The 125,699-nt window shown below is 34.0% G+C and overlaps 9 protein-coding genes and 1 long non-coding RNA gene across 12 annotated transcripts; 5 read left to right on the top strand and 5 right to left on the bottom strand.

Annotated features, from left to right (window-relative positions):
- Window positions 1–10,242: 10,242 nt before the first annotated feature.
- LOC131646159 (protein PLANT CADMIUM RESISTANCE 3-like) lies at window positions 10,243–11,292 on the bottom strand. Its single transcript, XM_058916291.1, has 4 exons — window positions 11,214–11,292; window positions 11,059–11,130; window positions 10,744–10,953; window positions 10,243–10,480 (listed from the first exon to the last, which is right to left on the bottom strand). The coding sequence occupies exons 1-4, from the start codon at window positions 11,263–11,265 to the stop codon at window positions 10,404–10,406; spliced, it is 411 nt and encodes a 136-aa protein (XP_058772274.1). The 5' UTR covers window positions 11,266–11,292; the 3' UTR covers window positions 10,243–10,403.
- Window positions 11,293–43,312: 32,020 nt separating this feature from the next.
- LOC131646160 (7-deoxyloganetin glucosyltransferase-like) lies at window positions 43,313–45,307 on the bottom strand. The gene is made up of 2 exons (XM_058916292.1): window positions 44,687–45,307; window positions 43,313–44,356 (listed from the first exon to the last, which is right to left on the bottom strand). Exons 1-2 carry the CDS (start codon window positions 45,213–45,215, stop codon window positions 43,425–43,427), a joined length of 1,461 nt encoding a protein of 486 aa, XP_058772275.1. The 5' UTR covers window positions 45,216–45,307; the 3' UTR covers window positions 43,313–43,424.
- A 7,688-nt stretch (window positions 45,308–52,995) lies between these two features.
- LOC131650529 (exocyst complex component SEC8-like) lies at window positions 52,996–77,587 on the top strand. Its single transcript, XM_058920235.1, has 27 exons — window positions 52,996–53,155; window positions 55,163–55,276; window positions 56,528–56,740; window positions 57,490–57,663; window positions 58,369–58,470; window positions 59,304–59,413; window positions 59,770–59,913; window positions 60,496–60,667; window positions 60,776–60,882; window positions 61,755–62,062; window positions 63,985–64,145; window positions 64,850–64,965; window positions 65,361–65,431; window positions 65,755–65,885; window positions 65,972–66,021; window positions 67,934–68,034; window positions 68,877–68,989; window positions 69,204–69,311; window positions 71,056–71,253; window positions 71,446–71,531; window positions 73,842–74,019; window positions 74,121–74,198; window positions 75,862–75,963; window positions 76,081–76,155; window positions 76,741–76,836; window positions 76,918–76,967; window positions 77,038–77,587. Exons 2-27 carry the CDS (start codon window positions 55,235–55,237, stop codon window positions 77,123–77,125), a joined length of 3,174 nt encoding a protein of 1,057 aa, XP_058776218.1. The 5' UTR covers window positions 52,996–53,155; window positions 55,163–55,234; the 3' UTR covers window positions 77,126–77,587.
- A 4,394-nt stretch (window positions 77,588–81,981) lies between these two features.
- On the top strand, window positions 81,982–83,379 carry LOC131646161 (protein PLANT CADMIUM RESISTANCE 2-like). Its single transcript, XM_058916293.1, has 4 exons — window positions 81,982–82,272; window positions 82,443–82,514; window positions 82,767–82,979; window positions 83,085–83,379. Exons 1-4 carry the CDS (start codon window positions 82,068–82,070, stop codon window positions 83,183–83,185), a joined length of 591 nt encoding a protein of 196 aa, XP_058772276.1. The 5' UTR covers window positions 81,982–82,067; the 3' UTR covers window positions 83,186–83,379.
- Window positions 83,380–88,415: 5,036 nt separating this feature from the next.
- On the top strand, window positions 88,416–95,992 carry LOC131650530 (protein PLANT CADMIUM RESISTANCE 2-like). The gene is made up of 4 exons (XM_058920236.1): window positions 88,416–88,665; window positions 88,814–88,885; window positions 95,506–95,718; window positions 95,803–95,992. The coding sequence occupies exons 1-4, from the start codon at window positions 88,446–88,448 to the stop codon at window positions 95,889–95,891; spliced, it is 594 nt and encodes a 197-aa protein (XP_058776219.1). The 5' UTR covers window positions 88,416–88,445; the 3' UTR covers window positions 95,892–95,992.
- Window positions 95,993–96,123: 131 nt separating this feature from the next.
- Window positions 96,124–100,990, bottom strand: LOC131650532 (uncharacterized). 3 transcript variants are annotated; one of them, XR_009298306.1, is made up of 3 exons: window positions 100,023–100,990; window positions 99,782–99,885; window positions 96,124–99,585 (listed from the first exon to the last, which is right to left on the bottom strand). It is a non-coding gene; the product is annotated as an uncharacterized LOC131650532 (long non-coding RNA). The 3 variants fall into 3 exon arrangements; XR_009298305.1 differs by having other exon boundaries at window positions 96,124–99,374; window positions 99,453–99,585; window positions 99,782–100,990; XR_009298304.1 differs by having other exon boundaries at window positions 96,124–98,637; window positions 99,453–99,585; window positions 99,782–100,986.
- A 606-nt stretch (window positions 100,991–101,596) lies between these two features.
- Window positions 101,597–102,603, top strand: LOC131646162 (protein PLANT CADMIUM RESISTANCE 3-like). Its single transcript, XM_058916294.1, has 4 exons — window positions 101,597–101,832; window positions 101,904–101,975; window positions 102,065–102,277; window positions 102,373–102,603. The coding sequence occupies exons 1-4, from the start codon at window positions 101,685–101,687 to the stop codon at window positions 102,453–102,455; spliced, it is 516 nt and encodes a 171-aa protein (XP_058772277.1). The 5' UTR covers window positions 101,597–101,684; the 3' UTR covers window positions 102,456–102,603.
- Window positions 102,604–107,777: 5,174 nt separating this feature from the next.
- On the top strand, window positions 107,778–109,006 carry LOC131650535 (F-box protein SKIP28-like). Its single transcript, XM_058920240.1, has 2 exons — window positions 107,778–108,215; window positions 108,308–109,006. Exons 1-2 carry the CDS (start codon window positions 107,889–107,891, stop codon window positions 108,899–108,901), a joined length of 921 nt encoding a protein of 306 aa, XP_058776223.1. The 5' UTR covers window positions 107,778–107,888; the 3' UTR covers window positions 108,902–109,006.
- A 166-nt stretch (window positions 109,007–109,172) lies between these two features.
- LOC131650534 (plant UBX domain-containing protein 2-like) lies at window positions 109,173–112,899 on the bottom strand. Its single transcript, XM_058920239.1, has 3 exons — window positions 111,818–112,899; window positions 109,590–109,868; window positions 109,173–109,473 (listed from the first exon to the last, which is right to left on the bottom strand). Exons 1-3 carry the CDS (start codon window positions 112,715–112,717, stop codon window positions 109,234–109,236), a joined length of 1,419 nt encoding a protein of 472 aa, XP_058776222.1. The 5' UTR covers window positions 112,718–112,899; the 3' UTR covers window positions 109,173–109,233.
- A 3,711-nt stretch (window positions 112,900–116,610) lies between these two features.
- Window positions 116,611–117,189, bottom strand: LOC131649046 (plant UBX domain-containing protein 2-like). Its single transcript, XM_058918793.1, has one exon. The coding sequence runs from the start codon at window positions 117,187–117,189 to the stop codon at window positions 116,611–116,613; it is 579 nt and encodes a 192-aa protein (XP_058774776.1).
- Between the last annotated feature and the right edge of the window lie 8,510 nt (window positions 117,190–125,699).

Below are 125,699 nucleotides of genomic sequence, written 5' to 3' on the forward strand. Positions count from 1 at the left end.
CTCCAAAGGTGGTCAAGAAAACTTCCAAATCCACTGCTTCTTCTTCATCCAGGCCAACATGTTCAGAACCTGTAAGTCTTATTTGGACATTTCACACTTTTTTAAATGACTGATTCATATAGATTAACTGTATTTGTTCATTATTACTAGGTCAAAAAACCAATCCAGAAGCCTAAGCCCAAGAAGATTGTTGATATGGGTGTTCAAAAAAGGCAGAGTGACAGACTTAGGACCATAAAAACAAAGAATATACCTGGCCCTGGAAAGAAGCCTGATGACCCTTTGGTCATTTATGAAGATGAAGCAACCTCAGACCAATCCAAGGGTGGGAAGCAGTCAGAAGATTGGGAGGCCATTTGCAAAAGGATGACTCAGTAGGATGACTTAGTGATGCCATGTTGTTTAGTTTGAATGAACTCAGTAGGAAAAATGTTATGTTTGTAATGTTAGTGAGGCTAGTCCTCTAACTATTTTCATGTTACTGCAATCTGCCTTGTGTTTTATGAACATATGTATCAAACCTAATGGTATGTCAATGGTTTTTTGTGCAAATTTTGGAGACCAATTATAAGTCATTAGTAAGTGACTCTATATGACAAGTACTGATCAAATTTTATGGTCAAATATATGTGTTTTACAGGTCAGTTTAAAGATGAATTATATGTCACTTTAATGACACATTTTATAGTCAAATATATGTCAAATTTTATAGTCAAATATAGACAAAATATAGCCAAATTATAGACAAATATATGTCAACTGGTGTAAACAAAAATAGATTATAATTGAATGAGAATAACTGATACAACATTAATACATATTGGCCATAAAAAACACACTGATACAACAAAACATTACATCCAACTCACATTACATCCAACTCAGATTAACAAACATTACATTTAACTAATTCAACAATTAACAAACTCAGATTTCGTACCAACAACATTACATCCAAAATGAACATTCCAAACACTGATTCAACAATTACATTTCCATAGAAAATACAAATTGACTATTACAGACACAACAATACACCAAGTCTTCATCTTTCCATACACAACATCTGACTTTATCTTCACCTTCAATTTCTTGTTCTTCTTCTGTGAAATTTCGTACAACTCTCTCATAGTTTCAAGAGAAATTGATACCTCCTTCATCTTGCTCTCATGATCTGACATTTCGTGAACACCGGTTCGTTGAGCAATATCATCATCCCATATAAATAAGTTACAAGTTTCATCACCTTGCCAAAATGGACATCTCCAAAACAGGCGCCCTTTGTTAGCTCCATTCTTACAGTAATACGAAGTCATACGAGCATCACACGCACATCTCCTACCTGGACGTGTACTCACACTTGATGAAGATGTTGGCTTCGTTCTCCTAGACGAAGATGACATCGTGAGATTGCAAGCAACGTATTCAATTGAGCGACTAACTCAAACGAAGCAAGAGAAGGAAGCCAAAGAAGGGGATTGTGAAATTTGAGAGTGTGGAGATGAAGAAGGAAGCTGCAGAAGAAAAAGCTGCAGAAGAAATTAGGGTTAAAGTTTTTTCACGATCCCCTTATGTCTAAACACAATTGTCCTACGTGTCACCAATAAAAACAGCTGTAAAAAAAAAATTCACACCTTTGGCATGACACGTCACCCTCCGTTAGTGGAATCTAACGGGAGGGACTCTTAATGGGGACGGAAAAACTTACAGGGACCAAAGTTCGAAGGAAATTTTTGTAGGGACTAAAACTAAAAAGTGCCATATTTACAGGGACCTCATACATATTTAACCCTTAAAATTATATATATGATTTTGATAACGTACATTGTCACTTACTTCTTATCCACTTATTTTTATAAATATTTATTTTAATAAGCATTAATTAAAAAATAATTAAATGTACCTTAAGGTATACCTTCGTAACAATAAATATTAGTAGAAAGATTCTAAAGTTACATATTGGTGAGAGATAGAGGAGTATATATAGTGTAACACCTTGGATTTCCGCTTACCCCGCGGGGCTTCCGGCCTACCAAGCATGTATTCATAGCAATTCCTGCTACCAATTGACCATATAGGTACGTGGTTCGATTCCTGCGAGAGGCAAAAACAATATTTCATGGGCAGCCGGTAAGCGGACCTAGGGGGGATTATTGATTAAGCTGGTGACATGCTTGGTAGGCCGGAAGCCCCGCGGGGTAAGCGGAAATCCAGGGTGTTACCGAGCATGTTACCGGCTTAATCAATAATCCCCCCTAGGTCCGCTTTTCGACTGCCTAGGAAATATTGTTTTTGCCTCCCGCAGGAATCGAACCATGTACCTAGGGGTTAAGTACGTATTCATAGCAATTCCTGCTACCACTTGAGCTACCACTAATGTAACACCCCATTTTCTACCCAGTAATTATAATAAAATCATAGTGCGGAAAATTTTAAACATCAAACATGAGGCATTACGTTTTCAACTTAAAAACCACAAATAACCTGTATTTCATTTATCTTTGATACATAGCATTCGGCAATTACAACTTTAAAATTATAATTATTCATCAGCTAAAAACAACTTAAAAACAACAGTAATTACTTCTTATTATTCAACTTTGGATTTCAACAGCTATAATAATAATACAACAACAAATACAATCATAATCCCATCCCGAGTGCTACGTATCAGAGCAAGACACCAACTCGACTAACAGCAACTAAAGACTTCATGAAGTCACTTCAACTTCCACCGCTATCCTGAGTACCTGTCCATTTCCCATGGTAGGGAAACATCATTCAGAAGGGGTGAGATATCGAAAAATATAAACAAAAGTATGATAATTAATATATTAGATCAGATCATACAATTATCACCACTTTCAAACAACAGTTATAATAACAACTAGCAACAGCAGTTATAACAACAACTTTAGCAACAATTTGTAACAACAATTATAACAACCATCAGCAACAACAATTATCACAATAATTACAATAATTATTTCACAACTCAAACCAACACAACTTATATCAACAACAACTCATAACAACATTAACTTCACAACGACTCAAAATGCGACACAACTGTAAAAATGCATGTGGTACCATTTGGAGCAGAACTCCCAACTTAAACAAATGCCAGTTTATCGAGGCATTTCAACAAGGCATAAGCCTTCAACGTGGTGCCATCAAGGCCAACTTAAACAGGTGTCACCAAGGCCAACTTAAACAATGCAATGTATGCCATGCAACACCAACCACAACGACAACAAGAACAACAACAACTTAAACAACAACTTGAACATGCAACGAATTGCATCAACTTAATCCAACATTGGTCGTTCGACCTACAACTTAATCAACAACAACTTACAAACAACAACGTATTCCAAACAACAACGAAATCAACAACAAGTATTCAGAACAACACATTTAATAGCAACTCATCAACAACACAATTCCATAAACCGAAACAATTCAACCACACCTGCAAATCAACTTATTCGACATAATTATAACAAACAAATCAACCAAAAATATCTATCAATATACACGACCGACTCCGACAATTTTCAATTAATTTCGGTTAACTATTTATACCGCTTAAATCTACTAACTCGGTTAATTCGACCAATCCGATACTAATTTTATCTAAATCCAACATACTACTTATACTGCTACTGCTAGTACTTATCTGATAATGTATACTATTTCCACTTCTAATTACTATATTAATTATTTTACCGCTACTGATTCCTACCACTAATTCTCTGCTATTGTTTTATTGTTAATAGCCTTCTGTGATCGTTTCAACAACTATATCTTACTGCTACTAGTTTTTAATATTTTTATAAGTTGAAAACATCTCAACAGAGTATTTTTATTAATTTATTCTATACTCTTAACTCGTAAAATTTATAAAAATATTTATAATTATAACTTAACATAATTCTTAAGGAACTCTAAACAATTCTACAACAATCCCTACAACTCTAAAGTACTCCAAAAATAGTCTACTGACAACTCTTACCTATAAGGGTAACTCTTATGGGTAACTCTTATGAACTTAATTGGCTCATGGTCTAACTCAAGTAATAATAAAAACAACTCAAAAGAACCTCTGACAACCGTATTGACAACTCTTATCGAATTAAAATTAACTCAAATGAGCTAATTAACCCAATTATTTATATCTAACTCAAATCTCATAAAATATATTATTATTATTATTATTATTATCATTATTATTATTATTATTATTATTATTATAAATCTTGCTAATGAAATTTTATATAGTATAAGCCTTAAACATGATTCTCAAATCTACACTTATGCTACCGTAAATAAAAGTGCCGCTCCAATATTAGGGAACTGAAACGTGATACTCCATGCTCCATGAAAACTCATAAATATCGCTACCGTGCAAATTCAAATTGATATACAGTATCGACCGAGAATATATAACATGGCTAGATGAATATGAAGTAGTTAACTTTATATGTTTATATGATATCGATACAATAATATACATATATATTAACCAAACAATATATAACATATACGAATGGATTTTCATCTAATTCATCCTAATTTTCCACAGAACCATTCAAAATCAACAATTTTGGCAACACAGCTATCAAAATCAATTCAACAATTTAGCAACATCGCAGTAGTAATTCATATACCCTAATCCCACATACCAATTATCATAATTCTGGTTATAAGATTCGAACCCCACCCTTACCTTATGGTTTGGAGATTGCCTCTAAAAATCCAATGGAGTGCAAGCCTTTGCCACCGTTCGATCTTCTTCCCGTCAAACTCTCATTCCTCTTCGTCTGCAACTTTTGTTCCACGATCTGTTTTCCCAAAACTTCCAAAACCCTTGTTCCTCTTTTTCTGAAATTGTTTTCACGATCTAAATTCCAACCAACTTACAAACCCTTAATTCCATTATTTATTCTTTTAATTCAATAAATCAAATAATAATAATTACTATTATTCCAACAATACTCTTGGGCTTAATATTACACCTCCACATTTCTTCATACCACCCACCACTAAACCAACTTAAATAAATCATAGTCCTCTGTAGTAATATTATTTCTAATATTATTCTCCGATTAAACCGACTAATTTCTCGACCATCAATTTAACCGCTCAAAACAACATATAATTCCAATTACGGCTCTTATAAAAATGCCAAAAATTCTAACTTCGACTAATTCCAACAATTAATTCATTATACAATTTAATTAAATAAATAATAAAATTCCGGGTGTTACAACTCTCCCCCACTTAGAATATTTTCGTCCTCGAAAATTCTATCCACCAACTCCAACCTCAACTTCATCCCATATATAGTCTTTGATCCTCAGTTGCGTTTGGCAACACCTCGACTACTACTCTTGTGTAGTAATAACAACTCAACAATATTCAAATCCAATACATGCATGCTAGTACTTCGCGGCCTAACCGTTAGTAACTCATCAGACGTATCAACTTTTTAAGTAGCAATCATCCATATCATACTTATACTCAGTTATACAATCCTACATCATCATCCTGTAAGGTCAATCACATAATAACGTCAAGGTAACCAACTTAATCAACTTCATAATATCCCCGAGTATTACTCATCACTTACGGTAACCAACAATAACATCACTACAACAACGGCTGAATTATTATAATTCCAACTGAATAGCATAACTCGGCTAATAGCCACACCACACATCATCAACTAACACTTACAAGGTCATCCTATTATAATCGGCACCATTCAAAAGAAAACATAACACTTTGGCACATCACGCTTTAGCCGCGCGACTCTGATCCTCCATCTTAATTCACCGTCCTATTATAGTTTCTATCAACTTATATGATTTACAAGCTTCGACCAAGCTTCATACTTCCCTCAACATTCACCACTTTACGCACCATCGAGATAGCAAGATAAGTCTATAACATCCAAATACAATTTCCGTCTACTATTAACAAGAGATTAAGGGTGATCAAGTCCTCAATTTGTCAATAGATAGCCGACAATTATAATGGAGTATAACCATCATTACCAACTTTAACAACGTCTCTACTTACACCATCAAAAGCATCATAATTCAATATCTTACAAAACCATCTGAAACTGCTAACACCGACGTCTTACAACTTCATACTACCACACATCCTGTGATAATATCATAACAACATTCCTTAACGCTATCATCGTCAGCACTCCTCATTCTTGAAGTTATGCTCTTCGCACTTCTAACAGCTGCAACAACTCTTATAATCACTTACTAATAATCCATAACAAGGTCTACAATAATCCAACACTAAATCATTGTTCCTTCGTCAACAGTTTACACGATAACTACTCAAACCGAAAACTTCATTTCTTTCCAACATCATCCTGCCACCAATAAATTTTTTACAGCTGCTGCCACTATTTGAATAATAAAGTTCATCTTGTTAGCTTTCCAACGCTTCAAACGGGACTCAAATCGGACGTCCAGAACTCCAGTTATGAATTTTCGAAGTTTCATGACGATTCAGAAATTTTCCTGCGTTTTGCTTACGGAAATTTCGCTCCAAAACTCATTCTTTTCAACGTAATCACTTTCCAAACAGTCCTTAACACCACTCCTCGCTCCCAAAATTTTTATAACTCGAGAGGCAAATTCTTTCGGCGACTTCAGTTTTCGAAACACCAAGACAACAATCCTCTCTGCAACTTCCAACTAAAACACATTCGAGAAGCAAAACTTCTCCCCCACTTCGCTCAAAATAATACATGCAACAACCAGAAAGCAACAAGTACCGACAGTGTTTCACACACTTGTCGCGTATAGAGGAATAAACAACATTAGACAACCCTGGTCGGACGGACCGACCTGCTCTGATACCACTAATGTAACACCCCATTTTCTACCCAGTAATTATAATAAAATCATAGTGCGGAAAATTTTAAACATCAAACATGAGGCATTACGTTTTCAACTTAAAAACCACAAATAACCTGTATTTCATTTATCTTTGATACATAGCATTCGGCAATTACAACTTTAAAATTATAATTATTCATCAGCTAAAAACAACTTAAAAACAACAGTAATTACTTCTTATTATTCAACTTTGGATTTCAACAGCTATAATAATAATACAACAACAAATACAATCATAATTCCATCCCGAGTACTACGTATCAGAGCAAGACACCAACTCGACTAACAGCAACTAAAGACTTCATGAAGTCACTTCAACTTCCACCGCTATCCTGAGTACCTGTCCATTTCCCATGGTAGGGAAACATCATTCAGAAGGGGTGAGATATCGAAAAATATAAACAAAAGTATGATAATTAATATATTAGATCAGATCATACAATTATCACCACTTTCAAACAACAGTTATAATAACAACTAGCAACAGCAGTTATAACAACAACTTTAGCAACAATTTGTAACAACAATTATAACAACCATCAGCAACAACAATTATCACAATAATTACAATAATTATTTCACAACTCAAACCAACACAACTTATATCAACAGCAACTCATAACAACATTAACTTCACAACGACTCAAAATGCGACACAACTGTAAAAATTGCATGTGGTACCATTTGGAGCAGAACTCCCAACTTAAACAAATGCCAGTTTATCGAGGCATTTCAACAAGGCATAAGCCTTCAACGTGGTGCCATCAAGGCCAACTTAAACAGGTGTCACCAAGGCCAACTTAAAAAATGCAATGTATGCCATGCAACACCAACCACAACGACAACAAGAACAACAACAACTTAAACAACAACTTGAACATGCAACGAATTGCATCAACTTAATCCAACATTGGTCGTTCGACCTACAACTTAATCAACAACAACTTATAAACAACAACGTATTCCAAACAACAACGAAATCAACAACAAGTATTCAGAACAACACATTTAATAGCAACTCATCAACAACACAATTCCATAAACCGAAACAATTCAACCACACCTGCAAATCAACTTATTCGACATAATTATAACAAACAAATCAACCAAAAATATCTATCAATATACACGACCGACTCCGACAATTTTCAATTAATTTCGGTTAACTATTTATACCGCTTAAATCTACTAACTCGGTTAATTCGACCAATCCGATACTAATTTTATCTAAATCCAACATACTACTTATACTGCTACTGCTAGTACTTATCTGATAATGTATACTATTTCCACTTCTAATTACTATATTAATTATTTTACCGCTACTGATTCCTACCACTAATTCTCTGCTATTGTTTTATTGTTAATAGCCTTCTGTGATCGTTTCAACAACTATATCTTACTGCTACTAGTTTTTAATATTTTTATAAGTTGAAAACATCTCAACAGAGTATTTTTATTAATTTATTCTATACTCTTAACTCGTAAAATTTATAAAAATATTTATAATTATAACTTAACATAATTCTTAAGGAACTCTAAACAATTCTACAACAATCCCTACAACTCTAAAGTACTCCAAAAATAGTCTACTGACAACTCTTACCTATAAGGGTAACTCTTATGGGTAACTCTTATGAACTTAATTGGCTAATGGTCTAACTCAAGTAATAATAAAAACAACTCAAAAGAACCTCTGACAACCGTATTGACAACTCTTATCGAATTAAAATTAACTCAAATGAGCTAATTAACCCAATTATTTATATCTAACTCAAATCTCATAAAATATATTATTATTATTATTATTATTATTATCATTATTATTATTATTATTATTATTATTATTATTATTATTATAAATCTTGCTAATGAAATTTTATATAGTATAAGCCTTACCTTATGGTTTGGAGATTGCCTCTAAAAATCCAATGGAGTGCAAGCCTTTGCCACCGTTCGATCTTCTTCCCGTCAAACTCTCATTCCTCTTCGTCTGCAACTTTTGTTCCACGATCTGTTTTCCCAAAACTTCCAAAACCCTTGTTCCTCTTTTTCTGAAATTGTTTTCACGATCTAAATTCCAACCAACTTACAAACTCTTAATTCCATTATTTATTCTTTTAATTCAATAAATCAAATAATAATAATTACTATTATTCCAACAATACTCTTGGGCTTAATATTACACCTCCACATTTCTTCATACCACCCACCACTAAACCAACTTAAATAAATCATAGTCCTCTGTAGTAATATTATTTCTAATATTATTCTCCGATTAAACCGACTAATTTCTCGACCATCAATTTAACCGCTCAAAACAACATATAATTCCAATTACGGCTCTTATAAAAATGCCAAAAATTCTAACTTCGACTAATTCCAACAATTAATTCATTATACAATTTAATTAAATAAATAATAAAATTCTGGGTGTTACATATAGAGGGACATTCCTCACCTTACCAACCGGTGTTGTAAGAATAAATTAGGTCAAACTCTTATATGGTATTCGAGCTTATCGATCGGACCGTGGGCCGCCACCGTTAATATACACGCACCAAACTCAAAAGAGTGTTGGGCGTGATATATATATATATATATATATATATATATATATATATATATATATATATATATATATATATATATATATATATTGTGTGTTCAATAGTCCTGTGCAAGTAAGTTATTATAACTTACTCCACATCTTGACCATTTATTATTTTCAATCTAATGGTTAAAAATAATAAGGAATAGTTTTCTCTCTCCTTATTATTTTTAACCATTAGATTGAAAATAATAAATGGTCAAGATGTGGAGTAAGTTATAGTAACGTACTCTTGGAGTAAATATAACCCTCCTCATATATATATATATATATATATATATATATATATATATATATATATATATATATATATATATAGGGTTTAATGGATATGCACTGACAGTGTAAAATAGTTTTACACTGTCATCCAATAGAAAATAAACAATATGTCATGTTATTAAAAAAATTAGAATAAAAATGTTGTGTAATTGAATACATGAGTGTGATTGGTTGATAGTGTATATATTGACGTGTTTGACAGAAATTTTAAAATTATTGATAGATGAAATTGTCACAATATATTGTTATGGTATTTTGTGTCGTATTATATTTTTTAAAGTATTTGTTTCATTTGCAATGTAACTGTTTCAAACATCAATATATTCAGTTTTTTTAGATATATAGGTCGATAAAAGTTGATGTCTTTGGATCATTATAGATCAAATATATAAATTTTTTTAATCCATGCAACTCTTATAAAAATGCAACAAACGACACTTTATTTCATTTTCACTCACAAAGGAAAAAAAACAAGTCGAGGCATAAAAAGTTAAACATCCATTATTACAAATTAAGGAAAATCAGTCTCTTACGTACATAAACATGTGGTTTTTCATATTGGTCACCACAACAAACCAAGAATACTAACGACTCATGCCACCTTGCACTGCAGGAGCCGCCGTGACACCGCGGGAACCCATTTGCACGTTACCATTCCAACCTATATGTACAAATATTTTCAAATTCACTTAAATTTTTAACAACAATAACAAAAGATGTTATTTGTTTTAGGGTTAATAGTAGTTCACCCCCCTGTAATGTTAGCGAATTTTGCTTTTCCCCCCTCCCTACCTTTTGGCAACCGTTTTTTCAAAAAAACCGTTGCCAAAACCTGCCTTTGGCAACAGTAGGGGGGTAAACCAAAACACGCTCATATTACAGGGGGTAAACTACCATTAACCCTTTGTTTTATTATCAAAGTACCTGCAGACATGTCGAAACCACGAGCTTCAAGCTCGCGATGCTCTTGACAAAGGGAAATTGGGAAGCAACAACAACTAGCAAGGCAATCGGAAGTTTGACTTCCGTCAATGCCAAAAACGTTCCTTAATTTGGTACGATAAATGCACCCATAGAGTGACCCGAGACCAACACTACCAAGTAGACAGTAAAGCAATCCATGCACACAGCAAGCTGCAATATTATACCAAAACAAAACAAATTATATTGTATTCATCAATTCCTCTTCCTCTAAATAAAAATTAAAGCAAAACAATTGAACCTTAATCACACACTCACAAGTTGTTCCTTTGTCTACAATTTCAGCTACCCTTCCGAATGCAACACATGGACACCATAAAGTGAGGCAACCTACACATGAAAATTACAAAATTATTTCAAGATAGGAACAATTAAACAAGGAAAAAAAATTGCATCAAGGATGTGAGAATTACAAGAGCTCAAGTCAGAAAAGCAGTCACAAAAGCCAGTGGACCACGATGCCATGTAAACCGTTTTAGGAGTATTCACTAATAAGATGCGTACTGGAAGTGGCCTTCATGACTCCTATATATAATACATTTAGAAAAACAATTTTTTTTAACTATTCAAAGAGTTATTTAAATAATTAAAATTATAGCAGGTAAAAGGACAACATATTGCCCTACTATCCTTTTGTTGAAGGCAAATTATATTTGCATTCAATCAAGAAATAATTTTAAGATACTAATTAATAGAAAAATTATATTTGTTCGCACCTAATATATATATATATATATATATATATATATATTAGTGTTAAGACTTACACTTCATATCCGTCTATCCGTTTTTTTTTATTGTGCTAATGCGTAGATCTATTTTATATGAAAAAAAGATTATGTTTCTTTTAAAATAATATTATTTAGACATAATTATTAAAAATAAAAATACGATGATAATTATTTAAGGAGTTAGCAAATATACCTTGAGAAGATATTTACTTTATTATTTTTAGAAATTTATTTTGTTATATATTTTGAATGTAGACTTATAAATATTTAGATTTTAAGTCAAATTCAAATAGTAAAGAAATGTATTGTTCGCCCACGGACACGTAAACATCTCCCTAATTTTATTTTATTCAACACATACATATATACAATTTTAATCTACAATTCAAATGTTTTCTTAATTTTTAAGGTGATATACTAATAAATAAAAAGTATGATAAAAAATAAAAATTTAAACAGAAATAACAAAAATAGTTAAGAACCATACTTTTTAAGTAGAACTAGTAACAAATCTGTGGGTTCGCACGGATTCTGGTACGTGACGCACAGTTGTTTCAGATGTATTTTTTTTAATAGAAAAAATGTTTATAAAAAGTAATTAACATTTTAATCAGTAATTTTATGTTACTGTCAACAATCAATATTTTGATAAATATCTTCATATTCCCGTTAATATTCAATATTGTGATAAGTAAGTTCAGGTTCCTGTTAATATTCAATATTGTGATAAGTGACTTCATGTTCCCGTTAATATTCAATATTGTGATAAGTAACTTCATGTTCCCGTTAATATTCAATATTTGAATCACTAACTTCAGGTTCCCCTTAATATTTAATATTGAGTGATCAGTAACTTCATGTTCCTATTAATATTCAATATTTAAATAGTAATTTCAGGTTCCCATTAATATTCAATATTGTGATCAGTAACTTCATGTTACCGTTAATATTCACTATTTTGATCAGTAACTTCAGGTTCCCATTAATATTCAATATTGTGATCAATAACTTTATGTTCTCGTTAATATTCAATACAAATAACCAGTAACTTCATGTTCCCGTTAATATGCAATATTGTGATCAGTAACTTCATGTTCCCATTAATATTCACTATTTGATCAGTAACTTCATGTTCCCGTTAATATTCAATATTTTAATCAGTAACTTCAAGTTCCCGTTAAAATTCAATATTGTGATCAATAACTTTATGTTTCCGTTAATATTCGATACAAATAATCAGTAATTTTAGGTTCCCGTTAATATGCAATATTGTGATCAGTAATTTCAGGTTCCCGTTAATATGCAATACTGTGATCAATAACTTCATGTTTCCGTTGATATTCACTATTTTGATCAGTAACTTCATGTTTCCGTTAATATTCAATATTTTAATCAGTAATTTCAGGTTCCCTTTAATATTCAATATTGTGATAGTTAATTCATGTTTCCGTTAATATTCAATAACTCCAAATTCCCGTTAATATGCAATATTGTGATCAGTAACTTCAGGTTTCCGTTAATATGCAAAGATAAATGTTTTTAAGTGTGAAAAATTATTTAATATTTGAATCAATAGTAAAGTTGTTACCGCTTATAACAATAATATATTTTTGTATATGAAAATATTTTAATAAACAATATGTTTTTCTCCGTTTATAAATATTATTTTTGTTTTGATAATATTTATAATAATATTTAAATCAATAATAAAGTTGTTGTCGTATATAAAAATATTTTAAATAAAAATGTAATTTTGGCCGTATATAAATATTATTTTGTTTTTTTACTAAATTATAAATAATGTATCATACATGTTTAGTCTTACATTGCCCAATACTTCCTTATCCATCCTATTATCGCCATTAAAAACATGATAAAATACCTTCTTATCCTAAAATGTTGTAATTAAAAAACTTAATAAAAAATATTATGAATAAAAAATAATATTTAAATATTTAATGTTGTAAGAAAAATAATACTTTATATTAATGACTAATCCAGTTCATAATATCTTTCATTATCACAAAAAAATATTATATGATTAATATATAGATTAATTAATTAATATGAATATAATATAATTTTAGAGCCAATAAACAAGATAATAGAAATCTAACTTTATGTTCCAAAATAAAATAAAAGAGGAGATTTACGTAATATACACACTTACAACAAAAAGAAAGAGAAGATTTAACTTTATTTTTAGAAATTTATTTTGTTATATATTTAGAACGTAGACTTATAAATATTTAGATTTTAAGTCAAATTCAAATAGTAAAGAAATGTATCGTTCGCCCACGGACACGTAAACATCTCCCTAATTTTATTTTATTCAACACATACATATATACAATTTTAATCTACAATTCAAATGTTTTCTTAATTTTTAAGGTGATATACTAATAAATAAAAAGTATGATAAAAAAATAATTTTTTTAACAGAAATAACAAAAATAGTTAAGAACCATACTTTTTAAGTAGAATAAAATACATAGTTAAGTAACATCAATAAAATCAAAAGCAACTAATATTAAAAAACACATCATAACATTCTATTCAAGCATTGACTATTGAAATAGACTTAATACACACCACACATGTCATCATCTTCCCCCAATATCCTTCAGTTCTTTTGTTCAAATTCACACCACACATGTCATCATCATCTTCCCTCAATATCCTTCTGTTCTTTTGTTCAAAATCACACCACATATGTCATCATCTTTCCTCAATATCCTTTGATGTGAAGATATATATCTCTTTGAAAAAAAAAAGGCTTTGTTTTTGCTTCATAACGAGGTTTGTGAGTTGTTAAGTTTTGATCAATATTAACACAATTAGAAATACATAATTTCTTTCCCTTTCCCATAGTTTTAATCGCGATTGATGTTGAATTATATGGATAAAAACAAATAAATAAGTAGTATACTCACTTTCTTTTCTATTAATCTATCTATAGGACATTGGAAACATATGTAATGGCACGGATACATTTATTTAATATAATATAAATTTTATATATATATATATATATATATATATATATATATATATATATATATATATATATATATATATATATATATATATATATATATATATATATATATATTTAAATTTGAAATAAATTTTTAATTATAATAATAATATAAACTCAATTGTTCTAAATAATCATACAAAAGGAAGAAAGAAAGAGGCTCGTGAATGGAGAAAGAAAAGAAATAAAACATTTGACATTTGAAAATAACAAATAAAAGTAATTGTTAATTAAAATAAAATATGTATTATACCGATAGTGATCGGTGAAAAAAAAAAAGAAAATTTGACATTTAAAAATAAGAATTTCGTGTCTCAAATAAAAATAACTGTTAATTAAAAGAAAATAAATATTTTTTTTATAGTGACCCGTGAGAAAAAGGAAAATTTTAACATATAAAATAATTTTAATAATTTTAATATTAGATCTGCAATTTAAAATCTATAAAATTATTGTAAGAATTTTAATGTTAGATCTGCAATTTATTTATTTTGAATTCTTATCTAACAGTGACAGTCAAAACAAAAATTTTATGACAATATAAATAAATATAAAAATAAATATTTGTAATTAATTATTGTTTTTATTTTATCTTATTTCTATTATCATATATTCATCTCAATTCTTTTCAATTCCTCTTTCTCATTTACAAAATAGTGTTTTTTTTATCAATAAAAATATATAACTTAAATAACTATATATTTTTAAATAAAAAACAAATTAAAATTGAAATTAGAAAGTTTATACACTACAACATTTATTACTTTTAGTTTTATTTTATTTTTGCAATTATTCGTAAAGATTGAAAAAAACTTTCTTGCATTCCAGTTTTATTTTATTTTTTTAACTATTCGTGAAGATTTCTTCTATGTTTTTTTCACCGTCACATTTACGATGCTGCAATCTTTATCCCATTTTTTCTTAACCACAATATGTATAATTAATTAAAAAATTAATTTTTGTGAAAACTTAAAAGCCATAATTTAATTCAATTTCTCCTTTTATACTCAAGAGAAAATCATGGGATTAGTGACATAAACTTGTAGGAAGATTTTTTTTACAAAACTACTAATCTTTTATATATTCAAAATTGAAAACAAAAATCTAAAAAAATGAAGCGTCCAGAATTTATTAAGTATTATTATTTTCATATTTTTTAAGTGTATTAATTGTGTATTAATCATATTAGATGTATTTTATTGGTCTAAAAGTCAATAATGATACCACAAATAGCAGATGTACTTTGGAGGCGCGGGTGAATAATGATACCAATAAACAGTCTAAAAGTCAATAATTGTGTATTAATCATATTAGCTGTATCTCACGCTAGAACTCAAGTTTAAGGCCCTCAAAAATAAACGGATTACAATTGAATTTTTTTTTATAGGCCTCCTAACCTGTTTGATTCGGAAAAATGATGATGGGAATGTATTTCTTAAGTCTTTCAACAATGACTTTGCTCACCACTTTATAGATAGTGTTGCACAAAGATATGGGTTGGAACTGACTGATAAATTCAGGGTGAGGAACTTTAGCAATTAGGCAAATGTCAGTTTGGTTTACCTCTGCTATACGGCTAGGCTTCTCCCAAACATCCTTAACAAAATCACAGACCCGCGCCTCCACCACCTAAACTGTTTTGGAACTCTAGCGTGAGAACCACCCGTAGGGCAAATAAGCAAAGGATGGTGATCTGAAAAATCTAGTCTAGGCAGAACTTTAACATATCCATCAGGAAAATCAATCCTCCATCTTTCATTACATAGCTATCCAACCTCTCAAGGATTCTCTGTCCACCATGGTAAACCGGCCCTCTCCAAGTATATTTCACACCAACAAACCCCATGTCTAACAGCTTGCACTCATCCACCCTTTCTTTGAAAAGATTACATCTGTGAGTATTAGCTGGCAACCCTCCTCTCTATTCATTTACGCTCATAATATCGTTGAAATCGCCAACTAACATCCACGCACCCTCCATATGCCGCGCAATATTCCCCAGCTCATTCCACATTCTACGCCTACTCTCCTCATTAGGACTAGCATAAATTGATGTGAAGCACCAATTTAAACCCCTATATATCATATTGCACCAGGAGGTGTAGAAACTGGAAATTTGTGATCTCAACATGTACCTGCATACAATCCTTCTTCCACCCCCACACAAATTCCTCCCGCAAAGCCTTCATTGTTCGAAGCAAGAAACCCATCATACCCTAACTGAATGAAAGATTTCTTCACTCTATCAGGGTGACATCTTGTTTCCATTATCACGAGCATAGCAGGATTCCAAGTTGTGACATACTGCTTGCAGACTCTGACAAAACCATTACTCGCAGCCCCACGGCAATTCCAAACCATTATTTTATTTTGAATCATCATTAAAATAACAAAATAGAAACATAAGCATTCCTTCCAACAACTCATCATTGGTTTCCCAATAGGGTTTCTTTCACAGTCTCCATTTGATCCATAGCTTCTTCAGTGCCCTCAACTTCTACACTTGAAGTTTCCCCACTTTTATTGATACTCACATCCCTGCTAGTCGGTGGAACCTGCAGATCAGGTGGTTTAGTTGTCTTAGTCTCCACATCTAGATTAGCTTCTTTAGTCATGCCACTGTCTTTAATGACACAATCACCAATCTCATTCATATAGCCTTCATCCCCTCCCATGTTCTTGATATGCTGTTGAAATATGCTTGCTAATTTATTCTCTTCCACTGTATTCTTCCCACTTGTTTTGCTGCTGGACTTCCCTTTAAAATTCCCAGTAATACGTGCCCCCAATTTAATATGATTCACATTCCTCTCCTTATTGGCTGCATGGCTATGACTCAATTTACTCTTTTTCTCTCTCTTTGTATTTTGTGACACGTCAGCACTTTTTACTCCACTAACTCCAAAATCCTGTAACTGCTTGTCATTTCCCCCAACACCTTCTCCAATACCAATGATTACCTCATCATGTTTCTGACTACCCTGGCCCACACCTTTATGCAATAAATGCTTTTGAACATTTCCATTATTTTTTCCACCCATGTTGTCTCTCCCTTCGTTCATAATATTACCATTTAAAAGCAATTTTACTCCTCCTTCTTTTTCAGAAATAGAAATTATATTTTCCATAATGTCCTCATTAAGTGCAGTAAATCTGGATCCCGATTTACCGCCATCTCCATTAATTCTCACCGGACCTTTGCGCCCTCCTCCCTCCGCCACCATACCATCTCTATCCATCCCTATCTTAACCATCCTTTGTTTTGGCACTACCATCCAAGGCCCATCGACACCACTTCCCATCAACTCCTTACCTCCCTGATTATCTTTCCCCTTATCACCACCATCCGAACTCCCAATATCGTTAGTTAGGGATTTCTCTGGGCATCCTTCTTTATAGTGGCCATATTTTTCACACCTGATACACAACATATGCAGACCTTCATACTCTATATTGTATTTTTTTTTATCCTTAATCATAAACATTGCAAGCAGCGGTTTAGCTAGGTCCACTTCAACACACATACGTGCATATTTCTCCCTCTCCCGCCCCGCCGTAATGTATTTTTATCCACCTTCACAGTGTTTCCTATCTTGTTTCCAATGTGTTTCAGGACTTTGGCATCATAATATTCAATTGGCAAACATGAAAATCTTACCTACACAGCAACACGATGGATGATATCACTTTGCGGGTGAAAGTTCGTGCATCACTTCTTCACCGTAAGATAGTGATCGTAAATGAACCATGGTCCATTCGTCAAAGCACTGGCATGATCATCTTCATGGGTGAAAGTGACAAGGAAATATCGTTACTGAGATCAATGATGTTAATTATTCCTGATCTCACCCACATTTTTTTAATCTAGTCTCCAAGGCTTTATAACCGATTCTCCTACCCAACAGCTTCACTATAACACCACACTTCCATGGTTTATAGATCCTTCTTTCTTGAGCCTTCGAAAGCACAAAAATAGGCAATCGTAACTGCCTATTTTGTGATTCTCAACTCGTATTCTTTCCACTCCTTCCATGCCAGCATCACTCTCTCCACTGTCTTGGCCTGAGTCCTCCATGTCGTCATCCTCTTCCTCTCTCCCTTCACCCCCTACCACCATCTCCTTATAAGACTTGAATCTTCCGCTCTTCTCTCCCTGAGTATCACTATCTGCCCTAACATCCCCCTTGTTCAAGCTTCCTGCAACATCTATTTCCTGAAATCTGTTGTCTTTGAAGTTTTGAGAACTCCTCCCTTTGTTACGGTGGTGATCCATTGTAAACCCTAGCAGAGGGTTTGCATCCATTTTTTTCTTTTATATTTGAATTAATATACATATTCTTTTAAAATTGACTTATAGTAAAAAAAAAAGTTGATACATCATATAAAATTTAATACACATCAAAACACTTAATTTTTTCATAAAAGATTATAAAATTTTGGTGGATATAAATACATGTACGATTTACACATAGCCAATAATATAACAACAAGGCATAGCAGAATTTTTTATGATAAAATTAAAAGGGTTAATACCTATTTTCACTCCTGTCATATGGGATTGGTTCGAAAAATCCCCCTGCCAAAAAAAAAGTTGCAATAATTCCCCTAACATTTGAAGATTCTCTCGTTATAAACCTTATAAAATTTTATTTTTGAAACCAACCTTGCCACTTGAAGGACTCTATCATTTTGAACCCTATAAATTATTATTTTTAGTAAAACCAACTTTGCACGTCCTATTCCAGATGGTTTAAAATGACATAATCTACACGATTATAGGGTTCAAAATGACCGAATCTTCAAATGGCAAGGTTGGTTTTAAAAACAAATATTTTACAAGGTTTAAAACGAGAGGATCTTCAAATGTTAGGGGAATTTTTGCAATTTTTTTTTGCAGGAGGATTTTTCAAACTAACCCCATATAGCGGGGGTGAAAATATGTATTAACCAATGCTGAGCCCCAAATAAGGCAACAGACGACACTTTATTTCATTTTCACTCACTAAGGAGAAAACAACTCAAGCCATAAAAGGTTAAACATTCATCATTTGAAATTAAGGAAAATCACACTATCTCAAGTACATAAACACCTGGTTTTTCATTATGGTCATCATAACAAACAAAGAAACAACACAAACGTAATATATTGGGCTAACGACTCATGCCACCTTGCACCGCAGGAGCCGCCGTGACACCGTGGGAACCCATTTTCACGTTACCCTTCCAACCTATATGTAGAACCAAAAAGGCAAAAACACAAACATTTTTAAATTTAAAAAAAAAAAAAAAAAGACTACTCATAATGTAGGGTTAATTATTCTTAAATTTTTTAAAAATTCATAGATAAACAAATTTGACTTAATACTTTATAAAATATTTATTAATTTATCTAATAGTTAATAACAATTATTTCTTTTTTTTATATATAATGGAGGGCCTAAGCCCAAAACGAAAAACAACTACTCAAAATTAAGAAAGAAGCTACTAATGCCTATGGAATCAGCCGCCAACTGAGGCCAAAGAAACTCTAGAACTTCTTGATGAAAGGAGTCCCTCTTGTCCTGACAAGCCTTGTTCGCTAAACTATCTGCACACATATTTGTGGACCTGTTGGCATAAGATATAATAACCAACTCAAATAACGACATTCTCTCTTTGATCTGCCGCAAGAGAGATATACAGTCCAAATCTCCCGTGCCCCCCTCTTCAGTAGCTTGCACCACTTCTTTAGAATCAGTACACACCTCTACCTTAAGAATTCCCAGCGACAAAGCAAGCTTTAAACCTTCAGCTACACCCCAAAATTCAGCATTCCGAGCAGAACAAATTTCGAGGTATTTTGAGAAACTTCCTATCCATTCACCATTATGATCTCTGATAATACCTCCACATCCTGCAATGCCGTTTCTCTTACAAGCCCCATCAGTATTAATTTTCCACATTCCAACAGGAGGTGGCCTCCACCCCATGAAATTGCTACCTTCCTTCTCACCTTGAAAAATCTTCCTCATATCCTTGCTACCACTGATATACTCGTATCTATTTTTAAGAATATGGGTAATAGCATTTGTCGGTCTCTCAAACGTGCTATCATGCTCTTCAGAATTTCTCCACTGCCATATCATATGACAAGCAACACTCCACACTTCCCTCCACTCCTTATTCCCCTTGTTCCGATAGTTTAAATTGAAATGAATCCATGCTGAAGCATCTAAAGTGAAAAACTCCACCATCATATCACTAGGGACCAAACTTTTCCAAATTGTGAAACACTTCGGGCAATCTCTCAATGCATGAATCATGGTTTCACACACATTGCCACACAGGTTACAGCTAGCATTCCCCAAACCTTTCCTGTACTTGCTATAGTTTGTCAGGAGTCTTTCATGTTTCATAAGCCACAAGAAGGTGCGACACCTCTCAGGAACAGCAATCTTCCAAATGATTCTCCAATCCGCATCCTCCACCTCCTCAATATTATCCTCCAGCTCTCCATACATAATCTTAACTGAAAATGTATTATCTTTGGTACCTGCAAAACAAAAGCTGTTAGTTAAAGAACTCGTGCTAGGCGGGGGGCAAGACCTCAGTCTCTCAATCCACTGACGCGGCAGCCAGGAGTCAAGAACTTGAAAATTCCAGTCGCCTTGATCATCGACCAAGTCACAAACTCTGGCATGGCGAAGCTCCATTGGAATAGTGATATCAGTATGGTGTAACTGAAACTCTTTTCCCAACCAATTATCCTCCCAAGCTCGAATATGCCTACCATCTCCCACAATCCATCTTCCTATTTCCATCATCAAAGGAACCGTCTTCAAGATATCCCGCCACATACTTGAATCCGTCGTTTTGTTCGTATTCCAGTCATACGCCTCATTAATATTGTACTTCCCATGAAGAACTTGGCACCATAAATCTTTAGCATTCGTGACCATCTTCCACCCTAGCTTCATTAAACACACATCATTGAGGGTTTCCAGCTTTCTCAGCCCCACCCCGCCATACTGCTTCGCTCGAGTTACCATATCCCAAGCCACTGCGTAAACTCTTTTCTGATCAGTAGTATCACCCCATATGAACTGCCTCTGCATTCTTTGGATTTCCTCAAGACACGATCTAGGAAGTCGTGTTGTCATCATTGGATACACAGGGATCGCTTCTATAACACTATTGGCAAGCGTAATTTGGCCAGCTAAAGATAAATTATCTCTCTTCCAATTGATAAGTTTACCCGCTACTTGGTCTATGATGTACTGAAAATCCTTACGTTTCAATTTCTTGCCATTCAAGGGAACACCTAGGTATTTGCCAAAATCACGCGTTTGTCGAAACCTTGACTCATGTAAAATCCTAAGCTGCATGCTCCTAGTAACATTCTTAGAGAAAAGGATACCCGTCTTCTCCTCACTAACTTCTTGCCCCGACATCTTACAAAAGATACTTAACGTTTTCATAACACATTGGATCTGACTTTCCGTCGCTTCCCCAAATAATAACAAGTCATCCGCAAACATTAAATGAGATATATTCACCCCATTCCTGCCAAGCTTCAAACTTTTCCATCTTCTCGCATCCACCTCTTCCTCAATTAAGTGAGACAGTTTATCCATACACAACACAAATAAGTATGGGGAAATAGGATCACCCTGACGAATTCCTCTCTGAGGCCGAAAGAATTCATTTTGCTCACCATGCCAATTCACATTAGTTTCAACGCTTGTGACTGCATGCATGATAATGTTTCTCAAAGTTTCAGGGATTTTGACTTCTTGCAAGATATTCTAGATAAACTCCCAGCTGAGTTTATCATAAGCTTTTGATAAATCTACCTTAATGGCAAAATAACCTTTCTTACCCTTCATCTTGGCCATAGTATGCATAACTTCCCTAGCAATGATGATGTTTTCATGTATGTGTCTTCCTGGTACGAAACCAGTTTGATAAGGGGAGACAAGAGTATTCATATGAGGCTTGAGACGTTGCACAACAATTTTACTAACAATCTTGTACAGACTATTGCATAAAGAAATGGGACGGAATTGAGACACCACGACCGGTTTATCAATCTTAGGAATAAGGCAAGTATTAGTTTGATTCACCTTACTAATACTGCCAGGATTCTCCCACACGTGTTTGACAAAGGCTACCACACTATTACCCACCATGTTCCAAGAACGTTGATAAAATCCAGCCGGAAAGCCATCAGGCCCTGGTGCTTTCCAAGGCTGCATATTGTAGACAGCATTTTTAATCTCCAATTCTGTAACATTATCATTCAGCCTGTTGAGCTCCTCATCATGAAGAGGCGGATACGACAGTTTACTTTGGAACCAGCCACTGCCAATACTATTTATCTTAAATAAGTCTTTATAAAAGTTGTTAACAAGCTCCCTAAGCTCTTTCGGATTGTCAATCCAATTCCCGTCATTATCTTGCAACATCTGAATATTATTACGCCTCCTTCTATTCACAACCTTAATATGATAGTATCGAGTATTGCGATCACCGTCTATTAACCACTTAGCCCGGGAACGTTGAAACCACATAAGCTCTTCTTGCTTTAAGATGGTATTGAGATCTTGTTGAAGCTTCTTTTCTATTCGTATGAGACCACGAGCATCATGTCTCATATAAATACTTTCCTGAATCCCTTTCAGCCTAGCTAAAATTCTCTTCTTATTCCTTTGAACATGATTGACACTCCACTTTTTCCACTCCTTCGCATCACATTTGATCCTATCAAGATTAGACATGATATCCTCACCATTCTTCCAAAGCCCTTTAACTCTACTATTATAATCATGCTCCACTAGCCACGCGCTTTCAAATCTAAACTGACGGCCACCATTAATATAACAATCCCTATTCAGCGAAACCATAATGGGATGATGATCAGAAAAATTCACCCTAGGCAACACCTTAACAGAACTATCTGGGAAAAGAAGCTTCCACTCCTCATTACCAAGAGCTCTATCTAATCTTTCATAAATCCTCTGACCTCCATGATATATCCCTCCCCTCCAAGTAAACTTTGGACCATTAGATCCCATATCATATAACTTACACTCCTCCATATTCTTTCGAAACACAGCACATTTCCTATGAGACACGGCAACACCACCTTTCTTCTCACTAGCTTCTGCAATATCATTAAAATCACCTGCCACCATCCACGGCTTGTTACTATTCCTGGCAGACTCACGCAAAGCTTCCCACATCAAATTTCTATGATGCTCCAAAGGACTAGCATAGACAGAAGTGAACCTCCATTCAGTGCCTTCCCCAGAGTTAACAGTAAGATTAATCCATTTGTCATACCCCAAAATTTGCCCACGCTTTTCAAAAATTCAAAACTATTTCAAAAATTGGGTTTTTATAAAATCTAGGTTTCACTTACATTGATATCCTGAATTTTATAAATATTCGATTTAAAATCTATTTTAAAATATAATAGTTTACTCTTAAATTGTTATATTTTAAATAGCAAAATATTGATTGATGCTTCTTAAACTTTCAATTGGCTTTTTATTTCGAATAAGTAATATAGCACAATTGGTAAGGTTTGCAAGTATAAGATCTTGAGTTCAAATCCTACTCCTAACATTTTTCCTTCTATTTGTAAATAACTTTATTTCTTTTTTTTTTTAAAATTATTTTCAAAATCACAAAAATTGTTTTTTCTATTATTACATTTTTATATATTTATTTTAATTCATGCAATTCTTCATTCAAAATTTAAAATAAAACAAAACAAAATAATTGGCCGCCCATTAGAAACCAAATCCATTTTTTTCAAAGCTTTAAAAACCATAAGAAACATGTTTTCATAAACTTGGAATTTTTTTAAAATTACAAGGAAAGAATCATCAATCTTCATGGTCATCAAAAGCATGTTTTCTTGTTCACTCATCCACTCTATAAATTGACATCTTTTCTAACCCTCAAGGGGACTCACTTAAATACACGAGATACTCTCCACTCACACACGTACAGACTAACCACAAATCCTAATTTTCATTGTGCAGTTATCAACCACCCCTCAAACCTGCATGTAATTATAGATTCAAACAATCACCAAATCATACACTTACAATACAAACTTTTCAAGCATAACAAAAAAAGAAAAGAACAGAAGAATTTTCAAAGAGGAAACATCTTTACAGATCTAACGGTCCTCCGCGAATAACAGCAGCTGCTCACCGCCGCTCAGCTCCGCCTCCGATGAACCGAACAACACCACGGTTCAGACTCTCCCGCCACGTCCTCCGACCGGCCGTTGACAAATCGGAGCAGAACGGACGAAGCCACCGTCGTTGCTCTCCATCGATGTCGCGATTCCGACGACGATGCATCCATCACATCAGACCAACTCCACCGCGACAACCACTTGCTCCTCGACCATCGTTACGGTAATCTTCTTCTTTTCCATTTTTATGAATTTGTGGTTTGAAGTGATATGAGAATCGATTTTCAGTTGAGTATTATTGAGAAAAGTTTGTATCTAAGAAAGAAGAAGAATGCAATGAGAAAAGGAAGGGAGATCTGAAAAGCTTGTGGTCCTGAATCGTGTGTATAGTGTTTATGGATTTTGTTTTTTTTTATTATTTTAATTAAGCTATGACACGTGTCTTTTTTTAATTGGACCATTGTTTCAAACTTTAAAATTGGTCAATCTCCCCTTTAATAAGCAAGAAACGTGGATTGGTGAGAAGGGAGGCGTTTCCTCCCTGAGTGTGTATATTTGTTTTCTTAATTTCATTTTATTTAATTGATACATAATTTATTTTTATTTTTTTAGGGTTAACGTAATGTAATATTGAGTTAGTTCCATTTAATTAGCCTATTTTATTGGTCTTTTATTCTAATGTCAATTAATTTATTTGAAATACTTAAATATAAAACAAAAATAAAAAAGGTGGAATTTGAATTCCTTCCACGATGACTTTTTCCCTTTCCTTGTTAATATTTTTTTTTCTTTCTTTTTTTAACTTTTGTAACTAATAATAAGTATATTATTACCTATTTTGAATATATTTGTTCAATTAAGTTAATTGAATTATTAATTAACTTATCTAAATAATTATATTTAACTTAGTTAATAATTTATTTTTTTAAAAGTATAAAAAATATGTTGTTTAATTTTTAATTTGCTTTTAGAATTTAGAATGCTTATGTCTATATTTCATCCGTACTAACATTTTGTTTTGCTTGCGAGGTACTATCTTTGAGGACTTGACATATTTCTTGCAAACATTTGCAAGTTACCTAACTCTTGTACAGTTAACTGTTTAATTTTCTTTTCGGTTTTTTTTGTAATATTTTTGTTCATCTCCCCATTCGACAAATTGTAACCCCCTCCCCGAAGCCATGTAATAGCTTAGGTTTAATTTCTGCCTTTACTTTTTGCACCTTATAACTGCTTAGATGTATGTTAATAGGCTTGTATGGCAAGATCAACTGAACGCTAGCTAACCTAAATACAAGATTAAATAACTGAATACAACACACTTGCACGCACTCACCCTTAAGGTACGCCCCTTTTCGGTTGCCTTCGATTAAAGGTCGTGTCCCTCGAACGTAGAGGTACCAATTAGCAAAGTCCCCCGATTTAAAAATCGTTGCAAAGATCATAAGTCCCTCGATGACCCGCGATGTCGCCTTGATAATATGATCTAGTCCCTCGAGTGGTTGCCTACGAAACAATGATTGTCCCTTCGAATATTGCTAAAGGTACCTCTACCTGTTGCCTTCAAACGACCTCGATGACCCTTCGATGACCCGCACGTCCAATATAAACAAGGACTACCTACTTCCATATAGTATGGATAGTCCTAGGAAATTTAAAAAGCGTAGAAAAAGACCAATCAATTAGGGTAGTGCTCTTAATCTGCCTAGCTTAACAAAAATATCTTTTCAACACTCTTTCGAAAAACTAAGGCTACGCATTCACGCTAAAGTCCTTATGCCTCTTTTCAACTCAAAACAAACAAACATGAGCTAAGCAAATTAAGAGCCCGTAGATAACTACGGATGAAAAGGGTGCTTACACCTTCCCTTTTCATAACTTACCCCCCGAGTCCGTTTTCTTTTCAAAAGGTCTTTTTCTGTACTTTTTTACCTTTCCTAACATTGGACAAAATAAAAGTCGGTGGCGACTCATGCTTACCGCAACATTGTTGCTTTATAAAAAAATAAAAGTCGGTTCACCGAGTTACAGAACTGGCGACTCTGCTGGGGAGTCTTTAAGAGGGGTTTACCTTAGGGCTTAGTTCATTATAAATGTTTTTAATTGTTTGTTTGTATGCTTTATTTTTAAGGGAATTGCTTGGGTTTGTTATTGTGTGAAAGGTCCTACACCCGGATCTAGTGTACCTTAAGTATGTGGCATGAGACCAGGGAAACTGTACGACATGTATCGTTATGGTTGAACCGGTGGCCACCGTTAGTGCGGCACTTTGGTTTGTCCTGATGGCCCTTGAATCTGATCGAGGAGACATTTGGCTACCGCGTGGTGTCATTAAGCACTAATTCGCCCTTAGAACCTTAGTGAACTTGACTTTGGCCTATAGGAAGTAGTGAGATGGCTGGCTTTGGATTCCTGACTGGAGCCGGTTGATACTCGATGCTACACTCATTGAGATTGGACTCTAGGGATGTTTTTGGCTGGCCGATTGAGTGCCATGTTGAGATAATGCCCACGAGAAAGATCAAGGATATGAGCACCCTAGAACCCGATCTTTATCTAGGACAGGTTGAACCAACTAAACTTCAGTGGGGAGGATACTTACCTTTGAACTTCATGCAAGCCTTTAAACCTAAGGCTACTTGTGTGACTTGTTTGTATTCATTATCTAACCGTTTGGTTTCCTTGCAGGATTTGTTTATACACTAACCGTTTGGTTTCCTCGCAGGATTTGTTTATACCCTAACCGCTTGGTTTCCTTGCAGGATTTTTTTGTGTACGCTAACAACTTGAACTCTTTACCTAACTAACCTTTTTCAAGGATCTCAAGTATTTAGGGCGCGCAATTCCAGGTGCCATCCTCAAGAGCCAGATTCCTAACAAGGGGCAAGAGGATTTATTTTCCTCTAGCCATATGTCTTCAGTTTATAGGCACCATACTTATCAAGGGGCAAGAGGATTTATTTTCCTCTAGCCATGTACCTTCAAATTCAGAGGTATCCCGAATCAGAGGCTATGACCCACTGGATATGGTGAGCTTGATTCTTAAAGAAGGACGTCCAAAGATGGAAGTCGAAGATATTCAACAAAGTTGCAACTACATTTCAATGTTGCAGAATAAATTCCATAAAGATTCTTGAAAACATTGCATAAGCATTTACATGCATATCATTGAAGCATTTACATGCATATCATTGCATAACAGGTCCCTAGAGAACAAAGTTTCTTATCCTCTTCCGCAAATCCCTAAAGCTGGAAACTTACAACTCATGGCACTTGACCATTCGATTGATGATCGTCAGCCACTCCAAGACAAGGTTCAAAGCCTGATCGACACAAAGGTTATCATCATTTATACCTGGAAGCCAAATTTGAAGTTCTCCTTCGACTCAATGGATCTTCTGAAGCAATAAGTCCATACGGAGAAAATCTCCTCAACTTTGACAATCTCTACATCATCATGCATGTTTATGCGTAGTCTTTCTTGTTCTTGTTCAATACTGTCTATATGCAATACTTGTTTGTTTTTGAACTATAATAACGATGCATTGGATATGTTTGTCTTGAAAAAAATTCATTCGCTCTCGCTCTAATATGTTTTTATTTTCTTGTGATACCAAACTCTCAATGATAAAGCATGATGACTCTGGAGGGAGAATGACGAACACATAATACCAATAATCTCAAATGGTATGCTTTCGAGTAAAACCCTTTTGATGATGTACAGGCATTGTTTCAAATTCCCAAACACTGGAGATATAAGGAAGTTAATCCCTTGGCAACCCCTTTGAGCCTTGAAGTAGGAGTTTCTTTTCTATACGAAAAAACCCTCACATTTAACCTAGGGGCAGGGTAGTGTTCAGTTAATCTGATTGAGCATTCAAAATTCATCAGGAGCATGCATCTAAAGATACAACAATGGTTATCTTTCAAAAGGTTGAGGAAATTCAATACCAAAATGGTTATCCCTCGTCAACCAAGAAATGAGGCAATCACAATATTTCTAACAAATCAAAGACGTCTCAGGATCATACGACTTGTTCAAAAGAAAAAAGGAGAAAAAATGAATCAAATAGAAAAAGAGAAAGAAAGCCCGCCAAGTCAAAAAAAAAAACTTGAAAACCAGCGACTAAGGCAGAAATTAGGGCATCCCGCTGGACATCAAAATCAGAATTCAAAAGAATTTGTCCAGGCAAAAGTTAGGGAAACAAAAAAAAGATCCTCAACAAAAGGGAAGAGTCGTGTGACTATAAATTCAAAGAACAAGTCGTGTGATCAGACACAAAGTATGAAAGGTAAAGTGACTGCCATGTCCAAATACCTCATCGATTCCTCAATCGTCTCACACTCCTCTTGAAGGATGAATGTTCGCATCGAGTTGACTGAACTTAGGTTGGAGAACATCACGAAGGGGGTGGGCACCATTAAAATTTTGAGCCTAAAAATCCTTTTTTCTAAAACTGTGAACCTGGCCACGTTACAACCCTCAAAAGTCCTAATTGAAGCAGGGTTAATTCGAAAGCATACTGTAACGAGAATACGGTAAACCGACTCCTAGGAGTTTTGCTAAAACACTTGAGTTGGTATCACACCACATTTCACAAAAAAATTGATGTTTTGACATCCTTTCAAAAAAATTCTTCTTTAAACTTCGCGACAAACATGAACTTTGCATTAGAATTATATTTCTCATACTAAACATTCTTTGCATATGAACAAGTACTTGACACCAGGAAAGCTTCCATCATGAACTGCAGATGAAAATTTAATCCTCTCGAGGGACAAGTTATCTTCAGAACTCCGTTGAGTTCGAGCGAGAACATCTCAAATACTGATCACCCTCAGGGGCACAAAAGCAGTTGGACACTCTATTGAGTAATAGTTCAGTCAATCTAGGGCAATCAGGTCAAAATTCATAGAATCTCTCAAAAGCGTTGGGCAATAAGGGGCATTCACCCAAACACAGTCGAAATTACCTCCAACCCTGATCAATCAGGGGCATGATTCCTAAGTTCATGATACAGGGGCATGTTGCTTATGATAGCACGAATCTCAGAAAGCCCCCCCGACAGATAAAGCTGCAGAAACGTCTCGTAAAAAGCTTGTATGTACAAAGGGCATGACATTTTATTGTCCAATTCATCTGGGGCAGTCAAGTCGAGATTCAAATAATCTCTCAAAGGCGCTGAACAGTCAGGGATTTATTTTCCCCGCAAAACACTGATGCAATTTACTATCATCATTAACAACATTTGCATTCATACATCATACATCTCATGGCATATGCATAACAGACTCATTCATTTAAAAAAAAAAAAAAAAACACACACAATACATACATTATGACATTGCATAAAACTAACTTTGTCTTTCAGGTCTACCGACCAGTCAGGAAAATAGCATCAACAAAACCAATTTCTATCAAATATACAGTCTGGAAGCTTGAACCCCAGATTCTCAACAGATATGTTCCGGAAGCTTGAACCCCGGATAATCTGAATTCTACGACAGAAACATTCCGGAAGCCTGAACCCCGGATGTTCTGAAATCTACGGCAGATATGTTTCGGAAGCTTGAACCCCGAATGATCTGAATTCTACAACAGATATGTTCCGGAAGCTTGAACCCCGGATAATCTGAATTCTACAACGGAAACGTTCCGGAAGCCTGAACCCCGGATGTTCTGAAATCTACGGCAGATATGTTCCGGAAGCCTGAACCCCGGATAATCTGAAATCTACGACAGAAACGTTCCGGAAGCATGAACCCCGGATGTTCTGAAATCTACGGCAGATATGTTTCGGAAGCTTTAACCCCGAATGATCTGAATTCTACAACAGATATGTTCCGGAAGCTTGAACCCCGGATAATCTGAATTCTACGACAGAAACGTTCCGGAAGCCTGAACCCCGGATGCTCTGAAATCTACGCCAGATATGTTCCGGAAGCTTGAACCCCGGATGATCTGAATTCTACGCCAGAAACGTTCCGGAAGCATGAACCCCGGATGTTCTGAAATCTACGACAGATATGTTTCGGAAGCATGAACCCCGAATGATCTGAAATCTACGCCAGATATGTTCCGGAAGCTTGAACCCCGGATAATCTGAAATCTACGACAGAAACGTTCCGGAAGCATGAACCCCGGATGTTCTGAAATCTACGGCAGATATGTTTCGGAAGCTTGAACCCCGAATGATCTGAATTCTACAACAGATATGTTCCGGAAGCTTGAACCCCGGATAATCTGAAATCTACGGCAGAAACGTTCCGGAAGCATGAACCCCGGATGTTCTGAAATCTACGACAGATATGTTTCGGAAGCCTGAACCCCGAATGATCTGAATTCTACGACAGAAACGCTCTGGAAGCTTGAACCCCGGATGATCTGAATTCTATGGTAGATGTTTCGGAAGCTCGAACCCCGAACATCTATGAATCTCTATTCCAGATATACGTTTGAAAGCTTGAACCCCAAACATTCTGAAGATCTATTATATACGCGCCATGGGAAGCATGACCCCCAGGTTGCTGACAAGCATTCCAGTTAGGTGGCATCTCTAAGCCCATCTCAGATAGTTCTCTGTCAACCTCCGGATGGCATCTTTAAGCCCATCTCATACAAAAGTCCCTCCATCAACAAGGGCAAATTTCTGGGTATTCTAGTGTTCAATCCTCTTCCACCTTCAGATTCCGATAGGCACACAAGCCAATCTACATCCTCAGGTTTAAGAAGATTGAACAGGGGCAGCTGTCATACCCCAAAATTTGCCCACGCTTTTCAAAAATTCAAAACTATTTCAAAAATTGGGTTTTTATAAAATCTAGGTTTCACTTACATTGATATCCTGAATTTTATAAATATTCGATTTAAAATCTATTTTAAAATATAATAGTTTACTCTTAAATTGTTATATTTTAAATAGCAAAATATTGATTGATGCTTCTTAAACTTTCAATTGGCTTTTTATTTCGAATAAGTAATATAGCACAATTGGTAAGGTTTGCAAGTATAAGATCTTGAGTTCAAATCCTACTCCTAACATTTTTCCTTCTATTTGTAAATAACTTTATTTCTTTTTTTTTTTAAAATTATTTTCAAAATCACAAAAATTGTTTTTTCTATTATTACATTTTTATATATTTATTTTAATTCATGCAATTCTTCATTCAAAATTTAAAATAAAACAAAACAAAATAATTGGCCGCCCATTAGAAACCAAATCCATTTTTTTCAAAGCTTTAATAACCATAAGAAACATGTTTTCATAAACTTGGAATTTTTTTAAAATTACAAGGAAAGAATCATCAATCTTCATGGTCATCAAAAGCATGTTTTCTTGTTCACTCATCCACTCTATAAATTGACATCTTTTCTAACCCTCAAGGGGACTCACTTAAATACACGAGATACTCTCCACTCACACACGTACAGACTAACCACAAATCCTAATTTTCATTGTGCAGTTATCAACCACCCCTCAAACCTGCATGTAATTATAGATTCAAACAATCACCAAATCATACACTTACAATACAAACTTTTCAAGCATAACAAAAAAAGAAAAGAACAGAAGAATTTTCAAAGAGGAAACATCTTTACAGATCTAACGGTCCTCCGCGAATAACAGCAGCTGCTCACCGCCGCTCAGCTCCGCCTCCGATGAACCGAACAACACCACGGTTCAGACTCTCCCGCCACGTCCTCCGACCGGCCGTTGACAAATCGGAGCAGAACGGACGAAGCCACCGTCGTTGCTCTCCATCGATGTCGCGATTCCGACGACGATGCATCCATCACATCAGACCAACTCCACCGCGACAACCACTTGCTCCTCGACCATCGTTACGGTAATCTTCTTCTTTTCCATTTTTATGAATTTGTGGTTTGAAGTGATATGAGAATCGATTTTCAGTTGAGTATTATTGAGAAAAGTTTGTATCTAAGAAAGAAGAAGAATGCAATGAGAAAAGGAAGGGAGATCTGAAAAGCTTGTGGTCCTGAATCGTGTGTATAGTGTTTATGGATTTTGTTTTTTTTTATTATTTTAATTAAGCTATGACACGTGTCTTTTTTTAATTGGACCATTGTTTCAAACTTTAAAATTGGTCAATCTCCCCTTTAATAAGCAAGAAACGTGGATTGGTGAGAAGGGAGGCGTTTCCTCCCTGAGTGTGTATATTTGTTTTCTTAATTTCATTTTATTTAATTGATACATAATTTATTTTTATTTTTTTAGGGTTAACGTAATGTAATATTGAGTTAGTTCCATTTAATTAGCCTATTTTATTGGTCTTTTATTCTAATGTCAATTAATTTATTTGAAATACTTAAATATAAAACAAAAATAAAAAAGGTGGAATTTGAATTCCTTCCACGATGACTTTTTCCCTTTCCTTGTTAATATTTTTTTTTCTTTCTTTTTTTAACTTTTGTAACTAATAATAAGTATATTATTACCTATTTTGAATATATTTGTTCAATTAAGTTAATTGAATTATTAATTAACTTATCTAAATAATTATATTTAACTTAGTTAATAATTTATTTTTTTAAAAGTATAAAAAATATGTTGTTTAATTTTTAATTTGCTTTTAGAATTTAGAATGCTTATGTCTATATTTCATCCGTACTAACATTTTGTTTTGCTTGCGAGGTACTATCTTTGAGGACTTGACATATTTCTTGCAAACATTTGCAAGTTACCTAACTCTTGTACAGTTAACTGTTTAATTTTCTTTTCGGTTTTTTTTGTAATATTTTTGTTCATCTCCCCATTCGACAAATTGTAACCCCCTCCCCGAAGCCATGTAATAGCTTAGGTTTAATTTCTGCCTTTACTTTTTGCACCTTATAACTGCTTAGATGTATGTTAATAGGCTTGTATGGCAAGATCAACTGAACGCTAGCTAACCTAAATACAAGATTAAATAACTGAATACAACACACTTGCACGCACTCACCCTTAAGGTACGCCCCTTTTCGGTTGCCTTCGATTAAAGGTCGTGTCCCTCGAACGTAGAGGTACCAATTAGCAAAGTCCCCCGATTTAAAAATCGTTGCAAAGATCATAAGTCCCTCGATGACCCGCGATGTCGCCTTGATAATATGATCTAGTCCCTCGAGTGGTTGCCTACGAAACAATGATTGTCCCTTCGAATATTGCTAAAGGTACCTCTACCTGTTGCCTTCAAACGACCTCGATGACCCTTCGATGACCCGCACGTCCAATATAAACAAGGACTACCTACTTCCATATAGTATGGATAGTCCTAGGAAATTTAAAAAGCGTAGAAAAAGACCAATCAATTAGGGTAGTGCTCTTAATCTGCCTAGCTTAACAAAAATATCTTTTCAACACTCTTTCGAAAAACTAAGGCTACGCATTCACGCTAAAGTCCTTATGCCTCTTTTCAACTCAAAACAAACAAACATGAGCTAAGCAAATTAAGAGCCCGTAGATAACTACGGATGAAAAGGGTGCTTACACCTTCCCTTTTCATAACTTACCCCCCGAGTCCGTTTTCTTTTCAAAAGGTCTTTTTCTGTACTTTTTTACCTTTCCTAACATTGGACAAAATAAAAGTCGGTGGCGACTCATGCTTACCGCAACATTGTTGCTTTATAAAAAAATAAAAGTCGGTTCACCGAGTTACAGAACTGGCGACTCTGCTGGGGAGTCTTTAAGAGGGGTTTACCTTAGGGCTTAGTTCATTATAAATGTTTTTAATTGTTTGTTTGTATGCTTTATTTTTAAGGGAATTGCTTGGGTTTGTTATTGTGTGAAAGGTCCTACACCCGGATCTAGTGTACCTTAAGTATGTGGCATGAGACCAGGGAAACTGTACGACATGTATCGTTATGGTTGAACCGGTGGCCACCGTTAGTGCGGCACTTTGGTTTGTCCTGATGGCCCTTGAATCTGATCGAGGAGACATTTGGCTACCGCGTGGTGTCATTAAGCACTAATTCGCCCTTAGAACCTTAGTGAACCTGACTTTGGCCTATAGGAAGTAGTGAGATGGCTGGCTTTGGATTCCTGACTGAAGCCGGTTGATACTCGATGCTACACTCATTGAGATTGGACTCTAGGGATGTTTTTGGCTGGCCGATTGAGTGCCATGTTGAGATAATGCCCACGAGAAAGATCAAGGATATGAGCACCCTAGAACCCGATCTTTATCTAGGACAGGTTGAACCAACTAAACTTCAGTGGGGAGGATACTTACCTTTGAACTTCATGCAAGCCTTTAAACCTAAGGCTACTTGTGTGACTTGTTTGTATTCATTATCTAACCGTTTGGTTTCCTTGCAGGATTTGTTTATACACTAACCGTTTGGTTTCCTCGCAGGATTTGTTTATACCCTAACCGCTTGGTTTCCTTGCAGGATTTTTTTGTGTACGCTAACAACTTGAACTCTTTACCTAACTAACCTTTTTCAAGGATCTCAAGTATTTAGGGCGCGCAATTCCAGGTGCCATCCTCAAGAGCCAGATTCCTAACAAGGGGCAAGAGGATTTATTTTCCTCTAGCCATATGTCTTCAGTTTATAGGCACCATACTTATCAAGGGGCAAGAGGATTTATTTTCCTCTAGCCATGTACCTTCAAATTCAGAGGTATCCCGAATCAGAGGCTATGACCCACTGGATATGGTGAGCTTGATTCTTAAAGAAGGACGTCCAAAGATGGAAGTCGAAGATATTCAACAAAGTTGCAACTACATTTCAATGTTGCAGAATAAATTCCATAAAGATTCTTGAAAACATTGCATAAGCATTTACATGCATATCATTGAAGCATTTACATGCATATCATTGCATAACAGGTCCCTAGAGAACAAAGTTTCTTATCCTCTTCCGCAAATCCCTAAAGCTGGAAACTTACAACTCATGGCACTTGACCATTCGATTGATGATCGTCAGCCACTCCAAGACAAGGTTCAAAGCCTGATCGACACAAAGGTTATCATCATTTATACCTGGAAGCCAAATTTGAAGTTCTCCTTCGACTCAATGGATCTTCTGAAGCAATAAGTCCATACGGAGAAAATCTCCTCAACTTTGACAATCTCTACATCATCATGCATGTTTATGCGTAGTCTTTCTTGTTCTTGTTCAATACTGTCTATATGCAATACTTGTTTGTTTTTGAACTATAATAACGATGCATTGGATATGTTTGTCTTGAAAAAATTCATTCGCTCTCGCTCTAATATGTTTTTATTTTCTTGTGATACCAAACTCTCAATGATAAAGCATGATGACTCTGGAGGGAGAATGACGAACACATAATACCAATAATCTCAAATGGTATGCTTTCGAGTAAAACCCTTTTGATGATGTACAGGCATTGTTTCAAATTCCCAAACACTGGAGATATAAGGAAGTTAATCCCTTGGCAACCCCTTTGAGCCTTGAAGTAGGAGTTTCTTTTCTATACGAAAAAACTCTCACATTTAACCTAGGGGCAGGGTAGTGTTCAGTTAATCTGATTGAGCATTCAAAATTCATCAGGAGCATGCATCTAAAGATACAACAATGGTTATCTTTCAAAAGGTTGAGGAAATTCAATACCAAAATGGTTATCCCTCGTCAACCAAGAAATGAGGCAATCACAATATTTCTAACAAATCAAAGACGTCTCAGGATCATACGACTTGTTCAAAAGAAAAAAGGAGAAAAAATGAATCAAATAGAAAAAGAGAAAGAAAGCCCGCCAAGTCAAAAAAAAAAACTTGAAAACCAGCGACTAAGGCAGAAATTAGGGCATCCCGCTGGACATCAAAATCAGAATTCAAAAGAATTTGTCCAGGCAAAAGTTAGGGAAACAAAAAAAAGATCCTCAACAAAAGGGAAGAGTCGTGTGACTATAAATTCAAAGAACAAGTCGTGTGATCAGACACAAAGTATGAAAGGTAAAGTGACTGCCATGTCCAAATACCTCATCGATTCCTCAATCGTCTCACACTCCTCTTGAAGGATGAATGTTCGCATCGAGTTGACTGAACTTAGGTTGGAGAACATCACGAAGGGGGTGGGCACCAATAAAATTTTGAGCCTAAAAATCCTTTTTTCTAAAACTGTGAACCTGGCCACGTTACAACCCTCAAAAGTCCTAATTGAAGCAGGGTTAATTCGAAAGCATACTGTAACGAGAATACGGTAAACCGACTCCTAGGAGTTTTGCTAAAACACTTGAGTTGGTATCACACCACATTTCACAAAAAATTGATGTTTTGACATCCTTTCAAAAAAATTCTTCTTTAAACTTCGCGACAAACATGAACTTTGCATTAGAATTATATTTCTCATACTAAACATTCTTTGCATATGAACAAGTACTTGACACCAGGAAAGCTTCCATCATGAACTGCAGATGAAAATTTAATCCTCTCGAGGGACAAGTTATCTTCAGAACTCCGTTGAGTTCGAGCGAGAACATCTCAAATACTGATCACCCTCAGGGGCACAAAAGCAGTTGGACACTCTATTGAGTAATAGTTCAGTCAATCTAGGGCAATCAGGTCAAAATTCATAGAATCTCTCAAAAGCGTTGGGCAATAAGGGGCATTCACCCAAACACAGTCGAAATTACCTCCAACCCTGATCAATCAGGGGCATGATTCCTAAGTTCATGATACAGGGGCATGTTGCTTATGATAGCACGAATCTCAGAAAGCCCCCCCGACAGATAAAGCTGCAGAAACGTGTCGCAAGTTTATTCCCCTTTTTTTTTGCTGCTTCTTATGTTTCTTTCTGTTTCCGGTAATGTCTCCCTTAAGCCCTGCACTTTCTTGAACTTCCACTTCTTTGCTGCCACCTGTATTAAAAGATACTCCTTGTCTGCCACTATCCTCAAGAGTAGGCACGTGATTCGGAGGTGTAATTGTCTCATTATTACAGCCTTTATTGGTAGCTATAATGTCATCCTAATTCTGCATTGCTTTCATAAAACCGTTATCTCTATTATTGGTCACCGCATTTAATTTTTCCACTATCATAATTTCCTCATCATTAATGTTGTCTGCCTCATTATTGTTTTCCTTAATCGTACCACTGCTTTCTCCCAACACCTGAAACCTAGTTCCGGCCCTAGCTAACCATGATCCCATCGCCGGAAGTTTTTTCTTCGCCTCAGGAGGTTTTCTGGTGCGCCGTTGTTTCTGAACCACTTGCCAAGGCCCATCCCCATGTTGATCACCATTAATCGTCATGCTTCTCAAGTCAGTTCCATCATCTACCTTTGCTCCTTGAACACTTGTAGATGGAACAGAATCCGCCATATGTTTCTTCAATGGACAACCTTCTTTGTAATGCCCAAATTTCCCACATGTGATACATAATAAGTGTAATCCTTCAAACTCCACTCTATAACTTTTGTCCTTCAACTCAAACATAGCAAGTAGAGGCTTTGTGATATCCACTTCCACACAAATACGAGCATATTTACCTTTTCCCCTTGTAACGTGTTCTTATCCACTTTAATAGTATTTCCCATCAGATTCCCAATCACATGTAAGATTTTAGGATCGTAATATTCCACTGGCAGCCCCGATATCCTGATCCAAACTGCTACTTTCATGATGGAGTCATTCTCAGGATGAAAATCTGGTGACCACTCTTTGACAGTTAAGTAGTGATCATAGATGAACCACGGTCCATCCATCATCGCCGCATTCTTATCATCATCATGGGTGAAACATACTAAATAGTAATCATATCCAAGATCAATGATACGAATAATGCCTTTCCTCACCCACATTTGTTTCAATCTATTTTCCAGGGCTTTGTAACCAATCTTCCTCCCCAAGAGTTTGACAATCACTCCCCTTCGCCACGGTCGTTGAATCCTTCTCTCCTCCTGCTTAGATAAGAATATTTGTGGACAATCATAACCTCCTCGTTTACCCTCCTTCACTGTGATTCCCTCCGCCTCCCAAAACAGGTCATCATTATCCTCCTGTTCCATCCTCTCCATATCACTTCCTTCACTGCCACTTCTGTAACCACCTTTTTCTCCTGTGACCACATTCTTGTAAGATACGCCTTCCACCTCACCTCCCTGAGAACCTTCTCTAGGAATAAAGCCAGTTCCCCCTCCTACCGAATCAGGAGATTCGTTTCTCTTCCCCCCCCCCCACCGTGGTAGGATTCGAGCGTGGTGCCAAAGGCGGCACCGGTGTGACCGTTATCATTCAACCTTGAAACCCTAGCAGAGCTATTTTTGATTCGATTTTATGAAAATACTTCAACACCTCTTTGCCTCAACATAATAACAATTATTTCTATTTTAACTAATTAACATACAAATATCTTTTTGGAACTAATTGGTTAATGTATCCATTCAATCTACAATTTGTAACGGAAAAACTGAAAGAAAAAATATGAGTTACATTCAATCTATTTTTCAATTAAGAGAAACATTTTTTACTCAACACAAATTTTTTCAATTAAATTATTAATGGGACGATGAAGATTGTTGAGTTAATATTGGTTTGATGAATACGAGTTATTGGTCGGACATTTCTTTGTATTTTTTTTATAATGCACTAATGTAAATAAATTGTTGATATTTTTAAACCAACAACTTAAAAAATGATCATATCTTCACATAGGTGTTTAGTCCTATACTATGTATCAACGCTCCCTGGTGAAAAACTCTCCTAACATGCTCAATCTTAGTCTTGTTTAGCTCCACCAAATCCTTCTTCTTAACTCAAATATTCACAACTTATAATATTCAACCTACTAATAATGTGATCAGAAAATCTTCTTTTGCGCAAGCCCTAAAAAAATTGGTATCTGCCATTCCAATGAATCAACTGCCTAAACTTACGATCAAGGAAAATTAAATAGTGATTGCTATTCTTGAGGAGGAATATATTGTTGGTTTTGAAGTATTCACTAAAAGTGGATATAGAGATTGGAAGCATGCATCTAAAAGCTTGAAAGATCACGTTGGTAGTCATAATAGTTTACACAACTCATGTGTCAAGCATTACGATGATTATAATAATCAAAGACAAAGTGTGGCAAGTAAGTTTGCTAAAGCAACCAAGGAATCAGAAGAATTGTATAAGATTCGTTTGACTTGTTCTGTAGATTGTTCAAGATATTTCATGGCACAAGGTATGGCTTTCCGTGGTCAATCCTCTACTTCTCTAAATAAGGGCAATTTTAGAGAGATGGTAGATTGGTAGATTGGGTAAAATCTCCGAATGAACAAGTGAGAGATGCTTATGATCGTGGTGGAAAAAATTACACAATGACTTCCGGTGACATTCAAAAGGAGCTTGCGACGTGTTGTGCACATGAAGTTACCAAGGTGATTATGGAAGAGCTTGGTGATAGACAATTCTCCGTGCTTACTGATGAGTCACGTGATATATCCGTCAAAGAGCAAATGACGGTGATGTTGAGGTTAGTAGTTGTATTTTCCAATTTCTAATTTTCATTAACGATTATTCTCTATGTCGATGAGTAAAATTGTTGAATTTGTTTTAGGTTTTTGAACGACAAAGGGAGTGTTGTGGAACGATTTATTGATCTACATCATGTTAAAGGTACTACATCTGAGTCATTAAAGGATGCTCTTTATGGTATTCTTGATAAGTATATGTTATCTATTTCAAGGATACGAGGGCAAGGATATGATGGAGCTTCAAATATGAGAGGTGAATTTAATTGTTTGTGAAGAAAGATTCTAGATGAAAACCCTAATGCTTTCTATGTCCATTGTTATGCTCACCATTTGCAATTGGTTGTTGTGTCTGTTGCTAGTAGTTACTCATCTATTCATGATTTATTTGAGTACATCTCATTGATTGTGACCACAAAAAATGCATCTTGTAAGAGTAGGGATGCTTTGACGGAGGCACAACACCGAGATATTTTAAATAAACTTGAGAGCGGTGAGATATCTAGAGGAAGGGGGTTGCACCAATCATATAGTCTCACTGGACCCGGGGATACTAGATGGGGTTCACATCATACTACATTGATTCGTTTAGATCAAATGTGGTCCTCCGTGTTAAAGGTGCTTAGTATGGTTGATGAAGATGGATGTGGACCATCTCAAACAACGAGTTTGATAGAAAAAACAAAGAGCTTTAAATTTTCTTTTATTTTGAAGTTAATGTTAAAGTTGTTTGGTATCACAAACGAGCTTTCAAATGTCTTGCAAAGAAAAGATCTTAATATTGTGATTGTCATGGAATTAGTAGATGATGTCAAAGCTTGGTTGGCCACAATGAGAGAGAGTGATTGGGATAGTTTATTTTCCGATGTCCAAGAATTTTGTGTTGCTAGAGGTCTTCCGATACTAAATATGGATGACGAAATACCGGTTCGGGATCTTTCAAGGGTATAAGGGAGGACTATCACGAATCTTCATCATTACCGAGCAGAGATTTTTTATGTTGCTATTGACAAAATATGTGTGGAGATGGATCACCGCTTTAGTGAAGGAAGTAACATTATCCTTGATTGTTTCTCATGTCTTGACCCCAAGAACTCTTTCTCCAAGTTTAATGTTGATAAGCTTGCTCGTCTTACTGATATATATCACGAAAACTTTTCTAATGATGATCGCGAAACAATAAGGGATCAACTTGACACTTATGTTCTTCAAAATTTGGCTATGAAGATGGTTCAAACTTCAAACTGCGAAACATTTGGTATTCCAATTGGTTTACAAATTTATTGAGTTAGCTTTGATATTGTCGGTGTCTACAACATTGGTTGAAAGAGCTTTTTTAGCAATGAAGATTATCAAATCTAAATTGCGCAATAAGATCAATGATGTGTGATTCAATGACTTGATGGTATGTAACACCGAGCGGGAGATATTCAAGTCACTTGATGATATTGATATTATTCGAACTTTCACCGCAAAATAGTCTCGGAAAGACCATTTGTCTCGTGATTTTATTTAACCCGCTATTGTAAGGTTATGTTTCATCTCTTTTATTTTAAACTATATTTTTGTTGACAAAATGACGAGTCTCTTTTATTTTAATTCATGACTATTTATATATTATATACAATCTGAATTTGCAATCTTTAAATTTTGCCCAGATTTTATAATTTTTTTAACTCCGGCACTGATTTAATGAAGACAGAAAAATTGGTCTGATTTAGACTCAGCTCAAATTGTAACAAAATATTAATATTTTTTCTTGTTCTTAATCATAAAATCCATTTAAAATATTAACTCATTGCAAACTATAAAACTCTATAAATTGGTGAATTACCTGCAGAGACATCGAATCCACGAGCTTGGAGTTCACGATACTCTTGACAAATGGAAAAGCGAGGGCAAAGACAACTAGCAATACAATCTTTACATCTATTTCCTTCAATCCCATATTGCTCTCTCAATTTAGTACGATAAATGCAGGAATAGAGTGACACAAATGGACTAAAACCACCAAGTAGACAGAATATTGTTCCTTGGACACAACAAGCTGCATCATGTACAAATGTTACCATACTAGTTTTTCATAAATCACTATTTGAAGGTATATCACATACACACTCACAATTTGTTCTATCGACTATGTCAGCTACTCTTCCAAAACTAACACAAGGGCACCACATTGTGAGACAGCCTGCAAGTCATAACTATTAATCAGGGACACCAGAAACTGACATGACACTGAAACAGACATATTAATATCAGTGATAATTTGAAAAAAATATAAAAATTAAGTGTAATCATAATTGTCGGTGTTACATAACTCTGAAAAGTGTCGGTGCTACAGAGGTACGGAGAGGTTATATGAACTTACAGGAGCTGCAATCAGAGAAGCAGTCACAGAAGCCGGTGGACCATGATCCAACACCACCTTTCTCTCCCATTTTTTCAAGGTTCATCCTCTTGTGTTTATGTGATGTGTGTGAAGTAAAGATGAGGGCTCAATATATTAGTGCAAGAAGTGCCACATTATGCATGGTTCAGGATTTAATTAAGGGGGTCCACGTAAAATGATAAACACCATATTTAATATGAAATGATTGCATGTACTAATATGCAATTGATAGCACAAATTCTAGCTGTCATAATTGCATGTAATCTTCAACATCATTTTATTTTTATATTGTGACGTGGGTTTTGTTTCTGCTTGCTTCGGTTCCTTTGTGTCACTATATTCCTGCAAACACATTGAACCTCTAGAAAATACAAAATAAAATCAGACTCGTCTCTTGTTGATCTCCTTGAAAATACGAAAAAATAAAACGGAAGGAAAAACAAGTTCAAATACGTCAAAGATCTACAGCTCATTTGTTTTGTAACCGATTTCATTTCAACACAATTGTAATTTTGATATTTGAAATATCCTACCGCTCATTTGTTTTGAGTAGTAGGAGTTTTCCCGGTGTTTTCGGGTGGAGTATCTCTTATACTCCCTTGTTAATATCATTGTCTATTAAATAAAAATATATATAATTATAGTTCATTGGCTACAATTGTTTTTGGGCTTCTGCGAGTTCACCTTTACTCTACAACTCTAGTGATGGATGTGTTATCAGTATCATCAACATTGCATTGAATATAACTAGTACTTGTAAAAGATGCATAATTTTTCTTGAAAATGAAATACATTAAATAAAAGAAAATCAATGAAGTAGTACAATGCTGCATAGCAGAATATAATTTCATTCTATCTAATTCTGTTTAAGCAACACTTCCTTAATCACTTTGTCTAAGTTCATGTATGAGCAACCTGCTGGATTTGTGTTCTCATTTGCCTTCTTCTTCAATTGCATGACCTTATGTCTCATCTTCTTTCCTTTCTCTCCCACCATCAATTCATTGACAAACTTCTCCACCTCCTCTCTCTTGACATTTGTATCGATTTCGATTCCAACCTCCAACTCATTGCAAATTAATCTACTGTTTGTTAGTTGGTCACCAATAAAAGGCCAACACAACATTGGCACTCCTGCACAAACACTTTCGGTGATTGAGTTCCATCCGCAATGAGTCAAGAATCCACCAATTGAACGGTGGTTCAACACTTTCTCTTGTGGACACCAGCTTGCTATTAGGCCTCTATCAGAAATTTCATTCACATATTCAGTTGACAAAACCTCCAAGCCACCAATGACTAGATCAGGCCTAATGATCCATAAAAATGGTCTCTTACTATTGGCCAAACCCCAAGCAAACTCTAACAACTGCTCTAGAGTCATAACTGTAACGCTGCCGAAATTCACATAAACAACAGATCCTAGTTCCTTGGATTCAAGCCATTGGAGACACTTGGTATCTTCTTTCAAAAGATTGGAATCTATAGATGCTAGTTGATGATTATGTGGAGTTTGATTTAACAATAAAGGTAACAGACCAATGGGGTAAAGAGAAGGAAACATAGAGAATAGAGCATTAATTGCATCACTCTCAAGTTCATCAAACGTATTCAAAATAATAATAGAGTCTTTATGAACTTTATCTGCCATATCAATGAAGAATTCAAACATGATATTAGTTGGATCCATTTTTCTGATATCATCGATGTCCTTTAACCGAAAGTGTTTTAAACCTGGAATCCGGTCTACTTCTGTTTCCAAATTTCCATTCGCAAGGTAACTCTCATCTGCATATCATAAAGATCAAAGTTAATAGCTTGACACACATACCGACTAGGGCATATATATCTATATATAGTTCTATACACAGCAGTCTTTAGTTTTTTGAAGTCTTATGTAAGTTAGTCATAATTTAACTGAAGAAAAATAAATAGAGACCCTTTTAGCCACAATTTAACCATGACAAATCAGTTATGAAGCCATCTTTATTACGGTTGATCAACTGTGACAAATTTTGGATCTTGTGTTAACTCATTTTGTGCGCCATTAAAAACGGTTCTTATTGTATGTATACACGCATACGATAAATTGAAGAGAAAATTTTAATTGAGTAGTACCTTTGAGTGGCACGAGACCTTTTTCTACAAAGGAAGGAGAGTGCAAAATACTCAATAAGGAACATGCACTTGCCGGATAAAAGAGAACATTTGGTAGTGCAAATTCTTTAGCAGCTTGATTAGTAAAGCTCATAAACAAGTCAGAAACTAAGCAAGTAACATGTGGAATACGACCAACATTTGCAGATTCATCAAGTCTAGCAAGAAGCTCACAAAAGGGCTTGAGGAAATTCTTTCTTATGGATTCAAAAAGAGAAGGCAGATGTTGATTAACATCACCATCACCATCACCTTCCATTGGAGTTAAACTGTCAGGAATTGATTCAAAGCAAAAATGAGTGAAACCATCAAGAGCATTAGAACCTCTTGATTTGAGCAAGCGTTTGTGGTTGTACTCAGTGTTGACAAAGGTTATGTGAAATCCTCTTAGGTGAAGAAGTTTTGCTAGTTTCAAAAATGGATTGATATGGCCTTGACCTGGACCTGGAACCAAGACAGCATGTGGTTTTCTCTCTGCAAAACTCTCCATCTTTGATAATGTTCTCTGTTAGTATGTTATGTGCTCAAGATATGAGGTTGAGAAACAATTGATAAACATGTGTCTTAATAGAGAGAAAAAAGATTAAACTCTTTAGTCTTTTGTTGAACCAACCAATATGGCATTATCAAGTGTAGGGACAATGGGACATAGACATTTCTGCATGCTTTATGGTGGAGGTGGACCACAGCCATAATTCCCATTTTTCGTACGTCCACATGCAACTGTCACACGAGACTTTATTCCACTTTTTGGAGGTGAAAATATATTAGTAAAAAATATAATGATAAGAGTAAAACTTCAAATTGGTACATGATGAGTTTGTAAAAGTGTGTTAACTTACATTATAGAAATGTCAATCTTGTAGGTATTTTATTTCATATATAACAAGTTTGTGTTCGGGAAAAATGTGTGAGAACACACTCCCTGTTTCCTCCTGGCACTAGACTGAATGAGCAAACATGGTCCGATACCACGATCTCTATAGATGGATTTGGCAAAGCATTGTTCGGTTGTAATGTTAGGAGATTGGTGGTGATTTTTTTAGTTCTCTTTTGATTGGATCTGATATGTTGAATTGTTGATGGTAGTTTTGATTGGTTTGAGATCTAACATGTGAGTATTGAGGTGAATTTTTTAGTAGCTACTATCTCTTTCGAGTGACTATGTATATTAGTAGTTCTTTGTTGTTTTTCTGTTTTTTTATTTATTTATATTTTTTATAAGCAAAGTATATTAAATCAAAGCACCAATAGTGCTATCACAACATTACAAAGTTCCTATATACATTACACAGCCTTCCAAACTAAACATAACATCATTACATAACATTACCATTATAGATTCATAGATAATATGGGATAATTATTGTGTGATTTATACCAGTATACTATTCATAGAAATTAAACGTAATCACGAAGTGAAAAAGCTATTAATTGTTTGTTTTAATAGCACTATTTTGTTATATAAAAATCATTATTAATCAGATTTTGGTTATAGTGAAAAAGCTCTTCCGTGGCAAGGGGACTGAACTACTCTCGTTATAAAGGAACCAGGATAATTGTTGTGTGTGATTTATTTATTTTTATGCACTTTAAATTATTTCGCTGTTGCGTACTCAGGCTTAGAATCTAAACTTGGTCAGATTCAGAAGCTGCTGTTTAAAAAGACAATATTTATCAAACACACAATTCAACCTCCTTCTTGTGTATTTTTCTCACCTTCAGTTGGTATCAGAGTCTAGTTTGTGCTTAATACTTAACAGTGGTACAAAAAAAGATTTTGAAAAGAAAAAGTATACTAGATGAGAGATACTAGTGATAGTCATGTTACTAGCACTAGTATTTCACATGATTATAGTGCTAAAATAAGCGTCACTATTCTGCTAAACTATTTGTATTTAATGGTGATTCTAATCACTTTGAATGGTGAAAGAGTAAAATGTACACTTACATCATTGGTCTTGATGATGAATTATGGGACATCTTTGAGGATGACATTGAAATTGAAGTGAATGGTGAGGGAATGGTTGCTGATAGAAAAATTCTCACACCAGCTTAAAAGAAAGTGTATAGGAAACACCACAGAGTAAAAGGTATTATTGTTGATGCTTTACCTCATTTTGAGTACATGAAAATCATAGATAAGTCAACTACAAAGACTATCTTCGATTCGTTATGAGTTACCTATGAAGGTAACCAACAAGTGAAAGAGGCTAAGGTCAACCTTCTGGATCACCAGTACGAACTCTTCAAAATGAAGGATGACGAAGACATTGAAACCATGTTCTATAGATTTTAAGTTATTGTATCAGGCCTTTAAGTTTTGAACATGAGTTATACCTCAGAAGATCATGTCAAGAAGATTCTAAGAAGTCTTCCTGCAAGATTCAAACCTAAAGTAATATCTATTCAAGAGGTTAAAGATTTGAATACTTTAAGTCTTGAAAGTATGATAAGCAACCTTCAGAGCCATGAAATGGAACTGAATGGAGATGAGCCTATGAAGATGCACAAGTCATTGGCTCTTAAATCTATTGTTGAGAAGTGTGGCAATAAAACTCACAGATCTTCAAAAGTTAGTAAATTAGAAGAAGCTTACAATGAAGGAACTTCTGATGATAACTCTCATAATGAAGAAATATCCTTTATCATTAAAAAATCCAACAACTGGTCAGAAGGAATAAGATATTCTTTAGTAGAACTAGTGGCTTCAGAGAAGAAGAAGGAGAAGCAAATCAGGCGTTTATGGCTCTCACATCATCTGATGCAGAATCTGAATCTTGCTCTGGTTAAGAATCAGACTAAGAAAATGAGGTATTTTCTAACTTATCTCATTCTGATCTTATTTCCTTCAGTCAATACCTCATGTGACGTTGCAAAGACAAATCAAGGCACATGAAAATCTTAAAGAGAGATCATGATCTTTTAAAAGAAGAATTGAAAATGTCTCAAGACAAATTTGAATCCCTTGGAAAAGATCATACGGTTCTCTTAGACAAGTTTATGATAAAACTCTATATGAGCATGAGGTAGATCTTCAAAGCTTTATCACAACAGGTCTTGAGATAACTAAGCTTGCTTCCATGATTTGTGGAGTAAGTAAGAGAAAAGAAGAAGGTTTAGGTTATAATGGAGATTGCTCCAATAAACAACTTCTAAAGAAACACTCACATCCTTCTTTTTCAAGCAATGCTTAAACAGTGCTAAAATCTTATTTCGTGCCTGCTTCTGATAAGGGTAAGAATCTAACCCTGTCAGAAACTAAGATTACTAATTTAAAATATCTGAATAAGTCTGCACCTAAGACCTCACGGTCAAAGGCTCTAGAGAAGTCAATTCTCACAAATCAGCAATCAAAGGTTCATAACATATTAGAACTTAAAGTTCAAAAGTCAAGAGTTCTGAGGAATTCAATACCTATGATATTAAGTCAAAAATTCGGAAGAAACCCGAACAAAGGATCTTTAAATCAAAAAATCTGAAAGGTTCAAATGTCAATGTCAAAACTCATCCAAGACAAAATATGTATAAACCAATAATCTAGATTGAGCCTAGAGATTACTATTAGGTAAAAGCACAAAACAAGAAAAGCATGTTATAACTAACAAATGACCCATAAGAGTATGGGTATCAAGATCTCAAATTGTATTTGATGCAGATATGCCAAAAGGAAGGGACAAAGCTACAATTCTAATTCCAGGATAATGGCTCGCTATTAGATATAAGAAAAAGAATGCATACATTCCAAATCCCAACACTGAAAGAGGAAGCAAATCTGGATTTTGGAAAAAGCCATAATGGACAAATTATGGCTATGGATTCTATTGATTCTTTGATATCTTTAGTTTATCCATAAAACATTGTTGGAACAAAGAGATATTTGTAAATTAAATTGGATAAACATAAAAGACAATCAATGAAAATAGAATTTATGTGTGTCAGTCTGAGCAGTCAATGGAAACTTCTGAAGAAGTTCATTTCTAAAGATTGATTATCTTTGAAGCAACTCATGCTAACTTCATACTATTAGAACATTCAAGGAGATTTGAATCAAGAAGGATAAAATGCTCCTTCAAGTGGTATGTTCTATTTTAGCCTATCAATTGTTAAAATTTGCTATATTATGTCGTATATGTTCTCTCTGCAAATTTTCCATCTTTGATAATATTCTCTTGGTATGTTATGTGTTCAAGATGTGAGGTTGAAAAACAAGTGATAAACATTTGTTTTAATAGAGAGAGAAAAAACAAACTCTAGGTCTTTGGTTGAGCCAAAGGTTTTAAAAACCGGTCCACAACCGTGACAAACGATATTGATAAAAGCCGTATTATTATTTACCGTTTTTAAACTAAAGAACAAAATTTGAAATTGTCTTTAATTCATATTGTGACGGCCACAAATCGGTTTGAACCTACTAATATGGCATTATATGTTATGTTATCCAAGAGAAAAACTGAAAAATAAAAACTAGTAAAATTGATGGGTCACAACAATAAGAATTGTGTAAGAGTAAATTGACACATGATAGTTTATGGTGGTGGATCACAAGTCACAACAATAATTGCCAGTTTTCATAAGTCCACATGCAACTGACACATGAGAGTATATTGCCCCTTTTAGTATAAAATATAATATCAAATTGGTAAATGATGAATGTGTAAAAGTGTCAACTTACATTATAGAAATGTCAAGCTAGTCTCCCAAAGTTAACAATGTTTTTCCTTTCAATTCAGTATGCCTTGTTTTCTTCAAGAGAATCAATCAATTAGATATTTTATTTCATGCATAGAAATTCATTTGAAACATTCTAGCAAATTTATTTTTGATAAGAGTGTGTAAAAATATACTGAGTTTCCTCATGGCACTAGAAGGAATCAACAACCATCATTTGTTACCATGCTCTTTTACAGATGGATTTGGCAAAGAATTGTTAGAAGAGATTAATAGACAGTACATCTCTTTTAAGGTTGTACAATTATAAATCAAACTAGTTTTTGTAAAATAAAAAAAAAAATTATTACAATGTTAATTTTGACATTATGATCTAGTTTGCACTAGTTTTAACAACTCTAGTTATTTCATTTTTAGTAATTTTTTCGACGAGAATATTTTTTACCTACTTAATAATCTATAATTTAGTTTTTTTTCTTTTATTTTTCATATTCATTTTTTTTACAAGAACTTGGTGAAACGATAATTTCATTTTGGACAACATGTTTTGGTGTTCAATTCAAGGTTGAAGGTTTTTTTTTTTGGAAAATTGAAGTCTAAATGGCCAGGTTCATTTTTATTCAAAGAAGTCTCACGGTAAGGAGAAGTGGGAATTCAAGAGCCTGGATCTTTAACTACTTCAAAGTGAATTGACAAAGGCTCAAATCATATGTAGGAGGAGAGATTCTGTCGGAAAGGGTCTTTCTAGTATTAACAAAGCTTTAACTCGCCAATAATCAAGCAAGTGACGTTAAGAAATGTGCTTTATTTTAAGTTACTAATTTATTTTTAGTTTGTTTTTATGATCCATGAGGAGTAGGAAAGTAAAGTTCAACGCAAAATCAACAAGATGTTGAGGTTGACTTTAGTATAGGAATGCAGCGTGCAAAAAAGACAACATGCAATAAACTGCCTTGTTGATAAAGAATGGGAGTCGATATTGCAAGATTTTGGCCGCCCTGGAGCAGCATGGTACCAAAAGTCAGACAAAACCCCACCCGACTAACAATTGAAAATCTAAAACCTTAACTAAAGGCGTGGACATATTTTTGTTTGTCTACCTTAGAGAGTGCTAGAAATTCTTTAAAGTTCATCATGCGGAGAGTGTCTGGGTTGTTAGAAATCATAAGAGGTCTTCAACTACAAGTAGGGTGTGAAAATCTAGTTTTAATAAAGAGAGCATGGTTATACAAAAGGCCAGACAAAAGTGACTAGTTAAAGAGGATTCCTATTATAATTTTTCCACAAAGCTTAGAAATAGAGGTTTAGCCGAAATAGCTTATTGATGTTTACTTCAGTTATTGGTTGGGTGGAAAAGGTGGATAATATGAAGAAGGAGGTTAAGAGTCACTTTGAAGCGAGATTCCAATAGTCAATTTTTAGAAGGCCTTCCTTGTCTGGTCTTCCTTTCCAAATGTTAGAAGAGGTTGATAGGGTTTTGTTTGAGGGGTCGTTTCTTTTAGAGGATATGAGGCAGTTGTGTTGGAGAGTTCTAGGGATAAAATTTCAGGGCCAGATGACGTTAAATTGGATTTTTTTAAAGCTTGTTGGGACGTTGTGAAGGTTGATCTGTTGAGAATGCTAGATGAGCCTTATCGATCTTTTAGTGTTCATAAAGCAATTACTGTGTCTTTTATTGCCTTGATCCATAAAGTTGATAATCATCTACCTCTTGATGAGTTTATGCCTATTTGCTTAGTGGGAAATGCGTATAAGATTTTTGCTAAGCTTCTTGTGGATAGATTGACATTAGATTCATAAGCTTATTTCTAAGTGTCAAACAACTTTTATTGCGAATAGGCAATTGTTGAATGGTGTCCTGGTTTTGAAATGAAGTGGCAGATTTTTCTAAGAGGGCTAAAAGAAAGTGTATGTTGGTAAATGTGGACTTTTAAAAAACTTATGATTGCATCTCTTGGGATTTTCTTAGTAGTATGTTGAGAATAACGAGATTTGGTGAAAAGTGGTGTGGGTGGATGAAAGTGTTGGTGTTTAATAGCTCGATGTCCGTTCTTGTGAATGAAAGTCCCATGATGGATTTCATTGTTACTAGAGGTTTAAGTCAAGGAAATCTTCTTTCTCCCATTCTTTTCTTTTGGCGGTGGAAGGTTTTGCTGGTTTATTGTTCCAAGCGGTATCTTTAGGGGAATTTAAGGCTTTTCACTTGAATGATTCTAAACATGTTGAAATGTTACAATTCACGGATGATACTATCCTAATCGGAGAGGGTTCTTGGAAGAATTTATGGCATATCAAAGCTTTGCTTAGAGGCTTTGAGTTGGTGTCGGGTCTTCATACAAATTTATCCAGCAGTAAATTATTTGGTTGGAACATTCTATCATGCCTTAATCATTTTTGGTTTTTAGCCATGTTGCATATAATTAAACCAGACAAAGTAGAAAAAAAAATCAAACACATATAAGAGGCATTCAAAATCAAACCAAACAAAGAAGACAGACAAAATACAGAAGTGCACTTCTGTATTCCTGGAAAATCAAATTTTGATACAATACGAAAGTGCACTTCTGTAGTTTCCTACAACTAAAAAAAAATACAATGGGAAAAACGTTATGAAACAAAAATGGGAAAAACGTTATGAAACATTGTGAGTAAACTACCTAAAACTGAGTGTAACTATCTATATATGGATTTATATTACAGAAATTAATTCCTATTTCACAATGCATGTAGAGAAAATCAAATGTATTAACAATTGGATTGGAAAACTTACCAAATGTATAGTTGATGTTGAAACATTTGGATTAATTGAATGTTGAGAAGTAATTGGCAAACCTTAAAGAAGAGACTTAAGAAGAATTTTGGTGTGTTTTATTAAAAATGAGAATGGGAGAATGTTTGAGGCGTATTAGATTAATAATTTGTTCGAAGATATACTTTCAAATCTTTTCCGTATATGCATTTTCATTTTAGTTTATAACAAAAATGATGGTGTAACTATTTATAAAGAAGGATAAATTACAATTTTGGTCTCCCTATTTTGGTGTTTTCACGATTTTAATTCTCCTATTTTATTTTTAAACACTTTTGGTCCCTCATCTCCATTTTGGCACAAAAAACACATATGTGTCACTTTTTAAACTACGTGGCTCATCTTCAAGTGAGGATGGGAAACCCAAAAAACATATTTTAAAATGTGACACATAAGGGTTTTTTATAGGGTGAATTCTTATTTACCCACCTCAAAAAGGTGGGTAAGGTTACCTTTAGTGTAAAATGCATTGAAAACATCAAACAATTGTTCTATATGATAAATAATTAAATACATAAAAATTAAATGGCGTCATCTGATTGGTGGAATGTACACTACCCATCTTTTTGTGATGGGTAGAGAAGTTGTCCCCTTTTTATAGTCATAGTGGGAATGAGGGGCCAAAAACATTTAAAAACAAAATAGAAAGACTAAAATCGTAAAAACACAACAATAAAAGGACAATAACGGTAATTTAATCTTTATAAAGAATGTGGTGTGTCTGAAAATACATTTTCTAATTCTAAAAATATTTTGGTTTTTCAATTTCTTTAATTTTTTTTTTCTGAAAAAATAAGACTCCATTATTATTTTTTGTCTGAAAAGAAAAGTCCATTATTTTTACTAGTCTTCTCTAACATCGCGAATTGGTACTTTCCCGCAACACAAAAAAAAAAAAAAAACAACGAGAGTGAACGCTGCAAGGGAATAACGACAAGGTCAAGCAAGAGGTATGATTATTCATCTCCGATTCACTTTCTATGATTCTCTGATCTAAGTTTAATTTCTTCATTAGGCTTTTTTCTATTTCACTTTTGGAGTTAGAGTTAATTTTGGAGGTGCAAATCTGAGAACTTAGTATGCGTCTCTCTGATCTTTCGCTTACGAATAGCTTTTTTGTATAATCGATTTTGACCACACACGAAGAAGAACTTGCTTCCGTTGGAATCGATTTGAAGATGAACAATCAGTTGTAGCGGAGATCCAAACACAGTTCTGATTGTTCTGAATTGCGTTAACCTAGCAGAATTCGACTTCTTCCATACCGATTAAAATCCGTTTTGTGATTTTTCATTTCTTCTTCGCCATTCCTCATCCTTCTACTGCGGTTCTTTGTCAAAAAAATCTCCACTGAGCGGGATGAAACTCTGCTGCGGGAGCTACTTGCGCAATTACGCCGCTATTGGTGGTGATTAACTACCTAGGTTTCAACTTGTTATATTTCTTAAACAGTTTATAAATCGGTAGTGCTATTCTTGTTTTTCTTCTTCTTTCATATGTATAATAGTGCTAGCTGTGCAGACCTATTAGACTAGATATAGATATGATTTGGAGTTTCATGAGATAGATTTTTCTTTCATTTGTATAATTGTGTTAGTTGTGTGCACCGACACCTCTGAAAAAAGTGTGTTCGTGATAGTGTCTGAAATTGACACCGATACTTGTGATTACGTTTAATTTAATTTTTTTAGTTATTACATGTATTGACGTGTCAGTGTCGACGATGTGATTAGAAATTATATGAGAGAGAGAGAGAGAGTTGGGTAGCACATATTGAAGAAAAGATGATTGAATCTCACTTAGGTGGTTTGGGCATGTATGGAGTAGACTTGTAGATTATGCGGTAAGAGAATAGTAGATCAGATGGAGGATGGCCTAATTACTAAAGGCAATAGAAGACCAAGAAAAATTATAGAAGAAACTATCATGAAAAACTAAGAGGTCAATGATTTGGATGAAGATATATTCTATGATAGAGTATTATGGTGTTACTTGATTCATGTAGCGGGCTCCGCCTAGTGAGATAAGACTTGGATGTTGTTGTGTGTACAATCTGTTGGTTGGGGGAATGGTAGTGTTCTGTTTGAGTTATTATTTTGGTTTCAGTCTCAACTGTATGAGTTGAGTAGAATGGTGATTATTATATTTAGAGAAACATGGTTTGTATTTTTAGTCCTAATTAGCTACAAAAGAAGCCATTTGTAGGAAACGTTTCTGACAATTCTTATATCTTTCTTTTGAGCTTTCTGTTTTTGTTATTTCATTGGTTAGTTGCACTTTTGATCCCTCTATTTTCTTTTATATACAATTTTCGCCCCCCCTTTTTCTAAATCAACTAGTTTGGCCCCTCCATTTTAAGATAACACAACATTTTTCTCACCTGTGCAATTAAGATAGAATTTTGGTGATGTGGCAACTGAGGTGCTTATGTGGTGTGTCTAAGATGGATAGGTGGATATATTTCATATCGATGTCATCTTCTCCTGAATTTAACTAACTAAAACCATTTAAATTAAATTTATTTTAGCTATTTAAAAAAAAATTAAAATGGTTTTTTTTTTTGGTTAGTTTAATTTATGAGAAGCTGACATAGATATCCATCCATATATCTTATTCATATACCACATAAGCATCTCACTTTCCACAACGTCAAAATTCTTCCCAAATTTTACAGGTGAGCAAAATGCCACATTTAAAAAAAGTTAGGGACCAAAATTATGGACGAGGCAGAATATGAGGAACAAAAGTGTAATTAAGCTTATTAATTTTTTGTTTTAAACTCTATTATTGCCTATCGCTTAATGCATATAATGCCACCTTATTATTTTTCAATGTCTTGCAATTTTTCTTAAAGAACTTGGATGATTCATTTCCAGTTACAATCAAGCGAGTCCTTTACATTCATTTATATGCAATTGGGTTTTAATCTATCTTTTATCTGTATTTATGCATTGCAGTTATAGTCGCCGGTTTGCTAATACAAGTTAATCTTATATCTTCATGGTGTGTGGATAAATTGAAGGCTCAATATGGGAGTTTTTGACGAGTTACCTTTGCCCCCTGAAAAAGCGGTAAGTTATGTTAGATTAGTAATTTTGTTTTTTGAGGATAGATTAGTAAACTTGTTGGATGTAGGGTTCTTTACAATTGTTTCATGCTCTTTTTATTGTCTTTTGGGCTTTACTTCTGTAGTGGTGCTCATAAAAGGTTGAAATATGTGTACAACTCGTGGGAAAATTTTACATGAGTGTTAACTACTAACCTAGCCTAAACATAATTTGGTAGTTATCGGGTCAGTGCTGACACAGCTGAAGCTCTATAACCAAACAAGTGAAACAAAACAAGAAAATAGGGAATGGACCCAAGAGGCAAGAGATATGGTATCAAGTTGAATATTTTAGAGTGAATGACTTTCATTGCATAGCAAAATTATACAAACTTATATACAAAAGAAATTCTGTCAAAATAATTAAAGAATAGAAAACTAGAAAAACTATAGCAACAATAATAATTAGAGAGAATGATCCTATTTGTGATTACAAGTTTATATTAATTGTGTGTCGTATTTTAAGCATCCTATAGATTTTTTTTTTTGGATGAGGTATAGATGATTAATTGTTATTTTTACTCAAGATATTTTACCACACATTTAAAGATCAAAAGTTAATATCTTTAACCCAATTTCTGAGAGGCTAGAGATGGATGCATCACATGCATTTTGAAAGTGTAATCATTACATTGGAAGTAGTCTAATTGTGCAGTTGTGCGGGTATTAATTGTGTGTCTTATTTAAGCATTCCATGGATTGCTTCTTATAAAGCACATATGATTTTTTGTGTCATTTATAAAAATTGCTTTATAAGACATGGATGCTTTATAAAAATTGCTTGATCCAGGTTCAAAAGGTTAATCAGGATACATAACTTGCAAATTGAGAGTGGAATCATTATGTTGACAGTGGTTTGGTTATATATATATATATATATATATATATATATATATATATATATATATATATATATATATATATATATATATATATATATATATATATATATATATATATATATATATATATATATATATATATATATATATATATATATATATATATATATATATATATATCTGTACATGTGCTAATTGTGTTTCTTATTTTAAGCATTCTAGGTATGATTCTTTTTTGGTAAGGCATATATGTTTCTTATTGTGTTTCTTATATATTTTTTTGCTCTGGAACTTCCACTATAACTGCATTTCTACGTGTTGCACTGACTACTCATTCATGACAATTTGAGTCTTTATTCTCCATTTGAATGCAGTATCTGAGAGAAGAAATATCTAGGATAGATGAGACTTGGACTGCTGCTCGATTTGATTCTTTACCTCATGTTGTTCATATTTTGACCTCAAAAGACCGGGAAGCTGCTGCCCAATTTTTGAAGGAGCAGAGTGATGTTATTGAGGAGGTTGTTGATGAAGTTGTACAATCTTATCATAGTGGCTTCAACAGAGCTATCCAAAACTATTCCCAGGTTGCTTAAAATTTCATTTTATGCGATTAGTTAATCAGTATGCATTGGACCAGGGGCAATTGGGTCATTTTCTATTGTAAATTTGTAACACGGGGTCTTTGATTTCGTGTTCACGTGTGTGTGTATATATATATATATATATATATATATATATATATATATATATATATATATATATATATATATATATATATATATATATATATATATATATATATATATATCGTTACATTTTAGATTTTTTTTTTCTCTCCTTTGCATTATTGTGCTGTCAAGATTAGATCTTTGTCATAGAAGCTGCCTACTTTGTGCCATATTTTAACACTTTTTCAGCATCTCTTTTTTTCTTCGATTATATTGTTATAATAAAAGGAAAAAAAAAGTTCTTTTCTTGTTCATAATAGTAAATACTAGGCTAGCATATAGGAAACACCGGGCCTTGGTTCTGTTTCAGGCATTTGTGGTTATACTCATGCAATCTTGGTGTCCTTGCCTTTTATAAAATTAAAGTTGTGATGGATATTTTATGTCGATATTTAATTTAACAGAATCTAATTAAACTATAACCAAAGCTGTTTTTGGTTTCTGTTATCTGTTATAACTTTAGTTGGTTCAAATTACAATGATAAGCTGGATTTCAGAAGCCACTTCCACCTTTCATCTTGTTTAATTCTTGGGCGTTGCTGAACTAGAACTGTCCCTACTTTATAAGTTGCAGTTTTCTAAATATCTTGTTTAATTATCTCCAGATCTTGAGGCTTTTTAGTGAATCCACTGAAAGTATAGGCGTCTTAAAGGTAGATTTAGCAGAGGCCAAGAAGCATCTTAGTGCCCGCAACAAGCAGTTGCATCAATTATGGTATCGATCAGTCACATTGCGACACATAATCTCCTTATTGGATCAAATCGAAGACATTGCTAAGGTCTGTTTTTTTAGTTTAGACATTGCTTTATCTAATTGTATGCGACTTCAGTCAGTTGATTGGAGTAAAGGAGTCTCTCAACCAGCATTTAAAATCATGCTAGTTGGTCTGGCTTTATATGCCCCTAAGTTGGATTTTGTTTAGGCTACTTAGGCATTTTGTATTCTAGATTAAACAGTTATATGGATTTACACGATTGCATTTGCAGTTTCATCATGCTGAATGTTCCTTCAATTACAAAAGCAGATGTAGTCATGTAGACTTTGCCATCTATGTGATTTTTGTGGTTTTCTACTGTCACAGAATCACTTGATCTTAAGTCTTAATTTGTTCTGTCAAAGAACAAAAGTTGTTTGCTATAAACATGACAACTTGTGTAAAAGCACATTGGGATTGGAGTGTAGGTAAAATAAAAGCCAATTGTTATCTGCTTCTGAATCCAAGTATAATTTGAAATTCTAATTTTAAGACTGGTGAATGATGACTTGAATACTCGAGCACTGTAATAAGACCCTACAATACGGGTAAAAAATACTTTTGAGAACATATTATCTGCATAAATGCATACATTTGTGTGTACCGTTGTTTATGTTGGAACATTTTTTCTGATGATCATCAATTTAGCACATGCTTTCTTTTAAATTACTCTGTTTAAAACTATTACTATTTTATAGAGGGTTTTGATTCTGATCATCTAAGTTACAGGTTCCAGCTCGTATTGAGAAACTCATTGCAGAGAAGCAATATTATGCTGCAGTTCAATTGCATGTGCAATCCATCATGATGCTCGAGCGAGGTCTCCAAACTGTAGGTTTTCAACTTACTATATATATATATATATATATATATATATATATATATATATATATATATATATATATATATATATATATATATATATATATATATATATATATATATATATATATATATATATATATATATATATACACACACACACAATGTGTGTGTGTGTAATACATATACATATATATGTATATGTATATGTATTACACACACACACATTGTGTGTGTGTGTAATATATATATATATATATATATATATATATATATATATATATATATATATATATATATATATATATATATATATATATATATTCAGCGTGTTTTGCATGGAGGTTTTTTTTGGTTATATTTTGTATTTTTGTGTTTACTCTTTGGTATGCACAGTTTTTTTTTTTACAAAGAAAATGGGAATGTGCATGTAAGGGGTGGATAAGAATGCTGTATCTTGAATCCAAAGAAAAGAGTCCAAAAGGCTAATACTCACAAGTGTAGAACAAAACTTTTGCATCTGTCTGCATATTAGAAATGTATTTTCGCTTAAAATTACCATGAATTTGAGAGGGATGAAACGCTATGAGAGTCAGTAATCTTAACCATACTCTAGCATATGGAAGTGGAAATAGACTGTTATAATATTTCCGCTTGTTTAGTTTGTATTTAACTTGTATAGTATGTGACTAATCTACATCCCGTCTCTAGGTTATTATTGCTTGAAAACAGACTCTCTCTCTCCATCATTTTTCATATTTTTCCATTTATTTAATCATCTCTATGAACATTTCTGTGTTTGGTTTTTTGTATGTTATAATTATGTTTGATGTGTGGCCCAGGTTGGGGCACTTCAAGATGTTCGTTCTGAGTTAACGAAGTTGCGTGGAGTCCTCTTTTATAAGATTTTGGAGGATTTACATGCACATTTATACAACAAAGGTGAATATAGGTATTTGTTTTTACATTCCTATCTCTTACTTAGAGCATCATACTGTAATATATTGGGGTATGTTCTGTTTTTGCAAAGGCATTTAGAGTATATGCTTCTGATATGCAATTTTAACTGTGGCTTATCTGTGCTTCATATATTTCCCTTGACATCCTATTCTCATGCAAACTTTGAAGCTCTGCTTTGCTTTTTTGTTAATTTATCTTCTATTCTGTTTGCATTTGTTTCTACGTGATTTAATATCACGCCACTTAAATGTACAGCAAACTTTTGATCTGTCTGCCAGTTTCATGAAGTTGCGAAGTTTATTTATTTTGTGAACTGATGAATATGTATTTGTGCTGTCATGTGTGCAGCATTGCAGGCTCAACGATGCTGGAGAATGATGACGATGTTCTCACCACCACTTATGTTGCACTTACTGCACATAGTTGTCAATCTCGGTCTCGAAGAACAAAGTCACCGAAAGGTGACAATCAAACTAGCCTCCAGATTGATGGGTAATACTGGTCAAATGAACTTTTGACTGTTTCTGCTATTTTCCTCCTAGTTCTAAACTGCATAAATCATTTCTTATCTCCTATTGAAGTTTCATACAGTTATACTGTTACACATTGTTTCATTGATGGCTGAGGGAGGATTATTTTCATAGAAGATAACTAGATATTCTTAATTAGCAAATTCCTCTCATTGTTTTCTTTGTAAAGAATGGACCATGGACTATGTTGTTGATAGTGTGATGATGAGAATATTTGATAGTATGATTTTATCAATTGTTATTTTCCATGGTAGCTTTGATAATGTTTTTTTCCTAGATCGTTGCTTTCTTAGGTTGGTGTGATCTAGCTTTCCATTTTCCTAATGTGTATTTTGGGTTGTGCCTCTTCACTGGTATTGATTAATCTAAGAATATAACAGATTTAAAAAAGCAATCTCCAATTTTTTCCAGCAGTCATATTAGTGTGTCGTTTGATCCACCCCTATGTGTGATAAAGCTTGATTGTTTCTGTACACATTTGCGTGTAGTTTGGATTGTGCTTGCGGAATATAGTATATTAAATACCATCAAATGTGTGTTTCAGTTCTTTTGATGGCCATGATGAGGAAGGCACTCTGGATTCAAGTGAAGAAGCCACTTTAGATGGGAATATGGCAAACACGAGAGTCAATGGCAGTGATGTCACAAAGGATGCAAGTGGTGCTCTTCGTCAAATGCCAACATGGCTTTCGAATTCGACACCTGATGAATTTCTTGTATGAGCCACTTAGTTGTATAGTTTGTCTTAAATTTATATTCATAATCCTTCTCATACTTTTGTCGACTTTCAGTCTTCCAACTGAAGTTCCGAGTTTCTTGTGCAGGAAATAATTAGAAAGAGTGATGCTCCACTTCATGTGAAGTATCTTCAGACCATGGTTGAGTGTCTTTGTATGCTCGGAAAAGTGTCGGCTGCTGGTGCTATGATTTGGTCAGTTATCTTAAAAATATTTTATTCTTTTTGATAAAACTCTATGCTTCTTTATCTCTTTGAAGGTTTTGATATTCTTTTTCTCATTAAGCTTTTTTCTCTTTACACTAATTTTCACACCAGGGTTGCTAGCTTGATCTTGACTCTTGATAATAAATTGAGAATTTTTTCTAATTATGATGTTGATAATTTTGTTTAAAATGAATACAGTTTAAAATTATACTAATTGGGATCAATTTGACACACAAGAAATGATTTTAAAGTATTTAGATGAAAAATTGAATGAAAATATTGGCAATTGAAGCTCAAAAAATGAAATTATGGGATAAAATAGTGTAAAATTTCGGTGATTAAAATTGAATATATATTTTAAATGATCAAATAATTTATTATGGACAGTTTTATAAAAACAAATGGTAAGTTTTGACCAGAAACATTGCTTCAGCATGTAATGGTACTCCAGCTTGGAATACTCCAATAGTAAACTGACCAGAATTTCAGTCTGCCGCTTGAAAATCTGCCCATGAACCTCCTGTTGGAGGTGGCCTTATTTTTCTGCAGTGCAGTGAACTCTGAATGCCTGGAAGCAAGTGAATCCTCCTGAACAAGAAAACCATGTTGTAGTGACAACTAGAACTAACTATTAGTGATATATTCTAAATATTGTTGTGATTATCATGTTGCCGAAATGAATCATGATATTTGAGATCATGTGATATTTTTTTCTTCTATAATTTCTTTCTCGTTATTATCATTTGTGTTTTCTAGGCGTGGTTGTTGTGTAGGTCTTGCCACATTTCATTATTATCGATTTTTTATATATTTGACTGTGATGATAATTTATAAGTTATATTGGCTTTATTGTTTACCAGCCAAAGATTACGGCCAACAATTCATGAAACCATTACTTCCAAGATTAAAGCCCATGCAGACCTTTTGAATTCATCAAGGTCAAGCATTGGTCTGGGTTCCCGAACTGGAACAGGTGATCTACACTTCATTAAAGGTCAACTGGAAAGCTACCAGTTGCCAAAACAGAAACGTAAGAATGGAATATCTATTGCTGGGACTCTGTTGGCTGTGAGCCCTGTTTCCCCTCTCATGGCTCCTGGTGGGAAAGCACAAGTTGCTGCAAAGGAGCTTCTTGATTCAATTTTGGATGCTGTTGTTCGAATATTTGGTGAGTCACAATAATTTTATTACGCATTCTTCTTTCTAGGTTAATGGGACGCTTAACGTTACAGTGAAGAGAATCTTCATATAAATAAATGGTCGCACAAAAGTAAGATTGGATTATGAATAAAAGCGTTAGGGAGAAAGTTGGGTAAGCACCTATTGTAGACAAGACAGTTGAGTTAGAGTCTTGCGTTGGTGGTTTGACAATGTGTGATAGAGAAGAGACGTAGTATTAGAGATATAGGGTTACATCTTCAGTATTTGCACTGCCTTTAGTGTGGGCTGCTTTCCCAATCGTACTTGGGCTTCAAGCCCATTAGTTTCTGTTGTAACATAATTGCTACAAGTTAAAACTAACTCTATTCCTGTGGATCAGTGCACAAGTTAAAACTAACAGATTCTAGAACAATCTACAATCCTCAACTGACACTAATCATGTGCTCAGGTGCACCAGATAGGCCTAATTGAAAACCAGCTGATATGGACAGCTGGCAGCGCAAGAACTTAATCAGTTACTATTTGATATACTCTTTTTTTGTGCTTTCTATTTGATATACTCTAATACACCTCAATCAGATTAACCCTCTCTTTCCCTCATGCACGTTCTATATTTGAACGCATAAAAGCAAGGGTGAGGAGGCTGATACTAATAAACCAGATAGAGGACAGTCAAATAATTGAAGGTAAAGAGAGACTGTTGTGCAAAATGGGGTGCAGGTTTACACAGTCAAAAACAAGTTATAGAGTGGTAAATAGAGAATGTTCTCATGAGGATTGGCTTAGCAATTTCTATAAATGCTACAATCAATCATTTTAGTTAGCGAGAAGAAACAAGTAACAAATATATGTAACAAAGAAAAATAAGATTTAACAAGTTTAAGTAAAAAAGTTGAGTTCTCATTTGAGAAGAGGTTGAACTATGCTTCCTTTAAAACTTCTTAGTTATTTAGTGATGCTTATTGGTGCTGCAATACTAAAGTGCAAAAACAACCCATTGTGCTTTTCAGCAACATTAGTAAATAGACTGGTATTAACATTCTGTTATTCGTATAATCCATTTACTATTGCTAAAATAAGTTCATTCACTTTATGGTTCTAAATCTTAAGTCTGAGCATTTAAGTTTGTTCAATGTGTCAATTAACTAAACTATCATTTTAGCAGCTTGAGTTCCATCCATTAAATATAAACGGTTTCACTACTTCATGAATTGGGAATTGGGATATATTCTAAGTTTATCAAACTCAATAAATAAATAGCAATAAACATGCAAGTACTAAAAATGCATAAACACCACTAGACAATCACATTCACATCGGCACATAACTAGGTCATATTAAAACTCCACATAATCCGACACATGATTTAGCTCATAGCGAGCAGGATATGATACACAAGCAATGAACTTAGGTACACACGCACTACAATAATGAGTGAAAGATAAACAACCTAAGTGAAAATAACCAATAGAAAAAGTGATCTCTCAACCACACGTGTTTCAAGGCGATGCAACACTTTGCTTAGTCTTCATTGGGATAGAAATGAAAAAATCTAACAAATGAGAGCACGTAGTGTGCTTGACCCGAACTAGCCTTAAGACCACTATTACTTCTTCAAACTAAGACTAATCACCCAATTATCACCCAACAATTCAAGCTAGGGAGACTAGATAACTCTCACTTCTAACTTCTAAGTTCTAAGTTATGTTATAAGAGGCCAAGGAAAATTGTAGACCAAACCTTACCAGAGATTTGATTTAAACTGTGTATCATCAGGCATGGTTCATTATAAGATAATATTGCGTTGTTTAATCCATGTAGTCAACCCCACCTAGTGACAAGATGTTTTTTTTTGTTGTTGTTGTTGTCTGCTTTCGATGTTGGTCATTCTTCTTCCTAGTAAATTTGTCATCTTATGTGTCACTATAGAGAACCATGTTGTTGTTGGGGAGCTGTTGGAAGCAAAAGCCAGTCAGCATGTTGACATGAACACACCAAAATCAGTTCCAGTAGATGTGAGTTATCCTGATTCAGAAACATCTCAAGTCACAGGAGGTTACAGCATAGGTTTCTCCTTGACAGTGTTACAGGTAATCTATATCCAAGGGTCATTCCGTTGCAAGATATTTAATAATAGAATTTGAGGGCATATCTTTGGTCTAAGATACGAACCTAATGTTGACATGCATAAAGTTTTCGTTATTGAATAATAAATCGACGTTGTATTGTAGTACACTTATATTTTCTCTATTCTTCAAATAAATCAAATGCTGTCAATTGCCAACTTTTCTCAAATAAATTTGTTAATAGAATTTAAAGACATACCTGTACTTATTTTAATATGTTAAGACATGGTAAGTGTATCGGTCTAGGATACACACCCTGTGTTGATGTGCATGAATTTTTGGTTATTGGATATAGATAGAAGTACACTTATATTTTCTCTCTACTTTAAATAAATCAAATACGGTCAATCTTTCAGTTATGTTTTATTTGATTATATTAAAGGATGATTTTGTTATTGACTGGAATGTAATGTTTGTAGCATCCTGTATTGTCGTGTTTCACTTGCCCATTTTTGATACGCAGTTTATTTTAAGTTAATGGCAAAGGAATCTAGTTTATATGAAACTGATTGGGCCTGGTTTATATTGTTTAATCTGTGTAAACATGGAGAAACTGTGTTATGGAGGAAAGTTATCCTAAATTATGTACTCAGAATGTGCATGTTGGTTGTAATCCCTTTTGTTTTTTCTTTCAGCTTATAATTTCTTTTCACCCTTTATTTTTATAGAGTGAATGCCAACAACTTATATGTGAAATTCTGCGGGCTACTCCAGAAGCTGCATCAGCAGATGCTGCTGTGCAAACTGCTAGACTTGCAAACAAAACCCCTTCGAAAGAGAAAAGGCAAGTGAGTTGTATTTGTTTTGCTCTTTAATACAACATTCTAAGTTGCATGGATATGGGTGCGGGATACGTAACTTTAAGAAAAAACAAAGGTACAAGTACATTAAAAATGTATAATGAAATGTCTTTCGTAACTATAATATTTAAAAAACAAAAATACATGAAAGCGTCTTTCATAATTTACTCTATGACAAATCAAAACAGAATTTAATATTAAAAATTAGGGTAAAAAGATGATATTTACATGATAGATACAGATAAAAAGATGAGTCAGGTTCACAACTGTCGGGAGAAAATAATTTAGAAATTTTATTTTTCTATGCCAATACAATATTTATCTCTTAAGTCAAAATTGCATCATTTAATTGATGATAAATGTTTCTTATTGATTGCAGGGATGGATCAGAAAATGGTCTCACCTTTGCATTTCGCTTTACTGATGCTACAATATCTCTTCCTAATCAAGGTATGATAAACTTTATTAAGGCATGGGTCAGAAAATGGTCTCACCTTTGCATTTCTGCTTATACATTTTAAAATCATGTTGCTGTTGGAATACATGGGACGCTGTTAAGATATGCTTATGAAATTTTGATGAACCTTGCATAACTCGTGAAAATTGCGCTCATAAGAATTTCTAATAAAGGAGTAAAGGTAAACTTACATGCGTTTGAATTTCAACCAATAGGAGAGCGTGTAATGGGAAGAGCGTTTAAATTTCAACCAATATCAAGCTTCTAATTTCTTTTCCCAATTACAACATTTATTGCTGGTTGTGTTAATATTCAGGAGTTGATATTGTTCGCCAAGGATGGAATAGGAAGGGTCCCAATGTGCTGCAGGAAGGTTATGGTTCTGCGGCGGTTTTACCTGAGGAGGGCATATATTTAGCAGCATCAATATATCGACCTGTGCTACAGGTGTTGCTTCTCGGACTACTATATACCTCCTGTAAAGTTTTGATCATGTTCATTGTGTTTTGTTCCTGAGCTGATTCTTTGTGCAGTTCACAGATAAAGTTGCTTCAATGCTACCAACAAAGTATTCTCAACTTAGGTAAACATTGCACAGTTTTTCTTTGTTCAATATTTTTTAAAATGATTCTTTGATTTCTTACATGTAAAATAACACTCTACATTATTGTTCACTTTTTTTGTTATGGAAAAAATATGAATAAAAACGTGGCTTTCAGTATTTAGTGCTGAGTTAGCACATATGATCCTTTTACTTAAACTTACATATTGATATCAGGACACATTGTCATTCTGCATTGAATATTAAGTGCTAATATGTTAAGTATTTACTACTAAATATGCTTGAAAAACCAGATTCTAGGAGTAGAATGGATAGAGTATTTGTTGAGGTAAAGTGTTGGAAGAAACTTATTTTTTTAGAATAGCTTTTAATGATGAAGTGTGTAGGTAGATGTGGGGCAGAGATGTTAATGTTAATCAAACTGTCAATTTATTACATGGTCTGGTTCCCAGCTAATTGGTTTAATTGGCTACTCTATTTTTCTGAACATTACTTTTTTGCAAGTGACGTAGAACAAGAACCGAGAATGTGTTAAAATGTAACAAGTTGTTTTTCTTGTCACCGTCAGAGTAAGACAAATTATTCAAGTATGTTGATTATTGAACTCAGCATAAATAGGACTATTAGGTTAGGTTCTATTGATTATATACTGAATGCATTGTTAGTTGTGTTTGTTCAATCTCATTTCTTACTCTAAACATTATAATTCCAACAAAAATCTTTAGAGGGACTAGGACATGAAATGTCCTTTAAATCTCAAATGTAATTTCCATCCTATTGATTGTGTTTGTGAAGCTTTAGAGGGACTAGGGCATGAAATGTCCTCTAAATCTCAAACGTAATTTCCATCCTATTGTTTGTGTTTGTGAAGTGAACGAAAGGGGATGGGTTATTCATTTTTTATTCCCCTTTTACTTAGTTTAAAAAATATTTTATTTTTATACAATCTAGAAAATAAATACTGTTTAAAATTGTAACTATCGGATGCTAGATTTGCATTTTGTGAAACACATGAAATGCAAAAATAATAATATTAACAAAAGTACAAGTCACAAGATAAAAGTGCAAAAAGTCAAGAACTTGTATGTTAATAAAATCCCAATATCGATGTAAAGTAAAATACAAAATAAGTTAAAAACTTTACTAGTTTGGTAGTCTGTTTTTCTGTAATCTCATAATTTCAATAACAAAATAAAAATGAAAAAGAAGCGGGCTCAATCCCCAATCTCCAATTTAATAGCATTAATCCTATACCCAGTGATCAGCCACTGACAAGGATAAAATTATGCATCTTTCAGCTCTGTAGTTGCTTGCCAGCACTGGCCAAAGAAAGTCATCGGTCCCAGCTGTACAACAAGCACAACTTTCTTGTGCTACATGACACTCCATTTCATTTTACTTTGATGAAACAGTAGTTTTAAATTATAAAAGTATGTCCAGATGTGATTATATCCCAAATAGTGGTAAGTAATGAAATTGAATGGAATAGATATCCTTAGATTTCATTCAACCCATCCTTATTTTAAAAACCAAAAAAATGGAACATAACTAATATCCAATCCTTTCGACTCTTGTCCATCCCATAGCATTAATTGAAACATACTCTTTAGATCGGAGGCTGTGAATAATGTGACATGGGACTTATCTAATGTGTGTAAAATACAAGCACTTACGTCTATGCTATATATAGTAAGGAATACAAGGAAACATAATGAAAATGTAAGCTATAAGTTAGATTGCTCGTCACTCTTGTCAGCAAGTTTCTGTTCAATTTTATATGGTTTTGACTAATCATAATTGTATAATATATATTTTTGATACATTCTCTTATTGATTCCTAAAAGATAGCAGAACTTCTTCTCACGCTCAATTTCTGTGGCTTTTCTAACTCATTAATATTAGTTTATGGTGTTGTCAACTTTGTTATTTGCAGCAATGACGGGTTGCTAGCTTTTGTGGAGAATTTTGTAAAGGATCACTTTTTACCAACTATGTTTGTGGACTACCGAAAAGGCGTACAACAAGCCATATCAAGCAAGTCTCTTAAACTGCTATGGCTATTTCTTTTATTATCTCTTATTTTAAAATCCCTGCTTGGCGCTCAGTCTGATCTTTTGGTGAACCTTAATTTGTTTTGAAACATCTGAGTAACGAATTTTGAAGTTAGCTTTGTCTGAAATGTTCGATGCAAAGTCCCATTCTTTATCGTCGGTTTTACTGACAAGTTCTTGAGTGATAATTACCGCTCACCCCAAAAAACAATGGTCTGAGTAAATTTGATTTCCATGAAAATTTATTTATCATAGTTTAGAGTAGTTTGTACTATGGTAACTTTGAAGTTGTACTGGGCTACTGGCCGTAGTTCTGGGAGTCAGTAACCCAAGACTCATTCCCTCACTAAGGTATCTTTTCCTTACAGTTTGATTCAAAAGCCATAGAAAACAGAGTATGCATTTCTGTGTTTTTGGAGTGTTTCAATTGTTGGAGTTGTTCATAGTGTTCATATTCTTGAAAGTGTACCTGCTCATACATGTTTAGTACGCATTGGAATTTTAAATAAAGGATCTATTTGTAAATTTCTTTACAAAATAGGAATGGATAAACCTGTTGCAGCGTAAGTAATCAAGTGTTCTTAGATCCCTTCTTTTGCAAAATAAAATGAAAGAAATTGCACCAATTGTGCATGACATTTACAGAACATTTCAATCTGCAATGTATAAGCTAAAGAAGTTGCACCAATATGACGCTAAAGCATAGCTTATTAGGCTTATGCGCATATAATGCACGGGAAAAATATTATAATTTTGATTCAATAATTATCCTATTGTATTGAAAATGGAAGTGAATGTTGTTGTTCTCTTCATACAAATTTGTAGGTCCAGCTGCATTTCGTCCAAGAGCACATGTGGTCACTACTTATACCCCGTCAATTGAGAAGGGTCGACCTGTATTACAAGGATTGTTGGCTATTGATTACTTGACTAAGGAGGTAAATTTTAGCTTCAATAATAATCCCAATACAATACATAAGGTTCTATTTTATTTTTTACTTTTCTATATTGAACACAAGATGATAAAGTACCTGGACTAGTAATTATTGGAGTTTAGACATTATTCCATTCACTATACTTGACATTTAGTTTTGTTTGATAGTTAAGAACATAGTTGTTTTCCCTGAGACTTTTGCAACAAATTTACTGCAGGTTCTTGGCTGGGCACAAGCAATGCCAAAATTCGCTAATGATCTTGTGAAGTATGTGCAAACTTTTCTGGAGAGGACATATGAAAGATGCCGGACTTCGTACATGGAGGTAGTTTTTTTTTTTTTTGGATAGATAAGTTCCAATAAATAAAAACAGGAAATATAGACTGCCAAATCCATAAGGTGCCTGAAAAAGTCATTTATTTGAAACCTATGTTGTTAAAAGCGGCTGGAGCGGCCGCTATCGCGGCGCGACGCGGAAAATCCGGTGAGGCCGCTTTCGGTGGTACCGGTATAGCGCGAAAGGGTGAAGCGGCCCAAAGCGGCTTGAGCGGCCGCGAAATTGGGTCCTGGAGCGGTTCGGAGCGGCCGCTTTTCCATTTTCGTGGTTACAGGTGGTGAGAGAGCAGAGAGAGAAGAGAGCATAGCCGTAAAACAGATCGAGAGAGATAAGAGAGAAGAAAAATCTTCGATTCTGATCTTGTGATACTGAAAAAGCTTTCCAACGAACAGTGAAACAGATAGCAGTCATGGCAATGGCAAGGAGAGAGAACGTGTTTTCTTTTTCTTTACTTGCAGGCGGCGCTTTTGCCACTGTAGGTTTCTCACTCATGCTTATAAATTATGGTTTAACTGAGAATGATGGGCCCAAGTTTTCTTTTTACTCTTTTTTTATGGTTTTTGGGCCATAAGTCCAAAAGTAGTTGCTTCATTTTCTAAACACCATCATCACTATTATTTGAACCCCTTGTTTTTTATTTTTATTTTTTTAATTTTGTATATAAAATATATATTAATTAAAAAATAAAAAAATAAAAAAAGTCAAATAGCGCCGCACCGCTCCCCGCTTCCGCGCCGCTCCCATTTTTTGGGTTGACCGCGCCGCGCCGCTTTCCGAGATTAACAACATAGTTTGAAACAACCCCTGGTTAAGCACCATCACTACTATGCATGGACGCAATATGAGTATCGGATACAATACGGTGATACAACATTTAAAAAAAATAGGATATGATATCTTTAATATACATGTATATAAAAAGATGTATACAAAAAATAGAAATATATTATTTAAATTCAAAATTTCCAAGGTAAAAATGGGTAAAGACAGAGAAAATTGAATTGGTGAAGGATATTGTGCACAGGAAGGGTTCAATTTAATAGGTGGGTGAGAAATTACTAGAATATTTACTGAGTGGGTAAGTTTGAAGGATTCTATCAATTAGAGAGTTTGGGCATGATACATGTATCTGAGATGAATGGGTTATGCCAGAACTGTTGTGGTGGTTATTGAGACTCAATTAAGAAAGATCGAGCCATATATGCATCTCAACAGGGGACATGTAAATTCATGATGAAGCATAGGTGTATCGCAGTCATGTTGCTTCCATACCGGTGGCCATTTATGCAAATCGGTGCATCATAGACCATAAAGAAAAACATAATGCACAAGAATTAGATTTTTACTGCTTCTTCAGTCCTTTTATTTATTAATTCAATCAAGTTTCCGCAAAAAGTATATAGACCACATGTGCTATTGCTGCTTATGGACCTGTTGTTTACTCCATGGGCCGTTTAGATGGGTAAGGATCCTCTCCATTTCCTAAAAGAAATTGAAAACTCCATTACTATAGTTTGATGTGTATAAAGTCAAATAAATATTAATTATGTGTCGCATGTCTTAAATATGCGCGTTTTTTACACACAACTTTAGTAATGGAGAAAATGGAGAGACCAAGAAATGGAGAGGATCTTAACTCCGTTTAGATGCGTTGGTGGTTGACCTTTTGCTTCCTTGAATAGTATCCTTCCAGTGTTACTGTTTTTTGATATTTTTGTTAATTATATTTCAGGCTGTTCTTGAAAAGCAGAGTTACATGCTTATTGGGAGGCATGATATTGAGAAATTGATGAGACTTGACCCCTCAAGTGCATATTTACCAAATCTGCAAGATCCTTTTAATTTAGAAAGCAATTCCTATGACGCTGAAACAGTTGAGGCTGAACTAGAACTAAGCGAATTATTGCTAAACTTGCGTCCTATTAAACAGGTTTTCATATCTCTTTATGCCTATGAGTTACTATGCTTCATTATTGATATACTTTTCTTATTTTTGAGGATTAAATAGTGTACTGACCTATAATATTTAAGTTTTCGATTTTATGCATTTTTGCTAAAATCCCCGTCTCTCACTTATTTATTATGCTTCTCCTGTGACTTAATTGTACTCTTTTCTTTTCAGGAAAACCTAATCCACGATGAAAATAAACTTATTTTGTTGGCATCCCTTAGTGACTCATTGGAGTATGTTGCAGACTCTATTGAAAGGTGTGTTTCCTTTATGCCCATGCTTTGCAGTCTAGTTATGTTGCATTACATCCGTACTGTATATAAAGCAAGTAAAAACGTGAGACTGCCAGAATTGCAATTCAGATTGTAGAGTTCATGACTCTTTTAAGTGGCAGATCATGGAACAACTGCATCCCCATTCCCCTGAAAGAAACTTGTTTTGATGGGATCTCGTAAGATCAGTAGACTGTGTGCAAGACTGCCAATCGTTCACAAACCATGATTTTTGGGTATTGAGAATCTGATGGTGTGAGGGAAAAAAAGTGTGAATCTATTTGCACGAGATTCCCTTGGGTGAAACTTGTTTTGTGCTCGTCTTCTTAGGTCTATGTTTCCCTTGGGTAAGATTGGTCCATGCATTTCTGCTTGCTGCGAGTCTAAAACCCATGTCAGTGGCCTCTGTGCCGACTGGTTTAGTTTGACAGTGACTGAGTTGTTTGTGAGGGTTGGGTGATAGACTTGGATTAGAGCTAGGACGCTGAGCTGTTTCTTTTATTTGGTTACCCTGCTTTGAATTTATTGGGACCTTTTAAGGTTTTATCACACCCTTATGATGTGAGCTCTGATACCAAATTGACATTGAGATCAAGATTGATTTGAATTGCTTAATAGATTAACCCTTTATAGATTACCAAAGTAAGTATCTATCTATCTATCTATCTAAATAGATTACTATAGGGTTACAAACAACATCCCTTGATTATAGCTATAAGAACAAAATCCCGTATCTATCTAATTATGATTATAATCGGGAAGATATATAAATCAGGGAAGAGAACTCCACATTATTAAAATTATTACGTTAATTTGTTTTATTTAATGTTTGTGTGTGTGTATTATGCGTGTATTCTTCAGTACAGTTTATATTATAGGCAAAATCTCGTGTTACAATCTCCCTCAGATTTTACATGTGTATTTCCCTTATTGGGTGGCAGAATCAATAACTTTAACAACAAACCTTGTATGGTTTTTGAGGGTTATAGCAGAGCAGAGTGCTTATGATGTAGGGCGAATATCCAAGAGTGCTCCTCTTTGTAGGGTACTCTCCTGATAAACCTCGAGTACTCTTATGACCCTATAAATGAGGTTATTGTATATCTTAAACTCATCTGAAAGTTTTTGGTGAAGGTCTTCTAGTTAAAGGTCTAGTGTCCGGAAAACAAATGCTCAATAAAATTTTATTGATATATTTATTTGAATAATATACTGGCTGATATGATGTTACAAAAATCACAATATCAACAAAGACATGAATTAGAATTGGTATTTGTTAAATATGTTTGAATCTCAACCCCAAAAGCTAGCTCAAGAGGTGAGGTTGCCCTCACATACTTATACACCCAACAGTCCGAAAACCTAAGCAATGTGGGACTTCAAACAAACTTTAACAAACACAAATACCAACTTCAACACCCACCCTCACGCCTAGCATGTGCCTGGGTCAATTGCCCACATTGCAGTCCTTAACCCGACTCTGATACCATTTGTTGGGGGGAGTTTTATAGTAGGGAGCATTGATACAAAGTTGATGATTATACACCTTTGTGAGAGACACCACTTGACCATCTAAAACCTTAAAGTGATTGAGTTCTCCCACTTATAATGTGGGACTCTAACTCACTTGAATTATTCTCAACACTCCCCCTCAACTTCAACAGTATTTATGGTGTAAGTCAAGTAAAATGAGTAGTGTTCTGTTACAATGTGAAAATGAAGGAAACTATTATATGAGCTAGAAAAATGGCTGGAGCAAGGCTCTTACAATCTGCGATGGTAGTATATTTGAAAGAAACAAAAAAGAAAGTTCTCCTTTCTGAGTTAGGACCAGCTCCTATTCCCAGCACCCCATAATTCTCATTTCACACGCCTGATGCCTTTCCTAATCCTCATGCCCCCCCACTAGATACCTCTTTCCCACACACACACACCGTGATTACCTCATCCGCTATCTCTTTCCTTCCCTCCTGGCCCCACTTGCTTCCTTCTCCTGCCTTGCACTTGAGGCTTATTACTCCCTTTTCCTCATTCTCCATCTCCCTTTCCTTTCTTCCCTCTCCTTTTATACACCTTCATGATGAGCCTATCATAAGTTTAATTAAAGTGGAAACAAACTTTGATACATAAGGAAATATTGAAACCATCCCTAATAGATGATCGAAATTACCCCAAGATTTAATGAGATATTTTCATATCTTCTAACATGGTACTGACGTCTCAATGATGTTGGTGAGCAGTACAGTGTTGGGTTTGGGTTTTTGGTTCATAAAAAATTCTTGTGAAAATTGGCAGGCTTGGACAGACTACTCAAAGAGCATCAAATCATATTGGAGGAAAGCATCATACTCATTCAGACAGTGCACCTACAAGGAGTCTAGCATCATTTTCTCAAGATTATAGAAAATTAGCAATCGATTGCCTGAAGGTTTTACGCATAGAAATGCAGTTGGAGACAATATTTCACATGCAGGTTTGTCTAGTGTGGTATTATTTTTATCAGGTTGTCGAAGGAGTAAGAATCTGATAATTTAATTATCGCCAAACTTATCTGAGCAACTCTATTTTGTGCAGGAAATGACAAATACAGAATACATAGATGACCAAGATGCTGAAGAACCAGATGACTTCGTCATTTCTCTCACCGCACAGGTGTGTCTTTCATTCTTTGTATGTTATCTTTGTAAAGATTCCTAGTTGGAACCTTCGTAAAAGATTATACTCTGCACGTACGCAGAACTTGTGATATCCCTTTCTATATTAGAGAGCTTAGGACGGGTTATATTATTAATGGATGCTTAAAATATACACTTTGATTAGAGGCATAGATCACCTAATTTGGCTGCAAAAACTTCCATAATCCAACCTAGTTCATTAACTGGTGCTTTCAATTTCAGCCTCTATCCAGGTCCAATTTGTAGATTTGGGTTTCATAATCGGCAGTTTTACTTACATGACCAGCTTGTCTGAAAATCGACTTATAAGTAGTTTGCATGTGAATGAGGATCAGCTAACATCCTTTCCAAGACAGAACAATGACACAACACTAGACCGTTGGCATTGCAGGTGGTTGTTCATACTCTAGATGTCTAGCTGATTTTGTGAGATTGAGTTAGGACAAAACCATAGGTTGTATTAGAGCTTGGCTTTAGGTGTGTTCAGAACTCTGTTATTCCATCCACACAAGTCCCGCTTCAGATGTTCAGTTTTGAGCATGAAGCAAAGTGTCAAGAACTCCACATTGACTAAAAATTTGGTCTAATTAATGCACACATGACTGTGGCAGTCATCAACTTACAAGCTAAGTGTAAGTATTTGCATTCGCATAGAGACCTGTTGAGCCCCTCTTTCAATCTATGAATTGGTAACCAAATATTATACTACTTTTTGATTTAGAAGAAGCTAAATCTATTTGGATTATTGACTAATTTATATCGGTGTATGATGATCAAAAGATAATTAGATCAACATGATTTTTAAAATAACTTTCTGAATTTATTGACGATTTGATGTACTATTGATATTGATGTGGTGGTTGAAATAGCTTTTTTAAGATCCATATTTGGAATTAGATTGTGGTCGGGTGAAGCTATTATTAATTAAAACTTAAAAGGCAATACTATTTTGGGAGCATTTATAAGATCTTATTTGTATGTGTATTTAGAAGCTATTTTAGAATTTCCCTAGAATAGTACTTATAGCGCTTATGCACAGTTCCGTCATTTTTTTTATGGCAGACATAGCTTATTCTTAAATATGTACTATATGACCATTGTTTAATTATGCTATTTATTCGAATGCTCTCTTATAAATTTTGGATTATGGAGATAAAACTAGCCAAAGGAATCATGCTCAGGAGGATTTGATTGTACATGTGATAAAGACAATTGTATTTTTGGTGAATGAATTTATAAATGTATTATTGAAAAAGCTTTACAATATGCAGACTTTGCGAAATTGTCCTGTGAAGTTTTCATTATGAGATTCTATTGGATTAGACTTCTAATACTAAACTAAAAAGCACCATACACTCGTCAAGATAAGACCATAATACTAATATGAATGTTAAAGTCAAACTAAATTAAATTGTAAATTGTAATGGCATCTTAATAAACTTACCCGTCAAACGATTCCAAGTTATCTGATTTGATAAAAACAATGTAATGCTTCTATCAACCTCGATATTGAAAGTAAACAGCCAATGGCCAAAATGATGAATTTCAAAAAGGCGGACCTTCCTGTTTAGTGACTCAGATGTATGATAAGCTTATGTAAATCAGACTATTTATGTTTAGTATTTTAATGAAATCTCCAGATAACTCGAAGAGATGAGGAAATGGCCCCTTTTATTTCAAATGCAAAGCGGAATTACATATTTGGTGGAATTTGTGGGGTTGCAGCAATTGTGTCTGTGAAGGTGCAAATGTATACTCTTTACAGTTTTGTTTTTATAGAAAGACTTTTAATTGTTTATGTTTGAAGGTGTACTTTCCTTTTCTTCACTGCTAACGAGAAGGGGTCCTTTTGCTTACAGGCTTTGGCGGATATGAAGTCTATCAATCTTTTTGGTGTTCAGCAAATATGTCGAAACTCTATTGCATTGGAACAGGTAATTAATATTGTGTATGTGTGTAGGAGATGTATCGAGTGATAGGGCCATTTATATGTCCCACATCGAATGAGATATGACCTGGACATATGTTTATAAGTGGGACAACCCTCACTTAACAAGCCGGTTTTGTAAGTTTGAGTTAGATTCAACCTAAATTCTAAGATGGTATCAGAGCCTTTCCATAATCCACCTGACCACCCATTATTAAGTTTCCACTATCAGGCCACCCACCACTTATATCCATGAATCGAGTCCAATAGTGTTGGGTGTGAGAGTGTGTGCTAAGATTCCCACATCGAATGATATAATGTCATGAACATATGTTTATAAGTGGAGGAAATCCTTACCTTACTAGCTTACAAGTTGGTTTCGTAAGATTGAGTTATGTCCGACCCAAATTGTAATAGTATGTTTATTATTTGTTTTTTGTATTTTCATTGAAAAGCTAATCTAACTAGACACATCCCATGTGTGCGGATATTGCCTGTTGCATATAATTTTGAAAATTAGACAGTATTATGAATAAAGTGGAGAGTGCTTGCTAAAATTTTAGAGGCATAACAATTTTGGATTGTGTTACAGGCATTGGCTGCTATTCCATCCATAAACAGCGAAATAGTGCAACAAAGATTGGATCGAGTCCGCACCTACTATGAACTCTTAAACATGCCATTTGAGGTAAGTCAACTGACCTAACTACTGTGTTTTATGTAATGTTTCTCAAGTCATCTTATCTTGGTATTCCTATTCTTGTCACAGGCCTTGCTTGCCTTCATTACAGAACATGTACACTTGTTTACTGCTGCAGAGTGAGTTAATACATAAATTTTAGTTATTAATACCCTTTTATGGAATGATATTGACATTATATTCCCACAGGTACACCAACCTTCTGAATGTTCTCGTCCCTGGTAGGGAGATTCCTCCCGATGCACATGAACGAGTATCTGAAATATTATCCTTGTAGTGTGTTTCCATGTTAACATGCCAGAGTTTGTTTTGGACAATTGGGGTGCTCGCGATAATTAGATTTCTGATTCTTGTTTCTGAAAAGTGATGATGCAACAAGCCGGTGCAGATGCTCAATTTTACCACAACTTTCAACTGATTAGACTGCTACCAGTTGAAGTATGGCTAGATTCTGCCCATGATGACGGCAATAACATTCACACTCCCACCCCTCCATTTGTTTGTAAAGTAATTATAATGTGATGACAATTTTGGTTGTTGCTGTTTTTGTTTTGTGATCTGTGGTTTTGATCACTGGTGTGTTGAAAAAGTTCATTCAAGTATATATCATGAAAAATCTGAAAATCAACTGTATGTTTTTCGTGCTAGATATAATTTCCTTTCTACAAAAATGTGGCCCACTACTATCATTGAAAGTGAAATTTGGTGTGCACTCGTCATTGTTGATCTGATTTGGAAATTCTTTGCTAATTTTTTTTTTAAAATCTTAACTTTTTAATCTTCTTTCATCTCAGGCATTTATACCAATTAGTGTTTTCATATTACAATCATCATCTTAATCCCCAGTGCGGCTTGAAATGGAGATGATTTTGAATGCAAACTTTTATATAGTCCTGACAAATAAATGGTTATGCTAGTTATTTTGCAGATGCATCATACATAGCAACAGAACTCTATCTTGTAAGTCCTGTCCAAATGACTCAATTTTGATGGGGAAGATCTGCTTTAAATGAGTGCTGGTGCAAGCTAGAGTGTTACCATTATTCAGAGTTATTCAGAGTTATTCATAGTTTAAGATTGTGGTTAATTGATAGTGTATAAACTCCCTTATGCAAATAGTTTAAATCTAGATTATTAATTTCATTTAAATAAATATTAGTTTTGATTTATTTTAAAAGTCTTTTGTTTGTTTTATATGTCCTGCCAAGTCCCTACTACCAAAAGTCAAGCAAGAATGCAAGATAAAGTAAACCTTTAATTTTGTTTTTTTTTTTGTGACAAAAACCTTTAATTTTGTTAATTCCACACGCGCGCGTTTGTAAATTATTGTTCTGCAAGAGTAGTGCGGTCAATACAACTATCCTTATCAACACTTATATTCAAATCAAATCAACGGGTAGAAAGTAATGCAGTCTGTATATATTTTTTAATTATAATAATAATGTGTCAACTTATATTAAATAAAAATATTACAAAATCTTATGCTCCAAAAAACTATGCAGTATAAACCTAAATCTCAAAAAAGTTTTTTATTTTCGCATTTTGTATGTTTTGCTGTCTTACTCAATGTTTTAAAAACTGGATTGACCCGGCCGGTTGAACCGGTTCAACCTTGAACCGTTGTCAAATACGGTTCGATTTGGACCAATAAACGGTTAGGTCTATAAAATTGGGATAAAATTACTTCAAGCGCAAAAAACCAAAATAACCGTAAAATCGAGACTGGTTTTAGTGAACCAGGCGGTTAAAAAAAATCAAAGATAATTTTTTTTTTTTATGTTTTACTTCATTTTCTTTTTTTGTTTAAATCTAAAAAAATAATTATAGCAAACATTTAAAATTGTATAGATGGAAAATAAAGAATAAAATTGAAAGACACAAAATAATAAATTGTATAGATGGAAAATAAAGAATAAAATTGAAAGACACAAAATAATGTAAATGTAATAGAAAGAGAAAAATAATATAATATTTGTGGACACGGGATAACTGATGTTGGTCTTTAAAGAGATGTGAAAAATTATATTGATGAAGAACTTATGGCTTTGAATTAAGCAATTAGGACAAATATATACATATTGGTCTTTAACTAATTATATGATTTGTTATTGGGTCTTACATTGCATTCTTCTTATTTTGTAATCTTGTTTATTAGTATCATATTTATTTGAGAATTTTATTTTACAAATTATGATATAAATTAATTTTATTATGATATTTAATAATATATTTATTTATTTATTTAGTTTAAATTTAATATACGGTTCAACCAAGGTTGAACCGATTGATCCATGACACGCATGTTTTAACGATTCTTTCTCCGGTTCGGTTTTTAAAACATTGGTCTTACTAATTTTACGAAACTTTTGAAATGAATAATTGTATTCATTTTTTTAGAACAATAAAAATAGCAATATATAATTAATTTTTTATTTTTAAAAAATACATTGTTTTACATCATCTCATCATTTTAAAGGTTCATTTTAATAGTTCCATATTTTATTAATAAGTTAAAATAAATACATATATTAGAAAATGAAAATAAAAAATGATTTTACAAAAATAGGCTAATATTTTTATTTTGGTAAATGCAAAAATAATCTAATATATATAGGTTAACAAGTTAAGGTATTTTTTTAAAAAGTTTTGATAAAGAAAAATAAGCTAAACAGCTAATGTCTACATTTTAGCAACTTAATCAAATAGCTATGGAACATGATTTATAATTATAATATTGAAGTCAGAACCTACAATACAACTACCATATAAGAGAAATAAATTCATCAAATATAGAAAAAAACATATAATTAACTTTTTTTAAACTTGTGAAGTATTCACCGAATTTATCAATAACTAATTTAGGTCAAAAGATTTAGATGACTACCTTTACCTTTAATGAGATACCGCACCAGTGTAAGTTTGGTTCAAAAAGTGTATGCAATTATGATATTTTCTTTCAATCCAGAGTGTCATGGTACAATATAAATACCCTACTCACTTATTGAAAGAAACAATTTTATTTCGGATATTGATACATATACACAACTTAGTTGTACATGAACGAATATAGGGTCAATGTTTTAAAAATCGAATTCAAGAAAGAACCGTTAAAATATGTGGGTTATGGTTCAATCGGTTCAACCAATTGTATATTAAATTTAAACTAAAAAAAAATAAATATATCATTAAATATTTTAATAAAATTAATTTATATAATTATTTGTAGAATAAAATTCTCAAATAAATACGATATTACTAAACAAGCTTACAAAATAAGAAGAATGCAATGTAAGACCTAATAACAAATCATAAAATTAGTTAAGGATATATATATATATATATATATATATATATATATATATATATATATATATATATATATATATATATATATATATATATATATATATATATATATATATATATATATATATATATATATATATATATATATATATTAGGGGTGGCAATAAAATCCATTAATAGAATATCCATCCAATCCATCCTATAATTTATCCATCCAATCCATCCATTAATAAAAAAACAAATTTAATGGATTGATCCAATCCATCCATGAAACTATATAGATGGATTCAATCCATCCATCTCATTTTATAAATCCAATGGATTTTAGTTTATTACTTATTAAATAATATTTTTATTAAAAAACATGAAAAATCTAAAATTAAACAATTTCTTGACATTTTTTTTTCTTTTAATATTTACCCATAGTTTTTCTTGTATCATAATGTAAAAAAAAATGTAAATATTTATTGTTTGTGACGTAAACATGAAATTGATATATATCAGTACATGAAATCAAATAGTGTGTATGGACAAAATATAATCAGGACATAAAAATCAACAATATCTTGCTTCTTTATGAACAATTTTCTTATTTTAGATAATATATTGCAGTATCTAGTATATCTAATTTAATATCCAGAGAGTGGGAATTGTTTTCTCCTTGGAAAAATTAATGATGCGCTATTCACGTTAAAATTGCTTAATTGGCTCGCAATGAATTTATTTAATTTAACATTAACGTTAAAATGACTTAATTGACATGTATTGAATTTTAATTTTCTTTGGATGGAATTAGTTAATGAAAAAGTTAGTTGGTTAGAATTAGAAAGTTAATCAAAAATTAGTTACATTGATAAATTTTATAATTAAAAAAAATTTCAGAAAAAAATTGTTTTTGTAAAATTAACCGAAAATTAAAAAAAAAATTAAGTTAATTTTATGGATGGATGGATATCCATCCATTAGAAATACCTTAATGGATGGATTGGATGGATTATATTCCTTAGTGGATGGATTGGATTGGATTTTTAAAACAAAGTTTAGTGGATTAATAATGGATTAATGGATTGTTTTGATCCATCCATTAACAATCCAATCCAAATCCATCCAATCCATCCATTTTGCCACCCCTAATATATATATATATATATATATCCTAATTGCTTAACTCAAAGCCATAAATTATTCATTAGTATAATTTTTTACATCTCTTTACATACATTGTCTTGTGTCCTTCAATTTTATTCTTTATTTTCTATTTATACAATTTTAGATATTTGCTATAATTAATTTTTTAGATTTAAACAAAGAAATAAAATAAAATAAAACATAAAAAAATTATCTTTTATTTTTTGAACCGTCTGGTTTACCAAAACCGGTTCCAATTTTACGGTTATTTTGCGCTTGAAACAATTTTATCCCAACTTTATAGACCTAACCGTTTATTGGTCCAAATCCAACCGGATTAAAAAATGGTTCAAGGTTAAACTGGTTCAACCGGCCGGGTCAATCCGGGTTTTAAAACATTGTATAGGGTTAATCATGCGAAAAAAATGTAATTAATTTGAATAATTAACTAAATTTACACTTTACTAGATTGTAATTAATTTAATTATACAAATTAATCATATTTTATAATGTGAATAAAATGAACTACTTGATCAATTAAATTCTTAATTAAATTATTATTATATCTGATTAATTAGATATCATGAAGGTGTGTATAAGAAACATTTTGTGTTTATTTTGTTGAATAATAATAGTGGAAGTATCGAACAAGTTGCATAAAAAGAAGACGCGCTTATACAATCCCCCAACGTTGAACCATTCCACACTCACTCAAATTTTCCACAGTTATAAATATTCACATCTTGACAATTCATCAACACAAAACAACACTTCACTTTCCAAAAATGTATCAACCACAGGAAGGAAAGCCACCTTACCATCAGCCACAACCAGGCGCTGCCACAGGCTTTCCGGTCAGCTACAACAGCAATACATCCACATATTCCGGCACCACATCCTCCGACTACCAGCCAGTTCCTCCTCCTCCGCCTAAACCTATAGTTGAATGGTCCTCCGGTCTTTGTGATTGCTGCTCTGATCCTACAAAAAGTATGTCTCCCATCTTATTATCTTTGGAACACCGACGCCTCTGTTTATTTATTTTAATAAATTATTATCGATGTCAACGTATTTGTGTCTGTATTTTGTCTATGATTCATAGTTTACCGGTGTTGACTTGTTGATTGACTATTCCATTAATTATGTCTAATTTGTTACAGGTTGCATAACATTCTGGTGTCCATGTATTACTTTTGGTCAAGTTGCAGAAATCATTGACAAGGGATCCACTTGTAAGCCAACCTTTAATTTCTTATACCAAATTCAATTATATACATTTATATTATTAAGAAAAATAATCATAATTTAATGAGTTGACTAAAATGAGAATCTAAAATAAATTATTCATTTTAGAGAAGTTGGATCTAGTAAAGGATTAATTTGACTTCTTTAAACTCTATAGTGACGGTTAGATTAAAAATAAGATAAAATTGGGATTGTGATTCAAGTTGATGATATATATAACTTTTTATTTTATTTTGCAGCATGTGGTGCTAGTGGGGCATTGTACACGTTAATTTGTTGTGTGATTGGGTGTGGCTGTTTGTATTCTTGCTTCTACCGTTCAAAGATGAGACAACAATATGGTTTGAAAGGAAATGATTGCACAGATTGTCTGATTCATTGCTGCTGCGAGGCTTGCGCTTTGTGTCAAGAATATCGTGAGCTCGAACACCGTGGATTTAACATGGTCATTGGTATGTCACGAAATATCAAATGAAAAAAATGTTACATTTGAAACATGAATCTTTGTGTTTTCGATTTCTTATGTTTATGTGTTTGATTGATGTTGGAATGGTTAGGGTGGCATGGAAATGTGGAGCAACGGACTCGAGGAATTGTGATGGCTTCGGCTGCTGCTACAACTACTGCTCCAACTGTCGAATTAGGGATGAGTCGTTGAAGTGAGTGAAGATCCATAGATATGTAGTTGTGATGATTTAGACAAGCATGTTGATAAACTTTGTGTTCATCTCAAATATAAGTAGTATCCAAAATAAGTGTGTGGTTTGTTACTGTATTTTCAAAAAGATATTGTGTGAAAATTTGCAGCATCTTTAGTATCAACACAAATAAAAATATAGCTAATGTTTATTATGTATTAAACCTATAACATAGTTTATATATATATATATATATATATATATATATATATATATATATATATATATATATATATATATATATATATATATATATATATATATATATATATATATATATATATATATATAGGGCATATCATATGAGAATGACATATTTATATGAGAATGTGAGAATGAACCTGAACCATTGGATTTTAAAATAAATGGTGGAGATTATAAGTGAATCTTTTTTTTCTCTCTCCTACTTCATTTATTTCAAGATGCATGAGAGAGAAAAAAAATATTCATATATAATCTCCACCATTTATTTTAAAATCCAATGGTTCAGATTCATTCTCACATTCTCATATAAATATGTCATTCTCATATGATATGCCATATATATATATATATATATATATATATATATATATATATATATATATATATATATATATATATATATATATATATATATTTTCAATTCTTTACTACTCTTGGATGTTTTTCAAATTCCTATTCCATTCATATTTCTAGTTGGTTTTAGAACAATTTTTCTGATTCTAACGATTTGGTTCTCAAACCGAAATCTCATATGTTTCTTCTTTCAGTCCTAATCAAAATTACCAACACAACGTGTTTGATCGATATTTCATGCATTCTAGTGAATATTCTAGAATTGTTTTTTAATAATCCTCTGATTTTATAACATGGCAATGTTCTGATTAAACAGTTCATCTACATGACAAGTTACTCTTAATGTCCTTTTATTTAGAATCCTTAACAGAGATTTAGCCTAAGTTGCAAGACCATTAAGGAGATATTTTAAGTGTATCATATCTTGAAGACGAATTTTTTATAATCAATGTGATTCAACTTAGAAGTGGTAAATGAGTTTGCCCGTAAAAAATAGGACGAGTCGATCAAAGTGGAGGGCGAACGTTCGAAATCCAGGTCATTCCAACAATGCATTGTGAAGTCTAAGGGTATGGTCGCCCCGTTTAGGCTCAACCCCACGAAATCCTGGCAAAAAACAGGGCATGATGGTCAAAGTAAAGATACTATAATATAAGCTTAGTCCGCCAAACATACAGTGTTAAAAGGATAGGTCTTACCCATTTAGCCAATCCTAATTCTGTTATCACAAGTTATTTGGGGATTACTAATCCCACCATAAGAGAGGGAAAATTAGCTTAAGAAAATCCAAAATTATCCCTCAGATTCTGGAGATGCATATTCTGACGCACACTTCGCTTCATTTAAAACATCAAAATTGAGACACAATTAAAGATTGGCTCTACCCCTAGCATCAAGTGTCCCACGGGTTCTGACACGATGTCGACCGTATAGAAATGCACTCTCTGCCATCCTAATCATATCATCCAGCACACGCCTAGAAGCAGTCCCCTCAGGGAATAAACCCTCTGCAATGGCTCTGATGCCCCTGTCAGCTATTTGACGACACAGAGGAAGAAGATCCTGAGTGAGGTCCAACTGAGCCTGATGCGCACGGAGAATATCCTCATGGGCTGGCCTGGAAGGACCCCTCTCTATAGATGGAAGCATGTATGGATGTGAGACTCTATAGTACCATGTGATGTATCCCTGACACAACTCCAATCGTGCTCTGCTAGCACGCCCGTGCCTCCTTAGGGACCATGTGATGCCCCCAGTCTGCAAAGACCTCATCTAACTGCCTGCAGGTCATGGCGATAGGAGCTGAAACAGTAGGATCGCGAGGTATCGTCTTCTCATATCCAAACTGGCATATGACGCGATCCAGAAGATAGCATACAACAATGGTCGAGCTGGCGGCCAACCATCCAAAATACAGAGCTATCTCGTAAAACAAAACCGCCTCCCGGTGCTCATCATAGCAGCAGTACCTGATGTCTTCCGCAAACATACATTCAAGAGCGTGCCTGTAGGGATTCGACCCATGGTTCCCTCTAAGGGGGAGGGTGAAAGCACTGACACGTGGCATGACCTCTGTGTACTCCTCTACCTCTCCCCAGTCAATAATGTCTGGGAAGTGTTGTAGTATCCAACCCTGAAAAAAACACGGTTATTTTCAAGTACAATAAAAAACTATAAAAAAAGTAGAAGAGTGTAAGATTGTTACCACCAAAAGAGTACAACTGCCCGCAACTGTCCTTGCCTTCCACAAGCATCCCTCTCCAAGTCTATGGTAACTGTACGCAATACAGTCGCTCCCTAGTTGTACTCATGGATACATGTTGTATCCGATAAGTACGCCAGATAGACGACGTCTGTGTACGTCGAACTCGTGTCCACAAAGGGATGAGTGCCAATCAAATATAGGAAGTAGCATCTCAGCACACGCTCTGTGTGTGTAGCCTGCTCCAACTCATCCCCCTCATTCTGTAGGGCCACAGTGAGCTCCGCATCATATTGTCTTTCCAGGAATCTAAACCTGACATGGGTCTCTCGTGTCCTCCCCACCTCCTCAAGGGCGTCATCAGGATCAGCCCCCAACTCAGCAATCAACATCTCCTGAGCTCCCGCCTTCGCCAGCCTACTGTGACAAAGGAGGGTAACCCTAATAGGTTGATGAAGTAGGCATGCCACATCATCTAGGGTGATGGTAATCTCACTGTGAGGTAGATAAAATAAGGATGTCTCAGGATGCCACCTCTCTGCAAAGGCTACAAGCATACCATTATGTATGGTATCGTAGCCGAGCATACAGAGGTCCCTCATGCCTGAAGCATCCAGTACCTCCTGAAAACATGGCTCGTTAGGCTGCGCAAGATCTTTAATCTTTCATCCAATGTTGTAGAACCTCTGGGGATCCCTTCTTTGAAATTTCTAAAAAATTCAAACGGTTAATAATAAACAAGGTAAAAAAATGACGCATATAAAAAGTAATTAATAGATAAAACGTACCCCTCCATCTCATATACGTCTAGCTAATTGAGATATAAGAGAAAAAATCTTTAATGAAATAGACTAGTACTTAGTAACACCCGGTGCTAAAATTCCTTATAAATATGAAGAAAAAAATTAAGGATTTATTTGAATAGGAGAAAGTATTCACAAAGTATTCTTTTACTAATAAATATTCTTTTGTTTTGTTAAACTTAGAAGTAGTGCACTAAGAAAAAAAAGGTTAAAAGAGATGAAGGTAGAAAGTTAAAAAAGTTGAACACTAAGAAAAAAAAGTTAAAAGAAGTGAAGGTAAAAAATTAAAAAATTGAAGTGTAATAAAAAAAGAACAAAATGTGCAAAACCCGTTTGTTATAGGTTTTGAACCCATGACCTCTTGTATAAAATTCCCAAAAGATTTTATCATGTGGGCAAATTTTTATATATTTAAGGTATTCCATGGAATACCCTATACCCCCTTGGATCCGCGCTTGTATACCTATATAATTTTGTTATAACGGCAGGTTTATTCAACCGAGTTATTTGGTTTAACTCGGTTTAGTCATGCGGTTCGACCAGTGATCCAGTAGTTCCATCAATAAACCAGTAATCTATTACCTTCACTAATTTAATGTCCGGTCCAACTTTTAAAACACTGTTCACACGTCTTTGTGCAACAAAAAAGAGTCGAGTAAAATAAGTTAACATCGATCATCCGTTTTTATAAAGAAAAAGAAATAGTAAAATTGATCTTTTCACTCGTCCTTGTAAAAATAAAAATAGTGTATATTCATCCTTGTGTAGAAAATCCAATGAACTAAAATGAATCTAACAAAATAATATTGTAATTAACTTAATTAATATTAAAATAGTAAAATGTATTCTTAAAAAGAAAAATTAGTTTAAAATATATATTAAAATAAAGGTATTAGTGTATAAATGTATATATAATTATTCTTAGAAGCATATATAAATGAGTGTTTTTTTTTTTACCTTTTTTTCTTTCTTTTTTTCGTTTTCTTTATTATATATTTCTTTCATCAATCAAACAAAATATTTATTTTCTTCTTTCTTTCTTTCATTTTCTTTGTTATATATTTCTTTCATCAATCAAACAAAATAATTTAAATAGAGACAAAGATTTTCAAATTTTTATTTTAAAAACTAAAAATTATTATTATTTAAGATAATTTAAATATAATTTATATAAAATAAAGATTATATAGAAAAAGGTTGTCAAACGACCAACAAGCTACACGACAGCTTCTTTTATGGATGTCAAAATCAATCCTTTAAAAAAATATATTATTGTCCTATGAGATACGACATTTCTATGCATGGACCTTTGCACTTCTGTAAAATATGCCTTGCTTCAGGGGCAAGAAACCCAAAAGTCTCAAAGGTTAATGGTATAAAAGCATGTTGATTGTCGGAACAAGCTTTCTCATGCTTGTCAACTTCACTTGAAGCGACTTTGAGAGCTACATGTCTCATAGGAAAACCTCTAGTTTTCTTTCCCACTAACGGAAATATCTCAGACAAGTTTACACATGCATGTTTCCATCATATCCATTCATACACCAAAATATCTATTCGCCTAAGTGTCTCTTTTTTACATGTGTCTCTTTTGTACAAATACCTGACACTCCTAAATTCGCGTGTGTCTCTTTTTTACAAATACCTGACACTCCTAAATATATCAAATAAGACGTCCTTAACAAAGTTATGTCAGTATTTGAAACTTGAAAACTCCTTACAATGAACGACGTATTTTTCAAATGTATCAAAGCATGCCTTATGACAAGTAAGATAAACTTCATCAACAAAAAAAAAAAAAAAATCATAAACTGATATTTAAGGATAACAAAATACACATCTGAAAATGTATTTGACCAATATAAAGTTTCATTGTTTTTCTCCAAAACTACAATGAAATTTCACAATTATTAAAAAATATTTATCACTAGTAACTAATAGGCTAGTTAATTGAATTGAAATAATAAATAAATTTTATTAATAAAAAGTGAACAAACAGTATATTCAAATTATAAAAAAAAATTAAAATATAAGAATATTAGAAAAGAGATAAAGTGACTAGTTGTGGACAAGTTGAAGAAGCATACACGCTTATAAAAGTTTTCCAAAAATTGACTTGTAAATTGAACCATTCCCCACTCACAATTGATTCACATTATGACAATATATCAACAAATAAAGTATAACACACTTCGGTTTGACTCATTCTTTTTCTTTCTTCCACTAATGTATCCACCAGAGGAAGAGAAACTAACAAACACCTCCAGAGGCTCTCCGTCACGGAGGGACCTTAACAGTACACCTCCTCCTCCTCCGCGTAAACCTCTAGTTGAATGGTCCACCGGTCTTTTCGACTGCTGCTCCGATCCCGAAAGATGTAAGTAGTATTATTTTAACCTTTTCTCAACTAACTATATGTTTCTTCAGTTAAAATTTATTCATAATTTATTCTAATGGAGAACTTATGTATAAGTGTTAAATAAATATCTATATATTATTTGATTCTTATGTTTAATTTGTTTCAGGTTGCAAAACGTTTTGGTGTCCATGTATTACCTTTGGCCAACTTGCTGAAATCAGTGACCAGGGATCCACTTGTAAGACACTTATCTCATCAATTATATTATTGTTTGTAAGGCACTTATCTCATCAATTATACTATTGTCTAACTTTCATTCTCATTGCAAAAATATATATATTTTCTTAAATAAATGAGAGTTTCAATATTTACGGGCATAGTAGTTATATTTCTTTTAATTATACTAACTATCTAACACCGTGTACAAGTGTTTTAAAAATCGGACCGGTCGGTTGGACCGGTCGAACCGGGAACCGGTCAGGTAACCGGTCTGGTTCAATAGTTGGATCAGGTATGCCATCAAACCAATAAAAATCGGTAAAAATCGAGAAAACCGGAAAACCGGCGGTTTCATTGTTTTTTTGTTTTTTTTTAAATATTTTTTAAAACATTTTTTTTAAACTTTCTTTTAAATTTTTTTTTAAACTTTTTTTTAATATATTTAGTAGTGTATTACTTAAATAGCATTCTCACATAGTTTTTTTCGTTAGTGACAAATTAAAAACTTTATTGTCTATTCGTTATCTTTGCTAATAAATTTTCGTGTGAAGATCCATTTTGGTCCCTTACAAATTTTACACGAGTCAAATTAGTCCTTCATAATAAAATAGACCCAATTTAACCCCTTATAAAATTAAGCCGGATCATATTAGTCCTTCTGTTAATATTTTATTCAAATCGGTTTTTTCCTAATTTTAAACCGTGACTGAACTGCCATGTTGGATTTTATTTATTTTTCATTTTTTAAATACTAAATTAATTTTTATTTTTAATTTCATTTTTAAACTATTATAAATTAATAATATAAAAAATCCAAAATTATTTCTTATAAGAAGTTGAACTCAGGCCCATGTGGTTAATCTTAAACAATTCTAAATTTAAAATACAAAATACAAATTTTGTATCAATATGGTCTTGAACCTAAGTCTCTTCAGATTAAATTACAGTCAATTTAATACAATAGAAATTGATTTGTCTATTTGTAAATGATAATCACTTTACTAACAATAGAAATTGATTTGTCTAGTGGTTATTGATAGTCACTTTACTAACCGTAAAAATTGATTTGTCTAGTTGTAAACGATAATCATTTTATTAACAATAGAAATTGATTTATCTAGTTGTAAATGATAGTCACTTTACTAACAATATAAGTTAATTTGTCTAGTTGTAAATGATAGTCACTTTATTAAAAATAAAAATTGATTTGTCTTATTGTAAAAAATAATCACTTTACTAACAATTGAAATTGATTTTTCTAGTTGTAAATGATAGTCACTTTATTAACGATAAAAATTGATTTGTCTAGTTGTAATGTGAAAATTATTTAACTTGAAAGGACTTGGATTTGAGACCTCATAGGTAAAAATTTATGTATAGAATTTGTTAATATTAATAGAAATCATGAAAATTACTTGTTTAAAAATTACTTTATAAGAAACAATTTTGACCTTTTTGATATTCTTCAATGATAATTGTTTAAAAATAAAAATAAAAATAAAAATTAATTTAGTATTTAAAAAATAAAATAAAAATTCAACGTGTCAGTTCAGTCACGGTTTAAAAGTATGAAAAGAACCGGTTTAGAAGTAGGAAAAAACTTATTTGAGAAAAATATTAGCAGAAGGACTAATATGGTCCGGTTAAATTTTGTAAGAGATTAAGTTGGGTCAATTTTTTTGTGAGGGACTAATTTGACTTGTGTAATATTTGTGAGGGACCAAAATGAGTGTTCACTCTAAATTTTCTTAAATAGGATAAACATATTGAATTTTATTTGATTTCTTTTTAGGAAGGTCCTATTTTGAATTAAATTTGGTATACATTGGAGTTATTTTGTTATAAACTATTCAATTAGATTATGTTGTAATTAAACTTTGTTTGCAATTAGACTTTGTAATTTTTTACTATTTTGTTATGTGTGATATCTTTGTTTAAAATTTGAATTTAAGTTATGAAATTGTGAATTTATGATATGATATTTTTAAAAAATTTAAAAACTAGTTATATTTTTTTAGAGACTGAATCATCTGGTTCAACCAGTTTTATACCTATATAATGACAGGTCTATTTAACCGAGTTATCCGGTTTAATCCAGTTTGGTCATGCGGTTCGACCAGTGACCCAGTGGTTCGACCGATAAATCAGTGACCCAGTACCCTCACTGATTCGATGACCGGTCCGGTTTTTAAAACACTGCCGTGTAGATCATGGTTAATATATATTTTTTAATGTTAATGATATGAATACACTTACCACTCCGGTGAATTAGTCGGCACGGAAGGAAGGATACCACTCTATTAAAAAAAAACAACAACAACAGTGAGAATATTGAAAATATATCCATTGCAGTCAATTTTTTTGACACATTCACGCGTTCATCTTATTTATAACCGCGGGATCCTAATCGTACAGTCTAAAGAAAATAACATTACTTTTTATATAATAAATAAAAAATATAAATCTTAGATCAGAACCGTGTAATCTTAATCAGACAATTAAAAAAGTTTAATTGTGTGACTGTAAGGACTCCATGACTACAGGGATTCACAATCCATCAATATTGTTCTATCTTTTCTATACAATACAATCTATTACTAGGTATAAACTAGCGGAGAATGTCCTCTATATATGCTTCTTTAGGTTTTCTTAAGATTCACTACTAAAAATATATTAAAAAGAGACATTTATAATGTAAATTTTTTAAAAAGCACGGGTGAAAAAACACCTATAAAAATTCTAAAATGTCTTTGATTTTAGAAATGTGTTTTCAGACGTATTCTGAGTCTCACTAAATTAAGCTCCACTTGGGTCTTACCCCATATATTTTTTTTAAAATTTATTTGAGAGATGCATCTTTGGAACTACTCCATGTACACCTCATGCATTCTTTGCTGAAACCTTTTTTTTTTTTTATATAAGTTGATCCGGAGATGCATCTCTATATTCACACCAGACATAATACAAATTTTAATTTTCGTATTCACACTAGACAGAATACGAATTTGCATTTCCGTATTCACACCATATATTTCTTGATGAGCTGACCTAGGTTGATCTCCCGGAGCATCTAGTGTCATATAAGAATGTCACACTCTAAAATACCACTGGATGTAGCTGTGTGCAACACTCCAGTCTCTAGGAGCTATGATACTTTGTGCCTCATCTGGTACCAGATGATTAAGGTAATCATCATACTTGGCACACATATCTCTACGCGGCATAACGGGAGGATCAGTCTCAGAAAGATATCTAGGAACAAACTGCTTGTAGCCCAATTTTTGCATGATGCACTAAGGCTGATGAGGGTACATCCGAAGTGAGCCACAAGCCAACCATCAAGAGTAGAATGCAATGTCGTCAAGGGACGCGTCTCACAATGACCGACGTATGCATGAAAGTGTATATCCCCTGTTATTATGCGGTCAAAATATTTTTTGTATGGATCCGTCGCCCGATTCCCTTTGAGCGGGATGAATGCAGAAGTATGTGGCATATCCGCAGTGTAGGTCAGAGCACATGACAAGCTGGATATGCGTGGGAAGTGTTGGAGGATCCAAACCTAAAAATGGTACATATGAATAATTAATAATGGTGTTCCATAAGTGTGATGAAAATGACACACAAACACTAAAAGATGCAGAAATATTACCGTCAACAATGTGATGTTGTATGTCATCTATTTGGTCTTTCACATACAACTTTCAGTTAACTTGGAGTACATGTAGACCAAACAAGCGGCCCCTAGTTGTACTCATGGACCCGCTACAAGTCAGCGAAGTATCTCAGGTAGAACGCATCCATATAAGTGACACTCTTGTCCACAAAAATGAACGTGGCAACCAAGTACAACATGTATGCTCTTAATGCATATGCACTATGTTGCGCAACCTGCTCATCATCACCAATGGCCTGCTCTACAACATGCAGCTGTTGTGTATACAACTTCTCCAAGAATAGAAACCTATCATGAGCCCTTCAGGTGACTTCTACACATACCATGGTTAATCGTAACATAACCGATCCTACAAAAATCTCTCAGTCCAGATAGATGCATTTAGGCCACGACAAACCAACAATCTTCTGGCCATGGTTGATACATTTTAAAGCATCACAGTCATGCTTAAATATAAATCATCGTCAGAAACTTCGAATATTATAACAAACATATTTTTTCAAAGAATGTATACAATTGAATTTTATCTCTCCGTCTTAGACATGTCCAGTAACATGGTCCGGGTGTTAAGGCGACAACGATAAGTCAAACAGGCATCCTCTAAACCTCGGGGTACCTGTTGTAACACCTAAAACCCCCAACATGTAATAATACTAAATCATTCAAATATATACAAATATTCACATTTAAGGTGTAACACATCACATCAGAAACCTGCTTTGTAACACTTTTTAAACAAAACATATAATTCAAAACACTTGTCATCACATGCTCGACTTTACTTAGGCTCATCGCAGCAGAATTAATCAACAATTCACAACTCATCAATTAAATAAGTCTCATGATAATCTTTATTTGAAATTTAACGCAGTTATGACAAATTCCTTCAACATCAACACAACTCAAAAATATCAAGAGTTATAACATCTACTCTCGCAACAACAACAACTCATAGTAAAATAAATCATAAACATTCGCCCGCCCGGTGTTACAGATCAAAGAAACGGAATCTAAAACACGTAAAACGGAAAAAGAAGAATAGCCTCAATGCCATCCTTCAACTCTAAAATAACTACTCATCTACCTGCTTGTCTGTACCCCAAGAAGGTGCACAGAACACCACAAACAATAAAGGGGTGAGAATACACTCAAAATATATAGTGGTGCAAAATAAAAGCAAGGGTAGCCTGAAACAAATATATCATCTCTCATACATTTCAAATTACATCAATTAGCATAACTCATATGCATAAGCCAAAACAACTCAATTGCACAACACCATTAAAACATTCATTTTCACAACCTTTATGTAATGCAATGCAGTCAATGAATCACATATATCTTATAAATATCAAGTACCAAGATCTTTGTGTGTGATGTATTATTTGTACCTATGATTTTATATCACATACATCTTATTGTAATTCTAAATATTTTGTTTAGAATTGGTAAAAGTCTTAGACTGAGTGTTTGAGCAAGGAAGTCCTGAACTGTGAGTTTAGGCAAGGAAGTATCTTTCAGGTGTGATTGAGCAAGGAAGTCCTGAACTGTGAGTTTAGGCAAGTAAGTATCTTTCAGGTGTGATTGAGAAAGGAAGTCCTGAACTGTGAGTTTAGGAAAGGAAGTCTCTTTCAAGTGTGATTGAGCAAGGAAGTCTTGAACTGTGAGTTTAGGAAATAAAGTATCTTTCAGGTGTGATTAAGCAAGGAAGTCCTAAACTGTGAGTTTATGCAAGGAAGTCTCTTTCAGAGTGATTGAGCAGGAAGTCTTTGACTGGTGTATCCAAGCAAGTTGTAATCAGATTTTGATTATAGTGAAAAGCTCTTGTGTGGCAAGGGGACTGGACTACTCTCATTATAGAGGAACTAGGATAATTGTTGTGTGTGATTTACTTATTACTTATGCACTTTAACTTATTCTGCTACTGCCTACTCTAGCTTAGAATCTGGAATTGATCAGATTCAGAAGCCGTTGTTTCTAGAAAAGCAAAAGTTATCAGATACACTATTCAACCCCCCATTATTGTGTATTTTTCTCACCTTCAAAAGCGATCTATAAAATTATGGTCTTAGATGAGTTATAGAGTTTACTAAAGACCAAATATTTCTTGGTAATCCAACATTCATAGGCAAGGTGGTTATAGGAAGGAGACACAAATAAAAGTTATTAGGTGAATTCTTATTTACCCAATTCAAAAAGTTGGGTAAGGTTACCTCCTTTGTAAAATGCTTTGAAAACAACAAATATTTGTAGTATTTTAATAAATAATTAAATGTGTTAAATGAGATGGAATCATGTGATTGGTTGGAGGTACACTACCCATCTTTTTGTGATGGGTAGAGAAGTTGTCCCCAAGTTATTATTTATGTCTGTGTGAAGGCTAGGGACTAAGAGGAAATATATGTGGTTTTGAGAGCATGTGATTGACGGGTGAAAATGGCTTATGTGGCTATGTATAATGTCAATCGGTACTTTTCCATTCATTTATTTAGACTATATATGGTAGATTTGGCTAAGCTAAATGGTATCTCATCTAACTTTTTCTCTGAAGATTAAAGAGATGCACAATTAATTTCATTCTCATCATTAAAGGTTGATGATGTTGTGGCTCTCTGTGATGGTAATAAGAATACAAGTTAATATGGTTTTTGTTTCTCTATTAAGTCTTTGTGTATCTTAATTTGTATATTTTCTTCCTACTTTATCTCGTTTGTTCCTAAGATACATTCTCTTCTCTTGTGCCTTTTTCATATTTTGGTTTACTGAATATGAAAAGTGTGCTAAATTCAAGTACATGAGATCCTTTACTTAGGACTCTGAATATAATATGGTATTTATAAGAATTAGTTTTTACTTTTATAAGCTTTAAATTGATGAATACATTTTAAGATTAAATTAAAACATATTTATTAATGAAAAAGCTAATTAATGTGAGTAATTTAATATTTTTTATGGTTTTCCAGCTTGCTGTGGGAATGGTTCTGTGTATATGTTATTTTGTTGTATGTGTGGGCATGGTGGCTTGTATTCTTGCTTTTACCGTTCAGAGATAAGACAACAATACAATTTGAAAGGAAGTGATTGTTTAGATTTCTTGATTCATTGCTGCTGCGAGGCTTGCGCTTTGTCTCAAGAATACCGTGAGCTTGAAAATCATGGATTTAACTTAGTCATTGGTATGTATATATTAATCAGTTAACCATATTATATGATTTAAACCATTAGTATAATATTATTTTGATTGAACTTGGCATGGTTAGGGTGGCATGGAAATGTTGAGCAACAGACTAAAGGAATAACCATGGCTACAACAACAGCACCAACAGTTGAATCGAGCATGAATCGTTAAAGTGTGTGAAAATCCATATGTATATGTAGTTATGTGGTTGACTCAGACATATGTGTTAATAATATTTGTATTAATATCAAATATAATATTGTTTGAAATAAGTATGATTCTTGTTTTTTTTTTCCTTCATTAGGAATCCATTTTATGTTATGATATTTTCTAGAAGATATGTATTGCAAATTATACCTTCATTTTGTGGTGAAAATATCCAATACGTATATTTAGTATGTACTTATTTTAAATGTATTAAGTGTCACCAATAACTTTTATAAAATATTGCTAATGTTTAGTATGTAACACTTTTTATAGCTTTTTATTTAATGTTAACAAATATCTTACAAATGTTAAACACTGAAACCAATTTTCATGTGCAATCTTTTGGTTCCTCCTTTGTGTTTTCATATCATAGAATCTTCACCCCCTCAACATAATATTGTTGCAAAATCAATGAGAGGAAATATCCATACAATATGGAAAAAGAAACAGTTAGAATTAGATCGAACTCTATTAGGTTGAAGAGTAGTTTCTGGTTTGTTAGAGAATATGCATGAGGTTGAAACTTGTTCGCATGCTGTTGTCGAAGACTTATATACTGTAGTCGAAGTGTGTTCAAGTATGTGGGTGTCGAAATGTTAGGGTTGTTAGTAGGGCTGGAAATAAGTCGAGTCGAACTCGCCTCAGCTCGGCTCGACTCGTTAAGAATTAGTTCAGTTCAAATATCGGTTCGAGTTCGTCATAAACTTTTTTTCCAACTCAAACTTGACTCGTTAGAAGTTCACGAACAACTCAGTTCAACTTGTTAGGTTCAACTCGTTTGTTTCACGGGCTTAAAAGTCATTTTTTTAAAGTCTATTCTTTTTATATATTTGACATTTTAAATTAATATTTTTTTAAAATATAAAATATAAAAATAAAATATAAGTTATAAGATTGAAATTTATACGACGTTTATTTTATTTGTATAATTATTTTTAGAAATATTTTGCTCAATTGAGAATATAAATTATCAATTAAAATTTTTTGATTAAAAGAAAATATAGGACTAAGATTTGGAGCAAATCTTTAAACTTACTCTTAAAAACAATATAATCCATCTCATAAACAATATATTTGACTCATAAGCCTAACGAGTCGAACTATGTATAGTTCAAATTCAGCTCATTTAGTTAACGAACTTAGTTTTTAGCTCATATTCAACTCATTTGATTTATGAACCTAGTTCAACGATTTAATTGTTGAACCGAATTTCGAACTATTTTCGAGTTGGTTCGGTTCAATGACAGCCCTAGTTTTAGTATTTCGAACTAAGCCTATTTGTAACATCCAATTGTTTAAGTTAGCTTGTAATGAGTATTTGTGAAAAAGCCCATTAGATTAGTATGTTAGATTTATTATAAATAGCATACTAGTCTCTCATTATTGCACACTGCAAATCTTAATTTTGGGTGAGAAGGTTATTTATTACTCTTGTAACACTTGTAGTCTTCATTGATAGAGAAAGTAAAGAATACCAATCCTTTAGTTTCTCTTTGAAACAAGATTACAAGTGTTACAAGAATAACAAATAACTAGAGGTGGCAAACAGGTATGTCCGTCCCGCAAAAGCCCGCAAAAAATGGAGTGGGACGAGGCGGGCATAGTGGTGGATGCGAGCCTAAAATCTAGGCCCACCGTACAAAAAAGTAAGGGCGAGGCAAGAAAAGCCTGCGGGCACTGCACCTTTTAAGCCTAAAAACATAAAAGTTTATATAAATGACCATGTCCGCGAAGAAAATTGGATAGGGTGATGCAGACACACGAGAGGATGAGGGCCTAAATCCTTGGCCCGCCTCACACTAAAGTGCAGGCAAAACAGGCATGCCCAACGGGCCAGGCCTGTTTTGCCACCCCTACAAATAACCCTCTCACCCTAAATTAGGATTTGTAGTGTACAATGATGAGAGACTAGTATGCTATTTGTAATAAACCTAACATACTGAGCTAATGGGCCTTTTCACAAATACTCATTACAAGCTAACTTAGGGTACAATCTAACTTAAACAATTGGATATAACAAACAATCTCAATTCAAAATACTAACAACCCTAGCATTTCAACACCCACATACTAGAACACATTTTGACTACAGTATGTAAGTCTTCGACACCAGCATGCGAACAAGCTTCGACCTCATTCATATTCTCTGTCAAATCAGAAACTACCCTTCGACATAATAGAGTTCGATCCAATTCTCACAAGTATTAATTAAAAAAATGACAATGACTACACTCAAATATAAAATGTAAAATAAACGTACACGTTTCCCTCAAGGGTAATGATTCATCTTCTATTTGCACTCCTCAAATATTCATCTTCCAGCGTAGCCACACTCTCCCGCTTCTTATGATTTATTAGGGAAGTATGACATCAAATGTGCAGAATGATGAGATAGACAATGCAATGAATAATGGTTAAAGCTTCAAGCAAAGTTGTTTGATGCACTTAATAATTAATCAATTAAAGAAATTATAATTACAATTCTTGTAGAATATTCAATAACGAGATTTTTAGAAAGCCAATTCTAATCAAACTTAAGATTATGGAAATTAATCTTCACAATAATTCCATAAATTTAAAAAAATCTTATGCTATTCAATCATTTTGAATAAACATGGATCCTAACTTACACGAGTCATGTATTCAACTCCTAAAAACATTGGTGTCATGGCTAGTCCTCTGCTTCCTTGTGCAACATTTTCATGCCACCCTAATTACCAATTTCAAATGAATTATAATGTCCATGCAGGGTCGACCATTAACAAGTGTTGCACTGACCCCGTAATTTGGGGTCCCACTTGTTTTTTTAATCAATAAAGTAATACATTTTACACCTATTTCTTAAACAGGTGTAAAATCAATATGTTTTCAAAATCTATTTCACACTTATTTATTAAAAATAGATGTAAATTTAGTTCGTTTTCAAGATCTATTTTACACCAATTTTTTAAAAATAAGTGTAAAATCATGATTTGTTTTCAAAATCTGTAATTTTATACCGACTTTTTTAAAAATTCAGTATAAATTCATATTCTTTAAGCCTATTTTAAAATTAGAACAAGACTCCCTGATTGATTAGGTGGATCTTGTGTCCATGTCAATCTAATTACCAATTTCAAATTAATTTTAATTAGATACATCCAAGAAGAAGAAAAATAGACAGGAGTAAACCAAGTGGTTAGGCTGAACCTTTAGAAATATGGTGCATCTTTTCTATCTCTTATCTCTATTGTTTATGTTATTTCTGTTGTCTATCTCTTCATCTTAATATTCTTTCTTTATTTCTACTGTCTTATTTATGTGTGATTACCAAAATCAAAATAGTTATTTTAAATAATAAATTTTTACAAATTGGTTTTGATTTTTAATCAACATAATTCACTCCTCCTCTAGTGTGTTTGCAGATTAAATGGTTAGTAAAATAAGCGAGAAACTATATAAGTGGTCCTGCACAATCACACAATAATGTGAAGAAAAGTGATGAATTTTGGTAAATAATGTGAATATAGAATGTTATCAACTTACCATACACTAAGCCTGATGTTTGCATCGATGAGAAAGTCCAATATTTTTGCTGTAATTTTTTAGAATCAAGAGATTAAATCCATTTTCATCGCCAATTTAGCCCCATTCCTCCATTCTCAAACGTCCATGACAACTGCAATAACATTCACAGAAACATTAATAGCCAAAACTGAAAGGAACAACTTTATGACTAACAAATATTTCAAAATCAAATGTGAACAAAAAAACAAACACTTGGTAGGCTATATTCTCCCTTTTATGTCCACATCTTAAAATAAGATAGAAACTTAGACATTAACCTGGCATCTTAAAATAAGATAGAAACTCACAGATTCATTTACAAGACCAATATTTCGTCAACTTTCCCAATCTGAGTCATGTTTTGGCGGAAGACATTTGTTTCGTGCTCGGAACCATCTGTATTCTTCTCATTCTCCCAATGTCAACCACAACACAAAAATGAAACATCTCAATAGTGAAGCAAAAAAAAACCTAAATTTCAAAATTCAAGATGAAAAAGCAAAAAACTCAAAAATAGGGTTTGATTCGAAAGTATCAAACACAATGTACCTTTGATTCTGAAGATCTTTGCAAGGATTTAAAATCAGACCAAATTGGATGATAATGGAACGATATCGATTGATGAAGAATAAAAGAGGAATAGAAAAATAAGAAGATGTTTATATAATCAGTTATGCAATTTAAATTGATTTAGCTATCCAAAGATTGGCACAAAAAGTAATGAAATTGAAAATTGAAAGCACATTTCCTGTGAAATATCGATTTGTATAGTCATAATAAATAACATTGAGCCATGGAATATTGATGAGGAAGGGCGATGAAATGTGGAAGGGCGATGAAATGGGTTGTTAATATAGAGGTTGCCATAAATTCAATACATTGAATTAGTTTTGCACGCCTCATGAACTTGAATGATTACATAGCCGCCCTTCTGCTTTGGAGTTGGGAGATTTGAAATATATATTTTTGTGAGTGTTTCAAACTTCCTAATTATTGACTATTATTGTTGTTATTGGCCTCATTAAATATGATGTTTCAAACTTCCTAATTATTGACTATTATTGTATTTTATTATTTTGATTAATTTAGTTTAAATATTTAAAACACCTAATGACCATTATGTTCTTAAAATCTGGTTAATCTATTGATTTGATTAAAATTAGAATGTAATTATATGAGGTATTACTTTTCTTATATTTTTAGTAGATGAATGGTGAAGAGTTAAGAGAGAAATGCAACTAACGCTAACATGTTTAATGTCAGATCCAATCAAATTAAATTTCAAAACAGATAAATTATGTGAGGGAGGTAACACCTTGCAACACACAGTGATTCCAAACTTTTGAGGAAACCCCTCGAAAGTTTGACAAAAGGAATATTTGTTTTTCCAATGCAAATTTTTATTCGCGCCATTAAATGATGCAAGGGAAAACTCCTTGTCTACTCCAATTTCAAATTTTAAGTTCAATTGTATGAGAATTTATCTTTTGCAAAGGATATTTTTAAATTTTTAAATTTCTACTTTCAGCGTTTTGAGTGGTTACCTCTAATATAGTTGATATTGACTATTATAATTTTTAGTTTTTAAAATTGACGATGAATCAATATAAATATATTGTGTTAATTTTTTCATTTGGTTTACCCTTTCAATTAAACCTTGCATTTTTGTTTTTTAGAAGAGTTTTCTAATTTTATATTATTTTCACACAAAGGATTTTGTAACTCTTTGATTACAAAAAGATCATAAAAATCCATTTAAAATCCATATTTCTTGTAGTTATCATTTCATTCCTCATAGTGAAAGTGATATTTATTTTGATGGGAGACTGCCGAATTTGGGCTGTTTCATGCAATTCAGCTGCCGAATTACACGTATGCAAGCAGCCTCTCAAGACGATGAAAGTTCAAACCAACCTACCTTGTTACTTCCGTAACTATTATTTTATTACATCATTTCTTCATTACTAATTCATAAATTACTAGTCTCAATTCTCAACAACTTGCACACGTAAATTGACCAATTAACCAATCAATCTCACACATTGACATGTTCTTATTCAAGAACTATTCTATATTCATTCCAAGCCTCCTCAAACATTTTGCTTATAAATACACCTAGTAAATTATCTTGCCATAACATATCATCTATCTCTCTATTTTCCCAACTCTTAAACTCAACCAATAATTTTCTAACCCTACTACATAGTAGTTATGAATCCCCCAACTTCACAATTACATTATGCACAACCACCTTATCCACAACCACCAGCCACCGGTATCCCTGTGGGCCACCACCATAAAATCGACCCTCAAGAATGGTCCACCGGTCTATGTGACTGCTTCTCCGACCTCCAAACATGTATGTAATTACGACTTAATTATTTAATTACACCATCTATTAATATACTAATAATTATTACTAATTTTTAGGTTGCATAACGTATTGGTGTCCATGCATCACCTTTGGTCGAATTGCTGAGATTGTTGACAAAGGAACAACCTGTAAGATATACATACATATACAGTTAATTAATTAATAATATTATACATATATTAATTATTATATTGTTTGAATCATTGTATTAATGCAGCATGTCTTGTGAGTGGATCACTGTACACACTGATATGTTGTTTAACTGGTTGTGGATGTTTATACTCATGCATCTATCGTAACAAGATGAGACAACAATACATGCTCAAAGACAAACCTTGTTGTGATTGCTTACTTCATTGGTGTTGTGAATCATGTGCATTGTGTCAAGAATATCGTGAGCTTCAAAACCGTGGATTTGACATGCAACTTGGTATATAAATATATATACAAAATTATTTTAATTATTCAACTTTTTTTTTACTTGAATTTATATCTAATTATAATTAATTTGAAATTGATAATTAGGGTGGGATGGAAATGTTGCGCAAGGAAGTAGAGGAGTGGTCATGGCACCAACAGCTCCAGGAGTTGAATTCATGACTCGTTGAAGTTAGGATGCATGTTTATATATTCACATACTTGAGTACCATAAGATTTTTTAATTTCTGGAATTATTCTGATATAATTTGAATAATTGTCTTTTAGCTTTGTGTAATTGGCTATTAAATTAATAAAGAAATTATTGTTTGGTTTATTCGTCTAGAAGTAGTCAAATATTTAGTTATTTATTCTTACACTTCTATTTTCCCCTTATTTTATATCTATAATTTAGCATAGTTTTTAATAGGTGCATGCTTGAAAATGTAAAGCCTTCTGCTAACATAAAAGGTCAATATTTGATGATACATAATATATTATATTGAGTTAAATGTGTGAAAACTAGTGCGTTAGGATTCAAACCTTTGTCAATAATTTATTTATATTTATATGTTAATATAAAAGGAGTTGTTAATATTTATATAAATTAATAATTCTTTTAAAAAGAATTTTAAAAACTTCAGTTAAATATTTATTTTTTTAAAGATTTTATTTGAAAGAAACTTTTTCTTCTTTATATTCTCTTTTTCATGAAGTTTCTCTATTGAACGTTGAATTTTTCGAAGATCGTTCGTTCATCGAAATTGTTCTTTTAAAGAAAATTAATGGAGTTGATTCTTCTTCTCCTTTTTAAAAGAGTTCTTTAATTTGGTGAAATTGCTAGAGATTCTTCTAGGTTTGAGTTCATCCCTTCATCTTTTAACAGTTTAGTCAACTCATTAATTTTCTCAATGATTTATTTTTTTTTTTTTTGGATTTTTTTATGAAAATTACATATACTTCCATCTTTTGATTTAAGAACTGAATTATGTTTTTGATTTTAATTATTAACATGGCTTTTAAGATTTCTAAAGCTTGAACATATGTGAAAGTAACATTTACATTCATCTCGTGTTTCAACTTCTTCGCATCATGTGCTAATTCCCTCTTGTTTGATACTTGAAAATACTCCAAAGATCATTTCATGGGTACCCTATATTTCTTTGGCGGAGTTAAAATTAAATACATAAAGAAATTTTTATTTTCACTTAAATATATAACTAAAAGTTTTTTTTCTTTAAAATTAATTTCAAACTTTCTCTTGTTAGCTACTGTCCAAAGAAAATTAGGTTTATCTACTACTTCACCATTAACATAGTGAATAGTGATAAACATACAATTTATTATCGTTTCCCACAATTCAAGATTAATACTTTGAATGAAGATTTTAATTCTAGCTTTCCACAATTAAACCTATTACCATTAAATAGTGGAGGTGTATTTAGGAAAGTCCTTTTGTTAAAAAAAATGCTAGAAGTCATCTTCCTCTTGAGACGAATAGTCATTAAACAAGATTTATTCTATAACTCCACTTGTTAGACATATGAATCAATATACAAGAAAGGGGGTGAAATGTGGAGATTTGAAAAACTTTGGATGAAACCAAAATCATTTATAAAATCAGAGTTTGAAAATATTTTGTAAAATAAATGAATAAATAGATAGTAGAAAACCAAAGAAAAGAAATTACTAGAAAAGTAAAAGAGATAAGGGAAAGACAAGAACACCAGAGAATTATACAGGTTTGTCCTTGAATGACCTACTAATATCCTCAAAAATTATTCTTGAGAGTAAAAGGATGTGCCCACGAACCTTCTAAAACAAGGAAATGAAGTTTTCAGACTAACTTGTAACAAAATAGAGAACAAGGTTTGGGGGGTTATTCTTCATACCAAAAGAAATTTTCCATGGGATGATCTTGAACTAAAGTGAAGTTTTTAGTTGGCTATCCTCTGAACTGAGTTGGGGTTTTATATAGACTGACCACCAACCAAGTTGAGATTTTCACCGGACTAATCGCAAACCTACTAAGCTTTTATATCAGTTTGAACTCTGAAACCAAGTGGAATTTTAACCTGGCTGATCTCAAACCAATAGGGCTTTTTACAGGGCTGAGCTTAAGAGTCAAGTGAGATTTTAATCGGATTGATCTCAAACCATTGTGGAGATTTTATTGGCTAACCTTCGTGAACCAAAAGAGGGATTTTTTCTTCAACGCGAAACTCACGAACCAAACTGAGATTTCAAACGAAAATCCCCCAATACAAACAAGAGTGTTTATTGGTTTAACAACCAAACAATAACTTCCCACGAAAAAAATGTTTACAAGTTCGGCCTTGAATGACCTATTGATGTTCCCAAGAATTATTCTTGATAATATCCACTAAACTTGAGCGCTTTTAAAAGGATGTGTCCACGAACCTCCTTGTACAAGAAAATGAAAATTTAAGGCTAACATGTAACAAAACAGTGAACAAGGTTAGAGAGGTTAATCTCTATACCAAAGAGATTTTCCATGAGATGATCTCGAACTAAAATGGAGTCACTACTACTAATAATATATTTCATGACAAAATTTTCACCTTAGCCAAAATAAACCATAGGTATAATGTAAAGATGCGCTATGTTTTATTTTGTTTATAAAAAAACCATATATTCTCACAGTTTTTAAATATTACCGAGGGAGAAACAATTCATGACATGCTTCGAATCCTAGCTTTTGCAATTTATGTTTTTATTTGTTCATAAGTGGATACTAAATGATTTATTCTTCCGGTTTATGTAATAATTGAGGGATAAAATAATCAAATTTTTCTATAAAAACACTCGTTAAATATATTTTACCCTAATTCTAACTTATATGTATCCGCCTCAAACTCGTGCACATTATTCTTTGGGATGGATTGCAAGACAGAAAAAATATTCAATGTTCTTCTACCCTAGAACAAAATATTTTTCTGCCCTTGCAATCTATCTCACATAATGGTGTTGATATTGTTGTTTTTGTATTTTTGAAAATGCTCGGTTAAAGAAGGTTGGAAAAGTTCGTTATGATATATTGCAAGTGCATAAAATTATCATTGCTTCAAATTAAATAAATAAGGGAGTTCAACCTTTGAAAATATTAGAAATTAGATGAATACAAGATATGCAACAAAATCTTGAATTGCACCGACGATGACGAATTTGGATTTGTTTAACATTATGTGTAAATAATTTAATAATTAAAAAATATTATTTACCTTTTCTTTAAAACCGAGGGGTATACATATTTTACCTTGGTTTTTACAAAACCAATGGGATCATTTTGGCGTGATTATTGAGGATATTCATAATCGTCCTTAAACAAATCTTTATCGTCCATTTCATGAGTATCAGTGCTTAAGACACTACAATTAGTGATTCACGTAAAACTTAAAAATCCATTATAAAAGTATTCTGAATAGCAAAAATGAAGCGCTTGAAACTTTCTACATCCAACACTTTAAAATTTGCAGGAGCATTTGCCATAAAAAGATCTCTAGGATAGATTTAAAAAGTAGAAAATTATTTTAGTTTAGGGTTTGTGTTCTTATATATTTATTTGAGCAGAAAATCATTTATTTATCTAACCATTTTTTGTTTTATTTTAGAAACAAATGCATACAAAAGCAATTGAAAATATCCCGCGTCCAGTATTTTCTCTTCACCAAAATTCTATGATTTAAAGATCTAAAATCTAGATCTTTAGAAAAATTAATTTTTACTTTAATATTATGTGTAAATAATAAAATAATCTAGGTAAACAATATAGTTTGTAAACAAATTAATTTAGTAATATTTTGTGGAAACAATGTAAAGAATTAAAAAAAACAATTTATCTTACCTCTCAGTTCTATTGATAAATCGAGAGGAATGATGCACTAGTTTTGAAAATAATTAAAATGCAGATGTTGGGTTCAAATCCCATGAGCTTTTGTATCAGGCTGAACTAAAAAACCAAGTGAGTTTTTAACCCGGCTGATCTCAATCCAATAAGATTTTTTACCAAGCTGAGCTCAAGAATCAAGTGAGATTTTAATCGGAATGATCTTGAACCATTATGGAAATTTCATTGGCTAACCTTCATAAACTAAAAGATAATTTTTTCCTTCAACGTAAAACTCATGAACCAAACAGAGATTTCCAAAGACAAACCCCAATACAAACAAGAGTTTTTACCAATTTAGTTCACAACCAACAATAACTTTCCACCGAAGGATGTTTACTCATGAGATGATTACACTCTTGGTAAATTACAATTCATCTTTTACTTAAAATTATAAACTTTCCTTAGACTCCAGAATACACTCAAAGCACTATGGATAAATATATGTGAGAAAGAATGAGAGATTTAGAGAAGTGATAAGTGAGATTCAAATTTTTTTTTTCATGTGAAAAAGTAATAAAGAAGATATTTATATATAGGCTGATAAATGGTATAAATTTGAAAACAATACCATTTATGGGTCAATTCAATATTATAATCTATAGGTTAATCAATTATATGTCTTGAATAATTGATTGTTAAGACCACAAATGAAAGATTTTGATATATAACCATTACTAATGGTTAAAAGACTATCCCAATCATTTTAGACTCCATCAATAAACATATAATCAATTAGGTTAATAGTCTATCCGATTATTTAGTTAAAAAAGTCTCCCAATCACCATTTATCTCAAAGTCATTTATGTTGGATAACCCGTAAATAAAAGTAAAGAGGAAACACTTTCTCAATAATTGATAGCCAAGGGTCATGGTAAGTAGAAATCATAAAATAAAATAAAAAAGAACATAAGTTTCTTGTGATACAAAAAATTTCTCTCCATCCCCATTAAATAAATTAAATTTCCGTGAAGCATCACCAACTATAATGTCAATCTTGATAAACACCTTAGCAAAAACAACTTAAGAAAGATAAGACACCAACAAAATGTCTTTGGATAATACTATAAGAGTCCATGTATCCATAAAACCGTAGCCACGCAAAGAAATGAGTTCACTTTTCACCCTAGAATTTTCTATGATTAATGAGTTCACTTTTCACCCCACAATTTTCTATGATTAATACTATAATTTTAATTTTTTTTATAATATTAAAAAAATTATGCATGTTATTGTTGAGTTCAGAAAGAAATAAACACTTTTATTAAAATGTGTAGTAGTTTAATAACAATATAATTTTTAAAATTAATAAATATGCATTTTTATATACTAATATAAATGATATTATATAAGTATGCAATGCGGGTATAGGACGGGGTGGATAGTAAGATATCTGTATCCGCATCCATACCCGTTTATTTTAAAAGATAATTACCGGTCGTTTTACTGATTTTTATCCACCCATTGTAGCTATTTTTTGCGGATACCAAGTTATGGTTCAAATTATAATCCCTAAACTTGGGCTTATATCATTACACATAGATCTACACCCATTGTTATTACATATGTCATATATACGTGCATTATTCTCAACCATATGTTTACTATCTAAATGTCTAACGTGTGACTCATGTGTCCCTCCTTTTCTCAACTCACATCCCTTACATTGTTATCTTCAAAACAATAATGATATGATCAAATAACTTCCTTCTCCAACATGGCCACCATAGCTCAGACAGTAGAACAAGACCATGCTCCTCCTCACCATGCCATGTTTCTGGTCATACCATACCTTCGAGTGTACGAGGTTTTAACCGTGTCTCTTGTTTGCACATCACTAAGGGATGCAGTCAACAATGATGTATTGCCATGGCTTTGTATTATTATCGAAACGCCTCTCAATTTTCGACTCACCGATGAGACTCTGTTGAAAATCACATCCAAAGCCAATGGTAGGATTCAAAAATTTGCTCTCATGAACTGTATCAATATCACTGATCAAGGACTACAAAGGGTCATAGAACAAAACCCTTTCATTAAAGAGGTAACAATATCCAAAACCCATGTTTTATTAATATATAGGATGTTATAATATACATACAAGTGGTCTCATTTCTGGTTTAATTTGATATGTAGCTTCATATACCAGCTTGCACTAGCATAACCCCTGAAGGAGTTCTAAAAGCTGTGGAAACATTGTGCCAAAGAAACAATTGCTTAACCACCTTGAGTATAAACGGCATCTACAATCTACAGAAGGAGCATCTTGACATCCTTACTTCAAAACTTAGAGAAAACATTTCATTACAAAACATGCAAATGCAGCAGCAGCCTATCTACTATCATAACCGCGGAAGCGTTTCAGCATTCGAGTGTCAAGAAAATCATCGGATTATCGATTTGGAGATATGTCCGAAGTGTTCTGAAGTGATGATGGTATATGACTGCCCAAAAGTGGACTGTAAGAATAAGGAATGTAGTGGGTGCATATTTTGTATTCCAAGGTGTGAAAACTGTGGTGAATGTGTTGGATCAGAAGAACCTGAAGAGTGTGCTTGTGGTGATATTTTGTGCCTTGAATGTTGGTTAAAGGTTCCTAAATGCAGTTGCTGTAACAAACCATATTGTAAGCAGCACACAAATTGGTGGTGTACTTCTTCAGACTCTTCATTAATGTGTAGAGTTTGTGAAGAAAATTCTCATGGATATACATACACTGATGAGCTATAATGAAAAACTGATTCATGATGATGAACCTTACAATATCATCATGCCTAGTTATTTTCAGTTACTGTAATTTGTTTCAAGTTTATAGCTAAAGAAAATTATTGATCATTGTGTCAGCATTCATGAATTTACTAAATCACTGACTGAGGTATATATGAAAGCTTTCCTGTAAATTTTTAATGGCTAAAGATGTGTCAGGCTATAATATAACTGTTTGTCACAAAATTATGAATGAAAGTGAGTACAACAGAATTGTATCTATATGTCCCCACCATTAAAGGAGAAAAAAGATGATAACTAAATAAATCAATATGGTTTATACAGAAGAGAAATGCTTAACCATTTACAAGTGGTTCACTGATTTCAAGCAATTCATTTTTGAGACTAGTGAAAACAACAGAATCTGTTTCTAGGGGCTTGAACTTGATTAGAGCAGAAGGCACCAAGTCTTCTTCCTCTATTGTTTTGGCTTTTTGTCCTGCTTTTGGAAAACATGGGATAACTCGCCGTTGGACAACTACAGGATGCATTAGCTCGAATTCTAAACCCTGTTCTTTTAATGCAGAGCTGACAAACTGCATTATCAACATGGAAAACAAAAACTTCTATCAAAGACCTATTACATGATTTGAAAAACTCATCTCAACTATTTCTCGAAAAGTTTCTTAAGACCAAATATCAAAGGACAAACCTCGTACAAAGCAGTAGTTGGTTCCCATGGGGCAAATACACCTTGAAGTACAATTCCATCAGGAAACTGAATCCTAATAATAGTTTTTGTGTATCGCCTCTTCGCAGCTTTAGCTTGTTTTTCTTTAAGTGACTTTGGGATTAAGAGCTGAGACTCTTCAAACTTTTTTCTCCTTAAGTCAGCATCTCTTCTCACCTCATCAACTGATCGTTTGTAGAAGGAATCCGGTAGCTCTATTTTAGATGCAACGCTTTCAGAAACAGCAAAGAAGACCTTCACCTGTATATGGTATTTTTAAATCAGAAGATATACATATTCAATCTAAAGAATGAGTTAACTTCTTATTTGAAATGAAATGTCAGTTTTGTCAATTGCAGATTGTAGAAAATAGCAGTTGGATCAAATAGCACAACACAATAGTGTTATAGCGCCCCTATTTGACAGCATTCTATCCTAAATAGCGCATCAAATATAGTAACAAATAGCACATCAAATATACTAACAATTTGTTCATATTCTGCTATGCTATAGCATCTATTAACAACAATGCAAAAAATACCTAAAGTATCAAACTAATAAGAAAGCCAATGACATGCATGCTGCTCTGCAATATATTAACTAGAGCTTCTTTCATAAAGTCATATGATCACAAACTGCTCCTGCAACGGATTGTCAGAAGGCCAAAACTGACTTTGGTCAGTTTTGTGGCAGTTATGTTTTTATGCGGAAGTTGAGTTTTTTATTATTAATTATTTTTGTGATAGAAACCGGTATCAAGAATGTTTTTACGAAATAATAATAGAAGATTTTTTTGAATACTCTCTTGAGAAAAGATCTCAACCAGAGACAAAGTAAAGACACTGATTACAGAATTGAAATGCAGTTCCTACCAAAGATTTTGAGAGCCTTGAGCTCTCTCTAGACATAAATAATGACATAATTAATTGATGTTCACAGCAGTTACACCCCATAACTAGCAGTCACTATCCCATAAAGTAATAATCAGTTTCTCCCTTTCATGTTATACACATTTAAATAAGAGATCTAACAGTTTGTCAACTGTGTGTGTTGATAGTAAAAGTAAATAGGCAAAGGGAAGAGCATAGTTGGTTTTAAAGAAGTTAGTGTGGTTATTTGGGTGGGAAAGAACCAAGCTCTCGAGGCTTGGTAGGAAGTGTCCTATGCAACTTTCCTGTGTAACATTTCAATTTTGTCCCGTGAATAATTGTATGATTGAGAACCTTCTGAGATTATTCAGCAATTTATTTTATTGATTCCAGTTTCTAACACTGGTATCAAAGCACTAGGATCCCAAGAAGTTGATGGTTTTAACAAGGAGAATGCAATCACGCGTTGATGTTTTAGAGTGTGGTTCTGGAGGGTTGCTTCCTATGCAGCAAATTATGTAAAAGAATATTGAATAAGGGCGAAGGGAACGCTTCTAAACACGAAGACAGTTACAAGCCATGGTTGAAACGGCGCACAAATCTGAAGAACAACATAAAGCAAGTGTATCACGAAGGGCATGCAGCAGTTATTATGTTATTAGGCAGTAGCCAGCAGCTATGTTATTAGCATAGCATTGATTGGGAGAGATCAAAATCTCATATTCTTGGAAGGGAGAGACTCAAGGCTCTCGAATATCTAGGGAACCATTCTAATATTACTAGTAATTTGTATTTTAATACCAGTTTGTATCACGGATTTATATGTCATCTATTAACAAAGCATATCCTTGTTTGAATATAGGTTTTACTGTCTTTTTTTCCTATTTTTATGCGATATTTTGCTGTTGTATTAGGATGAATTTCTCTTAGGGTGTGAGTTTAAATACTTGGGTACCACCACAATAACTTCCTCAACTTGGTATATATTTTAAGGCCTCACTCAAAATAACAACAAAATTACAGTTACACGCTAAACCAAATAGGATAGATTAGCTAATTATGTTGCAATCTCTCAATCATTTTCATAGCTCAATTGTTCAGGTAGTACACATAGTACATTATTTTGTCATCCATTGCATGCTACTGAAATTAAAACTAGACAATGTCATTCTAGATATTTAACAATTTAGTTACATCTATACAAGTAGTGTTTTTCGAGCTAGAATATCAATTCCAAAAATACATAAGTTCCCTACAAGACAAAACAAAACACAGTAGAATACTCAACGCATAGAAAACACACAAAGCAAATATCAAAAGTATTATGAATATGAGTTATACCTGTCTGTCGATCTTTTTCGGTTCGGCATCGGCTACTTTCTCAACCGAAGCTATAGACACCAAACTCTCTTTCTTTGGAGGTTCCTGCACCAATTGTGGTTCCAACAACACAACTGCTTTCTTAATCAACCCTATCTTCTCCTCGTTCGGAACCTCCATCACTGCCCATGTCTCTCCATTCTCCTCCTTAAGCTCAAACCCCAAAAACCCCAACAACTCAACCCCACCACTAACCTCAGCAACAGCTTCCTTAATCTTGGGATTACTCAACCTAATCTTCCTAAACTTAACATTCTCCGGCTCCCTAACAATATTCCTCAACAACTTCAAAACAATATCAACCGATCCTTCACTCGGATTCCCCGAAACATAACTCCCAACACAAATCTCCAATTCAGTATTAGTATCAATCTCAACAACATCTTCAGTCTCAGTCTCCACCAATTTTCCATCATCAATATTTTCAACTCTATTACTCAAACAACTTTCAACATGCTCAGAAACCTCATCTTCCGATCTAAACGGTGTTTTGCAAATCGGACATTCATATACATTTACCGAATAACCATTTCGAGATCTCTGAGATGAAGTAACCAAAGAATCAAACGGATCAAATCCATCTCCAGGTTTACGAGCTTTTTCGATTCTGCTATCATCCGAAGCTGAAACAATCGGTGGAGTAGGTTTGGGTTTGGGTTTGGGTTTAGGGTTAGAAATGGGATTGGAATTGAGAGGAGAAGGGCGAGGGGTAGAAATGGAATTTGGCGGTGTAGTTGATGATGATGATGATGAAGAGCCTAGGACTCTACCTTGGCCTTTGAATTTGCCAGAGGATGAAGAAGAGAAAGGGTTATTGACTTTCTTCATGAAGCCTTTCATTTTGTCTTTTACGTCGTCCATTTTTGTTGTATGATGTAAAAACCCTAATTCTCTGGAGAAAGAGAAATGGATCTGAAATGGTTAATAGGTGAATCGAATGTAGTGATTATGTTTGTGATTGGTGTAAGGAACTTAGTGGGTAAGGAAGATGAAAGAGAGAAAAATGGAGAATGTTGAAGCTGAGAAAACATGAGATTGACTTTGTAAAATTTAGCTTTTTGTGAAGAAAATGTGTGTCATCCAATAAGATTTTGCCACGCTGTCCAAAAACTGGAAATTGGGATCTGAATTTCCTACTGAGTCTTTATGAAATTCTGATTGTTTGATTAAAATTGAACAGTTATGCTTTCAAAATCAATTTTGATTTTTTTTATAAATCAATTTTGATTTAATCTATAATAATTATATATATCTATAACAATATAATGAGAGCTGTTTCAAAAGGTCATAACAATGGCTTAATTTGGCTTTACCGCTGGGGGAATGTCCAATCCACGTGCACTCTCTAAGACCACGTGGCCGATTGCCTTCCGTTTCTTTCGGAGACGTTTTGCCCTCCATAATGAGCGAGTCTTCTGCCCTTCGAAGATCACGGGACAGTTGGACCAAGATTAGACTGCGTGCTGGTCTTCCCAACCCACGTAGGATCGTGGATGTCTCCATTATTTGGTTAGATTTTGAGGCCCAATATGTAGACATTGGCTTAATGTTGGGGCTCTATAAATACTCTCTTTTACTAGAGGGTCGTGTATTCTATTCATTATTACTTTCATACTTGCACATTTTTTGCTCTGAACCTCATTTTGGCATCAAAGTGTCTTGCAGGGACCCCCCCACATCTTCTCCATAAATCGTCGAAGCTCAACTGTTATAGACCACTAAAGATCCTTCTGATCCAGGTACGATAAGTGGCGTCGTCTGTAGGAATCCATTACTTCCTCGTCTTTTCATAAACTCAAAAACCAAAGCAAATCCATTTTCTTAACATACCGATTATCATGGCCAGCCAACAGAACAACGGTAACATCAATGAAAACTCTTCCACGCCATCAACGAAGGAAACAACAACAACATGACTGCTCCCCGGCATGGCGATCAGAGAGATGGGCAGACCGCCTCCTCCTCGACAAATGAGGCGGCCTTCACCCCGATCAACAACTCGAGGCTCTTGGAATGTATCAGGAGGTCCCTATGCCACCCAACGATGCCCCAACCATGGTAGCTTTATTCTCCGTCATCAACCAGGTCAACCTCGTGATTTTCCAAGAGCCTGACACCTGGACGACGTGATAACCGCTCGTGCTCTCCCCCGCGGAAAACCCGACGCGATGACTTGCGGAGTCCCACTCCCCATCGACGTAGACGTCGCCCAGAGTTGGAGAGGCCCCACTAGGATGCCCTCAAAAAGTTTCTCCTCCCCGCAAGGAGCGAAGATCCCCCGACCCAAAGAGAAACAAAACTGGTGGCAGCCTATCAAGTTGAAGAGTCGGCCAAAGAGTCCACCTCACAGCCGCAGAGGCCCTCGGGCCGATTCCTCCCCGTCGCGTCCACCTATCAGAAGCGATGAGGAAAGCCTCTGATGGCCTTTGTCTCGGTAAATACATGATACCCATCTCCCCGTAGGGATGGGAAAACCACCACCTTTGGCAACTTATGATGGCACGACGGATCCTGATGACCACATAGAGAGCATCGATGGGATGCTCGACTACTGTAACGTTAATGGAGCCATTAAGTGCACGCTGTTCCCCACCACCCTGAGGAAAGGGCCATGGCATGGTACAAAGCTTACCCCCGCGATTTGTCTCCTCCTGGAGGGATATGCATACCCAGTTCACCTGGAACTTCACCGCTTTGCGACGAAATCGCAAGACTGAAGTCTCGATCGAAGAGGTCATCCAGGGGAATGATGAACCCCTCCGGGCATATATTGAGCGGTTCAACCGGGAGGTCATCCAAGTCCACGCGATCGACCGCGTTAAGCAGTACTTGCTCGAGAAGGGACTGCGCTCGAGCAGCGACTTCAGAACTTGTTACAAGAGATTATAAAAGAGTTACCGAAGTTTCCAAGAATAAATTATACTGTCTACCAAGTGTTTCTCTATATCTCTAATTTTCTATATCTGAATCAAAGTTGCCCAAGTTTTTTAGAAGTTTTGCTCAATCCTTTTAGTTACCTTTTGAGGTTTCTCGAATTTTAAGAACTATAAGAAGTTTCTACCATTGCTTCTCTATGTTTTCCTACTAGGATTTTCACATATTTCCTCTGCCTTTTAGACTAAATTTTGAAGGTTGTAAAGACAAGAATGATAGAGATATATATTTATAAATGTTGAAATCCAAAAGATCCTTAACGGGCCAGAAACATAACTTGTTAACGAACCCGAAGTTTTATGAACCCGAAGTGACTGAATCATACCTAATGTTCAATTGACCATAATTTCTCGACAAACTCAACCCCTCAATGCCACCTAGACCACATAAAGTTGATGCTCATACCATTGTCATAGCGGTGGACAAAAAGTTGGAACTCTGTAGGACCTATGTCGCTGTCAGCCACCACCTGCCCGACAACCTCGTAGCTCTAGTGTTTTTTGTTGACATTCTTGCTGCTTTTTGAATTTCTAATTTTTTGACAATCTTGAAACATGTTTTCTTTCTCTTCATCTCTCAAAGAATTAAGGCATACTTTTACTTTCTTCCACCTTGACTTTAAACCATGGCGATGTAAATTTTCTCATCAACCATTGTGTCGCCCTCTTCGCGTTGAGATCACTCTTAAACAAATTTGATCAAGTTAAAGCCATGCTTAAATTTTGATCTAGCCACTTGCTTCCAATCACCTTTGATCATATCTGACTCCATCTATTTTCAAGTGTTTCCCTAAAGGTCTTTGTTTATGAGTTTTGGCAACCCTTTAGCCGCATTTAAAGCATTACACCCAAGGTCAGCATAACTGTATCTTTGAGATGGTACAACCTCACTTCTTACATTATCACGAGTTAAATGATAATCATAGAAATTTGTAATTATTCCCTCACTATTGCTAGTACCCATAGCAGAAACCTCCACCTCAAACTGAGTCTTCTCCGTCATAGCTTCTAAAGCCTTCATCTCCAAATATTTATTCTTCCTTCTTTGACGAGGCTCACTGAAAGTAATACATTTATGAATAATGAAACTTAATTCTCCAGATTCCATTTTCCACGGCTCATAACATTTCATACCTTCTAGATAACAATTGAAGACACAATTCAAAATTTCACCATCGAGTTGGATAAGCTTGATTTGCGCAATAGGAAAAGCTTTAATGATCTTCAAAATGGAGTATGTTACCATTTTCTTATTGAATCATCATTTTAATCTTCTCGAGACAACCCCCTAATGAAGTGACTGGTTTTTTGACAAGTGAATCATTTTAACCTTGACTTGTAGAACCTATTTGACTTAAACATCCCTCCACGCTCACTCTCTCCTCTTGAGACACTTAAGCTTTCACCGCGATTGTCAATCGTTAAATATTTCACCTTTGAAAATTCCTTGGATCTTACAATGTTTGGACTTCATCCAAAGTAATAGTACATTCCTTTCCAGAAAGAAGAACATTCTTGAAGTGCTTTAAGGATCTTATGAATGGGCTTAACAAGAGCAAAGCATTATCCTCATCCTCATTTTCACCTCAATATAGATCATCAATGGTCTTGTGAAATTTCGTCAACTGCTCTACTATGAATTTGTTCTCTACCAGTCAGAATGAATAAAGTTGTTGTTTTAGACATGCAAGCATCAATGTCTCACCTTTTATGATTCAATATATTTTTCTTGAGTTAAGATTGCTTGCATTTTCACTTTCCACATCCCAAAATCGTTGTCTTCAAAACATATCTTGATCAACCCTATAAAACTCATGGTGCTCAGTTGTAAACAAAATAAGTCGCCCCTTCACTCGGATTCCCGGAAACATAACTCCCAACACAAATCTCCAATTCAATATGAATCTCAACAACATCTTCAGTCTCAGTCTCCACCAATTTTCCATTATCAATATTTTCAACTCTATTACTCAAACAACTTTCAACATGCTCAGAAACCTCATCTTCCGATCTAAACGGTGTTTTGCAAATCAGACATTCATATACATTTACCGAATAACCATTTCGAGATCTCTGAGATGAAGTAACCAAAGAATCAAACGGATCAAATCCATCTACAGGTTTACGAGCTTTTTCGATTCTGCTATCATCCGAAGCTGAAACAATCGGTGGAGTAGGTTCGGGTATGGGTATGAGTTTGGGTTTAGGGTTAGAAATGGGATTGGAATTATGAGGAGAAGGGCGAGGGGTAGAAATGGAATTTGGCGGTGTAGTTGATGATGATGATGATGAAGAGCCTAGGACTCTACCTTGGCCTTTGAATTTGCCAGAGGATGAAGAAGAGAAAGGGTTATTGACTTTCTTCATGAAGCCTTTCATTTTGTCTTTTACGTCGTCCATTTTTGTTGTATGATGTAAAAACCCTAATTCTCTGGAGAAAGAGAAATGGATCTTAAATGGTTAATAAGTGAATCGAATGTAGTGATTATGATTGTGATTGGTGTAAGGAACTTAGTGGGTAAGGAAGATGAAAGAGAGAAAAATGGAGAATGTTCAGAAGCTGAGAAAAGATGAGATTGACTTTGTGAAATTTAGCTTTTTGTGAAGAAAAGGTGTGTCATCCAATAAGATTTTGCCACGCTGTCCGAAAACTGGAAATTGGGATCTGGATTTCCTACTAGTCTTTCTGAAATTCTGATTGTTTGATTAAAATTGAAGACTTATGCTTTCAAAATTAATTTTGATTTTTTTTCATGCAGAAATCAATTTTGATTTAGTCTATAATTATATATTTATAACAATATAATGAGATGTTTCAAAAGGCCATAATGAATGGTTTAATTTGGCATTACCGTTGGGAAATGTCCAATCCACGTGCACTATCCAAGATCACGTGGTCGACGATGTTCTACCCTCCATAAGGAGCGAGTCTTTTGCCCTCCGAAGATCACGGGATAGTTGAACCAGGATTAGACCATGTGTTGGTCTTTCCAACCCATGTAGGATCGTGGCTATCTCCATTATTGGATTAGATTTTGAGGCCCAATATGTAGACTTTGGCTCAGCGTCGAGGCTCTATAAGTACTCTTTTTCATTACAGGGTCAGGTATTCTATTCATTCTTACTTTCATACTTGCACATTTTTTCCTCTAAACCTCATTTTGGCATCAAAGTGTCTTGCAGGGATCTCCCACATCTTCTCCATAAGTCGTTGAAGCTCAATTGTTACAGACCACTAAAGATCCTTCTTATCCAGGTACGATAAGTGGCGTCGCCTGTGGGACCCCATTACTTCCTCATCTTTTCCTAAACTCAAAAACCAAAGCAAATCCATCTTCTTAACCTACCGATTATCATGGCCAGACAACAGAACAACGGTAACATCAATGAAAACTCTTCCACGCCATCAACGAAGGCAACAACGACGATATGACTGCTCCTTGGCATGACGATCAGAGAGATGGGCAGACCGCCTCCTCCTCGACAAATGAGGCGGCCTTCACCCCGATCTACAACTCGAGGCTCTTGGAGTGTATCAGGTGGTCCCTGTGCCACCCAACGATGCCTAAACCATGGAGGCTTTATTCTCTGTCATCAACCAGGTCAACCTCATGATTTTCCAGGAGCTTGACACCTCGATGACGTGACAACCGCTCGCGCTCTCCCTCGCGGAAAACCCAGCGCGATGACTCGCGAAGTCCCACTCCCCGACGACGCAAACGTCGCCTAGAGTTGGAGAGGACCCACCAGGATGCCCTCAAAAAGTGTGACCATTCTCCTCCCCGCAAGGAACGAAGATCCCCCGACCCAAAGAGAAACAAAACTGGTGGCAGCCTACCAAGTTGAAGAGTCGGCCAAAGAGTCCACTTCACAGCCGCAGAGGCCCTCGGGTCGATTCCTCCCCGTCGCGTTCACCTGTTAGAAGCGATAAGGAAAGCCTCTGTTGGCCTTTGTCTCGGGATATACATGAGACCCCTCTCCCCGTAGGGATGGGAAAACCACCACCTTTGGAAACTTATGATGGTATGACGGATCCTGATGACCACATAGAGAGCATCGATGCGATGCTCGACTACTGTAACGTCAGTGACGCCATCAAGTGCAAGTTGTTCCCCACCACCCTGGGTAAATGGGCCATGGCATGGTACAAAGCTTACCCCCGCGATCTGTCTCCTCCTGGAGGGATATGCATACCCAGTTCACCTGGAACTTCACCGCTTCGCAACGAAATCGCAAGACTGAAGTCTCGATCGAAGCGGTCATCTAGGGGAATGATGTGTAAAAATGAAATGCGCCTAAGAGGGGGTGAAGTAGTACTTTGAAGATTTATCCAGTTTTTGAATACTTGTTCTTATTTTTATGGTTTGGTGCAAGAGTTTAGAAATGTGTTACTTTCTTTTCTGGTTATAATTTGTGAAAGCGGTAAATGCGGAAAAGTAAAGAACACAATGATGTATACTGGTTCCCCTCACAATACGAGATTACTTCAGTCCCCTTTCAACATGAAAGAGATTTTACTATTGTTTGTGACTTACACAAGACACACCAAACACCAAGAATAATCGTCTTGGATTTTCACTAAGTACATTAAGAGAACAATCCTCCCTTAATGACTCACTTGTTTCCAACAATTCTGGACAATAAGATTTCAACCACCAAGAACAATCCTCTTGGATTTACTAACTTGATTAGGAGAACAATCCTCTCACTAATCAACAACCCTTGCTTCCAACAATCTTGGATAGCAAGTCAATAATAAACAAAATATAATTGAGTAGTAATGTTATCAATCACTGGGATTGATCTTCTCTTTCAAACAAGACAATTTACAATGATATAATAGTGCTCAAGTGTTTATGTATGAATGAGAAACTTTTCTAACAATGTGCAGAAAAAGTTTCAATGAAAGTTCAGGTATGAAACACTTGTATGAAAATATATGACAAAAAAAGTGGTAAATTGTAATGAAATAGGTGAGATTTAAATCAGAAGTTTATGGTATTTATATAGGTATTTACACCCTTTAGAAAGAGTATAAAATGATCAAACAATAAAATGTTTAAGGTTTGAAAAAATATTCACGTTTGAACATAAAGCAAAGTGAAGCAAGACACTGGTTCAGTAGGTAATCGGTTACCAAAAGCAGGGTAATCGGTTACCCGCTCCAAACGTTCATGTTTTTTGAAATTTTTAACTCAGTATCTGATTACTTAAACAAGGGTAATCAGTTACCCATACAAAAATCAATGGGAATACTTTTCATAGTTTCTGTAACCGGTTACATGAATGTTGGTAACCGGTTACCTCAACATAAGGAGTGAAAATGCATGTTTTTGGTATATGGAAACTTATGCCATGCATATATAAGTTTGGACATGCATATTTATGAAAGTATATGATTTTCGAGCACTAAGGAATATCAATGTAAAAGGATTTAGCTTGTACCATTATGACATGAAGATCAATCAATCAAAGCTAATCTCCATGAAGGTTGCAATCTTGATCCATAGCTAATTTGATCTTTTTGCTCATCATTTATTGATGTATACTCATGATAGTTGTCTTCATCAAAACATAGTGTTGAAAAGGCTTGCCTTCACATGATGAACCCCTCTGGGCATATATTGATCGGTTCAACCGGGAGGTCATCCATGTCCAGACGATCGACCGCATGAAGCGGTACTTGCTCGAGAAGGGACTGCGTTCGAGCAGCGACTTCAGAACTTGTTACAAGAGATTATAAAAGAGTTACCGAAGTTTCCAAGAACAAATTATATTTTCTACCAAGTGTTTCTCTATATCTCTAATTTTCTATATATGAATCAAATTTGCCAAGTTTTTTAGAAGTTTTTCTCAATCACCTTAATTACCTTTTGAGGTTTCTCGAATTTCAAGAACTATAAGAAATTTCTACCATAGCTTCTCTAAGTTTTCCTACTAGGATTTTCAAATATTTCCTCTGCATTTTAGACTAAATTTTGAAGGTTGTAAAGACAAGAATGATAGAGATATATATATATTTATAAATGTTGAAATCCAATAGATCCTTAACAGGCCAGAAACATAACTCGTTAACGAACCCGAAGTTTTATGAACCCGAAGTGACTGAATCATACCTAATGTTCAATTGACCATAATTTCTCGACAAACTCAACTTATTTTGTTTACAAGTGATCAACCATGTAAAACTCATGGTGCTCACTTGTAAACAAAATAAGTTGCCTCTCAATCGACGCCACTTGTTAAGAAAACTTTAACAAATATAGTGAATTTATTAATTGCTTCAAACATACTAATAAATTTGATGTGTGAGAGAAAGAACAATGGCAACCAAAATAAATTTCCGCAAGCAACACAATAACCATGTAACTTTTCAAGAGTGGAGGAAAATTCTCAACAAGCAAGAAAATAAAATAAAATAAAATACAAGAAAACAAAGAAACTTATTTTCCCACTTTCGATCAAACGGATTTTCTCTAAGGGACAGAGCGGTTCTTCAATTCATTATAGTTCTAAAAGTTGTTGCAAGAGACTACGAAATAGTTACAAGAAAATAGATACCCAAATTTCCAACAACAAACTATATTTTCTATCTGGAGTGTTTCTCAGCCTCTCTTACTATCTACATAAGAATCACACAAATCCAACGATTTTCAATCCTCTTAGATTCCTCCAAAGGTTTTTCAAATTTCAAAAAATTTCAAGAAATTTCTATCATTCTCTCTAAATTTTTCTGCTATATTTCTCTACTATGATTGTCACATCTTCCCTATATATTTAAGACTACATTTTGAAGTTTGTAAAGACAACGATGATAGTGATACATATTTATAATTGTTGAAATTCAACGAATCCTTAACGGGCCCAAAACACAATACATTAACGAACGAATTTACAAATCAAAACGACTAGACATGATACACACAAACTGACTAAACTGGACATGATGCTCGATGGACCCGAATTATCCACCAGCGCAGAAGTCCAAACCTCCATCTAACTACCGCTTCCAACCACCACCCACACGACTTGCTGCTTTTAGAGATTTCTATTTCTAACCATCTCAAAACATATTCTTTCTCTTCATCGCTCAAAAATTTTAAAGCATACACTTACACACATCTCTTTGTAAATGCCATTAGATGGAACTTTTTGTATGGATTAAGATTTTCATAAGTAATGTCATTTTTAATCTTTGTAAATGTTATTAAATGGACTTTTTGTATGATTAACATATTTCATAAGTAATGTCATTTTTAATCTTCATCCACCTCATGCCCTGGGACACGTGTGAAATCAACTATCCACTTGTTTGTGATAGAGAGTAGAATTATGATTTAATTAAGTTAGAACAAATCTTTTATGTTAAGTGTTATTGGGCTCTTTTAACCTTTGGGCCTTTATGTTAGTATCCACTATTGTCATCCCTATATATGTACTCTTAATGAGAGAGTGAAAATCAATCAATGAAAATCAAAGTTATCTTTTATTCTCTATTTCCTTAGTTTATTTACTTGTGTCTCTTAGTTTTGTTAGTCTTGTTAGGGTTAGCATTTTGCTTCCTAACAATTGGTGCTTTCAATTTCGATCTCACTTCCGCTTAAAGTCATGACAATATTATTGTTTGATGGGGAAGAAGATGCATATTGGTGGATTTTATGTTTGGAGAAATTTTTCAAGGAGCATGAAACACCCAAATCATTGAAGGTTTTAAAAGCTGTTGGAGCATTGAGAGGTTCTGCTTTCACATGGTGGATATGGTGGTGTCGTGTTCATCCGAGATATAATTGGGATACATTTACAACAGCACTATTATGGCGTTTCAAGCCGGAGTGGAGACCCATTTTACCGTTAGATGATGAAGAAGAGGAACCACCGTATGAATCAACACAGTCCTTTTATTCGACCAATATTTCTGTTGAGGAGAACCCAGAAGAAGAGGAAGACCCAACTGTGGAGTCCGATTCAGAGTTGAAGCAATGTTTCACTTCGCCACCGCCATCAGAGCCAACCCATTTTAACTCTTATGATGTTGACGACGAGTTATTGTTGTTTCCGACAGATGCAATACGGTCCAGCACTACGGTAGATGCCGTGATCCCTAACACCAAACCATATGACCCAGGACCACCCAAACCTCCACTCTCATCCACAAAGCAGATTTCTACAGGGGATCTTTCAGACAGTTGGTCACTGCTAACCTCAACGAATTCAAAACTTCATATTTGTGTACCTACCCACAACCTTGCACCCTCTCAAGATGCACCCTTCACTGTTCCACGAAAACCACCAGATTCATCACCTATGAGAGTTTTGACGACCGCTACTCTATTTCACTCAAAGAAACTTGCGTTTATTCAAAGCGAAATGCAACCGCAACCAATTTCGGATCTGATTGCAACTCAAACCCTCGTTCCAATATTAACCCCATCCAACTTCGATTCAGAGCCGCTAGTCGACAATGTTGATATTGGGAAATCTGAGTTTGAAGGTAACATCATTTTCGATTTATCCTCATCTGTCATAAATCAATTGAAAGATATTGTTTCTAGGGTTTTCATGAATATAGAGGATGATTCCAACAATTTCTTTTCTGGTATCGCAATTCGCCGCATTTCTCAGCTCACTCGTTGTTGCTCCAATCCCTTTCAAATCCTCGACGGTGTTACCCCCGCTATAGGAGATGCCCTACTATTCAACTTCATCCCTTACGATCCAGGCCCACTTGAGTCATTATTCCCTTCAACAATGGAAAATACAAAAAGAACAGGGGTTTCTCTTCTGCTGTTTGCAGGACAAGGATTGGAAAGGAAACCCAACTTGTGGAATCCAGCTAGTCAGATTAAAGTTGATTCTCTTGAAGAAATCACTAGTACAATGGGATCAACCTATTGGAAATTTGATGGTGATTCATGTCAAATTCAAATGCTTGGTTTAACTAAAAAGCCACCTGATGGATCCCAAAGCAGTATTGCTTGTGACTGCTCTTCTCAAAATGACACCTTTTGTCACGTAGTAAGGATGGAATTCAAGGGATACAACCTTCCCGGCACGCTTCCGCCTCAATTGGTTAAGCTTCCATACCTCAAAGTAGTTAATTTTGCTCTTAACTACCTAAATAGTACGATTCCAAAGGAATGGGGTTTGATTGAACTAACTTCAATCTCGCTACTTGTTAATCGTTTGCCAGGGAAGATTCCTAAGGAGTTAGGAAATATTACCACTCTAACATACTTGAACCTTGAAGCAATTGATGTGTTTGTTCAAGCCTTGGAGTCGGAGGAGGACGGTTTATCCGATGGTGAAACTTTTCTCTCTATTTATACTATTGTTTCGCAGATACAACCAATTAAACTGGATGAGCAGGTGCATGCGTTTGTTCTAAAAAGTTTGTCTACTTCGAAAGGTTTCAATGAGGAGGCACTTATGCTTGTTGGTGAGATGCAGAAGCAACAGTTTTTGATTGATTTTGTTACCGCCAGTGTTCTTTTTTCTGCAGCTTCAATGGGAAGGCAGACTCATGCATGTTTGATTCACCATGGTATACAGTTTGAGGGGATGGCGAGTTGTTTGATTGATATGTATGCAAAATCTGCCTCGATCAGACTTTCTGAATTGTTGTATAAGAACTACTGTGATAAAGTTTATAATTCTGCATTATACAATGATTTGGGAAATTTTGATAAGGGTTCAGAACATGCTTGTCCTATTCTCGGAGGGTCTGCTGAATACCTTTATCCTCGTAAGGGAAGAACGTGTAGAAAGCCTGCGATATCAAATTTGAATTATGAGAGTAGGCTGGATCCTGAGTTGAGCTTAAATATCTACATTCAAAGGGATGAAAGATTCAGTCATTTGATGTCTAATTTTCTTGCTTACGCATTGAAATCCATAGTTCACGTACTGAAACCTGAACTGGAATCTCTATTTGATAGCACACCGAATGAGTTTGACAGCTTTGAAAATGTACTCAAATTATATGAAAATAGGATGGATGAGCCTGAGCATTTATTTAAGGATTTTAGGGATAACATCCATGGGAAGATGCTTAATGAAATTTTCAGAACTGATGGCGAAAAGTTCCTAAATTCACTCATGCCATACTTAAGGAGGACAAACTCCACCTCTCCAAAGACATATTCCAGTAGGACAATTTTATTCTTGCAAAAGAATGGAACTTTAAAGCCACTGGCAATTGAGTTGAATTTGTCGCATGCTGAGGGAGATCAATATGGTGATATTAGTATAGTTCACGTGCCTGTAGAGCAAGGTGTTGAAAATTCCATTTGGCAATTGGTGTTACTTGTCTACAACCTTGAGGACAAGGTTGTTCTTGAAGGGGTAAGTAGTGATAGAGAGTAGAATTATGATTTAATTAAGTTAGAACAAATCTTTTATGTTAAGTGTTATTGGGCTCTTTTAACCTTTGGGCCTTTATGTTAGTATCCACTATTGTCATCCCTATATATGTACTCTTAATGAGAGAGTGAAAATCAATCAATGAAAATCAAAGTTATCTTTTATTCTCTATTTCCTTAGTTTATTTACTTGTGTCTCTTAGTTTTGTTAGTCTTGTTAGGGTTAGCATTTTGCTTCCTAACAGTTTGCTTAGCGATTTCATCTCACTTTCTGGTATACAGTTTGTGCATGGTTAGGGAAGGGAGCGTATTCATTATGTTAAATAACCATTCCCTTAATTTTTCTGTTCTTTAGTGCAGCAGTTGCATGAGATAAAATTAAGGCTAATTTAGAATGTCTATTTGTCTCAGTCTCAGCAATGTGAAACCAGAAGACTTTTATGCCCCAATTGAAAATACAAAAATAACAAAGCAACATTGTCAGAAAAGTACTCTAAACCACTTTCACTATACTACTGAACACATATATAGGGACATACATTAATTCTCCAA

The sequence above is a fragment of the Vicia villosa genome, linkage group LG2 (assembly GCF_029867415.1).
Source record: "Vicia villosa cultivar HV-30 ecotype Madison, WI linkage group LG2, Vvil1.0, whole genome shotgun sequence".
Classification (NCBI taxonomy): Eukaryota; Viridiplantae; Streptophyta; class Magnoliopsida; order Fabales; family Fabaceae; genus Vicia; species Vicia villosa.

Coding starts and splice junctions, on each gene's coding strand:
- LOC131646159 (XM_058916291.1), bottom strand. CDS start 11,265: ATGGCATCGTGGTCCACTGGCTTTTGTGACTGCTTTTCTGACTTGAGC. Junction 11,131..11,213: donor CTTTTCTGACTTGAGCTCTT/GTAATTCTCACA, acceptor TTTCATGTGTAG/GTTGCCTCACTTTATGGTGT. Junction 10,481..10,743: donor TGGTTTCGACATGTCTGCAG/GTACTTTGATAA, acceptor TTGTACATATAG/GTTGGAATGGTAACGTGCAA.
- LOC131646160 (XM_058916292.1), bottom strand. CDS start 45,215: ATGGAGAGTTTTGCAGAGAGAAAACCACATGCTGTCTTGGTTCCAGGT. Junction 44,357..44,686: donor AGGTCTCGTGCCACTCAAAG/GTACTACTCAAT, acceptor TATGATATGCAG/ATGAGAGTTACCTTGCGAAT.
- LOC131650529 (XM_058920235.1), top strand. CDS start 55,235: ATGGGAGTTTTTGACGAGTTACCTTTGCCCCCTGAAAAAGCG. Junction 65,432..65,754: donor AATATCTCTTCCTAATCAAG/GTATGATAAACT, acceptor GTTAATATTCAG/GAGTTGATATTGTTCGCCAA. Junction 68,990..69,203: donor TTGATTACTTGACTAAGGAG/GTAAATTTTAGC, acceptor AATTTACTGCAG/GTTCTTGGCTGGGCACAAGC.
- LOC131646161 (XM_058916293.1), top strand. CDS start 82,068: ATGTATCAACCACAGGAAGGAAAGCCACCTTACCATCAGCCACAACCA. Junction 82,515..82,766: donor CATTGACAAGGGATCCACTT/GTAAGCCAACCT, acceptor TTTATTTTGCAG/CATGTGGTGCTAGTGGGGCA. Junction 82,980..83,084: donor TGGATTTAACATGGTCATTG/GTATGTCACGAA, acceptor TGGAATGGTTAG/GGTGGCATGGAAATGTGGAG.
- LOC131650530 (XM_058920236.1), top strand. CDS start 88,446: ATGACAATATATCAACAAATAAAGTATAACACACTTCGGTTTGACTCA. Junction 88,666..88,813: donor CTGCTCCGATCCCGAAAGAT/GTAAGTAGTATT, acceptor AATTTGTTTCAG/GTTGCAAAACGTTTTGGTGT. Junction 88,886..95,505: donor CAGTGACCAGGGATCCACTT/GTAAGACACTTA, acceptor ATGGTTTTCCAG/CTTGCTGTGGGAATGGTTCT.
- LOC131646162 (XM_058916294.1), top strand. CDS start 101,685: ATGAATCCCCCAACTTCACAATTACATTATGCACAACCACCTTATCCA. Junction 101,833..101,903: donor CTTCTCCGACCTCCAAACAT/GTATGTAATTAC, acceptor ACTAATTTTTAG/GTTGCATAACGTATTGGTGT. Junction 101,976..102,064: donor TGTTGACAAAGGAACAACCT/GTAAGATATACA, acceptor GTATTAATGCAG/CATGTCTTGTGAGTGGATCA.
- LOC131650535 (XM_058920240.1), top strand. CDS start 107,889: ATGGCCACCATAGCTCAGACAGTAGAACAAGACCATGCTCCTCCTCAC. Junction 108,216..108,307: donor AAAACCCTTTCATTAAAGAG/GTAACAATATCC, acceptor TTTGATATGTAG/CTTCATATACCAGCTTGCAC.
- LOC131650534 (XM_058920239.1), bottom strand. CDS start 112,717: ATGGACGACGTAAAAGACAAAATGAAAGGCTTCATGAAGAAAGTCAAT. Junction 109,869..111,817: donor CGAAAAAGATCGACAGACAG/GTATAACTCATA, acceptor TACCATATACAG/GTGAAGGTCTTCTTTGCTGT. Junction 109,474..109,589: donor CAACTACTGCTTTGTACGAG/GTTTGTCCTTTG, acceptor TTGATAATGCAG/TTTGTCAGCTCTGCATTAAA.
- LOC131649046 (XM_058918793.1), bottom strand. CDS start 117,189: ATGGACGACGTAAAAGACAAAATGAAAGGCTTCATGAAGAAAGTCAAT.